The 140,032-nt window shown below is 50.3% G+C and overlaps 7 protein-coding genes across 14 annotated transcripts in view; 2 read left to right on the top strand and 5 right to left on the bottom strand.

Moving 5' to 3' along the window:
- The window catches only part of LOC139674368 (meiosis-specific coiled-coil domain-containing protein MEIOC-like), a 10,542-nt gene extending 7,255 nt beyond the window's left edge, over nucleotides 1-3,287 (bottom strand). Inside the window, exons 1-2 of the mRNA XM_071560602.1 lie at nucleotides 3,136-3,287; nucleotides 1,148-1,249 (exon numbers count right to left, since the gene is read on the bottom strand). Coding sequence (XP_071416703.1) covers nucleotides 1,148-1,249; nucleotides 3,136-3,266 — 233 coding nt within the window. The 5' untranslated portion in view covers nucleotides 3,267-3,287. The remainder of the gene's footprint in view (nucleotides 1-1,147; nucleotides 1,250-3,135) is intronic.
- Nucleotides 3,288-19,998: 16,711 nt separating this feature from the next.
- On the bottom strand, nucleotides 19,999-24,403 carry IBA57 (iron-sulfur cluster assembly factor IBA57). Its single transcript, XM_071560025.1, has 3 exons — nucleotides 24,092-24,403; nucleotides 22,771-23,117; nucleotides 19,999-21,486 (listed from the first exon to the last, which is right to left on the bottom strand). Exons 1-3 carry the CDS (start codon nucleotides 24,337-24,339, stop codon nucleotides 21,095-21,097), a joined length of 987 nt encoding a protein of 328 aa, XP_071416126.1. The 5' UTR covers nucleotides 24,340-24,403; the 3' UTR covers nucleotides 19,999-21,094.
- Nucleotides 24,404-28,215: 3,812 nt separating this feature from the next.
- Nucleotides 28,216-62,339, bottom strand: GJC2 (gap junction protein gamma 2). Of its 3 annotated transcripts, none has more exons than XM_071560548.1 (2): nucleotides 62,291-62,339; nucleotides 28,216-34,364 (listed from the first exon to the last, which is right to left on the bottom strand). In XM_071560548.1, the coding sequence occupies exon 2, from the start codon at nucleotides 34,342-34,344 to the stop codon at nucleotides 33,097-33,099; it is 1,248 nt and encodes a 415-aa protein (XP_071416649.1). In that variant the 5' UTR covers nucleotides 34,345-34,364; nucleotides 62,291-62,339; the 3' UTR covers nucleotides 28,216-33,096. The 3 variants fall into 3 exon arrangements, with proteins under 3 accessions (XP_071416649.1, XP_071416647.1, XP_071416648.1); XM_071560546.1 differs by lacking the exon at nucleotides 62,291-62,339 and adding an exon at nucleotides 58,979-59,081; XM_071560547.1 differs by lacking the exon at nucleotides 62,291-62,339 and adding an exon at nucleotides 38,066-38,140.
- Nucleotides 62,340-70,541: 8,202 nt separating this feature from the next.
- On the bottom strand, nucleotides 70,542-83,545 carry GUK1 (guanylate kinase 1). Of its 3 annotated transcripts, none has more exons than XM_071559967.1 (8): nucleotides 83,446-83,545; nucleotides 77,024-77,137; nucleotides 75,728-75,769; nucleotides 74,746-74,842; nucleotides 72,425-72,563; nucleotides 71,496-71,580; nucleotides 71,101-71,186; nucleotides 70,542-70,713 (listed from the first exon to the last, which is right to left on the bottom strand). In XM_071559967.1, the coding sequence occupies exons 1-8, from the start codon at nucleotides 83,483-83,485 to the stop codon at nucleotides 70,678-70,680; spliced, it is 639 nt and encodes a 212-aa protein (XP_071416068.1). In that variant the 5' UTR covers nucleotides 83,486-83,545; the 3' UTR covers nucleotides 70,542-70,677. The 3 variants fall into 3 exon arrangements, with proteins under 3 accessions (XP_071416068.1, XP_071416067.1, XP_071416069.1); XM_071559966.1 differs by lacking the exon at nucleotides 83,446-83,545 and adding an exon at nucleotides 80,273-80,384; XM_071559968.1 differs by lacking the exon at nucleotides 83,446-83,545 and adding an exon at nucleotides 79,565-80,225.
- Nucleotides 83,519-87,106, top strand: MRPL55 (mitochondrial ribosomal protein L55). Of its 4 annotated transcripts, none has more exons than XM_071559972.1 (4): nucleotides 83,519-83,599; nucleotides 84,456-84,531; nucleotides 84,626-84,794; nucleotides 86,911-87,106. In XM_071559972.1, the coding sequence occupies exons 2-4, from the start codon at nucleotides 84,509-84,511 to the stop codon at nucleotides 87,052-87,054; spliced, it is 336 nt and encodes a 111-aa protein (XP_071416073.1). In that variant the 5' UTR covers nucleotides 83,519-83,599; nucleotides 84,456-84,508; the 3' UTR covers nucleotides 87,055-87,106. The 4 variants fall into 4 exon arrangements, with proteins under 4 accessions (XP_071416073.1, XP_071416070.1, XP_071416074.1 ...); XM_071559969.1 differs by having other exon boundaries at nucleotides 84,623-84,794; XM_071559973.1 differs by having other exon boundaries at nucleotides 83,538-83,599; nucleotides 84,353-84,531.
- A 15-nt stretch (nucleotides 87,107-87,121) lies between these two features.
- On the top strand, nucleotides 87,122-91,389 carry C7H1orf35 (chromosome 7 C1orf35 homolog). The gene is made up of 9 exons (XM_071559964.1): nucleotides 87,122-87,229; nucleotides 88,836-88,970; nucleotides 89,094-89,247; nucleotides 89,331-89,376; nucleotides 89,487-89,569; nucleotides 89,663-89,735; nucleotides 90,058-90,131; nucleotides 90,430-90,576; nucleotides 90,754-91,389. The coding sequence occupies exons 2-9, from the start codon at nucleotides 88,877-88,879 to the stop codon at nucleotides 91,016-91,018; spliced, it is 936 nt and encodes a 311-aa protein (XP_071416065.1). The 5' UTR covers nucleotides 87,122-87,229; nucleotides 88,836-88,876; the 3' UTR covers nucleotides 91,019-91,389.
- A 2,391-nt stretch (nucleotides 91,390-93,780) lies between these two features.
- ARF1 (ARF GTPase 1) lies at nucleotides 93,781-110,665 on the bottom strand. The gene is made up of 5 exons (XM_071560084.1): nucleotides 110,528-110,665; nucleotides 99,479-99,658; nucleotides 97,190-97,300; nucleotides 96,408-96,532; nucleotides 93,781-95,397 (listed from the first exon to the last, which is right to left on the bottom strand). Exons 2-5 carry the CDS (start codon nucleotides 99,624-99,626, stop codon nucleotides 95,236-95,238), a joined length of 546 nt encoding a protein of 181 aa, XP_071416185.1. The 5' UTR covers nucleotides 99,627-99,658; nucleotides 110,528-110,665; the 3' UTR covers nucleotides 93,781-95,235.
- Between the last annotated feature and the right edge of the window lie 29,367 nt (nucleotides 110,666-140,032).

The raw sequence follows: 140,032 nt of genomic DNA, 5'->3' as shown, positions 1-140,032 counted from the left end.
CAGGAGGGCTCTGCAGAGGGATCTGGATGGACTGGAGAGATGGGCTGATTGCAATGGGATGGAGTTGAACAAGGCCAAGTGCAGGTCCTGCCCTTTGGCCACAACAACCCCCTGCAGTGCTCCAGGCTGGGCACAGAGTGGCTGGAGAGCAGCCAGGCAGAGGGACCTGGGGGGACTGAGGGACAGGAAGCTCAACAGGAGCCACCAGTGTGCCCAGGTGGCCAAGAAGGCCAAGGGGATCCTGGCCTGGATCCAAAGTAGCATGGCCAGCAGGCCCAGGGCAGTGACCCTTCCCCTGGACTCTGCCTTGGGGAGGCCACACCTTGAGTGTTGTGTTCAGTTCTGGGCCCCTCAGTTGAGGAAAGATCTTGAGGGGCTGGAGCGGGGCCAGAGAAGAGCAACGAGGCTGGAGAAGGGACTGGAGCACAAGTGCTGTGGGGAGAGGCTGAGGGAGCTGGGGGTGTTCAGCCTGGAGAAGAGGAGGCTCAGAGGTGACCTCAGCACTGTCTGGAACTGCCTGAAGGGAAGTTCTGGCCAGGTGGGGGTTGGTCTCTTCTCCCAGGCACTCAGCAATAGGACAAGGGGGCACGATGGGCTCAAGCTCTGCCAGGGGAAATTGAAGTTGGAGAGCAGAAGAAAATTCTTTGCAGAGAGAGTGCTCAGGGATTGGAATGGGCTGCCCAGAGAGGGGGTGGATTCCCCATCCCTGGAGGTTTTTCAGCTGAGCTTGGCCGTGGCACTGAGTGCCATGATCTGGTAAAGGGACTGGAGTTGGACCAAGGGTTGGACTTGATGATCTCAGAGGTCTCTTTCAACCCAACTGATTCTATGATTGTAACTGCAGAGTTTATTTGCAACTATCAAATATTTTAGATTCTACTGTATTCAGTCAGCTCCCTACTGGATAAAATTAATCATGTTTTTTTTTCCTCCACAAATGCTGTAAAGGTAATGGAATATTTGGGGAAATTTGCATTTCTAACAGTTTATTGCCTTTTTTTTTATGGCAGGTGAAGTAAAAACACTCCCACATTTTATGGGAATTTAGAAGACCTTCGTTACTCAGCTCTGAAATAATTCATCCTATCTGTGTGACAATGGGCATGAAAAACAACACAGAAATTGTAAGTTTTCAGAACAAACTTACCAATCTGGAAGTGGCTCTGGCTTGTTTGGCTCCTCTAAAATACTTGACACCAACCCAAACACGTCAGGGCCGTCGCCAGAATAAGAGAGATTTATTGGTGCCCTGAAAAGAAAAAAAAAAGCAAACAAATAAAAGCTGGAATAAGTAAGTCTTTTCCTCCTAAACAAATCAGGCAAAAGGAAAAGTAAAGGATGAAAATTTAATTTTTGTTAGTGTTTGCTGGTTTAAAATTTCCATCTTCAGCATCAACACACAGAAATCTCTTCCTGTATTTGTCAATTCTTTGTGAAGCACAACAATTTTCCTTATTTCTTGCTCCACCAGACACTTTCCAAGCTGTTGAGTGAAGAGACTGGAGCAAAAAAAAAACCATTTTCCTCTCTAAGAAATTATTATTTCATAGACATTCCTTTAAACCTTCACTGCCTCCTTTAGAAGACAAATATTATCAATATTCTCAAAGTCTTGGGGATTGTAATTCTGTAATTCAACAACTGTTATTTTAATGTCAAAAAAAAGTGAAGTTATACTTCAGTTGAACCACTTTTTAATCCCGTTTTAAAAAGAATTTTATCACAACTTCAGTAAATATTCCTGATAAACAGTAATTTTACACAAGCCCAACTTTTCCTTCAGGTGCCAAAGGAATTCTTTCCAGAGCTGCCTGTGCTGACACCTGACCCTGACTGAGAAATTAATGAAAATCTAACACTGTTAAGATTTTATTTAGGACACACAGAAGTCCAAAGGGCTCTTGAAAAATGTTTTCTGAAAGCAGAACTGGCATTGGATAATCAAATCTCTCCTGTGTTTTTTGTCAGATGGCAAATTTTTTCTTTTTCTTAAGGCAGACCTCAAGAAATACTGAATTATCTTCATCTCACAATGGGTGTAGAGATGGATTATCACCAACACACAAGTATCAGTTAATTTAATTCTATTTTTAAAAAAAAAAAACTACCTTCCAATAATTTAAAAGCTGCTTTTGAGAAAATATTTATTGTTTGAATTAGAGGATTGCCACTCTGTGCTTAAACTCAGCACTTACAGCTAATTCTGTGACATCTTCCAGGGAAAATTAGCCAAAAAAAATTAGTTTTTCTGCAATCTGTGTATTTACTTTAGTTGTTACCTTGGACTCCTCTTTTTTTAATGTGACAAATTCAAACCCACAAGCCAAGAAATGACAAAAATTAAACAGAAAATTAATTATTTCAGGGGGTACTCCCTAAATTCTGTCACCTTTCCCTGTTCCTTGCACTCCTCATGTTTATTATTTTACAGAAATCATTTCTCTGCAGAGGTGACTTATCAAAACCAAAGGGGAGTTTTATTTCCTCTCCACTGACAGAGAAACTTCCAAACCCTTCACCATCAATAATTTCACTTGCATGACCAGAAGTGACTCCAACACCACCAGTCAGGACTTGGGCAGAGCAGGTTTATCCATAAAAACATTTCATAATTCAAAATCCAAAGACTTTTTGCAGTCACTCAGCATCCAGAAGTGCAAAATTATTTCTTTAATATAATATCAACCTCCAGTGTGTTGTATCAAGGGCACAATAAGCCCACAAGGGCTGAGATATTTTCAGGAGTAGCTGAATTACATTTATATTTCCAGCAGCACAGGCACCACTCACACCTGACCTGTGTCCCACACTCTTCCCATTCCAGAAAATCCTCTGATTTATCAAGCCTGGAATCCTGATTTGTGGTGCTGAGGGGGTTGGGAGGTGTGGAAGGAGAGCAGAATTTTCCTTAAGGAGGTCTCAATTCTCATTTCATTCCCTAAATGTGGTTTTATTCCCAAGTTTCCAAATCCTTTTCCAGGCAAACACCCACCTGTGCACATACAAACCCCCCACCCTTTTCTCCTCCATAATATCCATAATACTTCCAGTTATCCCATTAACTTTCCCTGCAAAGATCCAGAATCCTGTTTGTTCTGCTCTGTAATAATTCCAGTGTTACAGGAATGTTCCTACCTTTTCTTTGGGAATTCCTGAAAAGCTGTTTGGAAGCCAAAATCCTGCCCACCCCCTGCCCAGGAAGATGCCCGGGATGGAGGAGCATCAGGAGCTGTTCCCAAAAATGGGGAGAACAGCTGAGTGTCCATTGTTTGCTTCTTGCTATTCACCTGTGTTGAAAAAGAAATATTTTTAGTATTAAAATTTATGTAAATGGGCAGCAAAGGCAACAAAGCAAAATCTTTTATTTCTAGAACTAACTAATTTTTTAGGAAAATGAAACATTGCTATGATAAAAGCATAAAGTCTAAACCACATTCACTGGTTAAGTCTAAACCACCTTCCTGGCCTTAAAATAACTGAAATCTGACATAAATAATGTCTGATTTCTAAAAATCAAATGCAAATAAATAATAATTACTTGCTCCACGAGGCCAGGAATTCCCCAGACATTTCACATGGTCACATTCACAAGCTCAGAGTGTTCTGTGTGACTGGAGATGCACAAGGCACAGGCACACACATCCCTCTGGAAAACAAAGGGAAGAGCAGTTATCCCTGAAAACACCAACCAGGAAAGCAGGGAGGGACATCTGGAAACTCCACAGAGCAGGATGTGGGTGAGAAAAGCGACCTGGCTTTAAGTGCTGCTCTAGAAAAGGCTGTTACAGATAAATTATTTATTCATCAAAGGTTATTTATGCCAAGAGAAGTCGGTGCAGATGATACTTGAGGTCATTTCCAATTTGGAATTCTATGAATTTAATTTTTATCTTGCTGGCTTGGTCAAATCTTAGTTTAGAGAAAGCTGTCATGGACTTGAAGGATCTCCCTTCCCCCTGGGTAGAATCATAGAATGGATTAGGTTGGAAAAGACCTCCAAGAGCATCAAGTCCAACCCTTGATCCAACCCCACTGTGATCACCAGCCCAGGGCACAAAGTGCCCTGGGCTGGTGATCACAGTGGGGTTGGATCAAGATATGGTGGATTCTCACTCAGTGCCACATCCATAGAATCAATTGGGTTGGAAAAGCCCTCTGAGATCATCAAGTCCAACCCTTGGTCCAACTCCAGTCCCTTTACCAGATCATGGCACTCAGTGCCACGGCCAAGCTCAGCTGAAAAACCTCCAGGGATGGGGAATCCACCCCCTCTCTGGGCAGCCCATTCCAATGCCTGAGCACTCTCTCTGCAAAGAAATTCTTTCTGATCTCCAACTTCAATTTCCCCTGGCAGAGCTTGAGCCCATCATGCCCCCTTGTCCTATTGCTGAGTGCCTGGGAGAAGAGACCAACCCCCACCTGGCCAGAACTTCCCTTCAGGTATTGTTTGAAAAGGCAGTAAATAAATTGTCCTTGGTCAGGTGTGTTCCTACCAGAAGCAGGACAAAATAATCCTTTAGAGAATTTTCTGAACAAAGAAAACCACTTGCACTGAGGGTTTATCACTTGCCCTAAACTGGCCTTACACAACCAAACAAATCAATATTAAGGAACAGAATTAGAAGTACCAGAACCCTGCAGAGGCAACATAAATATCCTGCAAAATTCCATACAAACACACTGTCAATATTTATATTCACAGAATCATAGAATGGATTGGGTTGGAAAAGACCTACAAGATCATCAAGTTCAACCCTTGATCCAACCCCACTGTCATCACCCCAACTTGATCCAACCAAGACTTGATCCAACCCCACTGTGATCACCAGCCCAGGGCACGGGTTGGATCAAGATATGGTGGATTCTCACTCAGTGCCACATCCATAGAATGGATTGGGTTGGCAAAGACCTCCGAGATCATCAAGTCCAACCCTTGGTCCAACTCCAGTCCCTTTACCAGATCATGGCACTCAGTGCCACGGCCAAGCTCAGCTGAAAAACCTCCAGGGATGGGGAATCCACCCCCTCTCTGGGCAGCCCATTCCAATCCCTGAGCACTCTCTCTGCAAAGAATTTCTTTCTCATCTCCAATTTCCCCTTTATCTTCAAATGCAACTTGTGGGAGCAGCTCATCACAAAAGAGGAGTGAGCAAACCAAAATATTTACCAAAAGCCTCAGAAACTTCTGTGTGTTCAGAAGCTCAAAGGGAAACAGATGAGAACGTTGTCAGTTTAATGTCAATATTTCAAGTATAAACTTATATGAAAGTAAAAGGTATCAAAGCTATTAGACATGGATAGTGTTGTGGTATCTGTGACATCAAAAAGCAGAGGTTTGGATTAGATTTTAGGAAGAAATTCCTCCCTGTGAGGGTGGGCAGGTCCTGGCACAGGTTGCAGGTTCTGCTTCACCACCACGGGCTGAATTTTTGCCTCATTATACAATTAGAAGAAATTATTTTCACTGACAAACTCCCATGTGAAAAAATCCTTGATATTTTCCAAAAATCTAAACCTAAAGATGTGGATGTTGTGAAAATCCCCTGTGCAAAGATTTCCCAGCCCTGTGGATCCAGCAGGAGACTCACAGCTTGTTTTCAGGACTGGAAATGTTTTGTTTCCAGTCCTGATAACAGAAAACAAAACCAGTGCATTGTTGTTACATTTACACTGAGTGTCTTCCACTCTCATTTCTTGGCAGGATAAATATTTCCTGTTTATTTCTGCTTTATCTTACCAAGACAAAGAAAATTGGATTGGTTGGTTGGTTGTTTTTCTTTTAAGATTTCTAACAATTTCTACCTACAGTTTTATTAATCCATGGACATTGAGACTGGTTAACTCAGGATGCACTGCTAGAAATTCTTTGAAACTAATGGATTAAAAAAAGAGGAAAAAAACCCCAGAATTCTATAAATTGCTTTTGTGGATTACCCAGGAAATGAACTAAAAAGGCAGCAGGGATATGTAAAAAAAAAACCCCAAAATTAGGAAAAAATAGATCAGTTCTTCAGATATCTCTTAATGACAGCAATAAAACCATAAAAATTACTGAAGACTTCCACCCAAATCCCAATTTCACATCATCAAAAAGGCTTTTTGCAGCAGCCAAGGGAAATGTTCCTTTTTACAAGTCAATTAAGATGCTTTTTTTTCTGAGAAAGGAGCCAAAACTGAAACATCTCAGACAGTTGGGTCAAAAGCACATCAAAAAGCACCATTTAAGGGGGTGGGGGAACAGGCACATTTATGAGATGTTTGTTCAATAAATGGGTTCTGTTTCCCAATTATCATTAAGAACACTCATGGACTAATGACAAAGAAGGGGGTGTGAGGATCTGCTGAATTCCAGGAGCAGAGGAAGGATCACTCTCCTGTCCCAACACAAACAGGGAAAGCTGCTCCATCCGGGATGGAACAATCTCTTCAGGTGTCCAGGGTTTTTGTTATGTGGTTATTCTCTATAAACCAAACACATCACATGAGGTTTTATTTCTGTTTATTAAGCAAATTCACTTTTGGGACTCACCTGTGGCTTGCAATGACCAGGGGTGACCCTTTGACCATGTCCTTGTTACCAGCACACAAGTTTCTCTCCTCTGAAATGTGCAGCATTGCTGGGCAAGTTGGAATTCAGATTCTTAAGGATTGACTTAACCTGTTTAAGAGCAATTAAAGAAAAAAAAACACAACAGCAATTACCAGATCTGTCAAAGTTGTATTTATGCATGAAATTCATTTCCACATTCCCCTCATTGCTCCTCCCACCATCTCTGCAGGTCACACCCCCCACAGCCCATCCAGTGCCACCCAGTCCAACACACTGGTGGGACAATGATGGTTTACTGCTGTGAGGCCCCACAGGGGAAGAGCTCAGAAGGTGCAAGAGCTGCTGGTCACAGGTGACACAGTCCTGGAACAGGCAGGAAAACAGCACTGAGGATCATACAGGCAGAGAGGGCTGTGGCCTGACACATGTCCTCTCTCCAATCAAGGTCCATCACACAGCTCCACAGGGAATGGGCTGCCCATGAGTGCCATGATCTGGTAAAGGGACTGGGGTTGGACCAAGAGTTGGACTTGATGATCTCAGAGGTCTTTTCCAACCCAATCCATGCTATGATTCCATGATGATTCTATGACACCTGAAAGCCCAAGTAACAATCCATTGATCTCTCTAAACAGGAACCACCTGAAACCATGGGAAACCACCCCAGTGTTGCAGGTGCTGCATTCAGCTTCCCATTCTACACAAGGGTGCAAACAAAGCCTAAAATTTACCCAAGTGTTCAAAACAGGTCAAAAGGCCACCCCTGTGCTCCAGCAGCACACCCTCCTTCAGAAAAGTGGATTTCTGGATAGACTTGAGAGATGAGCTGATTCCAATGGGATGGAGTTCAACAAGGCCAAGTGCAGGTCCTGCCCTTTGGCCACCCCAACCCCCTGCAGCACTCCAGGCTGGGCACAGAGTGGCTGGAGAGCAGCCAGGCAGAGGGACCTGGGGGGACTGAGGGACAGGAAGCTCAACAGGAGCCACCAGTGTGCCCAGGTGGCCAAGAAGGCCAAGGGGATCCTGGCCTGGATCCAAAGTAGCGTGGCCAGCAGGCCCAGGGCAGTGACCCTTCCCCTGGACTCTGCCTTGGGGAGGCCACACCTTGAGTGTTGTGTTCAGTTCTGGGCCCCTCAGTTGAGGAAAGATCTTGAGGGGCTGGAGCAGGGCCAGAGAAGAGCAACGAGGCTGGAGAAGGGACTGGAGCACAAGTGCTGTGGGGAGAGGCTGAGGGAGCTGGGGGTGTTTAGCCTGGAGAAGAGGAGGCTCAGGGGAGACCTCAGCACTGTCTGGAACTGCCTGAAGGGAAGTTCTGGCCAGGTGGGGGTTGGTCTCTTCTCCCAGGCACTCAGCAATAGGACAAGGGGGCACGATGGGCTCAAGCTCTGCCAGGGGAAATTGAAGTTGGAGATGAGAAAGAAATTCTTTGCAGAGAGAGTGCTCAGGGATTGGAATGGGCTGCCCAGAGAGGGGGTGGATTCCCCATCCCTGGAGGTTTTTCAGCTGAGCTTGGCCGTGGCACTGAGTGCCATGATCTGGTAAAGGGACTGGAGTTGGACCAAGGGTTGGACTTGATGATCTCTGAGGTCTTTTCCAACCCAATCCATTCTAGGATTCTAGGATTTCTAATGGCATCTGTTTGTGGCTGCCACTTTGGTACAAACACAAGCTTCTTGCACTACTGGTAAATAATTAATCCCTGAAAAGGCCTGTTGGGGTACCCTCAGGATATGAGGATGCTGCCTTAGAGCTCTGGTAGAAGCCACTGCTTTAGTTAAAGCAGCACTGCCAGCTTGCTTTGTTACACTGACCAACTAGAAATAAAAAATAAAATTAAAATTTAAAAAAAATTAAGAGGCTCTCATTGAGTGTTTTAATATCATGTCCTGAATTTGAAAATAATTTTATTTTCTTCTGACATGGTTCAAAAAACTTTAAGCAAGAGGAATGCTTACAGAACACCACCAGAAGGAAACCAGATGTTATATCCAAAATGCATGACCAGCTCCTAAGATGCTCCTTCCCCATCCCAATTTCACTGTAACAGCAGCAGTTTCCTCACCACAACCTCTCAGTGTCACTGGATATCCCCAGTCCTCCCCTATCCAGCTCACCCTGTAAAGTGACAGGATAAGCAGCCCACAAGGAACACTTCCAATCTCCCTGTGAGGACACTCCTCTGGATCCCTCCTTTGGGATCTGTCAGCTTCCAAGGCACTGACAGGAATTCCTTATCACCAGGACATCCATCCACCTCTCCCCCTTCCTCCAAGTGTGATGGATGTTTCAAAGCTCACTGGGGGAATGACACATTCCTTGACAACACATCCCAAAAGAAATGGAATCCTCCTCATCTTCCTTAGGAGTGCAGTGTCCACTCACCTCAGGAAGTTTAAATGAACCTTATGAACAGCACTTGTGTGGTCACCCCACTGATTTTGGTGCCTCCTGCTCCACAAATCCTGAACTTTGGGTACAAAGGGTAACATTTTCCCTGTGTACACCTGTACAGGCACAGGGACACACATCCACACTTCCCACAATCCAAATATCCAAGCCCAAGCTTTGCAATTCCACGTGCTGTGGTACATCCAATTCTCCAGATTGGAAAAAAGAAAAAAGGTGATTTGAAACAACATCTCAGTATTTTAGGGAGATCACAAGGAATGCCTTAAAACTTCCATTTACAATCCAGAGGGTTTGCAAGTTCCAGAATCAGGTTACTTGGGAAAAAAATTCCTGCCAAGGCTGAAGACCCACATTTCCCTCCAACACACCTTTTTTTGTTTTATATTTAGGTCTATCTTTACAAAACCACATGACGGGAAGTTTGTTGTGGAGGAGATTCCAATCTGCTCCTCAATTCCATCCTTGGAATAGGACCCTGGTACCTCTGTGAGGTTATTTCTTACTCAGCCAGAAAAAAAAAAAACCCAAACAAACAGAACATTTCGGCAGCATTTATATTAAAATGACAATGACAAGAAAAATTAAAAACAGTGACAAGAAAAATCAAACACAATAAGCACTCAGGAAAACACAGGATACAAATTTATCTCCTGGGAACTGTGGCTACATGTGTGCAATTATCACTTCTGCCTCCCCAAAGTCAAGAATTTCAGACATTCAAATCTGTAACATCCCCAATTCTTGCTTTGTTGGAGGAAAAAAACCCCAAACCAATAAGGAATAATTTGCCAGTGGGTAGTTTAGAAACAAAATCCTGCTCTGCAATTCATTTAAACTATTTTAAAAGCTACTGATGTTGTTTATAATGACTGATTTTTAATGCTCTGCACACTCCAGCTGTGGAGCAAAGCCACAAGTACTCCAAACACTCAAGTCCCACTATTTCCAAATTCTTTTACATTAAAAAAAAAATACTGAAGCCCTTACTCTGGAGCTTCAGAGGATTTTAAATTTTCCTCCAGACTCCAAAGAAAAATAAGGGAACTTCATTCCAGCTCCCTCTATGTATTTTCACCTTCTCTTACAGTTCTTCCCACGTGTCCCTCTCCGTTATCTCCTGGCAGTCCAGGGCAATGCCAGGGGAGACTAAACAAACAAGCACAGAGTTTTTACTGAACTTCCACTCACTTTAAAGTCAACTAAACCAAAGGCACCTTAAGGGCACAGTTTGTAGATTATGTCCTGTGCTCTAAGACAGAATTATTGGTAATAACAGAAACCTTTTTGTTTAGGAATGCACAATTCCAACTGAAGTCACAAAATACTTTTCCAGATTCACCTGGACAGATGGTCCATCCAGTACAGCTTAAACTCTACCAAATCAAACTGTCTCTACCAACGTATTTTTAAATAAATAGAAGTGCTGAAATTATCCATTAATGAATGTGTAAAAACCACACTCTTTGAAGTTACAAGCTGGCATGTGGCCAAAGAGATAGAACTGTCTTTAATAAGGTGCATGAGGATCAGGACACACAATATACAGAGATTTTTATTTTAGTTTCATTAGACTCCTGGTATTAGATATAATTCCCACTTAACCTGCTGCTCACTTAGTGAAATTCAAGTACTAAGCAGGTGTCTTTGGGACTTTGCAGACTTGAACAGACACTGTCCCACTGTCACTCCACAGCTCTAAACTGCTTCTAAATTAAAATTAAAGGGGATCTATCACCTGTTTGAAAAGTTACTATATTTCTTAGAAAAAAAGATTCACAGCAAGTATTCCCAAGTTTCCCATCCACTTACTTCCTTAGTCTCTCCTTTCTATTAGGAAACTCTGGAAGTCAACACCAAGAGACATTTGTATTTAGAAAATTAAGTTTTTGCCAGGCCATGGAATCACTCAAAGGTTGAGCCCTCTCAAGCGACTAAACCACGACACTTTGTTTAAACTCCAGCACCCCAAGCCAACATCCCACCACAGAAATCGCTTTGCTGGACTGTCTGACATCCCAGAATTGCTCCAGGCACCCCCAGCATCTCTCCGGGAGGGCAAATCCCTCATCCCGCGGCAGTAGCCAACTTCTTTCACCGGGACAAACCTGCGCAGCTCATCCCACCAGCCATTCATTCCCTTTCCCCTTCCCTCCCGGAGCCACAGTGCACACTGGAGAGAGGTAGAGATGCCACCGGGACAAATCTGCGCATCTCATCCCACCAGCCATTCATTCCCTGTCCCCTTCCCTCCCGGAGCCACAGTGCACACTGGAGAGAGGCAGAGATGCCACCGGCACAGACCTGCGCAGCTCATCCCACCAGCCATTCATTCCCTGCCTGCTTTCCTCCTGGAACCACAGGACACAGTGGAGAGAGGCAGAGGTGACACCAGGACAAACCTGCGCAGCTCATCCCACCATTCATTCCCTCCCGGAGCCACAGGACACCCTGGAGGGAGGCAGAGGTGGCACCGGGACAAACCTACGCAGCTCATCCCACCAGCCATTCATTCCCTTTCCCCTTCCCTTCCGGAACCACAGTGCACACTGGAGAAAGGCAGAGATGCCACCGGGACAAACCTGCGCATCTCATCCCACCAGCCATTCATTCCCTGCCCCCTTCCCTCCCGGAGCCACAGTGCACACTGGAGAAAGGCAGAGATGCCACCGGCACAGACCTGCGCAGCTCATCCCACCAGCCATTCATTCCCTGCCTGCTTTCCTCCTGAAACCACAGGACACAGTGGAGAGAGGCAGAGGTGACACCGGAACAAACCTGCGCAGCTCATCCCACCATTCATTCCCTCCCGGAGCCACAGGACACCCTGGAGGGAGGCAGAGGTGGCACCGGGACAAACCTACGCAGCTCATCCCACCAGCCATTCATTCCCTGTCCTCTTCCCTCCTGGAACCACAGGACACCCTGGAGAGAGGCAGAGGTGGCACCGGGACAAACCTGCGCAGCTCATCCCACCGTTCATTCCCGGTCCGCTTCCCTCCCGGAGCCCCAGGATACACTGGAGGGAGGCAGAGGTGGCAGCAGGACGTGCCACCGGGACAAACCTGCGCAGCTCATCCCACTATTCATTCCCTGTCCGCTTCCCTCCTGGAACCACAGGACACCCTAGAGAGAGGCAGAGGTGGCAGCGGGACAAACCTGCGCAGCTCATCCCACCGTTCATTCCCTCCCGGAGCCACAGGACACCCTGGAGAGAGGCAGAGGTGGCAGCGGAACAAACCTGCGCAGCTCATCCCACCGTTCATTCCCTCCCGGAGCCACAGGACACGCCGGAGAGGCGCAAAGGTGGCAGCGGGACAAACCTGCGCAGCAAATCCCACCATTCATTCCCTCCCGGAGCCACAGGACACGCCGGAGAGGCGCAAAGGTGGCAGCGGGACAAACCTGCGCAGCAAATCCCACCATTCATTCCCTCCCGGAGCCACAGGACACGCTGGAGGGAGGCAGAGGTGGCACCGGGACGTGCCACCACGGGGACGTGCCACTTCTTCGAGCGCTGTTTCGCTCCAGCCTCAGTTACTACACGCGCGCTGTTGCCAGGCTGTGGGAAGCGTCTCCTCCACCCCCTGGAGCCGCAGGACAAAATAAACCCTCCAAAACCAAACAAACCAGCGGCAAACCAGCGGCTTTGGGGCTGCGGGCGGGGAAAGCTCCCCTGGAGGCACCGCAGAGGCTGCTCCGCGCAAGAGTCTGCGAGAAATAGCGCAAAGTCCTCGCCCCCAAAGCTCCTGGTGCTTTTCCATCCACACCAAACACCCTTCCCGAATCCTCCACGAGAAGCCGAAATCCTCCCCCGGTGCAAAATCCCACAGCGCCCAAGGCCCTGTGACAGAAGGAAAGGAACTCCAGGCTTACATTTCGGGGCTCCTCGTTTTCCAAGCAGCCCCAGCCATGGAGCGGTGATGTCAGCGCAGGGCCAGGATGTGCGAGCACGACGGGAATTGGAGTTTTCCCAACTCTGGGCGAGGGTTCCAAGGGGCAGATCCAGGGTGCAGCCTCGGGAATCTCATTCCTCCCGCGGCTTTATGGGCACTGCCCCAGAAGGGCACCTGAGATGCCTCGTTTAGTTGGGAAACTCTTCTCAGGTGGGAAGAGCACCTGAGTTGTCTCATTTAATCGGGAAACTCTTCCCAGGTGGGAAAGGAACGCGTGGGAGTTCTGGAAATGCACCTTCTCTTTCCCCAGTTAGTAGAAGTAATTCCTAAGCAATTACTCTCAGGTGATCACGATACTATATTTAACGTTCTTATTTATGTATAATAGTATGTATAATATATACATAATATGTATAATTGTCTAATATGTATAATATGTAAATAATATGTATAATATATAAATAATATGTATAATTGTCTAATAATATGTATAATATATAAATAATATGTATATGTCAATAATATGTATAATATAGAAATAATATGTATAATATATAAATAATATATATAATTGTCTAATAATATGTATAATATGTAAATATGTATAATATAGAAATAATATGTATATGTCAATAATATGTATAATATATAAATCATATGTATAATATATAAATAATATGTATATGTCAATAATATGTATAATATGTAAATCATATGTATAATATATAAATAATATGTATAATTGTCTAATAATATGTATAATATGTAAATATGTATAATATATATATAATATGTTTAATATATAAATCATATGTATAATATATAAATAATATGTATAATATGTCTAGTAATAGGTATAATATATAAAATTATATGTATAATATATACAATATATATTTTATATATTATATCAAATTGTATATATAACATAGAATTATATTGTGTTTACTTATGTTTTTATATATATGACTGTATAAATATATAAATATGGATATATGAATATGTTTATGGATATATTTTATATGTTCATATATAAATATATTTTATAGTTACAGAATAGCTAAAATTCCTGTCATATATCATTACTTTAATAGATAATATATTTTAATTTATAAATTCATTGACTAGTTATTATATTAATTTGTATTATTGGAATATAATTATTATATTTAATATACTATATATTATATAGTGCATATAACCTATATAATAACATATATACACATGTGTATGTAAAATACACACATATATATATATATATACACTAATATATATATATACACACACTATATATATACTTATGTATATATTTATATATATATACTAATGCACTGTATATTTTGATATTTCCAAAACCATCTAAGTTGTCATCACAAAGCATAACACAGTGAGGAAATTTTAATTGATATACTATACATATAATATATAACATATGTATAACCACACTGGATTTAACAGCACAAAGGCTCTCATGACAAGCTGATCACCTCTTGCATCCCTGAGGTTTTGGAATCTCCAGTAATTCCCTGGAATGAATATTTTTTGGAGGTGGAGAGGACACTCCTGTCCCTTCTGTTCTGCCTCCCCACTGGAGGGATCACTTGGCTCATCCCAGCAAAGAGAAATCAAACCCACATCAAGAATTAAAAGTAAAGATTATTTTATTAAAGGCTTTCTTACCAAAACTGACTTGCCTTCTTTCTGCTTTCAATTTTTACCTTAATAAAATCACCCTTTTCCCCCAATTCTTTGCCTTAACTCAGATTGTAAATCTTGATCATCCCCTTGCACGACTCCATTTTTAGTGCTACAAAAAGAATGAACATTATTAAAGTAGATAAATAAATCCAGAGACAATGGAAATGGCAAACAGAGTCGTGATCATCTTTCTCAAGAAAATGATATAAATTATTTATAATATAATACAGTTCAATTGCTGGGAAGTGTAGCCCATCATCAGTCAAGTATTTTTGCAGTTCTGAGGCTACAAAAAAAGAGCAGAGTGCTTAATTCCAACTAAATTTAATCCCCCCAAACTACTAAAGCTGCCCTTCAAAATATATTTAAGTCATCCAACTAAAAAAAATATTCACCCTGAGTAATAAAACTGCCCCTCAAAGCCCTGCTAAAATCCATTGTCAGTGTCACACAACACAGAACCTCCCCCAAATACTGAGTTTATTCCACTCTGACACAGCAGTAATTAGGGAATTAGGTCACTTCTCCCTAAAATCTTCAGGTTTTATTTGCTTTATTGTTATTCTCCACACAAAGCTGTAATGACATTCTCAGGCTGTGGCTGTCCTGCTTCACCACAATTTGAGAATAAAAACATATATAAACATGAGACAGGAGGTTTTTATACCTATTCCTACATTTTTTCCCTCCTCAAAACCCTGAAAAGTCAAAAATCTCAAGCAGGGATTAAAGGAAACAGAGAAAAACCCAAACATTTCAAGTGTTCTGGCAGCACAGCATTGAAGTACAAACTCTGATTTTTAGTGATTGGAGCAGACAGCAAAATTCCAGGTCAGGGGGAAAGAGAGGAAATCCAGAGACAAATCCACAAAAACAAGTCAAGCATGAATAATTTCCACTAGTTTGAGAACAGTGTGTTACAGAAAAAAAAAAACAAGACAACTTATTCTAAAGGGTTCACAGGTTCATCACCATCATCATGGCTTGGCTTCGTGAACGAAGATTTGGGAAGGGCACTACCCACACTTGCTCCAAGCTGCTGGTGGCTAAAAAGGCTGATAAGGGACAGGCAGGTCCGGTCACAAAAGGCACAGGGGAACGTCTCCCTTGGTGACATTGGCAAGGAACGGTTCTGTCTGCCTTGTCTTTTCTCCTCAAGACTGACCCTCCGTGCATTCTCAAAGGAAGCAGCAGCGTCGTGAATGGTGTGTCTCCATGAATCCCGATTGGAGGCCAGAGTGGACCATTGGTGGCAGTCAGTATGGCCAAGGCTGAGGTGTTGTTTCAGGGAGTCCTTGTATCTCTTCTTCGGGGCTCCTCTCTTGCGGCAGCCGGTGGCGAGTTCACCACAGAGCACAATCTTTGGGAGGCAGTGGGTGATCCTCCGTCCTGGAGACGTGCCCTGGGCAGTGGGTGATCCTCCATCCTGGAGACGTGCCCTGGGCAGTGGGTGATCCTCCATCCTGGAGACGTGCCCTGGGCAGTGAGTGATCCTCCATCCTGGAGACGTGCCCTGGGCAGTGGGTGATCCTCCATCCTGGAGACGTGCCCTGGGCAGTGGGTGATTCTCCATCCTGGAGACGTGCCCTGGGCAGTGGGTGATCCTCCATCCTGGAGACGTGCCCTGGGCAGTGGGTGATTCTCCATCCTGGAGACGTGCCCTGGGCAGTGGGTGATCCTCCATCCTGGAGACGTGCCCTGCCCAGCACAGCTGTGTTCTCATCAGCATGGCCTCCATACTGCTGACCCTGCCTGTTCAGAACAGACACATTGGTCACGCAATCAGACCAGGGGATGTTTAGGATTGAACGGAGGCAGCGCTGATGGAAGCGTTCGAGAAGCCACAGGTGGTGGCGGTAGATGACCCAGGATTCAGACCCATATAAGAGAGTAGACAGTACAATGGCTCTGTAGACACTGATCTTTGTACTTTTCTTCAGGTGTTTATTGGACCAGACTCTTTTATGGAGTTTTCCAAAGGCTCTGTATGCCTTTGCCAGCCTGTTGTCTGTCTCTGTCAGTCTTACCGTCTGAGGAAATGATACTTCCCAGACAGGTGAACTGCTGGACTGACTTAAGCTCTGAATTGCCTATGGTGATGTGGGGATGATGGAAGACTTCCTGAGGTGCAGGTTGGTAGAGAACTTCCATCTTCTTCAGGCTGACTTCCAGCCCAAAAAGCTCAGAAGCCTTCACAGGCTACCTAAAAGCAAAATACCATACAGGGAAAGGGTGGAAAAAATAAAGTCCAAATGTTGCATTTCTCTTTGTGAAAGAACATGTAAAATGTCCCCAGTGCTTGTGCAGAGTGTGGTTTCAGGAGGAATTGCTGGCAAAAGGGGGTGAAAGCTGCCAAATTTTCCAGCTCTGAAAACGCTGGAGAATTTGAGTCTCCTGGAAAAGCAGGATCATCACAGGCTGTGAGGAATAAATCACAGTTGTGACTCTCATCTGCACGGGGTTTGGACTCTCCCTGAAGACCTCAAGGGTTTCAATAATGCAGGAAAACACCCCCAAAATAATTATATTAAGCAAAAATTAATAGTTGTGAAGGCTTTTTTAAGTTGCTGACTTCAAGAAATGCAGCATGAAGATGCTCACACTCACCCTCCTGGCCACAGCAGTGTGAACTCTTACGAGTAATTATATTTTTAATAGTGGATTGCAGTGACTTTAATAACTCAGTTGCACATATATTGTATGTTTTATATACATTATGTGTTTTATATATATATATATATATATATATATATATTTATGTATTAGGTATGTATGAGGGTCAGGACCAGACAGTGCTGGTGAATGGAGCTGCATCCAGCTGGCAGCCAGTCACCAGTGGTGTCCCCAGGGGTCTGTGTTGGGTCCAGTCCTGTTTAACATCTTGATTGATGATTTAGATGAGGGGATTGAGTCCATCATCAGCAAATTTGCTGATGACACCAAGCTGGGAGGGAGTGTCGACCTGCTGGAAGGCAGGAGAGCTCTGCAGAGGGATCTGGATGGACTGGAGAGATGGGCTGATTGCAATGGGATGGAGTTCAACAAGGCCAAGTGCAGGTCCTGCCCTTTGGCCACCCCAACCCCCTGCAGCGCTCCAGGCTGGGCACAGAGTGGCTGGAGAGCAGCCAGGCAGAGGGACCTGGGGGGACTGAGGGACAGGAAGCTCAACAGGAGCCACCAGTGTGCCCAGGTGGCCAAGAAGGCCAAGGGGATCCTGGCCTGGATCCAAACTAGCGTGGCCAGCAGGCCCAGGGCAGTGACCCTTCCCCTGGACTCTGCCTTGGGGAGGCCACACCTTGAGTGTTGTGTTCAGTTCTGGGCCCCTGAGTTGAGGAAAGATCTTGAGGGGCTGGAGCGGGGCCAGAGAAGAGCAACGAGGCTGGAGAAGGGACTGGAGCACAAGTGCTGTGGGGAGAGGCTGAGGGAGCTGGGGGTGTTCAGCCTGGAGAAGAGGAGGCTCAGAGGTGACCTCAGCACTGTCTGGAACTGCCTGAAGGGAAGTTCTGGCCAGGTGGGGGTTGGTCTCTTCTCCCAGGCACTCAGCAATAGGACAAGGGGGCACGATGGGCTCAAGCTCTGCCAGAGGAAATTGAAGTTGGAGAGCAGAAAAAAATTCTTTGCAGAGAGAGTGCTCAGGCATTGGAATGGGCTGCCCAGAGAGGGGGTGGATTCCCCATCCCTGGAGGTTTTTCAGCTGAGCTTGGCCGTGGCACTGAGTGCCATGATCTGGTAAAGGGACTGGAGTTGGCCCAAGGGTTGGACTTGATGATCTGGGAGGTCTTTTCCAATCCAATCCATTCTATGATTCTATGATTCTATGTATTGTATGTTTATTATATGATATATATTCTATTATATATTCTATTCTAGTCTATATAGATGAATAGACAGATGTTAGAGTAGATTGAAGTATTAGCAGTCATGTTATATATTCTATTATATATTCTACGCTATATAAATGGAGGGATGGAGGGATGGAGGGATGGATAGATAGATAGATAGATAGATAGATAGATAGATAGATAGATAGATAGAGATATTACAGATTAGACTAAAGTATTAGCAATCATTCTTTTGGACTCTTCCCCCACACTGAAACAATTTTTCAGGGAACTTTTACTAACTCAGGAAATGTAAAAAATGTAACAATGGTGCAAGAACTGCTCCTAGAAAAAAAAAAAAGGCAAGGAAAAAAGAGAAAGGTGGAACTCTTTTTCATGAAACCAGACCTTTCAACGTGTTCCCCACCCGCAATCTCTGCCAATGACTCCTGTCTCATCCCATTGGGATTTCAGTGCTTGCTACGCTCTTTCCCGCAGAAAACATCGCGCTTTTTTGCCGCCCGCAGCTCCTTAACCTGGGAGCGCCCGCGGGTCTCTGCAGGAGGGCGAATGCAAGATCCGCACAGCGTTGCCCCTTGGCAAACACGCCCTTTATTTACACGGTCCTGCTGCTCCGGCGGCCACGGCCGGTTTTGTCCCCCGCGTTTTCCCGCCTCCCGCGCGCGCCACTCCTTTCCCGCGCCACTTTTCCCGCGCTCCGGCCGAGGCGGGAACGGAACGGCCGCCGGCGGGAGAAACCACGGCGGGAAGGGAAACGGGGCAATGGAGCGGGAAAGGCAGAGAAAAAGGGGGTCGGGAAGGGGCTGGACGCTCAGAAAGCAGGGAGAATGTTTCCTAGCGGTGTTTAGGTTACCGGGCAGCGACCCCCTCAGTTCGCTCCTCCCTGAGGGAAAATTCCCCCGCTGGAAGGAAGGGCAATGCCTGAACAGGACGCCCAGGGATGTGGTGGAGTCACCAAGCCTGGAAGTGTCCAAAACACCCGTGGATGTGGTGGAGTCACCGAGCCTGGAAGGGTCCAAAACACCCGTAGATGTTGTGCTTGAGGACATGGTGTAGCCCTGAACTGAGGCTGGGTTGGACTCCATGGTCTTGTATCAACTTTAGCGATTCCAGGGCTGTCCAGGAAGCAAAAAACCCCTGGCAAAAATAAACCCTGAGCTCACCCAGGTAAAACCATTAAGGATGGAGAGGGCTGTAAGGGAGAATAAAAAAAAATTAAAGATTATGTGGGTTGGGGCTGCCCCCTCCCATTTCTGCCACATCCTTTCTCCAGGATCCATCTAATAACTCCTCATTTCCAGCACCACCTTATTTGTGTCTCACCTCCCACACGTGTAACCCGCAGCTGCTGGCAGCAAGAAAAACTCTAAAATTCATTAAGGAGAGAAAAGGAACGTGTGTCTAAGGCAGGAAAAAATCAGGGCTTCCTCAAATAAAGGAGTTTATTCGGGCTGTGCTCACACCAGGACAATAAAACTGTTCTGAGGAGACTTTGCACAATGGATGGCAGAGAGGAAAAGCTGCCTCTGGCAAAGCAGCACAGCCTTGCCTTTGTGACACTTGGAGGATCCAGTTTCATTTATTTTTCCAGCAGAAAGATTCTGTTCACAATCCCAAACCTGACCAACAGTCTAAGGCATTTTTCCTGTCAGCAAGGAACCCAAAAAAGTGTTTATTCTGTTGTGTGTCTTCACAGCAGGCAAATAAAAGGAATTCTCTCTTCTCCTTCAGACAAACCACATTTAAATTAGATACAATAATTAATGAGATATTCCACAGGTTCATTTTTACAACAATAGTTTTAATCAATATGAGCATTTTTCACAGACAAACTCCTTTCACAGTAACACCAAAACTTTGAGAATGTGCTTTGGACGGGTTTTGTTACAAATATTCATGCAAGAGCTTTTTTTTTTTGGTCAGAACATGGGGGATCTGGGCACTTCTTTCATCACACCCTTGTATAATGGATTTATTGTAATATAAAAATAGAAAGGGCTCCAATAAATCACTACAGGTTGACAGGGTTAGGAGGCACAGAGCTGGTTGGCTTTGGAAGCAAAGAGGAATATGCTGGCTGCAGGAGCAAGAAAATTGGGAAGGCAGAGGAGTGCTGGGAGCCAGAAATCAATGAAGCAAAGACACACCAAGTGAAAATTAAGGACTGAAATGTGAAGTACAAGGTATTCCTCTTCCTGAACACAAATCCAGTGGTGGGGAGAAACACCCACACAATCAGCAAGTTTAAGAAGCTCAATGCAAGCAGTAATTTGCAGTAAATAAACACTTTAGCCTGAGAATATATAAGAGCAGCATGATCTCCACTCAAAAAACCACTATCATACCACAAAATGGTTATTCTGAACTGGAACATTCAGTGCATAGAACAGGGAATGTCCTGCTCCCATGGCTCACTTCAGTGGGAACACACCCCAAATCCTACACGGAGCACAGTCCAGTGGGAGTGTCAGACTCAAAATTCATCCAGAGTCCAACCCAACAATGTGTGGCAACCTCTAAATAGAGGGATAACCCTCAGGAAATGGTGCAGTTCCCTGTGTATCTCTCCCCACAGCACTCAGTGGATAATCCAACCTCCCAGCTTTGGGTTCCTGCTGTTTAGTCCTGGAACACCCTCCATTCAACCCCACAAACAAAAGGCCTTCCCAAACTTCTCCACAAGGCAAACGGTGCTTCCTCCCCTACTTAGCAGCAGTTTTGGGCCACCACTGGGGTGTGTTCGCGCTGAGCTTCACTTGCTCCCCTCCCACGCTGAGGCAGAGCGGCTCGTTCATGTGAGCCAATCTCAGCAGGGCGATCCCGAGCTCTCCCCCTCCCGCGCGGAACTTCCCGGCCGGCTTTCCCGACTCCGTCAGGATCTCGGCGCCCTCGGGAATGCCGGCGGGGGGAAGAGGAGCTGCGAGGCAGACGGGGAGCAGGCGCTTGCGGATGACACCGACGTGGTGTGTCCTGGCCGTCAGTTCCTGCCCGATGTAACAGCCCTTGGTGAAGCTGATGCCGTTCATGTAGGCCAGGTTGGATTCCAGAGGGAGGGCCACTCCGGGAGGGAGATCCTTCACACCTTCAGGAATTCCTAGGAAAAGAGTAAAGCCAAGAGGTGAACGTTCCTCATAAGACTTGTGCTCTAAATGGTTTAACTTATCAGCTTTATTTCCCAAACCAGATGGACTCTGATTTAAGCACAGAACCATCACCTTTCACTCTGCCAATTTAATTTAATCCACTATCAGCCCACCCACAATAAAATCAAAGGCACAGGGGCTCCCAGCAGTGAGTTCCTTCTTCAATCCAACACCCTCCCCTTGGCCTCTGAGTTCACAGAACCATAGAATGGACTGGGTTGGAAAAGACCTCCGAGATCATCAAGTCCAACCCTTGGTCCAACTCCACTCCCTTTACCAGATCATGGCACTCAGTGCCACGGCCAAACTCAGCTGAAAAACCTCCAGGGATGGGGAATCCACCCCCTCTCTGGGCAGCCCATTCCAATCCCTGAGCACTCTCTCTGCAAAGAATTTCTTTCTCATCTCCAACTTCAATTTCCCCTGGCAGAGCTTGAGCCCATCGTGCCCCCTTGTCCTATTGCTGAGTGCCTGGGAGAAGAGACCAACCCCCACCTGGCCAGAACTTCCCTTCAGGCAGTTCCAGACAGTGCTGAGGTCACCTCTGAGCCTCCTCTTCTCCAGGCTGAACACCCCCAGCTCCCTCAGCCTCTCCCCACAGCACTTGTGCTCCAGTCCCTTCTCCAGCCTCGTTGCTCTTCTCTGGCCCCGCTCCAGCCCCTCAAGATCTTTCCTCAACTGAGGGGCCCAGAACTGAACACAACACTCAAGGTGTGGCCTCCCCAAGGCAGAGTCCAGGGGAAGGGTCACTGCCCTGGGCCTGCTGGCCACGCTAGTTTGGATCCAGACCAGGATCCCCTTGGCCTTCTTGGCCACCTGGGCACATTGTTGGCTCCTGTTGAGCTTCCTGTTAACTCAACGAATCCAGCCACAAATTTTCAGGACAGTAAGTCTGAGTGTCTCCTTGTCCTTCCTTAGCAACAAGCAAAACACACGGGCTGTGTGTAATCCCAAATAATCCAAGCTACTCAAACCACAGAAGCTCCTCCCTAAGAAAATGAATAATCCTGGTTTTCTTTTAGCATTCCTGACCAATCCTCATAATCTGAGTAGCAGAAAACCCAAATGTTGCTTCTGCCATCAGACAGAATTATAACTACCAGACAACTTTTGTACTCAGAGTAGGAATTAATACCTGTATTTATTAACAAATTAAACACATTACTTATTGCTGTCTGAGCATATAAACTCCCAAAGTCCAGTGACAAAGACTCCAAAACAGGACTCAGCTTTACCTTGTTTATACCTGTGCCTGTGGTAATCCTGAATGTTTCCAACTTCACTCCCAGGGAGAATCTCTGACGGATTTTCTCCTTTCTTTGTGATCAGCCTCCAGCCCATGACTTCTGTCCTGGGGTCAGGAGTTAAGAGCACAGCCTGCCCTGCACACTTGGGGAGGGAGCTGGAGGCGTCTCCAGCCTGTTCCCCAGGGATGACAGCCCACAGGGAGAGCTCAGGGCAGGGGGAGATGTCCACTTTCCTCCGGATCTTGTACAGTTTCAGATGCTTCTGGAGGGACTCCAGGACGCTGCTGTCGCACTCCAGCAGGATCTGTGGCTCCTCTCCTGTGCTCTCGTGGAGCCTAAAAACAGCAGCACCTGCCAGGTCAGGAAAACAAACCCCCAGAGCAGCAGGAGCCAAAAGGCTTTGTCTGGATCCTGGTGCCAATCCAGAAGTCTGGGAAGCTGCAAGGAAGGCTGCTGGTGCACAGGGAGCAGGAAGCACCTGATGTTTCCCAGCCATCTGTTCTGCTCTTTCCCAGCAAACACTCCCTTCCCCTCTCCTGAAGGCAGGAGCAGGTGGAATTCCCTGCCCCTCACCTAATTCCAGCAGGGAGAGAAGCTTCATTGAGTTTTGCCTTCCATTGTCACAGAATCCCAGACTGATTTGGGTTGGAAGGGACCTTAAAGATCATCCAGTGCCACTCCCTGCCATGGGCAGGGACACCTTCCACTATCCCTGGACCTCCATCCCAAGCTCCACCCAACCTGGCCTTGGACACTTCCAGGGATGGGGCAGCCACAGCTCCTCTGGGAACCTGTGCCAGGGCCTGCCCACCCTCACAGCCAAGAATTTCTTCCTAATACCTAATCTAACCCTGCCCTCTGGCAGTGGGAAGCCATTCCCTGTGTCCTGTCCCTCCCTCCCTTGTCCCCAGTCCCTCTCCAGCTCTCCTGGAGCCCCTTTAGGGCCTGGCAGGGGCTCTCAGGTGTCCCTGGAGCCTTCACTTCCCCAGGTGACATCCCCCCAGCTCTCCCAGCCTGACCCAGCCCTGGGAGCATCTCCATGGCCTTCTCTGGACCTGCTCCAGCCTCCCCAGGACCGCCAGGCCTGGATGCAGCTCCCCAAAATAAATCCAGCTGGGGAGCCAAAATCCCCAGGCAGGGACATTGTCCTGCTGAGGTGACCCACAGAGGTTGCAGCAAGCGACGAAAGGGGTTTTTCTCACGTTAATTTATAATATAAACCATAAATGCCGCGTAGGCGACAGAGCACCCCCCGCCGCCCCGCAATGGTCTCTCCCAGCTCCCCCCTCCCCGCGCCGCTTGGTCTCACCTGTACAGGATGACGTCATACAGGCAGCGGCCCTGCACGTTGAGCGCGTGCGCGTACAGCGCGGGGGGGGCCCCGCCCGCCGCCAGCTGCGTGACGTCATTGGTGAGCAGCCCCTGCAGCAGCGCGGCGGCCTCAGCCCCGCGGACACCCAACAGCGCCCGGTGCAGCGGGAAACACACCGGGGCCGACCCTCGCCGCGCCCGGCACAGCCGGCGGAGCCCCGGCGCCGTGACCGCCCTCACCAACATGGCGGCGCCGTCACACGGGCCCGCCGCCGCCGCGCGCCGCCATCTTGGGGGTGTCCGCGGGCACAGCGACACCTGCCGGGGGGACGGGGCGGTGCGAAAGCCACGCCCCCTTTGGTCTGGACACGCCCCCTCGGTCTGGACACGCCCCCTCGGTCTGGACACGCTCCCACTGAGGTCTCGGTCACTTCGACCACGCACCCTAATTAGCCAGGCCCCCAAATTAATCACGCCCCTAATAATCACGCCCCTAATTAGTCGCGCCCACAGTTTATTCCTCAAGGGCGCCCTCACCTCGGCCACACCCACCACCCCACTGGCCACGCCCCCTTGGAACGCGCGCCATTGCCTGGACACGCCCCCTCTCTGGCCGCGCCCCAATGACATCACCCTTTATGACCACGCCCCTACATCTGACCACGCCCTCTATCCCTGGCCACGCCCCTCCCGCCGTCCCGTTGCTCCCCGCGATGCTGAGCAGGGATTTGGGGATCCCCTGGTTGGTACCTGGCTCTCCCCGAGATGCTGAGCAGGGATTTGGGGATTTTGGGATCCCTCCCGACCGTCCCGCTGCTCCCCGCCATGCTGAGCAGGGATTTGGGGATCCCTTCTGACCGTCCCGCTGCTCCCCGCGATGCTGAGCAGAGATTTGGGGATTTTGGGATCCCTCCTGGCCGTCTCACTGCTCCCCGCGATGCTGAGCAGGGATTTGGGAATTTTGGGATCTCTCCCGGCCGTCCCGCTGCTCCCCGCGATGCTGAGCAGGGATTTGGGAATTTTGGGATCCCTCCCGGCGGTCCCGCTGCTCCTCGCGATGCCGAGCAGGGATTTGGGAATTTTGGGATCCCTCCCAGCTGTCCCGCTGCTCCTTGCGATGCTGGGCAGGGATTTTGGGATCCCTCCCGGCCGTCCCGCTGCTCCTCGCCATGCTGAGCAGGGATTTGGGAATTTTGGGATCCCTTCTGGCCGTCCCGCTGCTCCCCGCGATGCTGAGCAGGGATTGGGGGATGTTGGGATCCCTCCCGACCGTCCCGCTGCTCCCCGCGATGCCGAGCAGGGATTTGGGGATTTTGGGATTCCTCCCGGCCGTCCCGCTCCTCCCCGCGATTCTGAGCAGGGATTTGGGGATTTTGGGATCCCTCCCGACCGTCCCGCTCCTCCCCGCGATGCCGAGCAGGGATTTGGGGAGCCCTAAGGCGCTCGCAGCTCTCGCGGTTTGCTTGGGAAGCACCCGGGGACTGCCCAGCCCGGCTTCGGCTGCTCCCACCCAGGCATCACGGAATCCCGGGAATGGTGGAGGTTGGAAAAGACCCCTGAGATCGTCGAGTCCAAGCAATGACCCAACACCACCTTGTCGGCCAGACCGTGGCACTGAGTGCCACATCCAGCGATTCCTTAAAGCCTAAAATCCCCTGGAAGCCACAGGGAGGGTACGGACCAGTCCTGCTCCAGGGGCATTTTGGATAACCTGCTGGAAAACTCCAAAGGTTCCTGTTTCCCACTGTTTCAGTGCTCCGTTGCCTCTATTCCTGCTGCCCCCATCCGCCCTTAACACTTAAAAACTGTCAGTAGCTCTTAAAGTGAATTATAACGTTCGACAATGGGAAATTCTATTAAGCATGGCACAGAAATAAAACCGTGGAATTACGAAATAGTTGGGCTGGAAGGGACCTTTAAATGTCATTTAGTCCAAGCCCCCTGCAATGTGCAGGGTCACCTTCAATCTATGAAGTTGCTGAGAGCCCCAGTCCAACCTGCCCTTGAATATTCCCAGGAATAGGAAATCCCTGTGTTAAAATCCTCCTGTTGAAATCGTGGAGCTGAAGGTGCTGTTCCCTTCCCTCTTGGACATTCCCTGGTGCTCTGGGAAGCGGAGTCTGAAGGGCCCGGATAGCCCCGGGTTTATCCGCGGCTCCTTCTGCTGGAATTCATCCCACAGTCCAAGGAATGAGTCACCGCTGTCATTTGCGATTCCTGCTCTCCAGCGGCTGCAATTCGGTTTAAGGCCATGCAGCCCTTCCTGCTGCCCACACGGGCAGCTCTGCAGGGAGGGGCATCGCCCTGAATGACCCTCCTAAAATCGCCAGGACGGCCAGCATCGCTGCCAAGCCTCTAAAACACCCTGATCCTAAACCCCTGAGCCACGGGACCCACTTTGCAGTGGCTGGGAATGCACAGTGTTGTTCCTCCAGCGCGCCCTGGGGCAGGACCGGGCTCTCCCCGGGTGTCCCGACAGCGATAACCTTATCACCCATCCCCGTGTGCGGGACAGATCAGCTCCTGCTGGTGCCAGGAGGTGCAGAGTGTTCGCCCCCGGCTGGAGGTGACACTTGTCAGGCACAGGCAGAGCGGGTGGGCAAATAAAGACAAGCACAGGTGCGATTTGAGGTGACCTTGGCACGGGACAAGCGCTGCTCGCCACGGGCACGTGTTGAGTGTCACTAATTGGGCTGAGGAAACCCCAGCCTGGCTTTAAACCATCTGAACATGCAGAGAGATGATGCCCGAAGTGGTTTTCTCCTCTCCCTGGGAGTGGGAATGTGGCAAGAGCAGGAGCTGTGTTTGCTGTTGAAGGAATACTGTCAGCAGTTGGAGCAGCTCATGGAGAAGATCTCTGGTGATCCCAGAGAGAACTGGAGAGTCACTGGTATTGTTTGTCTGACTTCCCAAAGAAATGAGGGGGCTTGTAATTGCTCTGCTTGTTCCCAAAATACAGGTGGATGGAGGCTGATTGTGCCATTCCTCCTTCTATTGAGCATCACACTTGGGGTCCCCATCACCCTCTGCCCTTCCTCTGTCCCCACCCTCTCCAGGAGCAGCAGGTTGGAGGGGACGTGGGGACAAGAGATGAGGCTGCTCCTCAGTTTCCCACTGAATCCCCTGGGACATCAGGGCAGGACGTGCCTGCCTGAGGGTTGGGACACTGAGACCTCGAGTTTGGCAGTGAGGGATGAAGGCTGTGAGGGAGGAAGACTCACTAAAGGGTTAATTTCTGCATCACTCTGGGTAACACCCACATCAAGGTAAGCTCAGCCACCCACGGGTGCATCCACATCCAAGGAAGTCTGGTCTTAACAACAAGGATAAGTTCACCTGATTCCTCAGACCTGCTGGTTTGAAGGACACTTTGTTGTTTAGCAAAGGTTTCCTTTATTTATAGTATTTTAGCCTAAAATGCTTCTGAGTGTTGACCTGCCCTGTGGGCTTGTTAGAGGATCCTTCTCTTGGAATCACAGACTGCCTTGAGTTGGAAGGGACCTTAAGGATCATCCAGTTCCAAACCCCTGCCATGGGCACAGAGACTTTCCACTAGCCCAGATTGCACCAAGCCTGGCCTTGGCTCTTCTCTGTCTCTTGGAGGGACCATGTCCTGCTCATACCAAAGAATTTATCAACGTAGCTCAACTTCCAGAGAAACAGGGGGAAAAAATTCATGTTTGTGTCCAGAATTTTTTTCCTGAAGACTTTCTGGACAGGGGTTGTGAGTGAACATGCCTGTGATTTAACGGGAAGAGCAAAGAGGATGGTGGTGTGGAAAGTCAGGCTCTCTCACAAGTGATGTCCCATTGTTTCCTCAGCCTGAATCATCAGTTTCTCCCAAATTCTCCAAAGTTTTCTTGCTTCTGAAAGCACAGGCTTTGCTCAGCAGTTGGAGCTCTGTGCCTGAAGGGATTGTAGGCAGTGATTCATCAGGAAGACAACACATCCCAAACAACTAGAAGGTCAACTACTTCTTAAGGCAAAACTATTTTGCAATGATTTATAGCCATATCTGGGAAAATAGAGCTCCTCCATGGCTAAAACGGGCAAATCATGGCTGGAGAACAACTTCTTGTCAACACTCAGAGCCCCTCACAAGGAAACATCACACACTTTCCATAATGTAACAAAATGTAAGTTTTATTCCATATTATTAGTAATGGATGTGGAATAACCAGTTGAAGAGTTGGACTGATGTCTCTTTCTCTTTTGACCAGTGTTTAATGTTCTAACTACAGTCCAGATGTAACATTTACACTGAAAAATAGTTACAGATTCAACCTCATACTCCATAAAATTTCTAGTACGGTTAGTACATTTAAAAAAAAATTAACAACAACAAAAAAACCCAACAATCCCAGATGCTTTGTAACAGCACAGACTGGTTATGGCCTTGAGTTAAGTTCAAGTATTTCCCAGTGGAATGCAATGCAAGCAAGAAGGTAATCTTGGCTTTTGCGTGGGACATTCCTGGCCCTGAATGGTAAGAAGAGAAACAGAACTGTGGGCACTTTATCAGACCAAGTTTAGCGAGAGAGTCACCACTGACAATGAGTTCAGCTGTGAAGCCAAACGTGTGTGACCACAACTGCAAACTGGAAAACAGAAAAGCAAAGCATTAATTTGACTCTTGGCGTTTCTTCCGTGGCTGATGCTCCGTCGCTCTGTTGGAACTCCTTGAGCTGCTGCTTGAGTTGGGAATGATTCTGAGGGGGATTTTGCTCCTGGTTATTATGCATGTTTTGCCTCTCTATCCTTTTCCTTCCCAAAGGATAAAAAAAGGGACTGTTGCCCCTGCTCTGAAAGGAGTCATTCCTGCAGAGTCATTAATGCCTTTGTGGCAGTGACTCAGTGGGAAAGATGAAATCTCCTAAAGGATTTAGAGGTCACAGAGCGGAGGAGGAAGGGGGGGGAGGGAGCAACTCAGTACACAGAGTAATAATAATATTAATAATCTTTTCTGTTTCTAGGGCTGTGTGACTCGTGCTGGCTCAGATGGGATCTGGGAGAGCAGATCCATCCTCCCCAGGCTCCGAGGAGTCAGCACTGCCCTCCAGGCTGGCTGGGACCTTGCAGGAAACTTTGCATCTGTCCCAGCCAGCTCATGACACCAGAGCATTCCTGCTGGGAATGTGCCCTTGTGATTCAGTCCCTGTCAAAATCCTTGGAAGACTTGGGAAACAATGTTGGAAAGGATGTTATGCTGGGAAGTCCTTCAAGGCTGGCTGGAGGGCCAGCTGAGGGAGCAGTTCCCTCATGATCCTGCCTGACCAGGGGCTTGTATTGATCCCCCCAGAGTCTGCCCTGGCTCTGGCACTCATCAATATTGCAGTTATTGACTCTGCCCATGGAAAACAGCGTGTGTGTGTTCAATGTGCTGGTGACACCAGCAGGGAGGGGGCTGCGAACCCACTGCAGGACCTGCAGGTCACCCAGAGCCCCAGGACTGTGGTGGGACAGGAAAAAAAGCATTTTGAAGGAGGGCAAGAAGGTCCTGACTGTACAACCACACATCTGAGGAGGGCAGCAAGCCCCAAGCCTGCAGAGGGTGGTTTTGGGGAGGCCCAGGGTGGCAGGGGGATGCACAGAGGGGAGCAGAGAGTGAGGGTGGCCCCAGGACCGGCACGGCCACACCCGTGGGAAGAGGTGGAGTGGCTGGTGTTGGTTCAAAGACAGCAGGGAAATCCAGGCTAGAAAAGCAGCTCTTGGAGAAATGTTGATGAGGCTGGAGTTGTTTGGCTTAAAGCAGCTTTGGGGATGAAAACCTTCAAACACCCAAAATATGCAGATGTTAAAGGCGTGAGACGTTCTCCATTGCTGAGGGGAGGAGACACCAGGGGTTGCAACCAGAAAGGTTCATGTTATGCATTAAGGAGTCATTTAATGGTGGCAAGTTGATGAGAAAATCCGTGGTCCTTTCCAACCCTGCTGCTCCAAGTGCCTCTGAACCTACAGCCACAAAGCCCTGGAATCTCCTCCCATCAGGCACTGGCCCCCTGTGTCACTGGGGCAGAGAGACAGCTCTGCTCTACAGAGTGGGTTTAGTGAGTTGATCAGGTCTCTGTGACCAGGTTTGGGGGGTTTTAGTTTAAATCTGCCCCCTGCTTTCCCCACAGTGGGACATTGGCCAGGATTGTTCCCTGAAGAAAGAGCAAGGGAGGCACATTCCCATTCCCTGCGTTTGATGACTCCCTGGTGAACCTGCAGGTCAGCAGGAGCTGCTGAGGGGCAGATCTGAGTCACTGGGAAATGCTCAGGTCATGGCTGGGGCTGGGGGAGGTGCCACGGGGATGGGCAGGAGAAATCCAAAATCCAGACCCCCCTGCACAGGACAGTCCCCAGCCTTGTGTGGGAAGGATGAGTTTATCCAGGACCATGAGATTGCTACTCATCAAAAAAGAATCAGAAGAACCCAGGCAGCATCCATCCATGGATCTCTTCAGAGCTCCATCATTCCCTTGGGATCATGGCTTTAAATACACACTGTTTCCCATGGGACACAGGGCTGGGAATAAAAGAGAAGTCACACTGATGTGGAGGACAAGCTTGTGCCCTCTAATGACTAGGGAGGAAATCTCCACCCAAGAACACTCCTGTCTCCTTCCCAGCAGCCTGGGCTGAGGACCTGCAGGCATTCAGGACAGGTGACAGCAGCCCTGGCAGCATCCAGCCTTTCCCTCTCTGAGAGAGAGGGAAACACAGGGACAAACAGCCCAGTTGGATATGTTTGCCTCCCCACCACCCTGGTGTGAACTTTGTGAGCCTTTCCTGCATCACTCCCAGCAGAAAGGGATGGATGTGTGCAGCTCCTGACTGCTGCTGCTGGAGGGATGTGCTCATCCTCCTCGTGGATGCATTTTGGACAGGAAGATCTCTAGCACTGAGAGCAAACAGCATTCCAGGCATTTCACCAATGCCTTCAGCAGCACCAGGAGCCAGCCTGGAAATGTTCCTCAGACTGGTGCACAAAGCCACACGGAATATTTGCAGCTGGATTCCTCACGGGGTGTTTCTTTGCTTTCTTTTTAATTCCACTTTTTTGCTTCCAGGACTGTTCTCTAAAGGCATGGAACAGCTCAGCTGAGGTTCCCAGGAGCTGAAGGGCATATCCAGATTCTCTGCCTGTTCCCCAGAGTGGCTAAAGGGCCTGGACACAACAGGCATCCTCAAGGCTTTTAGGGAGGATTTGGTGTGTTAGGGAGGATTTACTGCTTTTGTGTCAGGTTTATCTTGAAGGCTCTGCCTATTTGGGCTCTCAGTGGTGAGGAATCAACCACTGGATTATTGGGAAGTTGTGAGAGCATCTGCCAAGCCAGAGGTATCTTGGGAACATCTCAGGGGTCAGACCATGGCAATCTTGGGCAGCTCCTGGTTTCAGCCTCTACCACATGGCAGGAGCTGCTCCCTGTGCTCCCAGGGATGAGTTTTCTTTCTGTTTTTTGCTGCTGGAGTGGAACAAAGCCGCAGCCCCAGAGGTGTGCAAGAGACACAGGATGCAACCACCCTGACAAAGCACATCTCAGCACTAGCACGAGCCTTGGAGCTCAGCAGCTTTCAACACATCCCAGACTACTTAAGTGCACGAAAACCATCCTGAAACCCAGTCAAGCTGAAAATAATTCCCCATAAACTAGGGGAAAACTTTCTGATCTTTCTGCTGCCATCCTGCTCCTGTCCCCACTGAAGCCAGATCTCCTGCCAAGCCCCCCAAGCAAGTGTGGGAAACCTCCCCAGGTGAGGCTGGAGGCTGAAAGCCCAACAACTGCTCCAGGATGAGATCAGCCACAGTCCTGGACCAGCTGGGGTTTGCCAGGGGAGGTGAAAGGCTGTAAAATGACCAGAGGATTGATATTACATTTATATATATCTCTCTATGTCTATATTCACACACACATGTTCATATGAGTCTGTATATATATGGACATGGACACACACACACACCATAGACACACTATGCATAGATCTGCCACCTGCCACTATTTATAAGGGTTTGATTCATCAGAAAAACAAATCTGCCCACGAAGCATCTTCCTTGATTAATCAAAAAACCCAAACTTGCCAACAGAGATCTTCCTTGATCAATCAGAAAAACAAACTTGCCGACCTTCCAACCCCTACTAAAACTCGGCAAATAAAGAAGCCTAAACCCTTTTAGCTTTGTTTTCCTGGTTGCATGAAGGCACTTTCTGATGGTGTGAAGCAGCAGTTTGTTATAAACTCTGTGACTGCAACGATTCCCATCACATCTTGTAGCAAGTGCTACACAGGCACCAGTAGGATGCAGTGTCACTGCTCGCTCCTGCTCCGGAGGGTTGGAGCAGATTGGCTTTTTGCTTCGGCGCAGAGGAATAAAAGATGAAACCTCCAGTGCTGTGCTGGTTTGGGGGCCTCTCTGTGTGAGGCAGTTGCTGTGTTCCTGCCCCATGAGCTGATGTGGGTGCCAGCTCCTGGCTCACAGCATCGAACAACGATGCCAGTCCAGGCAGGACAGGAAGGTCCGTCCAATGTGTCAGTTGTTTTCTTATTGAGGGATCAGAAATTAATTTGATTAAGGGTATTTAGTAACTAAACGCTGCCTGACCTGCAGCACTCAGCCTGACCTCCCTCCTGAGCCACCAGCAGCTCCACTTCCCACCACAGTGCGTTGACCAGTCTCTGCTGAGGGTTCTGGTGGTGACCCAAGGGGTGGGAGATGCAGAGTGGTTGCTGTTACTCACTGTAAGTTCCTGTTACTCACTGTAAGTTCCTGTTATTCACTGGAGGCTCCTGTTACTCACTGGAGGTTCCCAGCAGGAGAACACATCGGAAACAGGGAAGAAATGTCCTTTGTTAGCACACTGGAAGACAGCAATAAATTGGTCTGAGACTCCTTTTCTCTCTTGGTTTCCACACAAAAATTGCACCTGTGTCCAGTAAAACGAACACAAGGTAATGCCAAAACCAGAAGCAAACCAAAATAACCCCCCCCACTCATGCTGCCCCCTCACCAATTCCACAGAGTTATATCCACACAGATGTCTTTCCATCCTTACTGCTGGAGCTCCCTTTCTCCAGGCAGGCCTTGGGTTTAGCACCTTGTTTCTCCTGGGCGGTGTTGGCCCTGTTCTGCTCCACCACCGTGCCCCCCGAGGCAGGACTGCTGGTCCTGGAGGGCTGTGTGTTGGCCTGGGTGCTGCTGTAGCTCTGGAAGGCGATGTCCAGCTGCTCCTGTGCCACCCGCAGGTGTTTGTGCAGGGTGGACAAATCCGCCGGGAGGTTCTCGTCGGGGCTGGTGCACTGCTGCTCCTGAGCCACATTAGCCAAGTTCTGCTCGTGGGCCATCAGGCTGTTGGGGATCTTGGTGGACTTCTCCGACTTCACCACCAGGTTGTACTCGGGAGGGCAGGAGATGTTCTTGGGGTAGGCGTAGTTGTAGGGGGGCTGCCTGAAGCTGTTGATTTTCCGGTTGCGGATGGCGTCGCGGATGGTGCCGAAGCCCAGGTGGAACATCTCGCACATGTTGAGCAGCAGGCACAGGCAGCTCACCACGTACATCACCAGCAGGAAGATGGTCTTCTCCGTGGGCCGCGACACGAAGCAGTCCACGGTGTGCGGGCACGGCAACCTGTCGCAGACATAATACGCCTCCACCTCGAAGCCGTAGAGCAAGTACTGCCCTATCAAAAAGCAAACCTCGAAGGAAGCTCTGGTGAGGAGCTGGAAGACGTAGATTTTCATCAGTCCCTCTTGCTGGATGCGCCTCCTCCCATCGTGCTTCTGTTGCTCCTTGCACTTGGGCTTGGCTTTGGCCTTGTCGTGCTCCGCCGCGTCGTCGGAGATCATGGGCTCCTCCTCGTCGGCCTCCATCGCGTCCTCCATGTTGCGCACGGCCTGCCAGTTCAGGGCAAACTGCTTCTTCTTCTTGAAGCCCTTGAACTTCTTCTCCTCCTCGGCCGAGCGGGCGATCCTGTGGATGGCGTAGCCCAGGTACATGACGGAGGGCGTGGAGATCACGATGATCTGGAAGACCCAGAACCTGACGTGCGACAGCGGCGCGAAGGCGTCGTAGCAGACGTTGTCGCAGCCCGGCTGCTTCGTGTTGCAGGTGAACTTGCTCTGCTCATCGGAGTAGATGGACTCGCCCCCCACCGCCGTCAGGACGATGCGGAAGACGATGAGCACGGTGAGCCAGACCTTCCCCACGAAAGTGGAGTGGTTGTGAATCTCTTCTAGCAGGCGGGTTAGGAAGCTCCAGCTCATGTTGGTCATAAGGGCTACTCAGTTATAACCTGCAGGGAAAGGGGGAAAGAAAAAAACAGAGTTATGAGGGCACATCTTTTATCACCAATAGTGTGGCCAGAAGGACCAGAGGAGTGATTGTCCCCTTATGCTGGGTAATGGTGAGGCCACAACTCAAATCTTGGGCTCAGTTTTGGGCATCTCATGACAAGAAAGATATTGAGGGGCTGGAGTGTGTCCAGGGAAGGGAACAGAACTGGGGAAGGGGCTGGAGCAGCAGGAGTTGCTGAGGGAGCTGGGGGTCTCAGCCTGGAGAAAAAGATGCTCAGGAAGGATGTTCTGTCTCTCTTGACTCCCTGACAAAAGAGGGAAGCTCTAGGGGGTCAGGCTCTGCTCCCAGGGAACAGGAGATAGAACAAGAAGGAATGGCCTTTAGTTGTGCCACAGGAGGTTCAGATTGGATGTCAGGGAAAATTTCTTGCCTGAAAGGACAGTCAGGCATTGGAACAGGCTGCCCAGGGAAGTGGTGGAGTCACCATCCCTGGAAGGATTTTAAAGGTGTGAGGATGTGGCAACTGGGGACATGGTGGTTTAGTGGTGAACATGGCAGTGCTGGGTTAAGAGTTGGACTTGATCTTACAGGTCTCTTCCAACCTGAATGATTCTATGGGATAAACTCTTTCTTGCACACCATGGGTTCAATGGCCTGGGCTGACAGCAGGAGCAGAGGATGCTGCCCAAGTCACAGAGACGTGCACTGCTGGAATATCTTTCATTAGCAAACCCACAAGAATGGGAAGAATCACCAAAAGAATGGGAATGTTTATGTTTACAGGCTGACAGCCCTTTTAAGTCCCTTTCAGAAAAACAAAACAAAACTTTAATCAAATGCAGACTGTTTCAAAAATAAACCTTGAAGAAGCTTTCAAGAGAAAACCACGCATTAATTAGAAGACCTGGACAGCTGGGGAGGAAGAGCTTGTAATAACCATTCTGTGTTTAGCTCATCTTGCAGTGGGGCCTCAGCAGTGGTGACCCCAGGCAGCACCAAAAGCCCTGACAGATACCTGGAGGTGACTGACAGGAAAAGCATCTGGACCCAGAGAGCACTGGAGCAAGAGAAGAGAGAAGAGAAAGGGACTGTTGTCCATACATAGAAAGAGCGTGGATGGACATCAACCTTAACCATTCATGAGCATGGCTGAAGGAGGGGAAGATCCAGGAAGGGGAAATGATCAAAGAATCATAGAAACTCATAATTTTGGGGGTTGGAAGGGATCATGTAGTTCTAACCCCTTGCCATGGGCAGGAACACCTTCCACTAGCCCAGGGTGCTCCAAGCCCCATCCAGCCTGGCCTGATGATGCCACAAGCCTGGTCCCAACTTGGCCTTGCACCACTGGAGACCCAAAACTGCCAGAGGGTTTCCATGACCCAAAGCCAGGCTTTGATCCCACCTCCTGTGCCAGGAACAGGGTGGGAGCAGCCACGAGCTCAGCCCCACATGGGAGCAGGAAGGGAGATGTGCCTTGCTCCATTCTCGACCCCAAGCCTTGCTGGAATGTGGCTTTGCTGCTCCTCAGGACGGGAGCCAAGCAGGGCTGGTTTGCCCCAGGAGGCAGCCCCATCCCAGCCTCGAGATGCAGCGAAATTCCTGTGCTGTCCAGGGCTCTCCAGAGCAGGCAGATGGAATTTTCTAACCCTGCTATTTCAAGATCAAACAAATCCTCTGCGAACCCAAACCCCTGAGTCTTCACACGCCAGGCTGGGCCTGTGGGAGTGCTCTGCAGCTGGTGGTGTTCCTGTCCTGCAGTTGGAGAAACTGAGGCAGGGAGAACTTCTGGAAAATAAGCCGGAAGAAGAGGTGGGGAAGTTCTCTCTGCCCTCAGCTTAGCTGGTGAAAAACAACAGCCCTCAAAGCTGCTGGGAGAAGAAATTCCATCTCCTGCCCCAGAAGTGATGCCTTGGACCCAATTTACAGAAATGCTGGTCAGGTGGGACAATTCAGAGTGTGGAAAATTACCCCAACAGAGCTATTGCTTATTTATTGAGGAAAGACATCCCCTTTGAGTGCCTTTTGTTTTGCTTCCTACAGTGGATACACCCTAAAGTGTCTTTAACCCTTTCCCTGTTGGATTCTCATTCAGAAATGGGTGAAATGAGGTGTTAAATGATTTGTAGGATAAATTTGGGCACTCAGCCGAGCTCCAGCTGAGGAGGGGCTGGGAAGGGAAGACCCTGCTGGGTGTGGGACATGGTGCATCTATCTGTGGAGCATCCGGGTCAGCCCAAGGCTTGGGGACACATCAGGGTCACCTGCTGAGCCCCCACCAGCTCCCACCTGCACCCCCAGCAAACTGCAAGCCCCAAATTGTCCTGAAAGATGCACTTCAAACATCCTGGAGAGCAGTTCACACAAAATGCAGTGCTCACCTAAAGGCCTCCTGAAGTCCACACTGAGGATAATTTCCCATTTTTAAGTGTTACTCAAAGACACAGTTCCCAAAGATCCAGCTGTTCCCCCGATCCAGACCCAGGGAGGGTCTGCCCAAGGTAAGTGGCGGCTTTTGGAGTAAATATTCAAGTTTTGAACTGATATTTGTCAGGGTTGTTGGCAAAGCACCCACTGTCTCCTCTGGGAGACACATTTTAGAAAGGAGCACCCGACTGTGTTGGTTCTAAACACTCCCAGACCTCCTGAGTCAAGGAAAAGGAAATATAAAGAGCAGAAATGATGAGCTGTTGCTTTGAGAAGACCATCTCTGGCCACCAGCCTGAGGTGCTGGCCCTGCCACTGCAGCTCAGCCCTCTGTGCACATCTGGATCTGGAGGAACATCAGCAGGAAACAGCCACCAGCTGTTTCTGCACCCCTGGGACCCCTCTGTGTGTGGTCACACCTGGATTTTACACTCCTGTGTGCCCACCCACCCTCCTGGCATCGTGTTTGAGAGCAGGAGCTGGAGGAAATGAGTTAAAACTCTCCTACAATCACTTCAGTCAAACCTCCAGTGCTTTTTGTGGCTCGCTGGCTGCAAAGACCATACTATGAGATTTCAGTGCCTTTAATTGCTTGGGTGGGGGTTAGTTTGGGATTATCCACGATAATTTGGGATCAATTACAAGGCAAACAAGCTTCCAAGGAAAGGTTTGTTCACAGTGCTGATGAATAGGATGGTACTAGGACAGAACTAGAAAAGCCAACTAGAAAAGCACAAAAACTGGATTTTTGCACTTTTCCATGTGCTTCCATGAGATCCAAGCAGTGGGAAAGTTACACAGAATGGGAAGAAAACCACCCCTGTGTGGATCTGCAGCAGGTAGATGGATTAGATTAGGTGGTTCATCTACCAAAGAAAGGACCCACCATCCCTCTGGCTTTGAAATCCATTCATTCAGTCATCCATCCTCACACCACAGTAGCTGACACACAGTGTATGAAATGCACCCAGGGCACAAGTTTCACTCCCAAACAGCTGCCCAGGGGGAACTGGGCTGCTCAAACCACCAGGAACACTCACAGTGGTCAAAATTGGTACAGGAATGAACTGTCGGCTCCACGTTCCCACCACAGTGACTTCCCCAAACCCACTGACCCCTCTACACAGTCACAAAAACTTCAAAACCTGAGTTTAAAGTCAAAGGGGGGGAAAAACCCCTAAATCTGTGCTAGCTGGATGTCCTCCCTTTCCGCACGGTTTCCACGACGTTGCTTAAACTTCAGGGGAAAACAACGGGGGAAAATCGACTTACAGAGACATGGTGCTTCTGGCCGTGGCTTTCCCTCCTCCACCGACATTCCTGTGCCGTGCCGTGCCCTGGATGAGCTCCCGCCGCTCGGTCCAGCCGTGCCCCGGCGGCTGCACCGGGAGCTCCGGGCGGGTATTTAAGGCGCTGTCAGACCCCGCCTCTGTGGCATCCCCGACCCCCGAGCGCGATCCCCCCGCGGCTCCCGACCCTCCTTCCCTCGAGGAGGAGGGAAGGTGTTGGATAAATCAGGGGGGCACTGGTTGGTTTGCAATCCAAACAAGCCGCCGGGGCTGGTTTTAGGAACGCTGCCTGGAATTTGGCCGCGGAGTCGGTTGGAAGGGAATTAATAGCGTCGGCTTGTGGGGCTGGTAACAGATTTGTGAGGCAGAGAGAGCATGACTAACGGGGAACATGTGGAAAACACATTTTGGCCAAGGTTCCTTGGCTGTTGGCGTGGGGGAAAAATAATAATAAAATAATAAATAATAATAAAAGAGGAGGGAAGGCTCACTAGTGGGAAAATCTGCCCTGGAGCTCCTGCTTTGCTGCTCCCCCAGGCAAGGCTGTCCCTGAAGGAGGTGGTGCTCCTCTTCTCCAGCCTGGTGGACCCTGAGCTTGGCCGTGGCACTGAGTGCCATGATTTGGTAAAGGGACTGGAGTTGGACCAAGGGTTGGAATTGATGATCTCAGAGGTCTTTTCCAACCCAATCCATTCTATGACTCTGTGATCATTCATCAGAGTATTTTAAATTTAAAACTAATTTCTGCTGAGGGCAGAGGAACCCCGAGATCAGCTCAGTTGGTTAAAACTTGGTTGTAATAATGCCCAAGGTCATGGGTTCAATCCTCTCTGTGGGCCCTTGACTTAAGAGTTGGACTCGATGATCCTTGTGGGTCCCTTCCAACTCAGAACGGTCTGTGGATGGAGCAGAGAGCAGGTGAAGGGTGACGGGTGGGGAAAGGGGTTTGAGCACAGAGAGTTTTTGACTTCTTTGCAGAAGAAATGATTAAAAAGAAGTATGATGGGAATGTCTGTGAAGCCTAAGAAGGGTGGTTTTCAAGAAGAAAACCTTCATCCTGATGGTCCAAGAATCACCTCTTGTCCCTACTCCATCCATGGGGAGCTTTGGCATTGCCATCCCAGCAGGATCAGGGTCTGAGTATCTGCTGAGATGGAAATGGAGAGACAAGGCAGAAAGTCAATCCAGGGGATGGAGAAAGAAGCAAGAGCAGCAGCCAAGACATGAAAAGGATCAGATCAAGTCTCTGAGGGCATAAAGCATTGGAAGATGTGCATTTCATTTAAGGGGAAGCTTGGAAACCACATGGTTTATCAGGAGCTTCCATCCCTGGTCCTGGACAAACATTCATCCCTGGAAAAAGCAGGATACTCATCCTGCTGTCAGACCTCTGGTTTCCCAAAGAGCCTGAATGGCCATGGAAGGGCAATTCCTGCTCACTGGAGCATCTGGCACCAACTTCCCTCAAGGCTTTAAGTTATAAACTAATTAGGCATAGACAGAGATAAGTTAATTCACTTCTGTTTGGAATTGGTCACCTAAGACAGGCAAGTGGAAAAGCTCTATCAGCAAAGTCAGGTGTAGGGATGAACACACCCTCATGGGAATAAGTGACACCAGGTTTGGGGAGGGTTTGGGGGACTTGAGCACCTCCAGGAGTTAAATGATCACAAATTATCCCAGCTCTGGCTTCGTGCATCAACTTCAGCACGTGGCACAGCAACAACCTGAACTCTCAAAGGACAGAGGGAGTTGGGTTTGGAGGAGAGCTGGAGATCTCCAAAAACACCTCAGCCTGCCTGGAGATCTCCCAGTGGGATCCCTCTGAGAGGGTGAAAACATGCACAGGCTGAGGTCACGTTATCCCTGTGTGTTCCTGGGGTTGGGTTTGGCCTCCAGCATGCTGGGGCAGGGATCTCCTTCCCCTGGAGACACTGGTGGGTCACCTCATGGTCACCTCCACTGGATGGTCAGTGGGTGCATCCCCCACAAGCAGGGACCCCACATCTTCTAGCCCATCACACCATCTCCCAGAAAACAAGCCCTGTGAGACCCGTCAGACCTGAGGGGTGGCCACCAAGATCTCATTCCCATCAAAGAACTCTGGTGAAACTCCCCCCCACTCCAGCTGGTGCAGGATGGAGCTGTGGAGAAATACTATTAGTTATTTAAAAATAACCAGCTGAGAACAAGTCCCAGGCTCTGCAGGACTGCAGGGAGCAGCTCAGAGATAAAAGGCAGCTCAGAGTGGTCCTGGTCCCGTGGGTCACTCAGATTTTCCAGGCCCTTTGCTTTCTGGCCATGGGGGTTTATTTATATACACAGCAGTCGTGTCTGGTGGAAGGTTTTTGGGGCATCTGTGCTCCAGGCAAGCCAGGCAACATCTGCTCCTGCTCCAGCTGAAGCCCAGAAGCTTCAGCCATCCCACTGGCAGGGAGTGAGTGGTTCCCATCACCGATCCATCACCCAGGGAAGGAGGCAGAAGGCTGGAGGCAGAGGCATAAATGAATGCACAGGGAAAACCCACCCCTGCAGCATCCCATGTCCTCAGCTGATTGCTTGGCCTTGGGAAAAGGGGGATGAAAGAGAGGAGACAGAGGGGAAAGGATGTGATGAAGCCTTGTATAATTCTTGCTGCTGGGAGTCACCTCTCCAAGTCACCTCTGCCCCAGGCACAGTTTGTGTTTCAGAGCAGAGATCTCTACATATTTATTTAAATGTCCTATTGAAATAAATAAGTGCTGTCACTAAGGATAATGAGACCTGGTAAAACATCTCCCTGCTACGTCAGTGCTGAGTAGGGACCATAATTATGCACCCTGAGCATGAACCTCCAAAGCTCTGTCCTGGATTGTGCTGACAGCTCAATTTTTTTTCTCTAACTTTGCCCTTTTGGATATTCATTTGTTCAGTTTTTAAACTAAACTAAATGAAGATATGAATCTTTGTGCAAGTGAGAAGCCTGGTCTTTAATCATGACCCAGAAGCAACATCACTGACTTGAGACAAATGTCGTAGAACTGAAATAAATACGGAATGTCAAGTTTTATCTTATTGGAACTTGTTGGATTTGGGCTTTTGAGATGACAGAATTTAATGTGCAAGAAGCAAAAGTGTTTGAACACCACAAGTGAGGGCAAAGACTGGAGGAGCAGTTTTAAATCTTGTCTTTTGCTCTTGGATTAACTTCCCTGACCTTTTCTCCCTGACTTTCAGATGTGGGATACAGGATGAATCCTCACCCTTGATGGCTGGGGGTGACATCTACTTTGAAAGAGTTTTGTGATGGAAACCACAGAAAAGATCCTGCTGAAAAGGAATATTGGACTTGGAAAATATCTTTTGTATAGTCCTAAGGTCCACTGGATTGTGTTATTATTTGACATTTGTAGTGGCTCATTCCCAGTTGGTAGGACCAGGTAAAGAAGCAAAGAAGCCCAGAATGGTTTGAGTTGGAAGGGACATCAAAGCAGTTCCAGGTCCCTGCCATGGGCAGGGACACCTTCCACAAGACCAGGCTGCTCGGACCAGAGGTCCAAGTGTGTATCCCACTGGGGCATCTTCAACTCTGCCTTCCATTTCCTGGTGGGAATGAGGCCACCAGCACCCTTTGGAGCCTGGAATCTCCAGAGCCCTTGGCAACCCAAGGACCCAAGTTGTGTCACTGTGCTGGTGATGTGGGGGCTGCACTGGGGCCTCAGGGTCTCTTGTGTTGAGGTGCTGTGGGACTCCCTGAAGGGAAGTTCTGGCCAGGTGGGGGTTGGTCTCTTCTCCCAGGCACTCAGCAATAGGACAAGGGGGCACGATGGGCTCAAGCTCTGCCAGGGGAAATTGAAGTTGGAGATCAGAAAGAAATTCTTTGCAGAGAGAGTGCTCAGGGATTGGAATGGGCTGCCCAGAGAGGGGGTGCATTCCCCATCCCTGGAGGTTTTTCAGCTGAGCTTGGCCGTGGCACTGAGTGCCATGATCTGGTAAAGGGACTGGAGTTGGCCCAAGGGTTGGACTTGATGATCTCAGAGGTCTTTTCCAACCCAATCCATTCTATGATTCCAGCAAGGACAGAATCAACACAGTGGGATAAAACTTGGGTTTATGTGCAATGCCTTGGGCCAGCTCCTGTTCCCAGCCACAGAAACAACCCCTTTCCTCAGAAACCATCACAATTTTGTGGGTGTTTGTGTCAAGGACAATTGTGGATGTCCCAGGGACCTGTCCAGGAGCTGCAAAGCAGAGACAGGAGGGAGCAGGTGGGAATGGCCCCAGTGCTGCTCCACTCAACCATGCCAGCCAAGGACTACCAGGCTCCTTTGCCATCCCACCACACTCCCAACTGAACACAGGAAAACATCTCAGTAGTGCAAAATTCCCTCCATCACAGAGAGCTTTGGGTGTTCTCCAAGATTTGGAACTAATCAGGGCTCACATCAGAACTCAGCCAAAACCTTAACTCTCCTAAAGAAACCACTTTACAGGCAGCAGGACAAGCTGTGCCAGGGCCTGTTCCTGGAATCTGCTTTGTCACAAACCTCTGTGTGGACTTTTCAGGACAATGGTGACAACAATCCCATTTGATTGTCAGAGGGGTCAGGTTTCTTCCTATTCATCATCGGGTTGATTTTCATCCTGCTGGATGAAGCCAGAAAGGTTTTGATCTGGATCAGGATGATGTGCTTGGTCTCTGGCTCTTTGCAAGGACCAAACAGAGCAAATCTGGTCTCACACATTTTTCCAGAGCCTTTGGGGATTTTGGCTGCTTGATAAAGGCTGTTTGGACATGAGGTGAAGGCTGTTTTCTTTTGTGCACTCTGCAAATGTAAACTCTGAAATTCCATGAAATTTGGACCATGGATGTGCCATAATGAGTCCAGAAGATAGGTCAGAACATGGAATTTCTGTGAAGTTTGCATTGGTTTGTGCCTGGAGCAAAAAAGCTGACACTGTCAGCAGAATGAGTAACTTTTCTGCTGGAAAACAGGGAAAGTTTCCCTTTGGATATCACTGACTGATGACTGTGGAAAGGTAAAAGCCTTTCACTTTGAAAATGACCAAAAAAAAATAATCTGACATGATTAAAACCAATAAGATTTAAATTCCAAAGCACAAAATCCCAGAGGGAGCATTTAAACCCAGACTGGAGAGCAGGAGGGATTTATTCCAGCCCTTCCCAGCTGAAACTTTCACTGTGGTGGACACATTCTTGAGATAAATCTCAGTGTTGAGAATAAACACCTGTTTTTCTCAGAAAGGGAACATTTCTGCTGAAGTTTTGAAGGTGGGGAGATAACACAGGGCAGGTGCTGAAAGGTGGCAAGAAGGGACTCACAGGGAGCACCAGGACGTGGCTCAGCAAAGCCCTTTATAGCATTTTTTTCCCTGTGTCTATTCCTGCTCCAAAGAAAACAACTGCCTCGATAGCCAGAGGTCAAATGGAGCAATTATTTCTCTTCTCTATTTGCTTCCCTTTCCTGAAGTGGTTGGAAGAGCAATGGGAATGAAAGGCCACTCCAGCCACTCCTGGCGGGGTCATCCCTGGCGTTGGAGCTGCCCAAGTTCCTCCTGCAAACCCACCATGGCTCCCTGAGCTCTCATAACAGGAAACAATAAACTTTCCATCCTGTGAAGCCAAGCCAGGCTTGACTTGCTCCAGACCTTCCTGAATTTGTACAAAAGAGTGAAAAAAATAATTAAAAAAATTCAATTAAAACCAGAGGAAATCCATCCTATGGTGAAACCACCCATGTAAAGTTCATGGCACGTCATCTCCTCTCACCCTGCTCCATGTGGACATTCCTCCATCCACAGTTCACCCAGCAGAGGTGCCTCAGTGCAGAGGAAAAAGGGTCAGGGTGCATGGGAAACGTTGGGGAATGCTGGAAAAAAAGGCAAATGGACACATTTTTGGCTCCTTCAGAAAGGTGTGAGGAGTTTTTTTTTCCCTTTTATCCTGACACCTGTGGATGGGCAGGGATGGTGTGTTGGGAGGGAGCTTGGAAGAGCCCCAGGAAAAGGGGGCAAGAGAGGTTGGAAGCACAGCCACAGCTTCTGGGCTCCATTCAAGAGCTGCTGGGTGAGGCCCCTGACTGTTGCCAAGTGGATAAAAGGAACATTTTCCCCTATTTTTCAGCTGCATGAAAACCATATTCCCAGTGCCAGTGCAGGGAGAGGGAATGGGGTGGGAGCAGCCAGAGACACCTCAGCCAAAGCTTGAGGGTAAAGGCAGCAACCCCCCAAAGTGAAGGGGGAGCAGTTGTGTCCTCTGAGGATCCACACAAAGCCCAAAAAGCACAGAAGGATGTGGGTCTGCTCGAGCAGGTCCAGGGGAGGCCACGGAGATGCTCCAAGGGCTGGAGCTGCTCTGGAGCCAGGCTGGGAGAGCTGGGGGGGTTCACCTGGAGGAGAGGAGGCTCCAGGAACACCTGAGAGCCCCTTCCAGAGCCTAAAGGGGGCTTATAAAAAGGAGAGAGAGAGACATTTTATATGGGCAGCGAGTGACAGGACAAGGGGAATGGTTTTCATTAATCAGCAAGAGCTTCCACCGGCCCAGTTTTCTCCAAGCCCCATCCAACCTGGCCTTGGACACTCCCAGGGATGGGGCAGCCACAGCTTCTCTGGGCACCCTCTGCCAGGGCCTGCCCACCCTCCCACCCAGGAATTCCTTCCCAATATCCCAACCAAACCTGCCCTCTGGCAGTTTGAAGCCATTCCCTCTTGTCCTCCCCTTCCATGTCCTTATCCAAAGCCTCTCTCCAGCTCTCCTGGAGCCCCTTTAGGCCCTGGCAGGGGCTCTCAGGTCTCCCTGGAGCCTCCTCTTTTCCAGGCTGAACAATCCCAATTCTCTCAGCCCTTCCTCATAGGAGAGGGGCTCCATCCCTGTGGTCATCTTTGTGACCCTCCTCTGGTCTCCCAAAGCCACCACCCAGCACTTTGGGAAATGTTCTGTCTGCAGGAGCTGAGGTGAAGCTCAGGCAGCAGCACTTGTAAGATAAGACAAAATCTTATTTAACCATGATATCCAAGACATCAAAACTCTCTGAGAATCCCATCACTTATTCCTTGGACATCTCTTTCCCAATATTTTGGCTTTGGAGGAGCCTCTGACTTGCCAGGTCAGACAGAGCTGTAACAGTGAGGCTGCTCCATGATCCAAGTGTTGTGAAAATGGGGACAAGGGTTGGGGGCAGCTGCCAAGCCCTTCCTCCACCACAGAAACCCATCCCTGCCCCAGATGAACTCTGCTGCAGACCTGCCAATCACCCCAAATCACCCCTGAGCTCAGCCCTGGATACCTGGACACCAGAGTCCTCCTCACTGTAAACACTCCAACATCAACTTCTAAAGAATAGTGAGGACAACAAGAAGTTGCCCGGAGAGGTTGTGCACTCCCCATCCCTGGAGATGTTCCAGATCAGGCTGGATGGGGCTCTGAACACCCTGAGATAGTGGAAGGTGTCCCTGCCCATGGCAAGGAGTTGGAATGAGATGGTCTTCAAGGTCCCTCCCAACCCCTACGATTCTATGAAGACAAGATAGCAAATGCCAAAGCAAAAGTTCCAGAGATTTTGATGTGACTCTCTGGCCCTTTTCCACATTATTTAATGAAACCTAAACGTAGTTAAAAGGAAAACAGAGAGACTCAAACGGGATAAATGAGGAAGCAAAAGGGCTGGATGTGCTCCTGCCAACTGTTCTTAGATAACAGAGAAAACAGAAAATAGAGGAAAAAAGGAAACATTATTACCACAAGTGCTTTCCTACCCTTCTGGCCGGGATCCCAGCACGGCTGGGGATATTCCTGCTCTGCTCACCCAGACACCCCCTTACACCACTAATTATTCATTCTCAAAACCAGTAATAAATGGCCCCTTAGGTAATCATGCACAGATTTAATTATAGCCATGTTTTCATGCAGGAAAGAGGAGGATGAGGGGGGAATGGGCAGTGGTGGGTGAGGGACACGGTACCTTCCCCGGAGCCCTTGGATGGAGCATCGGTGAAGCTCAGCCGGTCTGATCCGAAGGGGAGCTCGGGCTGGGAAAGGGATGGAGCCTTCCTGGATGTGCTGACGTAGGTGGGCCCCCACCCACTGAGGTTGGGGACGTCACAGCTCCTGCCTCACGTCTGGAGCCACCAGGCCCTCCGTGCCAAGGAGGGAGACCACGTGTCCTGTCACCCCCAAAGCTCGCAGGGTTGGAGTGGTGTGGGATTGATGCCCCTCTGCAGAAATGAAGTGGGCTGGAGGAGGTGCCCCCAGGCTGCATCCAGGTGGGATTGGGCCAGTCCCACCTGGCTCTGGGCAATGAAGCTCAAAGCAAAGGTTGACTCTGAGCCCTGCAGGTCCAAGCCCTTGGGCTTCCAGTGGGGCGCTGGCAGCATCTTCTCCACCTGCTCCACCACACTGGGCAAAAGCACAGACCATGCTGGGCAACCAACCAGCTGTCCAAACCTATCCCACACCACCAAACCCACAGCAGCATCAACAAAACCTACCCAGGACTACCACACCCTAGACAGGTACCACCAAATCTACACCAGCACCACCAAACCTGCACCAGCACCACCAAACCTACACCAGCACCACCAAACCTACACCTGCACCACCAAACCTACACCAGCACCACCAAACCTACACCAGCACCACCAAATCTACACCTGCACCACCAAACCTGCACCAGCACCACCAAACCATACACCACACCACCAAACCTACACCAGCACCACCAAAATCTATACCTGCACCACCAAACCATACACCACACCACCAAACCTACACCTGCACCACCAAAATCTATACCTGCACCACCAAACCTACACCAGCACCACCAAACCTACACCAGCAATACCAAAACCTACACCAGCAATACCAAACCCCACATCAACACCAGCAAAACCTACATCAGCACCAAAATAAACCTAAACCATGCCCTCAAACCCTACACCAGCACCACTAAGTCCTACAACAGCACCACCAATATATACACTGCACAACCAAACCTATACCACTGCTACCAAACCTACACCTGCACCACCAAAATCTACACCTGCACCACCAAACCCTAGAGCAGAATCACCAAACCAGTGGCAGCACCACCAAGACCTACACCACAACCCCAACCCTACAACAGGACCACCAAATGCTACACCACAACCCCAAATCCTACACCAGCACCTGCAAATCCTACAATGGCACCACTAAACCTACACCTGCACCACCAAACCCTAGAGCAGAATCACCAAACCAATGGCAGCACCAGCAAGACCTACACCACAACCCCAAACCCTACACCAGCACCACCAAATGCTACAGTGGGACCAAACCTACACCAGCACCACCAAATGCTACACCACAACCCCAAACCCTACACCAGCACCACCAAATGCTACAGTGGCACCAAACTACACCAGCACCACAAAGACCCCCACCACAACCCCAAACCCTACACCAGCACCACCAAATGCTACAGTGGGACCAAACCTACACCAGCACCACCAAATGCTACACCACAACCCCAAACCCTACACCAGCACCACCAAATGCTACAGTGGCACCAAACCTACACCTGCACCACCAAACCCTACAGCAGAACCACCAAACCAATGGCAGCACCACAAAGACCCCCACCACAACCCCAAACCCTACACCAGCACCACCAAATGCTACAGTGGCACCAAACCTACACCAGCACCACCAAACCTACACCACACTGGTCCTTGCTACCCAGTTGCCTTCATCCCATGCTGTGCCAGGGCAAAAGAGCCAGGAGGTCTGGGCTGCAACCAGGTGCCCTCAGAGGACCATTATGGGATGGAATCTTGCTCCATGTAGCATTGCCCCCTCCCCAAAGAGGATCCACTGAGTGGCCCCACTGCAGGAATGCACAATCTCTTACAGTCTGAACCTTCATGAACACACCAGGTCACAGGTCACAGAGTCACAGAATCCTCAGGGCTGGAAAGGACCTCTGGAGATCACCCAGTCCAACCCCCTGCCAAGGCAGGATCACCAGGAGCAGATGGAACATGCCCAGGTGGGTTTGGGATATCTCCAGAGTGGGAGACTCTATGCCCTCCCTGGGCAGCTGTTCCAACACTCTGCCACCCTCAATGTAATGAAGTTCTTCCTCATGTTGAGGTGGAACTTCTTGTGGTTTAGTTTATGGCCATTTCTCCTCATCCTGTCCCTGGGCACCCCCAAAAAGGCCATCAGTGCTGAGGGGACGAGCAGCAGGTTGTGCTCCCCACAAGCACACTCTGCTTCCCAACAGGTTGCTCCAGGGAATGAGCAGCAATAAAAAGCTGGAGAGAAGAAAGGATAACATGGAATCCAGCTGTGAAAACAAAGATGAAATCCCTCTGGGCCTGCAAACCTCCACTGGCCAACGCGCGGGAAAAACGGCGCCAATGCCAATTCACCTCCCCACGTCCATCCCACTGATAGTTTGTCATGAATGAGCTCGTTGGGGTGGAAGGGGAAGGAAGGAGAGTGGAGGAGGAGGAGGAGGAGAAGGACAGCCCTCCCATGCCTGTTCCACAGTTCATGGCTGTGGGACCAAGCCAAGGATGCTTCAGTGCTTGGGGACCATCCACAACGTGAGATGAGAGCACAGCAAGATGATGTTTCTCTTTGTCTCTATAAGAGTGGTCCTGGTGGCAGAGACCTTCCCAAGGGGGCACCAGGGGCAGGTTTTCCTAGAGAAATGAGTCCTACCCTGCTCACACCACCCCTGGGATGTGGGGGGCTCCTGCTGCCAGGGCAGACACCCCTGGCATCACCAGGGCTTGAGTGTTTGGCTGGTTCCCAAGCAGGGCTGCCTGAAGCTCCACTGGGAGGCCGGGGATGGGACACAGAGGATGTTACAGCCATGGTTTAATTCACAATAATACTGAAATCCCCCATGATGTGCAGCAAGGCCCTTCCCAGGCTCCCACTCTTGTGCTTGTCTTTCTTCCACACTTTTTGCCAGCCCAGACCTGGTTCAGCCTCTTCTGATAAGTTTGTAAATGCTGTAGAAAGGGTATTTAAGGAAAAAAACCTCTGTGATTCTCCTTTTCTTTGTGGTAAGTCACCCTTAGAAAGGCCAAGTCAGGGGCTCTGACCTCCAGGCAGCTTTTGGGACACGTCTAAGTTTGCTGCTGCTCAGCTGAGGTCTGTCCTCTTTGCTGTGGTGGTCACTGGCTGGGCAATCAGCCCACCACAGTTTGGTGTTCCTGGAAACCCCTTGAGAACTTTCTGGGGTGAAAAGCTGCAATCAGTGCCCCTGATTGAGCTCAGCCATGACCAGAAGCTGAAGAAAGAGGATGAAGTGGTGGGAGGCTCTTCTTGAAAGCTCACTCTTTCCATCTCTGGTCCTTTCCCTCCCTTCCTCTCTAAGTCATCCTCTCCTAAGCCTCCAGACACAAATAATTAAGAAACCACACCACCATCTGTGTTTCTGAGAAATATTAAGAAGGAACAAGTCAAGGAACTTAACCCCCAAATTACGTTCTGCAGCATTGCAGCTCCTCTGGAGCCCAAGTTGGTGATCTTGGCCAACTCTCTGCTGTCTCTGGAGTGACTCCAGGCAGGAATGAGCAGCAGACCCCTATTTCCACCTCTCCCAAAGGCAACAGCACAAGGGGGATGTGTTGGTACCTTCTCTGGAGCAGTAGAAGTCCTGCAAACCCAGAGCCCCAAACACCAGCACCAGACACAGCCCTGTGATGGAGGGTGGACAAGACATGGCGAGGGAAGGGACTTGCCTGGTGGGAGATAATGTCCAAACCAGGCCCAGGACATCCCTGAGAGTCTCTCCCATGGCACTGCCACCCTGTCCCATGTGGGACTTGATCCCAACCAGCTGCATCGTTGCCTCTTTAGATGTGCCTCTTCTGCCCTGACAAGCTGCCATTGAATCTCCTGCCACCATCCCCTTTGTGTCCATCCCTATGGTTTTACCTGTGCTGGTGGCCCCAGAGAGGGGCAGACCTTCTCCTGGCACCCCTAATGCCAATCCCAGCACCCTCAGGACTGCAGATCCAGACCCTTGCCCTGCTGTCCATCCAAAAGTCCTCACTCCACCTGTCCCAAAAATCCAGCTGACCAAGCTCCGGGATTTCTCCTTTGGCTGATGTCCTTCTTTTCTGCCCTTTATTCAGCTGCCAAGAATTTCCAAAACCTGGTGGAAAATCAGAGAGCAGAGCCACCCATGCCTTGGAGCACCGTGCTCTTGTTTCCTGCCAGCCATCCTCTGTCAGGCACTGAGAGCAAAATACCTCAGGCCTTTCCAAGCACTAAATCACCCTGTTGGACTCATAACAGGGCAGCAGAGCTACACCTAGTTCCACCTATTGAAATGAGGGCAGGAGCCTCCAGCCCACAGGAACTGACCCCTCTGCTGCCACTGGAAGTGCTGGTGACAGGAATTTCCAGAGGTGGTTGCTGAGGTTGGAGCCAGCACAGAGCCAGGGGTGGAGGTTTGTGAGCTCAAGGGGCTGCAGGTGGGATGTGGGGATACTCAGCCCTTCAAGGGATGCATGGAGGGGGAATGGTGGCTTTGCTGAAGAAGGAGCTCTCCCAGACTAATCACAGAATTGTGGGATCAACTAAAATTGGAAAAGACCTCTGAGCTCACTGAGTCCAATTATTAACCCAGCATTGCTGAGTTCACCACTAAACCACGTCCCCAAGTGCCACATCCATGCAGCTTTTGGACACTTCCAGGGGTGGTGAGTCCACCACAGCTCTGGGCAGCCTGTTCCAATGCCTGACCACTCTTGCAGGGAAGAAATTTTCCCTAAAATCCAATCTGAAACTCCTCTGGTGCAAATTGAGGCAACGTCCTCTATCACTCCTTACCTGGGACCAGAGCCCAACCTCCACCTGGCTCTCACCTCCTTTCAAGGAGCTTCAGAGTGAGAAGGTCCCCCCTGAGCCTCCTTTTCTCCAGGCTGAGCCCCCCCAGCTCCCTCAGCCCCTCCTGCTGCTCCAGCCCCTTCCCAGTTCCATTCCTTTCCCTGCACATGCTCCAGTCCCTCAATGTCCTTCTTTTCATGAGTGGCCCAGAACTGGACACAGAATTCGAGGTGCAGCCTCAGCAGTGCCTGGCACAGGGGGACAACCCCTGCCCTGGATCTAGCAAAGTGTTGGCTGCTTGGCCAAGATGGGCTGCACATCAACACAGCTATTCCAGTCACAGAAACATGGAATATCTCCAGTTGGAAGGGATCCACAAGGACCATCAAGTCCAACTCACTTCAGTCATCACTGAAGCCCTGAATTCCAAAACACTTGATGTGGGCACTGGGCTTCATAGGATCAAGAAATGGGGTCACCATGGAGGCCTGAGGGCTCCTCCTGCAGCTCAGAAGTCCAAACACCCTCAGCCCATCACCTGTCCCAAGAAGTCCTCACTCCCCCACAAGCTCCAGTGCCTGCCCAGACTTCTGTCCAGCTCCCACTTGTGGAATTTCATGTGATTTCCCCAACGATTTTTCACGCCTGTCCATTCAACACCTCCATTAACCCAGGGGAGAGAAGGGGATTTGGGGACCTCCAGCCTCTCTGCCGTGCAGTGGAAGGGGCTGGAGGAAATCTGCTTCCCTGGGCAGGTCTGTTTTTGAAAAGCAATCCCTGGCAGGGAACACCAAATCCTGCATTCCTCAGCAAAGGAATCCGGATGATGTCACCTCCCGCCCGGTGGCAGGAGCGTCCCTGCCCACCACAGCTCCCTCCAGGCAGCCCCTGCCTTTGCTCCAAATATTTGTTTTGGCTGGTTTTGGGGGAAGCTTCCCATTACAAGGAATAACAGCAGGATGGGCTCTCCTACTGTAAGGCTTGTCCCTGTTACCAGCACGTTAACACAGGCCATGGGTCAAAGAGGTTCCCACGGGTCAGCCAAAATTTTGCTGCCAGTAGCACAAGTGGGGGTTTTTTTTGTTAGTTTTGTGTCTTTTTTTTTTTTAATTTCTTTTTCAAATCTGTGTGGTGCAGTACAAGCTCAGAGATACCAGAAATCTCCTGAAATAGAAGGCTCCCTGCCCCACTAAACCGCTTGGAACCAAATTCCCTCGATTTTTTAGCATGTGTATCACAAGTGGAGGCCCTTGGTGTCTCTAATCCCGTGGCTTTCTCTCCCTTCCTTTCCATCAGGATACACCCAGTAGGATACATCTCATAGGATACATCTACCAGGATGCCCGAAGCAAGTCAGGATCTTTCCTAACCAACTGGTCTGGAATAAAATGCCCTTTTGCCTGGAAGGGGAGTGCCAGGAGATGTTTCCAGGGAAAGGGTTGCAGGGGTTTGGAGCAACTGTGGACCATGGGCTCCTCAAAAAGAAAAGATCTCCCATGGCATCCTCCAAGACTGGTTTTAAGGCACTTGGGTGGGATTTAGATACCTAAATTTAGGTGTTCCACCCTTCTTTTGAACTGAGTTCAACATCTTCCCTGGGAGGGTGGGCAGGCCCTGGCACAGGTTGGGCAGAGAAGCTGTGGCTGCCCCATCCCTGGGAGTGTCCAAGGCCAGGTTGAATGGGCCCTGGAGCAACCTGGGCTGGTGGGAGGTGTCCCTGCCCATGGCAGGGGGTTGGAACAAAGTAATTTTCAAGGTCCATTCCAACGAAAACAATTCTGTGATTTTAGAATTCCATGATCTTCCTGAACTCAGAAGGCTTGTCAGGGACTCACCTCAGTTTCCAGCTCTTCTCTCCTCTCTAAACTTCACCACGGGAGAAGAACCACTCCCTGTCCAAGATGTGTTATCCCCCTGCAACTCTTTCCTGCTAGTTTACATTTTTAACTCCCCTTAAAAATGCCCATCCCACACCAAGGTGCTGCTTGTACCCCACAAATCACCCACTTCTCTCCTGTGATGCAGGAGAAGGAAGGTGGAACAACCAGAGGGATGATTGCAAAGTAGGTGTCTTATGGCAGATGGATAAAGTCCTTCCTTGTGCTCCAAGATGACACATGAAGAAGTTTCAGACCCTCAGACCTCGACTGCAGGACTAATGGGAGGGGGCCAATCCTGCCCTTCAGTGCAAAATGAAGAGCAGGAGGGTGTTTTCTGGGAGATGCTCAGTCACTCCAAACCCCACAGATGATGATGGGATCTCATCAAGTCACTGATTTACTAAAACCTGAGTTGTGCCAGTGAGATCTGACAAAGACACAGGGAGAGGAGGGATGGGGTGGAAGTGAGCTGTGTTTTTATACCAGTATTGCCCCATGTCTGAGTGTGTGGATGAGCTGGTTTGGGTTATTAAAAAGCACATTTAAGCAACTGCTTGCTTGCCCAAGCTGATGCCTCTTGCATCTGCTGATCCTCTTGTCCTCCAGGCTGTGAGCATGGACAGGAGCCTCAGGCACCACGATCTGTCCCTCTGTCCCTTTCCTGGCACAATGGCTAAACCTGGATGGATCCCACCACACTGATGGATGAAATCATCTCCTCTTCCCCATGGGGGCTGCAGCAACCTCTGGGAGCCAGGCAGGAGCCAGACATTTCGCAGGAGCCCCTGCCCTAAATCAACCCTTCTCCAATTAGCACAGGACTTTCATCAGCGCTCTGTTGTTTTTAAGCTCCGGCGATAAAAGCTTTCAGTGAATATTTCAAGCCATGCATAAACTGCCAACATAAACACCATAAAAACACTCCCTATAAATCAGGGCTCACCCTTACCAGAACTATTAAAATCCTCTGGAATGATTAAAAAAGTGCCAGGAGGCTCTGCAGCCACGAGATCAGGGACAGGCTTGCAAGAAAGCAGCTGCCTGGGCAGAGCTTCCTCCTCATCCTCCCACCTCGGGATGTCCAGGAGAGCTCCACTCATGGAGGAACAAATAAATGAGCTCCACACCCACACGTGTCCTGGCCAGCACATGAAACTTGTCAGACACAGAATTTCTTGCAGAAAGCTGCTCTGGCTGAGTCCCTCTCCTCCTGTTTTCCAGGGCAGCCCTCTCTGCTGGAACAGCCAGGAGTCAGGTTAGCTCATAAATCAGCTCCAGAAGTGCCTCGTGGACCCCACAGCTCAGGGGTGACAGGAGATCAAACCCTGTGTTTGCCACTGGAGTTCTCCCTGATTTCCAGACAGAAACAGTCCTGGCCAAACCTTACAGCAACCCTGAGATCTGAGGAGAGTCTGGAGCAGCCCCTAGGCAGGACCAGCCCCAGCTCTGGGCATTTATCCATGGGTACCACCCCTCAGAAGTCCAGCACGATCCATGTCCCAGACTGGGGCCAAAGGAGAAGGCACAGCAGTGTCCCTGCTCTCCCAAAATCACACATTCCATCTCCCCACCCCGGGGATGTCCGGGAGAGCTTTGCCCTCCAGCGGGAGCTCCTCACCTCTCCACTCACACTGGGATGCCAGGCAGGTGTCCGTGCCCCAGACAGAGCTGTGAGATGTCTCGCTCTCCACCAAACCAGCGTTTCTCACCACGTCCCACATCCATCCTCCGCAAACCTCCCGCTCCATCCAAGCAGGCGCTGAAGCCACGGCTGAGCTCACCCATCTCCCTCCGGCCCCGCAGCATGGAAAATGCTTTGTCCGGGGTTTCTGCACCTCCCACCAAGCCAAGCCAAGCCAAGCCAAGCCAAGCATGCAACAAAGCCCCACTGAAGGGCAGCCTTTGCCCAGCACCCTCGGAGAAGCGGCTGCGGGAGCGGCTCCTCCCGAGCGCGGCGCAGCTGCTCCGGCAGCTGGAGCATCTCACGATCCAGCGGCTGTCCCTGGAGCCCCGGCACAACTAAGGGCTTGTGGCATCTGGGATGACCCTAAACACCTACCAAACCCAGCACGGGGTGTCCCTTACACAGCCCGTGGGGCTGAGGTCAGCACAAGGTTCTGGCCCTGGCGGTCTCCCCTTTCCCGGGGGATCCAACCACAACCCCCAGGAAAAGCCACGCTCTGCACTGAGGTTGTTTCTACATGAGGGATTGCTTTGCAGTGCCCATGGCATCATCTTTCCCCCTCTCTCCTCCCCTTCTCTTCCCCCAGCATCGCATCCTTTTTATCAGCTTGATCTGTTCTGACTCGAAACTCTCCAGAGCCGGGTCTGGCTCAACATCTGCCCCCGGAGCCACGAGGTGCTCCCATCCCACGGATCACAAGAGGAGAGCAAAGCGCTGCTCTCGTGCTGCAGAAAGGCCCCCGGGGGGACCTGGCAGTGCTTGCAAAGGCCACGGGGTCACCGAAACACAGCCAGAGCCAGGGAGACATCGTCTGCTCTTGCATCATGTCACTGGAGAGCGGCTCCTCCCCGGGGCTGGGGAGAGGCAACGGGAACTGCCTGCCCTGGAAAGGAAACCAGGACATTCATTCCTTAGTGAACCTGGTTAACTATTTCTGTCTGGGAACGCAGAGGAAAGGGCTGGGCAGAGCACTGAGCAAACCCATTGTCCTCGGCAGGAAAAAAAAAAAAAAGAAAAAAAAAAGAAAGGGATGATAAAAACGTGCCTGGAGGAATTTGGTTCGGTTGGTGTTTGAATTGGCTTCAGGTTTCCGGAGCAGAGGCTTCCGATGCACGGCAGGGTGTTCTCGGGGCTGGAAACCATTACCTGGGGTCATGGGTTGGATTAACTCTGCCTCAATCCAGAGGGGGACACAGAGAAGGGATTTAAGCACCCAGAGTTTCTCAGGGCTGGGCTGGAACTGGAAGGGGTGCCTGATCCCAGATGGTTTGGCCACAGCAGGGGATAAACCACATTTCTGGGCTGTGTATCCAGTGATGGGCTCACATGGGCTCGGTGCCTCACTGGCCTCCACCCTGTGCTTGAAAGGCCCTTCACACAAGGCAGGCTCTGGTACAGCTCCAGGACAGAAATAACATCTTGGGGAGGTGCTGAGATCCCCCAGTCCTTGCTCTGACAAAACAGACCTTATCTCTGAGAAATGAGGATGAAGGGTGTAAATCCACCAGGAAAACAAGGTCTTGTGACCTCCCCACCATCCTGGCTCCTGCAGAGGTGCCACCCCTGGTGCTCCCAAGCTGGTGGTGGCATCTCTCAGGGATGAGAATGATGAATGTCTTTAATGATGGGGTTGAGGGGGTTGAGTTTGGGGACAGTCCCTCTTGGGGGGTGTTGAGGGTCCTCAGCAAATGGCTCAAAAATACACCAGGAAAGGACAAGACGCAGCCAGAAAAAAAAAAAACAACTGGATATGAAATAAAAGCCTCCATAAGAAACAGTGGAACAGGGAGCTGGTGGGACCTTCACCTTGAAGATAACGTGACTGGACAGGGATCTGAGCAGCTTCATCCAACATCAAAGCTGGACCTGCTCTGTGACCTCCTCAGGTACCTTCAGCCTCTGCCCTCCTGGGACTGCACAACTCACCCCTGAGATCCCCACCAGTCCCACCTTCCTCAGCATCTCTCACATCTCCCTACCCACCTGGAAAAGTTGGCCTCCTACCAGGAGGATGGAAAAGAAGTGAAAAGTCAGAGCACAGAAGAGGATGTGCAGCTCTTGGAGGAGCTCTGCTGACCTGCTCAAGGGCTTGGCTTGTCCTGATAAAGTCACCTCATTCCTCAGGGACACCTCAAGGCACCTGAGGCTGGGCCATGGGATCCTCACCTTCTGAGGATGCAGCCAGAGCCACAAGGGGACAACCCACAACACCAAAGAAAGGGCAAGGCAGGGAGATCAATTGCTCCAACAAAGTCAGAGGTGGAATAACAATTTATCCCCATGTGCCTTAATCAATTCATGGGATGGGGCTCCTCCTTTTCTGTCCATTTTCCCTGTTTGTTTTGGGGGTTTTTTTGCTGCTACAGCCCCAGGTTTCAGCAATGACGTGCAGAAACCCCACACAAGCTCCTTTATTTTCCCTTTTCCTGGCACTGAGGAGCAGAAACCACATGGCTGGTCAGCACAATCTCCAAGGAACAAACCAGGTCAAAGGGAGTTGTGTGGCCTTAAAAATGACCCTTGGGCTGGTTGGATGAACATTGGGTGGAAGGATTCCAAACGAAGCCTCAGCTCCAGGAGAGGAGAGTCCTTGGCAGCACCAGGACCTGCAGGAATTACGGCACACGACGTGCTCCAACCCCGCCGTGGATTGCTGGACAAGGAGGAGTTTCCTCATTACACACACTGAAAAAAAAATCTCCTGGTATTTTGGTCTTGGATAAATCCCAAGGATTGTCTCAGAAATAGCTCTCACAGCTTGAAGGAAGAGCACAAGGCTCAGATTCCCCATCAGCCTCATCCCCTTTTCTCCTGTTCCCACCCATCAGTGACTCACTTGAGCTGGGTTAGGATGCATTTCCTTCCTCCAGCTTTCTAAGGAGGCTTTGGACACAGGACAGGTTGCCCTCCTGTGGCATTCCAAGGTAATTTGGGTGAAAGAACATGATGGCTGTAGCCTCCTAAGGCTCTGTGTCCCTCCCTGGAGTGCGGGCTTGTTTACTCAACACAACACTGTCCCATTAAGCACAGCTTAAATCAATTCATTAAGCCAAGCTCCTGTGCTTGGGATAGATGGAAAGGGCATTTTGGGATGGGAGGAGATGGAGCCTCCAGCATGGGAGAGACAAAAACCTTCCCAGGCATGAACAAGGAGGGTTCAGGAGCTCCTTCCAGCCCCTCTCTCCAGGAAACCCTTTGGACAAATACTGGTTGAAACAAAGTTTGCAGAGATCTGGAGGTAGAAGGGACGTAGCTCTGGGTCACTCATTAACTACAAGGAAGATCTTAGGGATTTAAAAGGGTGGGACTAATAAAGGTGACAAAAATCCAGCAGCATCTCCACAAGAAACTCATCTCAGGACCTCGAGGTGCAGATGAGGGATACAGATTGGAGATCCCACTCCAGAGGAACATCCTGGCTGTTGGGTAGCCAAGAGAAGAGTTTTCTCTCAAGGAAGGGCTGGTTGGCCAAGGACATGAGGCCACCAAGGAGCAGGTTGAGCTGCCACTGCTGGTGATGCTGCCCAGGATGGAACACATCCTTTGTGAGGGGTGAAAACTTGGAAAACTTACTTTAAAAACAATCCAAAAGCACCTTACAGAGAAGATCAATGGATGTTTTGTCCATAGGTTAGAAACACCAGCTGCAAATCCACACCTTCTGCTGGGATGAGCTCCTGTGGACGCTGCTCTCTGCCCATGCCTGGTCCTTAAAGACCAGCTTGTGATGCAGGAGCCTGAGGATCTAAGCTGATGATCTCAAAGAAAGCAGGATGCAGACCCCAAACCTCAGAAATAGAACCCAGGAGCAGCAGGAAAAGCAGAACATGAAGTATCTTCCTCTGGTGCTCTGCAATGGGAGGAGGTTTGGGACAGGGATTGGCCAGAAGGTCCCAAAGAACAGAGAAGTTTCCGAGAATCCCAAAATGGATTAGGTTGGAAGAGACCTTAAGGATCATCTCATTCCACCCCCTGCCATGGGCAGGGACACCTTCCACTCTCCCAGGTTGCTCCAAGCCCTGTCCAACCTGGCCTTGGACATTTCCAGGGATGGGGCAGCCACAGCTTCTCTGGGCAACCTGTGCCAGGGCCTGCCCACCCTCCCAGGGAAGGAATTCTTCCTTTTTCCATGAGGAAAAAGCCCAACCAGTGCCAGTTCAACCCCAGACTCCCTGGAGGTGGGTTTGCTCTGCCCTGGTTGCTGGGGGACGATTTACACCAACAAAGTGCACGAAGCTGATGCCAAATAGGGATGTGGTGCCTCTCCCACCGGCAGGAAAGGCAGTTCGTGGGCATTTAGTCACAACAAACACATTTCCCACCCAAACGGTGGGCAAAGGGCAGAAAATGAAGGGCAGGGTGGGCGCAGAGAGGGGTTGAAGCAAAGGGAGGGGATCTGTGAAGTGCTGGGATTCAGCCAAGCTAAAAACTCATCAGCAAAACAACACAAAGTGAGGTGGGAAGAAGGGGAAACAAAACGAAACAAAGCAAAAAGTAACATACAGAGAAGCGCCGGGCTCAGTCCTTCCCAAAAAAAGTCCCATCCTGGCTGGCTGCGGGTCGCTGTCCCCGCCCGGAGCCGCAGGCAGAGCTCCCGATCCGCTTCTCCCTCCACCCCTTTGAACTCGGGCTCTTCCCGCTGCTCCAGCCTGGAGATGGTGACGTGGAGGGCTCCACTAGGGAAGCCTTCCCGAGCCAGGAAAGCTCCTCTGGATCTCACTGCAAACCCATCCTTCCCTGGGATGCCAAGGATTCCTTTAGTTTCCTCTTAGTTTTTTGAGTTTCCTTCTAAGCACCCGAAAAAAAATCCCATTTAAAAAAAAAATACAGTGAATTCTTCGAGAGCCAAGAGCAGTGCTTATGGAAAAAAAAAATTCAAATAGCCTAAAGGTTTAGGGCTAAAAATAGCAGGGAGAGCTCCTTGGAGAAGGGAAGCAGAGGTGCTGCAGCAGGATAAGGAATGTTTCCTTCTTGTTTGGAATTTCTTTTCCTTTCTGCTCCAACAGCAGTGAAGCTGAACAGAAAATCGGCTGGAAACTCACCCTGTCCTTCCAGCTACACAGACAAACTCCAGCACCACCAAAAAACTTACTTTTCCCCCCTCAGTTTTTATATCCAAAGCAGTGCCTGGTGCCAAAACTTCAGATTTTTAGTATTTTATGTTGAGCAGAGTCTCCTCTTCATCCCCTCTTTTCCCTTCCCTTGCACAGAAGGGGGAACAGCTGGAAACGTGGCCCTGGCTCTGTGGGCAACAGCTGGAAGGGAAAACAGCTGGAAGGGGACAGAAGGGACATTTTCCTCCTCCCCCAGCCCCTCTTTCTCTCTGCCACAGGGATTTTTCCCCCCTGTGCAGGTCTCTGGGATGTTGCCCCTCACTCGAACCCAGGGATTAAATAATTGCCCCATCCAGAGGGTGCAACCTCTGGCACGTCGTTATCTGTTCCTCCCATTGCCAGCTCGCATGATTTTATGGCTGATCTCACAAAAATTGATGTTTTCCTTAAAGGCCCCGTGCTGGGAGGTGAGATTTGGCTTCCAGGAGCCCAAATCAGTGAGGTTTTACTCACTGCAATTAAAGAAACACCCCAAAATTTAGCAAATCCAGCATGAAGAAGACCCTAAACCTTTAAAATCTGGTGGGTCTCCAACCTCCTAATCCCACATGATCCTCAGCCTGCCTTAAGTAGCTCCCACCATGTGAAACTACTCAAAATAACTTGTTTTTTTCCTGGTTTTAAAGAGATGTCTCCTTTCTCCTGGGATGGGCAAGCCAAGTTTTCATGCTCTTATTTCATTTCTCAAGTGTGTTTCTGCTCTGCAGCTGCTTTAGGGAAGGAACAAGCTGGGAAACAGCCTGGCTGAGAGTGCAGGGGGGGGATGTGCTCCCAGAAGGAGTTTCCAAGAGGAAATCAGCTCATGGGATGCTCCAGGGATAGAGGAGGAGGAGGAGGGAGAAGGGAGACATCACCACAGCTCTTGCTCCTGCAGCTGCTGCTGCCCTTGACACGGTCACAAGCCCAAAGTTCAGCCCAAATCTGAGGATTTCAAGCAGATTTTGGGCAAGGAAACCACCCCATTCCCACCGGAAACTGCACGGGGGAAATGCTTGTGGAGGTGCCCAGCTTGAAAACAACCTTCAATGTGCTCCTAAAAAATCTCAGCCCTGCTTTGTGTCAGACCCACAGCAAAGTGTCGTTCAGCCCCCTTTGAAATAATCCCAAGCAAAATCCTGGGATCTGAATCTTAAGGGATTGTCCAGACTGCAAGAAGAGTCGAGTTTCTGTAGCTTAGGCACATATTTAACACAAAGTATTTCATATAAAAAGAGATGAGATACTTTTCGCTGCTCGTGGTGTTGACTTTTGGTATGATCTCTGAAAAAATAGGATCTCTGAAAAGTAGGATTTCTAAAATAGGATTTCTAAAAGTAGGATCTCTAAAAATGGGATCTCTAAAAAAATAGGATCTGTAAAAAGATAGGATCTCTAAAAAGATAGGATCTCTAAAAAATGGGATCTCTAAAAAATAGGATGTCTAAAAAATAGGATTTCTAAAAAAATAGGATCTCTAAAAATGGGATCTCTATAAAAAGTAGGATTTCTAAAAAATGGGATTTCTAAAAATAGGATCTCTAAAAAATAGGATCTCTAAAAAAATGGGATCTCTAAAAAATGGGATCTCTAAAAATAGGATGTCTAAAAAATAGGATTTCTTAAAAAATAGGATTTCTAAAAAAATAGGATCTCTAAAAAATGGGATCTCTAAAAAAAAGTAGGATTTCTAAAAAATGGGATTTCTAAAAATGGGATCTCTAAAAAAATAGGATCTCTAAAAATGGGATCTCTAAAAAAATGGGATCTCTAAAAAATGGGATCTCTAAAAAATGGGATCTCTAAAAAATGGGATCTCTAAAAAATGGGATCTCTAAAAAATGGGATCTCTAAAAAATGGGATCTCTAAAAAATAGGATCTCTAAAAATGGGAGCTCTCAAAAAATGGGATCTAAAAAATGGGATGTCTAAAAAATGGACTCTCTAAAAAATGGGATCTCTAAAAAAATGGGATCTCTAAAAAATGGGATCTCTAAAAAATAGGATCTCTAAAAAATGGGATGTCTAAAAAATGGGATGTCTAAAAAATGGGATGTCTAAAAAATGGGATATCTAAAAAATGGGATCTCTAAAAATAGGATCTCTAAAAAATAGGATCTCTAAAAATGGGATCTCTAAAAAATGGGATCTCTAAAAAATGGGATCTCTAAAAAAATGGGATTTCTAAAAACATGGGATCTCTAAATAATGGGATCTCTAAAAAATAGGATCTCTAAAAATGGGATGTCTAAAAAATAGGATTTCTAAAAAAATGGGATCTCTAAAAAATAGGATTTCTCTAAAAAATAGGATTTCTAAAAGTAGGATCTCTAAAAAAATGGGATCTCTAAAAATGGGATCTCTAAAAAATGGGATCTCTAAAAAAATAGGATGTCTAAAAAATAGGATTTCTTAAAAAATAGGATCTCTAAAAAATAGGATTTCTAAAAAAAAAGGATTTCTAAAAAAATGGGATCTCTAAAAAAAAGGATCTCTAAAAGTAGGATCTCTAAAAAAATGGGATCTCTAAAAAATGGGATGTCTAAAACAATGGGATTTATAAAAATTACACTACATATACAATATATTACAAGGATCAATGGAGTGACACAGCCCCTCAGGATGAGGAGCAGAGCATCCTTTTGCTCCCAAATCCACCACTTCTCCCACCCAGCCCCAGCCCCAGGGGCCCATTCCAGCCGGCAGGGGGTTATTCCAGCCATACCTTTCCCAGGCAGGAATAAAGGTGCCTCTGAGCTGCGGGTCTTCACCGCATAACCGGAGAGCTCCGTGGGGAAAAGCCCTGAGGCAGGACCGGCCCAGCCCTGCAACAAAGCCAGGGAGGAGGCGATTATTCCCGGGAATCTCTCTGCCAGGCACAATACGGCAGCGTTTCAGTGTCCACGCTCAATGGCACCATTGTGTCCCCCACCCAGAGCTGTAGATTCTCTGTGTGGTGGCACGGGGTGAAGCTTCTGCTCCTCTGGGAGCTCCCAAAAGGTTTTATCCCGCCCCAGGAGTGGAGCTGGAGGTTTTGTTTTCCTCCCAGGGCAGGAGAGATCCCAAGTTTTGCCTTGGCAGGGCTGCTGTGCTGGTGCCTGGCATGAGGTTCCTCCAAGAGAAGGAGGAAAGGGGATCTTGGGTAAAATACATCAGGGTGGTGGGAGGGTTGGGTTGAGAACAGGTGTTAATAGCTCAGTGATAAAACAGATGGATGCTCCCCATGGTGCTGTGTTGGGATCTACATCGGGACTCTACATCTGGAAGTGGCATCCATGGAAGGAGCACACTGAGGAGCTGGAGGTGTCCACTGAGATCACAGAATCATGGAATGGTTTGGGTTGGAAGGGACCTTAAAGCCCATCTGTAGCGGGTAAACAAGTCAAAAATATGTTTCTCCATTGTTTTCTGCCTCTCAGTACATTCTGCTAACATTGCTATGTCAGCTTTAGTGGAAAAGCTTTCTCAAGGAAATACTTCCTGCCAGAAAATCCTGCTTTTGTGATCAGTTTCCCACATCTGGACCTGACCACGTGCCAAAAAACATGTGTAGAGATTAAGAAAGCATTATAAAAACCTGAAGATGAATTCAAAAGTTGGAGGAACAAGAGGCAAGGAGAAACTAGGAAGCCTCGCCTAGTCTTCTTCGGATCTCTCCTCTCAGCTCGTCTTACCTTTCTTCCAACACCACCAGCTGTCATCTGCCTCGAAGGAGAGACTGCTTGTCAGCCTGGGGAGGGCATCGGCCTAGAGCGAGACTGCCTGCCAGCTTGAATAGTCTGTGACTGTCTGTGGAGGTATATCCTTTCTCTGAATTTTTCTCTTACAGGCTAAAATAAAGCACCCTCTTTTGCAGCTACTCCAGAAGCCGGTCCAGTCATGAGGGGAAATAACTGCATTTTGCAGTTCAAAGACTCACAATCCTCTTGCAGCCAAGAGATAACATCGTGGCAGAAACAGAGAGAGCATCTGCATCTCCCCCCCCCTTCCTCTCAGTTACATGGATAAGGCACTCAAGTAGTTTTTCATGGTGGTATCTTTTCTCTGCTTCTATAAATAATCTTAAGCATTTTTCCTAACTTTTCTTATTTTTCCTCTTTTCCTTTCGCATCTCTCTCGCAATCAATTAATAAAAATCAGTTTTTGGTATTTACAGATAACTTGTTTGAGTTTTAATTTTGCTCAAGAGAATGATTCGAACTTGTAGTTCAATCTGCATAAAAAATTAAGCAGATCTGAACGTCACACCATCCTGTGCCATGGGCAGAATCACACACAGATTATTCTGAGTTGGAAAGGGGCCCATAAGGATCATCGAGTCCAACTCTCAAGTCAATGGTCCACAGAGGGGATTGAACCCATGACCTTGGGCATTATTTCAACCAAGTTTTAACCAACTGAGCCAATCTCAGGGACACCTTTCACTAGCCCAGGTTGCTCCAAGCCTTGTCCAGCCTGGCCTTGGACACCTCCAGGGATGGGGCAGCCACAGGTCCTCTGGGCAGTGGGTTGGAGGATGGGATGCACCAGGGGAGGATGAGCTGTCTCTGGTCAGGCTGGTGAAGAACAGGAAGACCTTATTGATAAATACAACTATTAAATGGGAAGGTGGTGACAGAACTGAGCCAAAATGTTCTCAGAGGCTTCCAGGGCACATCTGCAGCAGCCAAGGCCGTGGGAAGGCACCAGGGAAGATCCTGCCCATCCTTGGAAACACAAGGAACTACTGCAAGAAGACTGGTGAATTTTTTCCCCTGTAGGACAAGGGGGATCAGGTTTTCAGCAATAAAACCAGCAATGAGCCCAGAGAAGCCACCAAGGAGCAGGATGGTCCCAAGGAACAGCAGCCTCTGTGCTTGGAAGAGGACAGGGGTGCATAAAACACAGTGTATTAGAAGAAAAGGATGCCTATAAAGGCAGATGGAATGTGGGAATGCTGCTGTGATGGAGCCAGGCTGCTCCTGGGAATGCTGGAGGGGCAGGGAGTGCAGGCAGCACTCGGAGCAGGGAGCAGAGGGGATGTTCCCAGCTCTGGGCTGGGATGACCGAGGGCGTTCCAGCTCGCTGGGTCCTCAGGTCAAGCCACTGCAATAATTAGCAATGGGATACAGAATCGATGGACCATGTGAGGTCACCCCTCCTGGCTCAGGGGAAGTGTCTGACAGGCACTCCCACCCCATGGATGTGCTCCAGGCAGGGAGATTATCCCACTGCTCTGGGCTGTGACACCAGTTCTCCCCCTCCACCCAAACTGGGGGGTGGTTTTCTCTCCCCATTCTGTATCCAGGAGGGACTATAGGACCACCACCATGGTCAAAGCAAGGGATGCAGCTCGAGTATCCTGCACTTCCAACCAGGAAAAATGATAAGCCACCCTTTTTTCCTCATCCTGTACCCAGTATATCCAGGTCAGCACATTGCTGGTGGAACTGGGGGAACTGGAGTGTTGCTCCTGTGGTTTTGAGGAGTTTTCCCCATCATTTCCATGCTGACTTTGCACTGGGGAGCCAGGGACATCCCTGTGGCTGGATTGCCACCGCACAGGCACTTCATTTTCCACCAAGAATTTCCTGATACAAAGAGGAGCAGCAACTCCTGATCCTTCAGGGAATATCTGAGGGCTGAAAACTTGGGCACTGTGGGAGGACAGTGGCCCTGTCCTTCCCTGTGCCCCCTGGACCTGGCTCCAGGAGTCTTATTCCCACCTGCATTCATTAAAATCATCCCCTCTATGTGGAAATTATTACGTATTTCCCAAGCTCCACCTGGATACTGGAATTTTGCCTTTCCTGCCTCCCTTTTTATCCCCTCCTCACATCTCCGGAGACAGGGAAAATAAGATCCGGAAAAACATCCTGTTGCTCCCTCTTTCTGTGCCTGGACAGAGAGAAATCAGGCAGTGAGGGAGGGGGGGATGCATCCCTGATTTCACAAGCATCCGGTTGTTCCAGCCCTTGTGCGGTGGCAACCGGTACCATCGGAATTGCAGATGGCTCGTGGCATTTGCAGGGCTGGAGTCGTGGCCAGGACAAGAGGAATCACAGCTGGTGTTGTTGGGCAAAGCTGAGGCTGTGCTGGACTGGCCAGTTTGGGGGCTGGGTTGGGTGGGCAGGGGGTGGGCACCAGCTCTTGGCCGTGCGTGCCATCCCAGCCGGAGCCGCGGTTATGGATCGGCGTCCCGCGCTCTCCAGGGATGACACAGTTGCACATCCAGTCGATGTGGCTGACCCAAATACAGCACCCAGCAAGGCTGGCACAGCCTGGTCCGGCTGCCAGGGCAGCTCTGATCCTTCTGGAGCACCTACAAGTGCCCTGGAGCATCCAGTGCCATGATCCACCCTGTGCTGGAGGGGGAACTCCATCCTTCCACACAAGATCCTTCCCAGCAGCAGTGCCATCAGGAATACCCCTGGAGGGGTAATGCCCTGCATGAGGGTGCTGGCACGGATGTGTTTGAGTCCCACCTGGATCAGGTGATTGGCTGGTGTGGGCTTGTGGGACCCACCTGCTGTTGGCCTTGCTGGTGCTGGTCAGTGTCTCAGGGTGAGGTGGCAGCAGCTGGAATGTGGATGTCACCTCCCTGTCCTGTGGGAGAACACAAAGGGCATCAGGATACCTGGGCACAGAATATGCTGTGTTGGAAGCCACCCACAAGCATCATAGATTGAGTCCAGCCCCTTACCCTGCACAGGAGCATCCCCAAGAGTCACACCACAGGTCCCAGACTATCATCCAAAGGCTTCTTGAGCTCTGCCAGCCTTGGCATGGATCAAATCAGTCACCACAAGACCCATCCCAGCGGGAGCCCTCCCACAAAAAGCCCACAGCCTGCCATGGCTGGATTCCTCAGCTGGGGAAAGCCATCCCAAGCCCACCTCCCTCTGCTCCCACAGTGCTCCTCATCCACACTGGAGCAGTGTCTGGGAGATGCCAGAGGATTTTGCACTGTGGGAGCATCAGCAGGTCTCACTCTGTGATGCCAGGGAGAGGGATGGCATCCCAAATTTCCTGCACTAAACCTCCCAGCTCCTGGTTGAGGCCACACAGGTGCCAGAGGATTCCCTATAAGAGGTTTTCATCACACTGGAGAGAGCAGAAAAACATGCTTTTTTTCCAAAAGAGATGGAAATTGGTACCCTTGGACCCCCTTGGACGTGGGATCAGACAGCACTAACCCCACTGAGCACTGAACACCCTCTCCAGAAAATCCTGAGAGATTTTTCTCCCAGGAAAACCTGGGCCAGCGCTCAGATCACTGTAGGCACAGCTCTACTCATGACACACCATCCCTGAGCACCAACACCAGCACATCCCACCCCAATTCCACACCTGGGATGCTCAATCCCAGCGCTGCCGCTGGAAACGGGCACAGAGCGAGCCCGACACTGATGGACAAGCAGGAAAATCAGGGTTATTCCTCCTCCTTTTTCCCCCTCACTGCTCATTTTCTACGCCAGCTGCCCAATTATTTCCCAGGCTGGCTCTGCCCCGCGGTGCCTTCCTGCAGTGGCATGGAAGGAAGCCTGGAAATCAGAGCTGCTGCCTCCAACAGCCCTGGGATGCCAAGAAAAACCACGGCAAGGACAAGTCTCTGGACCGTGGGCTCATCAGGATGAGGACAAATGGGCTTTGGGATAATTCTGGCTGCTTGAAGCTGTCCTGGAGTGTGGCTCCTGCTTTTCTTGGCTTCCCCCAGGAGGATTTGGGCTTTAGGGACTGCCTGCCCTCGTGCATCCCTGCACAACATCCTTCCCAGGCAGGGTTTCAGTGCATCTAAACCCCACGTTCTCTCCTTGAAGGGATATTTCTATTGCCCAAGAGCTGGGATGGGCAGGAAAATTGAAAAAAAATCGGAGAAAGATGATCAGTCTTTTCCCCAAAAGTGGTGTGTCTGCCCAGATTCAGCACAAACCCACAAGATAACGACTGCAAAGCAACAGCTTTGAAGTAAAAGTGCTACAGGAAGTTGTTCTTTCTTTGACATCAGCTCCAAATCACCCCCAGCCCAGCCAGGGAGAGCTCTCAGAGCAGGTTCTATCCCAGCTTTGTCCCAGTGTGGCTCCTCCTGCAGGGGTGTAGGATGAGGTGCTGCCACATTTCCCAAAGCATCTCAGAGCTGAAATCTGTCCACTTTTATCCCAGTCTGATGGAACAGTGAAAACACAGTTATATAAAAACCCTTTTTCTGACATTTCTGGAAGCAACCCAGGAGCAGGCCTGTTTCCTTGGCTTGGATGTACTCCAAGATGGGAATAGCACCTTCCTACCTGGAAGATGTCCTGGGTGGGAAAAAGGATCCTTCAGGAGGAGCATCTTTAATCACGGACAGCCCCTGGGGAGGGAGGCTCCTGACCCTCCCTTTGCCTGTCTGATCCCTCAATCCCAGCTCCACACCAAGCACCAGGAACCATCGTTTGCAGTTGTGGAGAACCCAGAATTTGGGAGCTGCCACAACTGCTCAGTGTGGGAATGGAGTTTCCCAACGAGCCAACACCAACACCATGGATCCACAGAGGTATTTATGGTTGCAAATGCAATTAATAAACATCCCATTTTTGAGGGTGAAGGAATTAAACTCATTTCAACAAGTGCCTTCACCCACTCTGTTTTGGGATTCGATGCACAGCCCGGCCCCTCTGAAACACCAGACCTGCACAGGGGCACTGACAGCTCCCAGAATGACTCCTTGGAATGCTCCCCAGCCGTGCCACCCCTTTGGTGCCCAGCCCAGCTCCACCAGCTGCTCCCAGTCCCTCTGCTGCCCATCCCCACCCCGACGGTCATCCCGTCACCTCCCATTAGCCCCGGCCATCCAGGCGTTCTCCGATGGGCTCTGGCAGCCACAGCAGGTCACCCGAAAAGGCCGGGCTGTTCTGGACTTCCCTCTCCCTTCCCGCAGGGAAGGGGAATGCCAGGAACCCAAACGACTCGGGTTTTTTTTTTCCATTTTCCAAGCGCTGCCAAGGACTGGAGCATCATCGCCGCTTCCTGGGTACCACTCACCTTTCCCGCAGGGATGTGCGAAGGCTGAGCTGGAGGCGCTGCCAGGAGGGAGCAGCAGGCAGGGAATGGGCATTGCCACGTGGTGGTGGCACGGTGGGTCCCACGGGGTGGCCGGAGCCCACCGGACCGAGCCCAACGCCGTGTCCTGCCCCGCCGGCTCTGCTGCTCCGCCGCTCCGATCCCGGCGCGTTCCCGCTGTCACATCTGCCATCTAGAGGGGACCTTTGCCCATTGCAAACGTGTCCCTCAGAGTGTAACAAAAAAATCCCACGATTCAGGACAAAAAAAAAATAATCACAGTCCATCACTTGATGGCGCAGGAAGAGCCTGGACATAGAGGTTCAAACTGAATCCACGCAGGATTTTCCAGCTTGTTTTACCAAAGTTAGAACCAAGCAACAGGAAGGAAGGAATATTTCTAGGAAATCTAGGAAAGATGTAATTAAACAGTCCAAGAGAGAGAAATGATCAAAATAATCCTCAAATCATGTTTGTGAAAGCAAGTGAGGGGCTAAAAGGGTTGCCCAGGTTGAGGTTTCCTTGTTGCTGTCCAGAACACGGAGGATGGAGCTTTGGAGTGACCTGGATCAAGAGGCACCACAGAGCAGCTGGAGAAACTGGAAGGATGGGATAGGAAGAGGATGAAACCCAAAAAAATGGAGTGTTAAGGTACAGACCTGCCATGGTAAGATGTGGTTTGGGTGGCAGAACACAACAGCCTGGCATGGCACAGCCCAGCTGCCCGTGGGCTGCACGGTGCCAGCTGGATCCAGGTCTGGTCTGGGGGGAAAACAGCTGGAAGCCACCAGCTGTGGGCTGGAGCTCTGATGGACTGGCCACCTCATAGAATGGAACCATGGAGTGGTCTGGGGTCGAAGGAACCTTAAAACTCACCTCATTCCACCTCCTGCCATGGGCAGAGACACCTCCCACCATCCCAGGGTGCTCCAAGCCCTGTCCAACCTGGCCTCGGACACTTCCAGGAATGGGGCAGCCACAGCTTCCCTGGGAAACCTGTGCCAGGGCCTGCCCACCCTCCCAGCCAAGAATTCCTTCCCAATATCCCATCCAAACCTGCTCTCTGGCAGTGGGAAGCCATTCCCTGTGTCCTGTCCCTCCCTCCCTTGTCCTCAGTCCCTCTCCAGCTCTCCTGGAGCCCCTTCAGGCCCTGCCAGGGCCTCTCAGGTGTCCCTGGAGCCTTCTCTCCTCCAAGTGACCCCCCAGCTCTCCCAGTCTGGCTCCAAAATCTTCACCCTCTGTGACAAACCAATCTCTCCAAGGACCCTCAGGATATGACCTGCTGGAGGGTTTGGAAGTTCAGTAGAATATCCCAAGTTTGGAGGGACCCACAAGGCCCAATCCAAGTCCAACTCCTGACCCTGCACAGGGTGAGCCCAGAAATCCCACGAGTTCCAGGAAAGTATCAATGTTAAGGCTGAAGAAAACTTGGAAAGTGAAATGAAAGCTCTCCAGGTCTCAAGGCAGAGACCAGTAGAGGCAACAGTGGCTGGATACAATGGATTCTTCCAGGAAAAATGGGTTTATTGCTGCCCTGTACCATGTCAGCCCCAAAAGCTGCACAGCTTGGAGGGAAATCTTTTCTCCCCCAGCTTGTAGGTATAAGAGCATCCAAAAACCTACCTGCACCCAGACTCAAGTGGAACAGCACATGAATTCCAAGAATGCTGCCAGGATGGCAAAGGAATTTCCCCCCAGAAAAAAAGGCAGTGGATGGATGATAAAAGAGTGGCATCAGCTGGCACATTTCCCTCCCCAAATACCACAGGGGGATCTCAAGCCACATGCCAGGGATGCAGGTGCCCAAACAGCTCCTCTACAGCCTTCACAGTCTCCCAGAAGGGCTCTGCCCTTTGGCAGCTCTCAAAGATTCCCAAGGAATCCAGAGGAACAAACCTGGGAGAGCACATGCTGAGCGTGCAGTGAAGACAAACACAAGCACGACCAGGTTTCCTTTTCTCTCCTTTTAATACAAACATCCTAGGGTGGGTTGGGAGGAGGAGCAGCCTAAAGGGAATGTCTTTTGGAATAAAATGGTGTGACATGCTTTGGGAATGATGTGCAAAATGGAAACATCCAAGCAGGGAGCGCTCAGGACTTCCTGGATTCTTCGGTCTTCTTGATTTCCTGCAAGGAGATCGGGAAAACAACTGAGGATCTGCCACTTGTGGGGAAAAACTCCTGGTTTCATAGCTCTGGAGGCCAGGAGTGACCACCACCTCAGACCACCAGAGTACTGAGCTCAGAGTTCACCTTTAGGCCCAGGAATCCCCAGGGATGCATGTTTATCCTCTCCCTAACCCAGGATTGTGCTGGATTCATTTCCCCCTCTTAGGCCACTGATTCATCATCACTCATCCAGGATCTGTGCTCAGTCACATCCCCCAGCACTCAAACCAGATCAAGTGTGGGATGAGCTGACATTCCTGGGGCTGCCTGAGGACAGAGCCTCACCTGCTGGACCCAGAGGTGACACCTGCCTGGGAATGAGCTGGAAAAGCTCTGAGGACTCACCTCCAGCAGTGCCTCCTTCAGTTCAGAGTAGGCTTTTTCTAGATCATCATTGATAATGACCAGGTCGAACAGCCCAGGCTCTTTACCTGGGGAAGGAGACAAGGATGGAGTTAGAGGAGAGTTTTTTCCCTGCATCACCTCCCATGTACAACCCAAAGTCCTGTGACATTTTAATGTTATTTGTTAATATTATTACTATTATTTCAGCTACTCTCTGCCAACCACCCACAAGGAACTACACTGGGAAAGGCAACAAGTGCTACCATCCAACTCGGCTCATGCCGAGCCCTGCCAGTACTGCTGGGGAGCACAAATCAGATATTCCTGCATCAACCACCTCCTAAATAATCCCCAAGGCATCCCCTCTCCCTGCACACATCACTCCCAGGACTTACTAAGCTCCAGGTCTACACGAGCTGCTGTCAAACGCTTCAGTAAACTCTCCTCTGTCTCGGTCTTTCGGTCTCGTAGCCTCTTTTCCTGAACACAACGACAAATGTATTGAAGAAATGAGTGTTCTGAATGCTGCAGGCAGAATCCACCACCCACCCCCTCAGGCCAGGGCTGTCTGTGACCACAGGCATGTGAGAACACCCTGCCAAAGGTGAGGGCCTCATTTACAGCCCAGTGCAAACCAGTGGCCAAACTGGGCTCAGCGTCTCCTACCCAGAGCTCAAGGTCCCAGGGGTTCTTTTACCTCCCTCTTATTTATTTATTTTTCCAGGTACTGCTGGAAATGAAATCTCTCTGCTGGGCTCTGGCATCTGGTGCTGTTGGCTTCCTCCTCCACAAACTCAACGAGAACCAGAGGCTGCCTGATGTACTGAGAGCAAGAGGGGAGAGTCAGGAGCTGTGCTCATGTGTCCTCATCCCTCTCTGAACCACGACAGTGATTCACCTTCTGCAGGAGTCCCACTGCAACCACTTCTATGGGGTAACACCAGAGGGGTGTAGAATTTATGGTGCTGCACAGAACCAGCCTCTCTCAGTTTAATTTTAATTGTGGAGGCAAATCTCAGCACAAAATCCTTCTCTCCCCAGCATGAAGCACAATTTAAGGACTGTGATGGAGTCCATAACTCAGTGCAGGCAAACACTCAGGAGGGACTCAAAACACCAGAGCACTGGAAGATTCACCCCTGAGAGCCAGAGCTGGGTGAGATGGACTGGGCAGAGGTGGCTGTTTGCTTGGGAATGTCCTCCCCACCTATTCCAGGGCCCTTAAGAAGACAGAGATGGATGAAGGAGGGGGGAGACCCCCCATCTGCAGAGCAAGACGTGATTACCTCTAACTGCCTAACGGCAAAGCAAGGCGGGCGCTCACCAAGATGTCAATGGACGGCGGCTGCACCGAGATGTAGATGGGGTTCAGGTCGGTCTTCTTGATGTTCTTCACGCCCTGGATGTCGATGTCAAGGACACAGATCTGGTTCTGGGCCTGGACAGCCTGCACAGCACCTTTACTGGGGACACAGCACACAGGGAAGGGGTCAGAGTGTCTGTGGACGGGGTTGGTGTGTCCCCTCCAGCAGCAGGTGAACCTCACAGGGCTCCAATTGTGGTGGGGAGGAGACAGAGCCTGCTCTGCTCTTGCTAGAGAGTTTCTCCAAGTATCCCCTGGATCTCTGGGGTGGCACAGGGACCTGCTGTCTCCTCCTAGAGGCTGGTAAAGCCATGCTGGAAGGTGTGGAAATGGCTCATGTGTGACTATCCCATGGGTGGCACGACTCTGGTAAGATCTGTACAAGTCCCACCTTCCAGTGGAAAACTCCCCACCCATGGCAGGGGGTTGGAACCAAATGGTCCTTTCCAACCCAAACGACTCTGGGATTCTGTGGCAAACATAAAAAGAACCTTCACCAAAGAGCAAAGCCACTGAGAACTTCCCTTCTCCAGAGACCCACTGACTCCTGCACACACACATTCTCCTGAAGGATGGAGAGGGATCCTCCATTTGGGTCAGGAGATGCATTTAATTATTCACTGCATTTTTAAGTGGTGGTTCTCAGATGTTCTTAAAGACCTCTCCTCCCCAGTATGAGGAAATTGCCTCAGGCTTCTTCCTGAACAACTCTCCCTTGAAATACAGCAATGCCAACCTTCTCCTGGTGCATCCAAAGTACCTGGACTACAAATCCAGAGGTTTGCTGCCTTGCCCAGATCCAAGCACCAACCCATGTCCACAAAAACCCTCCCCAGGATGGCTTGCTTAGTCTTGTGAGAGCTGTAAGCTCCATGTGGTATCACCAAGCACTGACTCCCACCACAAAGAGCCACAGCCCAGAGACTGCACTCTAATTTCAGCCCTGAATTTAAGGCAGTTCCCAGCAAATCCTGGTTTCTGTGGGCAGGATTCAGAGCTATCCCACACACAGGGCCCTAAAATTAAGCAACTGATTTTTAGGTGTTTTTTATTATTCACTGATGGGATTTAAGGAGCAGAAAGGATTGGTGAGAACTTCAACTATTTTGATAGGCTTGAGGGACTCTGTTTTATCCCACATTGGATTAGAAACATCCTCAGGCACATGGAAACAAAGGCATGGAGAGATTCTGTAGGTATTTGGTTTGCAAACTGGTCTTTATTGCTGAGATGGTTCATTTCAGCCTCTCCCCTGCATGGCCACCAGCACAGTGTGAACATGCCAAGGGGACCCAAACAAACCCAGGGATATCATTCCATTTGGTCCAAGTATCAAATCCCTACAGAATTCAGGGAAATGGGCTGAGGACAGATGTCTTCTTGGCTCCTACCCCGAGGGAAAGGCACCAGAATCAACTCCCCTCCCATCCCAGGGAGCAGCTGTCTGCTGGATTGAGCAGGACACACGTGGAGATGGAAGCCTGGCCTGGGCAGGATGAAGCCAGGGATTAAGGAGCTGGATCTCAAGGCTCTGCTTGGAGCTGGGTATGTGGGAGATGAGCTGGCAGGTTTCACTTCTCTTGTCAAACCACCTACACTTGGGGCCTGCAGCATGTTCAGTGCCAGCAACTCTCATAAGGAAACTATAAATCATGGAATGGTTTATGTTGGAAAGGACTCTAAAGATCATCCAGTCCTACCCTGGACACCTTCCACTATCCCAGGTTGTTCCAAGCCCTGTCCAACCTGGCCTTGGACACTTCCAGGGATGGGACAGCCACAGATTCTCTGGGCAACCTGTACCTCACCCTCACAGGGAAGAATTTCTTACCCTCAGAAGGAAAGTTTGTCATCTCCAAAAAATCCTCCAACACACATTCAGCTCTTTAAGAAACATTAAGTCTTGTTGAAAAGCATTTCAGGCAAATATCTTTAATGCAACTAATTAAATATCCCAAGAAATATTTAACTTCCCTCCTCAGCAGGTCCTTTCCTAACAGAACCACAATTTTCTCACAATAATTATATAAGATACCTGACTCCTAATTAACATTCCAGCCTCATGTTTTATTGATCACCAGCTCCAATGCTGAGGGCAAAGCTATTTTAGAACCCACCCACCTCTTCAACCTCAGTCCAGGGGTGCCATGAAATGATCAGACCAGCATGAACAGCCAGCAGAGTTATGGCTTCTGCTCCAAATTCATGGAATCCCAGGATGGTTTGGGTTGGAAGGGGCCTTAAAGACCCTCCAGTTGCCATGACAAGGACCCCTGACCTACCTTGTCCCATACATGTTCCCAGAGAACTCTGCGTGCTCAATGAACTCCCCAGCATCAATCTCCTTCTGCATTTCCTCTCTGGTCACAAAGTGATAATCTGGAGAAGGAAAAACAGGGAAAAAAAAGCCAGGAATGAAGAGTTTTGAAGGTAAATTCATGGTGAAAATGACACCCATGGGAGCCTGGGGGAGAAGACACTTGCAGTCTGCTTTGGACAATGCTGGGAGAGGGCAGAGATCTGATTCCCAGTTGTGCACGGCATTCCCTCCCCACACCAGCTGTCCAGACACCTCTTCAAGGCCCTGAGACTGGCTCAGTTGGTTAAAACTTGGTTGTAATAATGCCAAGGTCATGGGTTCAATGCCCTGTATGGGCCACTGACTTGAGTTGGACTTGATGATCCTTGTGGGTCCCTTCCAGCTCAGAATAGTCTGGGATTCTGTCTGGCCAAATATGCTGCTGTTCCCCCTTTTCCATCCCCTTTCCCCTTCCTGGTGCAGTGGGAACTTCTCCCCCCTCACCCACAGGTGTGGAATAGCAGGGCTGGCAAAGTCCTTAATTTGAAAACATTTCTAATTATAGACTAGAATGGGATGAGAGAGAGGGAGATGAAAGGGAAGATCAAACCCAAACAAGGTAAAAAGGAATATTTATCTTTTGTTAAAATTCCTCCCTTTCATTTCAGAGTGAAAACTGCCTTTGGAAATTAAGTACAAACCTCACTGGAGTCTTTGTTAAATATGCAAATAAATGAGAAAACAGCTGAGGACAAGCTGTTAATGCAGATAAAACATCTCATTAAGCACTTCCCAGAGCATTGGGCAGCTGAGGTACCTCCCCAGAGCTACCTGCAACTTTGGAAAACTGAGTCACCCAATGCCCAAGTTCAGACCAGGGTGTTTAAACTGAGAGTCCTGCTTTGAAAATCTTGGGGAATTCTTTGGGGAGCCCAAGGAGGCAGATCCAGCTGCAAGACACTCACCTTTGCCATTCACTTCCCCAGGTCTTGGCTGCCTTGTGGTATCTGCAGGCAAAAAAAAAAAAACAGGTTGTGAATTCTGTGCATCACCCAAGGGTGTCAGAGCATCACAGAAACTCCAAGGTCTAAGTGGTTTATGGACCTTTAGAGGAAAAGTCTCTACCAGGAGGCAACTTGGGAGAAAACAATAAAATTTAGAATCACAGAATCATAGAATGGATTGGGTTGGAAAAGACCTCCGAGATCATCAAGTCCAACCCTTGGTCCAACTCCAGTCCCTTTACCAGATCATGGCACTCAGTGCCACGGCCAAGCTCAGCTGAAAAACCTCCAGGGATGGGGAATCCACCCCCTCTCTGGGCAGCCCATTCCAATGCCTGAGCACTCTCTCTGCAAAGAATTTCTTTCTCATCTCCAACTACAATTTCCCCTGGCAGAGCTTGAGCCCATCGTGCCCCCTTGTCCTATTGCTGAGTGCCTGGGAGAAGAGACCAACCCCCACCTGGCCAGAACTTCCCTTCAGGCAGTTCCAGACAGTGCTGAGGTCACCTCTGAGCCTCCTCTTCTCCAGGCTAAACACCCCCAGCTCCCTCAGCCTCTCCCCACAGCACTTGTGCTCCAGTCCCTTCTCCAGCCTCGTTGCTCTTCTCTTCTCAGTTGGGTTGGAAGAGACCTCTGAGATCATCAACCCTTGATCCAATCCCACTGTGATCACCAGCCCTGGGCTGGTGATCACAGTGGGGTTGGATCAAGACATGGTGAATTCTCTGTCCCTGGAGGTGGATTCTCTGTCTCTGGCCCCGCTCCAGCCCCTCAAGATCTTTCCTCAACTGAGGGGCCCAGAACTGAACACAACACTCAAGGTGTGGCCTCCCCAAGGCAGGTCACTGCCCTGGGCCTGCTGGCCACGCTACTTTGGATCCAGGCCAGGATCCCCTTGGCCTTCTTGGCCACCTGGGCACACTGGTGGCTCCTGTTGAGCTTCCTGTCCCTCAGTCCCCCCAGGTCCCTCTGCCTGGCTGCTCTCCAGCCACTCTGTGCCCAGCCTGGAGCGCTGCAGGGGGTTGGGGTGGCCAAAGGGCAGGACCTGCACTTGGCCTTGTTCAACTCCATCCCATTGCAATCAGCCCCATCTCTCCAGTCTATCCAGATCCCTCTGCAGAGCCCTCCTGCCTTCCAGCAGCTCGACACTCCCTCCCAGCTTGGTGTCAGCAGCAAATGAAAACCATTATTTGGGGTGCCAATAGAGTCAGAGAAGCAGGTCTGGGCTCCCAGCCCTGGAGACACTCAGATACTCACGGGAGACGCTGAAGCCGAAGATGTTCTCGTAATCCTTGAGCAATTTCTTTAACAAAGTGCTTTTCCCTGCACCTGATGGGCCACTCAGAACCACTGGCCTTGGTCCCTGCATGACTGGAGAGAGAGAGAGAAAAATATGGGTGTGGTTGGAAGCACAGCTGTGGATTCCCAGGAGTTCTCAGCTCCTCACAACAATCCTTTACCCTCGGAGAGAAATTTCTGCAGAAAATCTGAAATGATGAGGAATCACAAGCCTGGAGCTGATAGAAACCACTGGGAGTGCAGGATCTTCTCAAGGGATTGAGGTTAAACTCACAGGAGATAACCCAAAGGAGGAGCAAACTGGGCTCCAGCTGCCACTCCACTGGGATAACTCAATCCAGCTGCTCCCCATCACCACAGCTGCGTCCCATTGGGATGCAGATCCTGGGGAAAACCTTCTCTAGCAGGAAAGAAAATTGTTGTGACTGGTGGAAATGGGACAGAGGGACAGCCCCAGACCCTTCTCCTTCAAGAGAAGAAGCCTCAAGGTGAGTTTGCAGGATAAGTTTCCAGCGTGTGCTCCATCACTAAATCCCAGGATCTTGCACCAGAAGCTGAACTCGGGTGCAATCACTGACACACACAAGCTCTGGGGTTTATTTCCATATTTCCTGGAACACCAATTCCTGCTGGAGGTGTCTCATGGCAAGAGGGAAAGGTGGAGTTCCTGGTGCAGGTTAAAAAAGGGCAGCCTGAGGCCACACAGAAATTGCTGCAGTTGTTTCTTCAGCCAGAAAGAAAAAAAAAGGAAGAAAAAAAAAGGGTGTTTTCATGTTCCTGCCTCTCTGGGGAGGAAGAAAGGTTAACTGTCAAAATATAATAATATTTGAATAAAGAATAAGTAAGAATAAAGAGGAAAATGCTGTAGGGGAGTGCAGGGGGTACCACTGGGGACCCTCATCCATCAGCATCTTCCAAGCCTGAGGTGACAAATCAAACAAGCCTGTTCTGTCCTTCCTGTTTAAAACAATCACTTCTTCAAGCAGTAAAATCCCTGGAAAAGCATTTTTTTTTACCCTCATGGCCTGGGTGTGGCCTGAGGAACAACAAGCCAAGGGGCAGATAAAGCCTTTCCATTTTAAATTAGCTGATAGCAATGTCAGGCCGACCTTGCAGATCACTTTTGAAAGAGCCTTAAGCCAAGTGCTGTCTCCCCAGAGCAGCTGTGGGGGCTAATCCAGCCAGGCTGCCTCTCCCTGACCCTGCCTGGACACCTCCTTATCCCTCAGTGCCCCCACAGGCAGCACGACAGATACACCATTACACAACTCTGCCCTCTGCTCCATGAGGACAATTGTCTGACCCGAGTTCCTCCAGGCCTGGGATGTTCATACACAAGGTCTGAGCAGGTGCCAACAGCAGTGGAGAAACACCCACAGCCAATAATCATCCACGAGGAAATTCCTCTTTCTTTTTTTTTCCTAAGTGTCTTCCAGGTGCTGCAGCCCCAGAGATCCAACACATCAAAAGTTCTCCAGGGATATCAGAGGATCAGTCCCACCAGGAAGTTGCCTGATTAAGGTCCAACATCCAAAAACCACAAGGCTGGACAAGCTCCAGGAAGCCTTTTTGGGAACCTTCTTACCATTCCTTTAGTCCTTGATCTTTGATAATTTCCAAATATCACAAGTTTTGCCTCAATATTCACTACCAGAAGAGGAAAAAGGACCAGCAAAATGCTACTCAGTGTTTGCAGCAAGGAAGTGGAAGATCCCTGAGGAGTCACCCAAAGCATTTCCCTCTCTCCTGACTCAGTTTCTCACTCCCACCTATTTCAAAGAATCATAGAATGGATTGGGTTGGAAAAAACCTCCAAGACCATCAAGTCCAACCCTTGGTCCAACTCCAGTCCCTTTACCAGATCATGGCACTCAGTGCCACGGCCAAGCTCAGCTGGAAAACCTCCAGGGATGGGGAATCCACCCCCTCTCTGGGCAGCCCATTCCAATCCCTGAGCACTCTCTCTGTAAAGAATTTCTTTCTGATCTCCAACTTCAATTTCCCCTGGCAGAGCTTGAGCCCATCGTGCCCCCTTGTCCTATTGCTGAGTGCCTGGGAGAAGAGACCAACCCCCACCTGGCCAGAACTTCCCTTCAGGTAGGAAAGGTATTGATAAGGGGAACCCCCAAACATTCCTTGGAAAACACTCCAGAAGAGACAGTAACCACCCAAATTCACCACCCTTCACACCTCTGCTCCCAAACAATGTTCCTTCACCACAGCCCACCTTCCTCAGCTTCCAGCAATGCCAGCACAGACTCTGCCCAGCTGTTCCACAGCTTCTCCTTCCCTGTGATCCAGCTGGGAACTGTCCTAGATCCCAGATGGAGGGAAAGGGCTTTCCTCTCTTCCCCTCCATCACAACTTCCCCTGCCCTTCAGCAGAAATTCAAAGCTGCCCAAACGACTTCCAGTCACTTCACTCACCCCCAGACAAACTGGGAAGGGTTCAAAGGGATGGGCTGGGCTGGGCTGGGAGCAGCTTCCAGTGCATCCTTACCTTTTCCTTTTGCTCCCTTCCAGCCAAGGAATGCAGTCCAGCCCCTGGCAGCAGCACCAGCAGGCTCAGGGCAGGAGCTGAGCTATTTGTGAGCTCCTAAAGCCTTAATTAACGAGCTGCAATTTTCAGATGGCCAATGAGAGGCACCAGCTGGGCTTTAATCCTCCCTCGTGGATCCTCCTCCGCTCCTCTGCTGGGCAAAGCTGCACCAAACACCCCAAAAGGCTGAGGGGTGTTGGCCTGGGATTATTGATGCCTAAAATCCTGGTTTTGGGGTCTCTCAAGGCATCATTATGGAAAACAGCCAAACTGTCCCTGTCCCTGCAGGTGACCTCACAGTCACCAACGTGAAGGGACAAGGATCCACCTGCACATGGTTTAGGTTGGAAGGGACCTTCAAAACCATCCAGTTCCAACTCCCATGGGCAGGGACACCTTCCACTAGCCCAGGTTGCTCCAAATCCTGTGCAGCCTGGCCTGGGACACTTCCAGGCACTTCCTCCTGCAGGCAACACTCCTCTTCCTTTGGACCAAATCCACACAGGGCTGCTGCCTCCAGCCACTGCTCCACAAAGGCAAACTCCTCCCCTTGCCCACAAACCCAAACCACCAAACCATGTCCCAGCACTTCCACAGTAGGATCCTTTCCTTCACCTCTCTCCCTGTTTTTTTTTTCCCCTAAAAATACCCTTAACTGAGAAGACACACCTGGGCTGTGATCACGTCTCACTTCCTCAGCAAACAGGCTAAAAATAAAGCAAGACACTTGCAGGTGTTTCCTCTTGCCTCCCTCATGTATCCCTTCTCTTTTGTTGGAGATCTGCAGAGGAAAATGGGACTTTATTGAGAGGGAACAAAAGCCATTTCCACTCCCAGGTGATGGGGCTGGATCCTCGTGGGCAGCAAACTGGGAATTTCACAGAATCCCAGAACAGTCTGGGTTGGAAGGGACTTTAAAGATCATTTCATTCCACCCCCTGCCATGGGCAGGGGCTCCTTCCACTGTCCCAGGTTGCTCCAAGCCTGGCCTGGAACACTTCCAAGGATGCAGAAGCCACAACTTCTCCAGGCAAACCCACTCCTGAGGAAGAGCTGGATGGCAAAGGGGATGTCCCTGCTCATTCCCTGCTCTGCCAAACTGCTCCTCCCACCAACCCACAGCCCTCAAAAACCACAAGTAAAGCACCAAAAAAGCCCCAAGCTGGGATGGATATGGGGCTTTTTCTACCTCCTCTTTGGTTTGCAGCCCAGCAATGCAACTGTGCATCCCCTTTCTGAGCTCCCTGCAGCAGGAACATCACAAGGATGTATTAATTTTAAGCAGAATGACTATTTTTTTCCCTTTGCTCAGATTTTGGCATTTTCAGAGCAGTCAATCTCTAAATATCCAGCACAGAGGGGCTCCTAAAATAGGTTTGGATCCAGCCTAACATCTCAAAACCACCATGGAGTTGATCAGCAAGAGCAGCACAACTAATTAATTGTTTCATTAATATTTGGGGACATCCCACACCCAGGACTGAGGACAAATGGACCTGAAATCCAGGTGGTCCCTGAAGGAGAATGCAAGAGGTTGTCCCTAAATCAAGGAATGTTTCCTGGGCTGCTCCTGATTGCCAAACTCACCCTGGATTTTACCTGGGAGGCACCAACACAGCCAGGAAAGCAAAGGACAGACATCACAAGAGTTAAATAAATTAATGCTGATTAGCAGAGAGGTTTTACAGGGAAGGCAAAGCCCCTTTACAAAGAAGGAAAGAAGATTAAAGCAGTTCCCCTGGAGCCTTGAGAAAGGTCTCCTGGATTAGGATTATAAACCTGTCCCCTATTTTTAGCAGGTTTGTTATAAAGCTGCCACTCCCACCTTTCTAAGATTTGGGATTCTTTCCAAAAGGAGACAGGGAATTACCAGCAGCTCTGAAACAGGAGCAGGGAGGTTGGTCCCTTCCACCCTCACCCCTGCTGTGATTCCATGAGGAGCATCCTCCAGCAGCAGGAGCTGACAGGAGCACTCAGGCACCTGTTTCTTGGAAATAATTAACCAATGAGCATTAATTAGCCTCTCCCCTGGCTGCATTGCTGGCACTCCTGGCTCACAGGCAGTGATTCTGCAGCACCAACATGAACCACCTGCTCAAGGTCACTGCAGAAATCTCTGAGGTTGAGGCCAAATATTCCAAGACTGTGTCCAGCAAACTGGACCAGTTCAATCCACCAGTTGGAACCAGTTTAGCCACCTGGGTAAAGCTCACACAGGTTTCACCACCCACTTCCCCACAGTTGTTTTTGGACACCTGCAGGATGCTCATCCCAAACCCCTTCTCTTCCCTCACTGCATCCCACAAACCCAACTGATCCCACATGCATTTCCCTGTCTGCCTTATCCACCTGGGAACAGGGATGGCATCTCAGCTCAGGGATAGGGACACACCAGCCCAGGGACAGCCCTGTCCCATCCCACACGGATAACGGGGCACGTGCAGGACTCAAAGGGCCTTGGGGAGCTCAGCATTCCCAGGGCTGGGCACAGATCCTTATCCAGGGGGTCCTGGAGGGGATCAGCAACCCCAGGGCAGCACCTCAGCACCCCAAAGCCCCTCAGCCAAGGGACCCCCTCAGTCCAGGCACCCTGTGAGGGGCTGAGGAACCCCGGGAGGGGCTGGGGGACACCCGGGAGAGGCTGGGGGGACACCCGGGAGGGGCTGGGGGGACACCCGGGAGGGGCTGGGGGGACCCCCGGGAGGGGCTGGGGGGATCCCCGGGAGGGGCTGGGGGGACCCCCGGGAGGGGCTGGGGGACCCCCGGGAGGGGCTGGGGGGACACCCGGGAGGGGCTGGGGGACCCCCGGGAGGGGCTGAGCATCCTGGCACTCAGCTCAAGGCCCCTGTGAGGGGCTGAGAACCCCCGGGATAGGCTGAGGAACCCCCGGAAGGGGCTGAGGACCCCCAGGAGGGGCTGAGCATCCTGGCACTCAGCTCAAGGCCCCTGTGAGGAGCTGAGGACCCCCGGGAGGGGCTCAACACCCTGGGCTGGCTCAGTCCCCTCAGCTGAGGGTCCCTGTGAGGGGCTGAGCACCCCAAGACCCCCATGAGGGGCTGAGGGAGAAATCCAGCACCCCAGAGCTGGCTGGGACCCCTCATTCCAGGGTTCCTCAAGGGGGTGAATCCCCCAAGGACCCTCAGCCCAGGGACCACATGAGGGGCTGAGAGCTCCAGAACCAGCTGGGATCCCAAGGCTCTTGCAGGGGGCTGAGCACCCCAGGACCTCTCAGCAAAGAACTATGGGGGACTGAGCACCCCACGACCTCTCAGCCCAGAACTGTGGGGGGCTGAGCATCCCAGGACCCCTCAGCCCAGAACTGTGGGGGGCTGAGCACCTCAGGACCTCTCAGCAAAGAACTGTGGGGGGCTGAGCATCCCAGAACCAGCTGGGACCCCAAGGCTCTTGTAGGGGGCTGAGCATCCCAGGACCCCTCAGCCCAGGGACCACATGAGGGGCTGAGCACCTCAGGACCAGTTGGGACCCCAAGGCCCTTGTGACGTGCTGAGCACCCCAGGACCCCTCAGCCCAGAGCCTCGTACGCGCCTGAGCCCCGGGGCCGGCCGCGGTCCCTCAGACACGGATCCCCGTGAGGGGCCGAGCTCCCCGCACACCCTCACTCAGTCCGGGACACCCGTGAGTGTCTGCTCGGCCCAGGAGTCCCGGGTGTCCGGGCAGTGTCCCGGTTATCCCGGTCCTGGTGCCCCGGGGTGGGCGGTATCCCTGTCCGGGCAGTGTCCCGGCTATCCCGGTGTCCCGGGTGTCCGGGCAGTGTCCCGGCTATCCCGGGTGTCCGGGCAGTGTCCCGGGTGTCCCGGTACCCCCCCGGTCCCGCAGCTCACCCGCCCGGGCCAGGCCGGCCCCGCGCCCCACGCGGATCATGGGGGGGGTCCCGGCGGCCTCTGCGCGTGCGCGCACAGTGACGTCACCGCAGGGGCGGGGCCCAGCGGGAGCGCGCGGCAGGACGGACCAAGGGCGCGAGCGCGCGGGGGGGTGGTGAGCGGGGCTGGGGCCGAACCATGGGGGGAATGAGACGGGGGGAACTGGGGGGCAACATGGGGTGAACCATTGCGGGGCGGCGGGGGGGGGCGAGCTGGGTTGGGTGAAGGGGAGTAATGATGGGGCTGAACCATTGTGGGGATGGGGGGGGGGGGGGGGGGAGACATGATGGGCTGAACCATTATGGGGATGGGGAGGGTGGGCTGAACCATTATGGGGATGGGGAGACATGATGGGCTGAACCATTATGGGGACGGGAGAGACATGATGGGCTGAACCATTATGGGGATGGGGGAGATATGATGGACTAAGCCATTATGGGGATGGGGGAGACATGGTGGGGCTGAACCATTATGGGGTGGGGGGAGCTATCGTAGGGCTGGACCATTATGGGGATGAGGGGAGACATGATGGGGTTGGACCATTATAGAGATGGGGAAGACATGGTGGGGCTGGACCATTGTGGGGAGGGGGAGACGTAATGGGCTGAGCCATTATGGGATGGGGGAGTAATGGTGGGGCTGAACCATGATGGAGATGGGGGGAGCCATGATGGGGCTGAACCATGATGGAGATGGGGGAGTAATGGTGGGGCTGAACCATGATGGAGATGGGGGAGCCATGATGGGGCTGAACCACGGCAGGGGGAGCCAGGGCTGAACCATTGCAGGACAGGGGGAGATGTGGCAGACTGAACCATGCCGGAGCAGAGGTGGGGGGGGGGGCCATCATAGAGCCAAACCACTCCAGGAGCTGCCAGGGGGCGGATCCACGACAGAGAAGGGATGGTGGAGCACTCCCTGTGATGTCAACTATGCCCCCCAGCCACCCCAGGAGCTCTCCTTGTCCCCAGGGTGTCCCTGTCACCTGCTCCGTGCAAGGCCTGAGTGTCCCACCCGTGCCAGGATGGCCACGAGTCGCGCCCTGAGGTGAGCACGGGGGGTGTGTTTGTGTGTGTGCCCCCAGTGGGACCAGGCTCTGCCATGTGTCCCCCCACGGTGATCATGTCCCTGTGCCCAGCAGGGCCGTGTCCAGGCTCCCTCTGGCCGTGCCCGCCCGTGCCAACTCCAACCGCGCCTCCATCGGGCACCTGCAGCGCCAGCACTACGGGCGGCTCTACCCCGTGCTGCTCGTGGGCACCGACGGCTCCACCACCCACCTGCGCTACCGGGAGCCCAAGAGGATCCTCATGGTACGAGGGGGACCAGGGTGGGCATGGGAGTGTCGTGCCATGTCCCCAGGGAGGGACTCACACCATGTCCTGGGGTCTCACGCCATATCCCTTGTGCTCACACTGTGCCCCAGGGTCTCGTGCTGTGTCCCAGGAGCTCATGCCATGTCCCTGGGGGGCTCACACCATGTCCTGGGGTCTCATGCTGTGTCCCAGGAGCTCATGCCATGTCCCTGGGGGGCTCACACCATGTCCTGGGGTCTCATGCTGTGTCCCAGGAGCTCATGCCATGTCCTGAGGTCTCATGCTGTGTCCCAGGAACTCATGCCATGTCCTGGGGTCTCATGCTGTGTCCCAGGAGCTCATGCCATGTCCTGAGGTCTCATGCCATGTCCCTGGGGGGCTCACACCATGTCCTGAGGTCTCGTGCTGTGTCCCAGGAGCTCATGCCATGTCCCTGGGGGGCTCACACCATGTCCTGAGGTCTCATGCCATGTCCCTGGGAGGCTCACACCATGTCCTGAGGTCTCATGCTGTGTCCCAGGAGCTCACGCCATGTCCCTGGGGGGCTCACACCATGTCCTGGGGTCTCATGCTGTGTCCCAGGAGCTCATGCCATGCCCCTTGGGCTCACACCATGTCTTAGGGTCTCATGCCATGTCTTGGGGGCTCACACCATGTCCCAGGGGCTCATGCCATGTCCCTGGGAAGCTCACACTGTGTTCTGGGGGGCTCATGTTGCATCCTCAGTGTCTCATGCCATGTGCCCTGGGCTCACACCATGTCTCAGGGGGCTCATGCCATGTCCTGGGGTCTCATGCCCTGTCCCTGTGGGACACTCTGTTCCACGGGGCTCACGTTGTGTCCTGGAGGTCTCATGTCACATGCTCAGGGGTCTCACCCCATGTCCCTGGGGGATCACACTGTCCCAGGGAACTCACACCATGTCCTGCAGCTCTCACACCACATCCCAGGGGCTCATGCTGTGTCCCTGGGGGATCACACCCTGTCCTGAGGATCTCACACCTTGTCCCCAGGATCTCACCCCATGTCCCAGAGGGGTCAGGCTGTGTCCCTGGGATCTCATGCCTTGTCCCCAGCTGTCACCCTGTGTCCTGGAGGGCTCATGCCTTGTTCTGGGGGGTTATTCCTTATCCGCAGGATCTTATGCTGTATCCTGGGGGGGGTCTCCTGTTGTGTCCCAGGGTCTCATTCCCTGTCCCAGGGTCTCATTCTCTGTCCCTGAGGGTCTCATTCCCTGTCCCTGGGGGGCTCATGCTGTGTCTTCAGGGTCTCACTGTGTTTGGGGGGCTCAGGTCATGTACCCAAGGGGCTCATGCCATGCCCCTGGGATCTCACCCCGTGTCCCAGGGGTCTCATGTCCCACCCTGGGAGGCTCTCACACATGTCCCCGTGTCCCAGGGGGCTCATGTCCTGCCCTGGGAGGCTCTCACACATGTCCCCGTGTCCCAGGGGTCTCATGTCCCGCCCTGGGAGGCTCTCACACATGTCCCCGTGTCCCAGGGGTCTCATGTCCCGCCCTGGGAGGCTCTCACACATGTCCTCCTGTCCCAGGGGGCTCATGTCCCACCCTGGGAGGCTCTCACACATGTCCTCCTGTCCCAGGGGGCTCATGTCCCGCCCTGGGAGGCTCTCACACATGTCCCCCTGTCCCAGGGGGCTCATGTCCCGCCCTGGGAGGCTCTCACACATGTCCCCGTGTCCCAGGGGTCTCATGTCCCGCCCTGGGAGGCTCTCACACATGTCCCCCTGTCCCAGGGGTCTCATATCCCACCTTGGGAGGCTCTCACACATGTCCCCGTGTCCCAGGGGTCTCATATCCCGCCCTGGGAGGCTCTCACACATGTCCCCGTGTCCCAGGGGTCTCATGTCCCGCCCTGGGAGGCTCTCACACATGTCCCCCTGTCCCAGGGGTCTCATGTCCCACCCTGGGAGGCTCTCACACATGTCCCCGTGTCCCAGGGGGCTCATGTCCCGCCCTGGGAGGCTCTCACACATGTCCCCGTGTCCCAGGGGGCTCATGTCCCGGCCTGGGAGGCTCTCACACATGTCCCCCTGTCCCAGGGGTCTCATGTCCCGCCCTGGGAGGCTCTCACACATGTCCCCCTGTCCCCAGCTGCCCCTGGACAGCACCACGCTGCCCGAAGCCGAGCGCAAGGCTCGTCTGCGCCGCCACTTCCCTGGCAAACCCAAGCCCAGGACCGAGGAGACTTTCGAGGGCATCGACCTGGAGACCTACAAGCGGTTCTGGAAGAAGTGAAGCCCTGAACCCCCAAGTTTATAAATAAATAAACAAACAGACAAACAAACAAGCCCAGCCCGGCAGTGTTGGCTCAGCCCCCCCCCCCGCGCTGGGCGGTGCAGTGGTACGGCCCAGCCCGGCCCCCCCCGCCCTGCGCGCGGTGGTAGCGGCGGGGCGCGCGCGGCGGCCGGAGGTGCGTGACGGGAGCGGGGCCGGGAATTGGGGGGATTTGGGGACCGGGGGGGGTCCCTGTGTGACCCCGCGGGTCCGACGCGCTTGTGTCTCGCACCCCCCGTGCCAGAGGTGCAGGGACACCCCCTGGGGTGCTTTCATGGGTCTCCGGGACGGGAATTCCACCCCCCGCACCATCCCAGGCCGTGAACCCCCTTCCAGGCCATGAACCCCATCCCAGGCCCTGAATCCCCTTCCAGGCCATGAACCCCCATCCCAGGCCATGAATCCCATCCCAGGCCATGAACCCCCATCCCAGGCCATGAACCCCCATCCCAGGCCATGAACCCCCATCCCAGGCCATGAACCCCCATCCCAGGCCATGAATCCCCATCCCAGGCCATGAACCCCCATCCCAGGCCATGAACCCCCATCCCAGGCCATGAACCCCCTTCCAGGCCCTGAACCTCCTTCCAGGCCATGAATCCCCTTCCAGGCCATGAATCCCCTTCCAGGCCATGAACCCCCATCCCAGGCTCTGAACCCCTTTCCAGGCCGTGAACAAATCCCTCTGGCTCTACAATCCCCTCCCAGACCCTGAACCCTCTCTCCCAGGCCACGAACTGCCCCCCATTCCAACCCTGCAACCCTCTCCCAGATCCTGACAGCCATCCATGCCATGAACCAACCCCCTTTGGCCCTCCCAGATCCTGGAACAATCCCCCCAGGAATGAGCTGGGCCCCCTTCCCAGTCTGTGCAGCCTCTCCTCGGGCTGTACAATGTCCCTTCCAGGCCCTGTAATTCCCTCTGCAGCCCCCCAAATGAGGTAATTCCCCCCCACGCTGTAACACCCTCACCCTTCCAGCCCTGAGCCCCCATCCAGGCTGTGAACCCCCTTTCTCCCTGGGCCCTGCAGCACCTGCCAGATCATGAATCCTCCCTCATGATCCCCCCTTTCCAGCCCCGAGCCCCCCTCCAGGTTGTGATCACCCACCTCTCAGTGCTGCAACCCCTTCCCAGACTCAGAGCCCCTCCTTATGCCATAAGCTCTCTAATTCCAGCCCTGAAACCTTCCCCTAACCTTTAATTGCCCCCCACCTCCTGACCCTGAGCCCCCCAAGCCCATGAACCTCTCCCCCTTCCAGCCCTGAAGCCCCATCCAGGCTCTGAACCCTCCATGCTCACACTGCAACCCCCTCCCAGCCCCTGAGTCCCCTTCCAGTCCCTGCAACCCCCTCCCAGACCCTGCAACCCCCTCCCAGACCCTGCAACCCCCCTCCCAGTCCCTGCAACCCCCTCCCAGACCCTGCAACCCCCTCTCAGCCCATGAACCCCCCTCCCAGTCCCTGCAACCCCCTCCCAGACCCTGCAACCCCCTCCCAGCCCCTGCAACCCCCTCCCAGATGCTGAACCCCCTCCCAGACCCTGAACCCCCTTCCAGGCCATGAGCCCCTAACAAGCCTCACTCCCCCTCCTCCCCCGCCTCAGGGTTATACAACCCCCTTTCCAGGCTGTCCAGGTTTGAGTTTCCCCACAAACCTCTTGGGGGGCCATATTTGCATCCTCCCTCCTTCAGGAGCACCCCCAGGGTGGCACGGAGGATCCAGGAGGGTCAATCCCTTTGCAGGTCACCAGCCCCTCCCCAGACCCTCTGTGGGGTCTGGCACCATGTTCGGCTCGTCCCGGGGTGGGGTCCGGGGGGGCCAGGACCAGTTCAGCTGGGAGGATGTCAAGACAGACAAACAGCGTGAGAACTACCTGGGTAAGGGCTGGTGCTGCCCCAAGCCCCCCATCCCACCCTCCCTGCGCACCCCACTGTGGTTTGGGGGCAGATGGAGGGTTTGGGGTGCGAGGATTTTGGGGGGGGGGTTGTTGTTTCCCACAGGGAACTCGCTGATGGCGCCGGTGGGGCGGTGGCAGAAGGGCAAGGACCTGACCTGGTATGCCAAGGGCAAGAAGGACACGGCCCCGCCGTTATCCCGGGAGGAAGAGCTGGCTGCCGTCCGCCTGGCCGAGCAGGAGGCCATGATGGCAGCACTGTGAGTCCACACCCCACACAGCCCTCCCAAAAAATGGTGCAAAACCTCCCCCACACACACATCACCCCCTTCTGTTTATATAGGGGCTACAAGAACGTGAAGAGGCAGCCCACGGGCCTCAGCAAGGAGGTAATGAGGGCACCACGTGTCCCCCCAGCATCCCTGGGGCTGTCCCCTCTCCTTGGCTCTAACTTTGGGAGGGGACACACCCAGGACACTCTGCCCCTCCCTCCCCACAGGACCTGGCTGAGGTTTGCAAACGGGACGGCGCCGAGCGGGACGAGAAGGACGTGGATCGGGTGGTGGGTTTGGGCAGCTCCAGGTATGGAAAGGGAGGGATCCCATAGTGATTTCAGGACTATTAGATTGTTTGAGTTTACCTTTTTTAAGCCTTTTTTGCGTGGTCTCCCCACAGTGGCAGCGCAGGCCGGGTGATGCTCTCCAAGGAGGACAAGGAGGCGGCCAAGATGGGGCTCTCTGTCTTCACGGTACAGTCACGTTATCCTTGGGAGAGTAAAAACAGAGGTGGAAAAAGGCAAAAAAAGCCATGCCCCACACTTGGAATATTTCATTTAACACCCTAGGTGTTGTAGCACAGAGACCTGCAGGAGCTCCCTGTGTCCTGAGTTAATCTGTGGAGTTTGAATTTGAAAGCAGCCCTTGTGGACGTTTTAATTTTTTCCCCCAGATTTAATTTTTTTTTTTTTTAAGATTACATTTAATTTTTAAAGGGAGAAACTCCCTTTTTTTTGTGGTTCAAAGCTGTGGGCTCATGGGCTTATTCCATATTTTTCCCCTCTCCAACCTTAGCACCAAAAAGTCTCCAGCAGCCCTGAGACATCTGGCTCCAAGAAGAAGCAGGAGGAGAAGGTGGAGGAGAAACGGTGAGGAGTTTTCCCACTTTGGTAGGAAATGACCTGAAATAGCCTGTTTTTTGTTGGGAATATTTTGCAAAATGCTTCCATGGCTCCATTTGGCATCGGGTTTGTTCTGCATCTGCCTCAATCACCCCCAAAAACTCTTCTCCCCAAAGCCTCTTTGTTTTTTTCTTTTCCTGAGGGTCTGTCCTCGGCCACGGGATGTGGTGGGATGTGCCTGGAGGGAGGGATGAGGATGAGTTTTGGGAGAAGCCAGAGGGGTGCACAGGGCAGGGATCCTCACTGCTTGATCTCTTCCCTGCAGAACAGAGAGCAGCAAAAAATCCAAAAAGGAGAAAAAGAAGAAGAAAAAGAAGAAACATAAGAAGGAGAAGAAGAAGGACAAGGACAAGCATCCCAAGAAGGACACTGCCCCATCATCCTCTGATTCTTCTCCAGAGCGGGATAAGAGGTAGCTGGATTGGGATGGGGCCTGAGCCCTGGTCTTGGGGCATCATGACTGGAAAATGGGATGAGGGATTTGGGAGAGCCACGTGGCCTGGCATTCCAAAATCCTGTTTTCATCCCCAGAATCACCTTGTTGGTGTCCCCAGTGTCCCTGCTGTCACTTACACTTCCATCCCCGTAGGCACCACCGAAGGAAAACGCAGCAGCGCTCCGAGACGTCTCGGCACGGCAGCCGGCGCCGGCACGACAGGGATTCCTCTGGGAGCAGCCGGGATTCCAGGGGGAGCCCCTCGCGGCGCCGCCGCCGGAGCAGGGACAGGGACAGGGACAGCCGCGGCCACCACCAGTCCCCGCGGCGCAGGGGCAGGAAGAGGAGCAGGAGCAGGAGCAGGACCCCCCCGTCCCGCGGGGTCAGGCAGCGCCACGACACCGACTCGGAGGACTGAGAGGGAGCCTGGGATTGTCCCAGGGAGATCCCACATAGATTTATATTTTTGAAAGTGATTAAATTAAAGCCACATCTCCGCGGGGACCGGGGCTGAGTCTGCCAAAGGGCATTAGGTTTGTGATGCCAACACAGCCCCTGCCCTGCCCACCCCCGGGGCAGCACCAGCAGGTCCCCCCATTCCTGGGGTCGCAGGTGCTCAGGCAGCCGCCTCCTCCCTCCTGGGATCCATCCATCCATCCAGGTGGGAGTCCGCATGGATACTGCAGGGTCTGGGCTGGTGCTGGGATGGTTCTGGCTGCGGTGCTGGAAATGCTGTGGATACCTCGTGCTTATGTATAGAGACTTTGGAAGAGATTATTATTATTATTATTATGTTTTTTATCTTCTTTCCCTGCCCTCAAGTGCCTGCCAGCGCAGCAGCTGGAGGAGTTCCTTTTCTTACACATTCCCTTAATTTATCAGCTGCATGGAAGGGACCTTCCAAACCATCCAGTCCCACCCCCTGCCATGGGCAGGGACACCTTCCACTGTCCCAGGTTGCTCCAAGCCCTGTCCACCCTGGCCTTGGACACTTGAAGTAATTCCTTGGCTAACAGGATGGTGGATGGGACCACAGTGTCTTCCACAGGCTTTTGCCCTGGCACACCCTGCCACATCCACCCACCCCAGGGAGCAGCAAACTCCATTCCCTTACAGGATTTAAACCCTCAGAATATGAGAATTTATGTACTTGGTGCACTGGAAAAGGGGAAATTCACATCAATAAATAGAAACACTGATCTGAGTGGGAAGGGGTTGTCCCGAGCAGCTCCGGAGCATCGCCGGCTGCTGGTGTGGCCGTGCCAAGCACAGGGGCCTCATTTGTGTAATTAATGATGCAATGTCAGACAGGGAGGGTTTGTGTGTCTTGGTGGACAAAAGCCCAGTGGGATTGGGGTGAGGAGGAGCTGACAAAGCCCTTCTGTCCCACATCCCTCCCTGGCCGTAAGCATGTGCTGGGCACGGGCAGCAGGAGAGGCTGCACAGCAGTCACAGCCTTCAGTGACCCCCACACCGAGGTGTGTTTTTGGGGGGTTGACAAACTCCTGACAGGGTCACAGGGCTGTTCCTCATGGTCTGAGCAGCTCCAGATCCATCCTAGGGACCCACAGTGCAGGAGCAGGGAGGCCCCAAGCCCTTGTGCTCCCTGTCTGGGGGCTGTGACTTTGCTGGTGCTCACCAGACTGAGCTCAGGGTCACCCTCCTGGGGGTTTTGGGGGTCCAGGATGCAACTGGAGCCTGCTGGGAGCATCCCAGTGCAGGGCAGTGATGGGGATGCTGGAGCAGGGCTGTGCTCCGTGGGAACTGGGAGCAACAGGCTGCAAAGGGAGCAATGTGAGCATGAAAACACCACAGTGAGCAGATAAAGAAATCCCAGTGTCCTGCTCCTTCCTTGGGCTCCCACTTTCCCTGCCTTCATCTCCCAAGTGGAGGAGGTGGATGCCCTGGGCAGAGCTGGACTCTGCCAGGATGATTTGCACTCACAGCTCCACACACAGGTCCCAGCCAGTGCCAGAGGGTGCTGATCTGCCAAGCATGATGCCAGAGGGGCCATGGCAGAGCTCCTGAGCTTTCTCCTGCCCCTCCTGTGTCACAGCTTGGCCTCTCCTGCTCTCCCCTCTTCCTATTTCACATTCCAAGAGCTGAGCAAAGTAGTTTGAGAAACACGGACAAGCCAAAGCCAAGGGTGAGGTGAAGGAGCCCAGTCCCATTGCAGGGCTGGTCACCCCACAAACCTCTGGGCTCTGCTGCTGTACCAGGTCCTGGGGGAACTGGGCAGGATCCTTTCCCCTGGGTGGACAAAATTCCTGAGGGGCTGACCAAGCCCAGAACAAATCAAAGCCTGTGGCTGCCTGGGGCAGAGGGCAGAGCACAGCTCCCACAGCTCTGATAAAATCAGCACATTCCCTTTGCTTTCCATAGCAAATTCCCTGTGCAGGGGAGCAGGATCCCATCCCAGCCGGCCCTTCACGTTCAATTCCCTCCCAGAACAACAATAAAGAGATCCCCTGCCCTAACAGGGATGTAAAAATCCCAATTCAGAGCTTGAAATTCCAAGGGGAGACTAACCTGACTTGCAGGAGGTTTGGGATTCCAAGTTCACCCAATGCTATTTCCCCTTTACAGCCCTGGTCCCTGTCACTCATCCAGGACTCCAGGCTTCCCTGTTGGGAATTCGCTCTCTAACCTGCATGACAGACTCTTCATCTACAGCTTTCCAGCCTGTGCACTGGGAATCTGCTGCAGCTCCAGCCAGGAAAACAGCCAGCTCCTGGCAGGCAGCCCAAGTGGGATCATCCTGGAGCAGCTGAAGGCAGAATGGTCAGCTGGGAGGAGGAGGAGGAGCTCTGTCCCGGATCCAGGGGGGACTGCAGAATGGAAAAATGCAAAACAAAGCATTAAGGAAGGCAGAATTCCTATTTTTCCCCACAAAACTGCTAATTCACAGATCTAGTTATTAAATGGGATCAGCAGGAGGAACAACCCATTGTGGAAAGTGATGGGGTGACTCAAGAAGCTCATGAGGTGTCCTTGAGGCAATGAAGTGACTCCAGCAGAGCCCAAGAACCATCACCCAACACTCCACCTGCAGGATTCCAGCTAGGAATGATACATTACTTGGAAAATACAGGAGACATCCTCACATTTTAATGCAAGCTGGTTGGATTTGGATCCAGCACACGGCACTGCACAAAGATGATACAAAGAACACAATACCAGTGCAAGTTTCATGAAACTTTTTATTCAACAAGTATATCATTATGATTCTGCCAAGATGATCGAATGAACAGCAAGGCATAAAAAACATGAAATAGTTAAGAGATTTTATTCTAATAGCTTTAATTACAGTGCTTGTTTGTCGAAATGAAAACTGAAAACAAGTATACAAAACAGTTGATTACTAATTGTGTATTGAAAGCAATAAAGGTTTCCACAACACTAAATAAACCAGTTCTGATAGTTCCTCAAGTTAAAGTTTTAACAGCTCCAGCTTCTTCAGTGTTTATCAAAATACAAAAGAAAAGTAAAGAGGTCTTTTTTTTGTTTTTCTGATGGCAAATCTGAACCTTGCAGTATGAGGGATGCCAAGGGTTTTCACACATATACAGATATGGGATTGTTCCAAAATGGGATTGAGTACTTCTAGAGTGGAATGACTCTCCAAACTCTCATGCTTTTTGTTTGTTTGGTTTTTTCCTAGACACTATATATAGATGTTTGGTGTTTCTCATGGCAATTCTTATATGTTAAGTACAGTACTTTCTGCCTACAGAGCTTAGGACTAGGACAGGCTGTGCATCCTGTGGAAAGGTTTTGCCTCCTGGAGTGGTTTACGCACAAGAAAAGTACAAAACACTTTTTGACAAATACGACAGGCTAAAAATGTCGACTTCTGGAAATGATTCAAGTTCAATGGAAAGGAGAAATCTCACCTGAACCAAAAGTCAGATGTTCAGTGTGATTCTGCAAAGCTCATCTAAACCAGGTCCAGCAAATCTTTCAAGGGTTGTGAACAAAGATGAGCACAGACTACGAGCTACAGAAAGAGCCAGAGATCTACTAGTAATGATGTGTTCGTTAAGCAGATGAAGCTAATTGGGTGTCAATCATTGCTTCACCCTTCCAAAAGAATCAAGAGTCACCACGTTAGAGCTGGAGCAGCAGAAGCGATGTCAAACGTTTGTGTGCTGAAGTGTTTTTACTTTTCCTTGTCTATTTAAAAAAATACAGAATTCAGGTTAAAAACCAACCACCAAAATGGATCTCACAGATCTCACAACCCAACCGAGATGGAATTCAGCTCCACTGCACAAGGACCACTGGCAACCCTTATGTTATTAACCCAATTAAATCCCTTCCAGGTACTAAACAGTGACTTGATTCTTTACAATAAAAAAGCTGAGTAATATTGCATAGGAGTACCAGAAACTGCCTCATTGGAAACAAAAACTATTTACATTAAATAAGAAACCTAACTGTTTTCAGGCTTGTATTTGCCACATTTACAGCATGATGCAATATATACTGTGACAAAAAAGAAATGAAAACAGCTTCCGGCACTCAATACCACAAAGTAGCACAGTTTGCCACATTAGAGTAAAGCGAAGGGCGAAGAGGAGGAGGAGGAAATAAGAGGGAGGGGTGGAAAAAGAGGGAAGAGGAAGGTTTATGGTTTCATTTCTGGTTTCGGAGCTGATTGGACAACCAGTCCAGTCCTTCATAGAGACCGTCTCCACTAGTGGCACAGGTTGCCTGGATGTACCAGTTCCTGTGACGAAGGGAATGCAGTCCAAGTTTGTCTGTGATTTCTGCTGCATTCATCGCGTTCGGCAGGTCCTGGGGGAAGGAACAAGAGTCAGTGTCTCCCCACTCTTTTGATCAGCAGCTTTAAAGGCATTAAAACAAAGTTAAGAGCTCTCAGAACTCTTTCAGAAAAACTCCATGCATTGCTTTGATATTCAAGCTATTTCCCCTAGACTGGCAAAAGCCTCTCAGGTTAACACCACGATCAAAAGCAAATATTATGGAATATTCCATAGGGAAGTGAGACAGCTGATGCTTGGATTCAGTCAGCAAGGCCCTCAGTGCTGACCCAAACCTGGTTACAATTCCAGCCCTGTTTCATTCACTTTCCACTCTGGAAATCCTTTCTGTGACTGCACTTATGGTTGAAGACCAACTTTGATCACAGATTACTGCTGAGCACAGCCTTTTATAGCCCACCTTCTTCCCTGCTCCTGGACCCAACTTATGGACTCTTCACCCTTCCCAACTGAGCCCGTGCAATGATCAAGCAAGATGTTATTTCTTCTTTACCTTTACTACTCATCTCTAAGATCCCTGACATTTGGTTTAAGCTGCCAAGACCTTTACAAGCAATAAAAGGCAGAACTCTCAGCTCACAGGTCAACACAAGTAATTTAAAAGTTAACCCAGTGCCTTCACCAACACCAGCAGTGCCCTCAAACACTTTTAGTGAAGAATTCCAGGCTGTTTCAGCACTCCAGACTTCCCCTCTGTTTGGGGGGATCTTGGGAACGTGCTGTGTTTGAGCCACGTCAACATTTGAAAATAAATAAATAAAATTTAAAAAATCCAACTAGTAGATTTTTTCCCTAAAACTGAAAACACAAGAATTTCTATCAGCCAAGGCTGTTTAGAAGGATGCTCCTTTCAGGTGAGAATTCAACCTATGGTTTGTTGCCTTCAACACACCTGGATGCCCATTTACTGGGAGTTTATCTATTATTACCCTGAAAATACAAACATCAAGGTGAAGATCTGGCACTCAGGAGCACTTTGGATGTTTTCAAGAGTTCTTACAGAGACACCATTTTTGGGCATACCTGTTTGTTGGCAAACACTAATAAAACAGCATCTCTAAGCTCATCTTCTGCCAACATTCTCATGAGCTCTTCTCTGGCTTCGTTCACACGTTCTCTGTCATTGCTGTCAACCACAAAAATCAGACCTAGAGAGAAGCAAACCACCAGAATAAGCACTGACTCAAAGTTATTGGCAAATAATGAATAATTTGCAGGTCAGAACTAAGTCTGAAGAGAAAATAAAGCACAACAACCCAGTGTAAATCAGAAAAAATATGGTTTTCTTATTACTCTGATCTGATGTCTGACACAAAGTCTGTTCTTGCTGAAAGCTGATGAAAACTGGTGTTAGTTTGCATTTGTGCTTTGGAACTTGGGGCTTCCTCTACACAACCACTTGGCATTTTCCGGAGAGCAGCAACTCCTGTGACAGGACTCAAAGCCAGGCAGCATCACAAAGGCACAGCAGTGAAAGGAGTGACGAGCTCTCAGCTCATGGGGCTGCAGAGCTGGTAAAGAGTCTGCTTTGAAGTGAGGGCAGAGCTGTGACTCTGACAGGAGAAAAGCAACTTCTGAGCTCACTCTGAGTCACAAGGACAAGGAAGAACTGGTTTCTGGATTTCTTCCCATCCCTCTTTGAACCTGCAGTGGCTAAAGAGAAGAGCCAGAGCAGAGCACACAAACACACCCTTTTATAATGACAGATATTTCCACTCCCCTACAAGAAACTTGTGAAATTACCTCAGTAAGGACATTAAAAAGAACCTTTTAGATATTGTAAACCTGTGATTTTTCAGACTCACCTTGTGTGTTCTGGAAATAATGGCGCCAGAGTGGCCTGATCTTGTCCTGGCCACCCACGTCCCACACTGTGAAACTGATGTTCTTGTATTCTACTGTTTCCACATTGAAACCTGAAACAGGAATGATGGCACAAATCTCAGTAAAAAGAGCTGGCCTGTTGTGTTTACCAAGTCACACTCAGAAGGGGATCATAAAAAATAGCTCAACATTTAAATTACTTTAAATAAAGTAGATTCTACAGTGAAGTTCTCAAAGCAGATAAATGTGGGTTGTCTGGGACTCCCACCATCACCCCACAGAGATCACACTAATGAGCAGCTCTAATTGCTACCTGAGTGGCTACAAAAGGCAGAGAAAACTATTTTGCTTCAAAAAATAAACCCCCCAGGGCTTTAAGAACTGCAAATCAGGTGTCTAATCTCCTGAGAGAGGAGGAAAAAAAGAAGAGAGGAAAAAAAAAAAGAGAGGAGGAAAAAAAAAAAGAGAGGAGGAAAAAAAAAAAGAGAGGAGGAAAAAAAAAAAGAGAGGAGGAAAAAAAAAAAGAGAGGAGGAAAAAAAAAAAGAGAGGAGGAAAAAAAAAAAGAGAGGAGGAAAAAAAAAAAGAGAGGAGGAAAAAAAAAAGAGAGGAGGAAAAAAAAAAGAGAGGAGGAAAAAAAAAAGAGAGGAGGAAAAAAAAAGAGAGGAGGAAAAAAAAAAGAGGAGGAAAAAAAAAAGAGAGGAGGAAAAAAAAAAGAGGAGGAAAAAAAAAAGAGGAGGAAAAAAAAAAGAGGAGGAAAAAAAAAAGAGGAGGAAAAAAAAGAGGAGGAAAAAAAAGAGGAGGAAAAAAAAGAGGAGAAAAAAAAGAGGAGGAAAAAAAAGAGGAGGAAAAAAAAGAGGAGGAAAAAAAAGAGGAGGAAAAAAAAGAGGAGGAAAAAAAAGAGGAGGAAAAAAAAGAGGAGGAAAAAAAAGAGGAGGAAAAAAAAGAGGAGGAAAAAAAAGAGGAGGAAAAAAAAGAGGAGGAAAAAAAAGAGGAGGAAAAAAAGAGGAGGAAAAAAAGAGGAGGAAAAAAAGAGGAGGAAAAAAAGAGGAGGGAAAAAAGAGGAGGAAAAAAAAGAGGAGGAAAAAAAAGAGGAGGAAAAAAAAGAGGAGGAAAAAAAAGAGGAGGAAAAAAAAGAGGAGGAAAAAAAAGAGGAGGAAAAAAAAGAGGAGGAAAAAAAAGAGGAGGAAAAAAAGAGGAGGAAAAAAAAGAGGAGGAAAAAAAAGAGGAGGAAAAAAAAGAGGAGGAAAAAAAAGAGGAGGAAAAAAAAGAGGAGGAAAAAAAAGAGGAGGAAAAAAAAGAGGAGGAAAAAAAAGAGGAGGAAAAAAAAGAGGAGGAAAAAAAAGAGGAGGAAAAAAAAGAGGAGGAAAAAAAAGAGGAGGAAAAAAAAGAGGAGGAAAAAAAAGAGGAGGAAAAAAAAGAGGAGGAAAAAAAAGAGGAGGAAAAAAAAGAGGAGGAAAAAAAAGAGGAGGAAAAAAAAGAGGAGGAAAAAAAAGAGGAGGAAAAAAAAGAGGAGGAAAAAAAAGAGGAGGAAAAAAAAGAGGAGGAAAAAAAAGAGGAGGAAAAAAAAGAGGAGGAAAAAAAAGAGGAGGAAAAAAAAGAGGAGGAAAAAAAAGAGGAGGAAAAAAAAGAGGAGGAAAAAAAAGAGGAGGAAAAAAAAGAGGAGGAAAAAAAAGAGGAGGAAAAAAAAGAGGAGGAAAAAAAGAGGAGGAAAAAAAAGAGGAGGAAAAAAAAGAGGAGGAAAAAAAAGAGGAGGAAAAAAAAGAGGAGGAAAAAAAAGAGGAGGAAAAAAAGAGGAGGAAAAAAAAGAGGAGGAAAAAAAAGAGGAGGAAAAAAAAGAGGAGGAAAAAAAAGAGGAGGAAAAAAAAGAGGAGGAAAAAAAAGAGGAGGAAAAAAAAGAGGAGGAAAAAAAAGAGGAGGAAAAAAAAGAGGAGGAAAAAAAAGAGGAGGAAAAAAAAGAGGAGGAAAAAAAAGAGGAGGAAAAAAAACCCCTTCAAGATGGCACAACACACTTAGGAGACAAACTGCCCTTCTGTGGCCCATAAAGGCTCATTCCACAAGTGACTGACAGAGGGAATGGAGTGAAAGAACAGTCACAATGTCCTGCCACAGTCGAACATTTGGCTGTGCCATTTCATACCGTGGCTTCAGCAAGTGTTTGTTCTGACAGACAAGTCACTTAAATCGAGAGTGGCAGCTGAGACAAGACATTGCTGCAAACAATAACCCCCAAATCTCACAGCAGTCAGTCATGGAAATGTAAAAACCTTACCTATAGTAGGAATAGTAGTTACTATTTCACCAAGTTTAAGTTTGTACAAAATAGTTGTCTTTCCTGCAGCATCCAGGCCAACCATTAGAATGCGCATTTCTTTTTTGCCAAAAAGGCCTTTGAAGAGGTTTGCAAAAATATTTCCCATGGCTGAGATGTGTTCTCACTGGCCAGTGAAGTCTGGAGGGAGAAGATCAGAGTGTCACTCATGAGTTACCAACGGCTGTGCCCTGACCAGGGCACAAGAAACCACAAAAACCCAGGCAAGAGATAATGCCAATCATTTATAGACACCCCAGACACCCCTGCACGTGATTTTCTCCCATAATGAAGCAAGACAAAAATTAACAACCTGGCTTTGAGTGCTTTAAATATTTCAAATATTCTTGCAGAGAGATCTGAGCATTAAATGCTGTTCTCAAACTTCTGCTTCCAAAATTCACGCCACTGACCACGTGTGGTACTTTCTCCCCCATTGTTAGGGGATAATTTATCTGCAGACAAAGTGTCAGCGTTAAATAAACTTTTTCTACTTGACCCGCAGATAAAACCAGTTTTTGCTTAGCACAGCAACAGCTGGTCCTCCTTTTGCAAAGGAAGCTCAGAATACAGTTTGGATTCTCTCCTACTCGGAAGAGTTTCCTTCCTCTCCAGCCTTGAGGAAACGGCCTGAGAGCAGCACAAACACAGAGCAGCGTTAATCCCATTAACACCAGGGGAAAACCTTCTGCAGGAGCAAATCTGCACTTCATCAAACTTAACCATCAAAAATTAACAGCCACATCAGAAGAGCAGGTTCAGAAATCAACGTTTCTTCCTTCACATCCAACAACACTTCGGTCTGGGTGATTACAGGGAGTGATTAACGTCACCAGGAGCTTCCTGTGCAGGAACTGCCCCCACTGCAGCCTCAGACACCTCCCTGTGCCCCTGGAGGGGACTCACCCCATCAAACCTTCCCCTTTCCAAACTCAGCCCCGCACAGTTTAGAGAAGGTTTGAAATCACCCAGAGAACGAATATTCTGCTTATATAAGGTACAAAAAGGCCTGGGAGCTTCACAGAGACGTGACAGGGACCATTCACACCTTCACTGCTGCTCTCAGGTGTCGTTTAAAAAGAAGAGACTGAGCCCAACTGAAAATTCAAGTTTCACACACAAGATGCACAAACTGCCAAGATGTGTAAGAACCAAAAAATGAGTTTCCTGTAAATCAAATCACACGTTTTAAAACACAATAGGAAGGCTGAATAATCTCTGGAAGATATTCTGGATTTCATGATGAAGTTGTGCCTGGAGCAAAACGCTCACTAGAAGTGACCTTTACAGAATATTTAAGACCATTAAATCACGATTTGAAAAACACACAACAACAAAATCCTCATCCTGCTCTGTTTAGCTCTGTCCTAGAGGTGATTAAAGCCTGGCTTCCCCAATCCACACCGGGAAACATCCAAGCAGGTCTGTCCTCAGGCCCAGGAAGCTTCACTGGACACGATTTTTAACCGAAAAGTTAAATGCTGTCCCATTAACCAGGTCACATGTCCAAGCACAGGCAGCTCCACAGTGGAGTTCAGAGTCCACTCCAGAGTTCCTGAGTGACATCAATCACCACGTCAACTTGCTGAAGCAACTCCAGCCAAAGATTCATTTATTTTAAGTTCAACATAAACAAAACTCTAAAAGTAAAAACTCCTGTAAAAACCAGACAGGGCAGTCTGTGATTGAAACCAAACAGGGGTTTTCAAAGTTCTATGATTCCACCATTTCCTTCATGTTTCTGCAGCATGACCATGACTATTCCACTCCCATTGAATATATGGAGGCTGTGTAAACAGGAAAGTTAATTAGGAAGCAGAGAAAACAGTTTTGCTGGAGTTCCCATTTCTCCAGTTCCCTCACCCAGCAGGAAATCTCCCAGCCCACAGCAACAGCTCTCCCAGGGCTGGAGGGGAGGGAGCTGTAAAGCTTTTCTTTGTCTGGCCGCTCATTCCACTCTATCTCCTGCTTCATCTGCAGAGCAGCAGCCAGAGCTGAGCTGTGACCTTTCACCAGAGCTCTCCTCACTCTTCTAAACCAGTGTAGGAACTTTTGCAGCAAGAGAACCCTCACAGAGAATGCCTTTCTTCAGTTTCTGCATGTTTAAAAGAACAACATGTTACCAAATGCTTGGATCGATCACAGTAATTGGGTAACTGAGTAAAATCCTGACATTTACATCCAGGACACCTTTCCACACCCTGGAAAAGGTGCTTATACTGGGCACTAACAGCAGGGAATCTCGTTAGATCCCTGTTTTCTTGGCAGCTATTTCCAGGTCAGGTCTGTCCTTCACCAGTGCAGCTGCTTTTGTACCACCCATCCTCCCCATTTTTACATTTTGTGAAGGATAAGAAGCTAAGATAGAGTCAAGCACTCGGTTTCCATTTGCCTCTTGTTCTCTTCCACATTCCTGCCATCCAAACCACTTCTGTGACTTATTTGGTACTTCAGGGTAGGTGGTATTACAAAAAGTCCCATTTATTTTTATAGGCAGGCAGCACAGTGTGCTTTACAGCCCACCCTGGCAACACATGTGTGTTTAGATGTTGACTAAAAAGCAACTGAGTCACTGCTAAAAGGAAAATACCAGGAGAAATCCATCCACAGAACTCCCACAAACTGCTGTGGTTCCTGCTGGTGACTTCTTGGATGTGGCTGGGACAAAAGGCAGGGCCCATCCTCTGACCAGTTTAGTCACAGTCGTATTCCCACAAAAAGGAAATCACGGTTTGTACTCCACACTCCTGTCCCTCCCCTGTCACGGCACAGACGCTGCCACAGCAGAAACCGTCCCGACGGTCCAGAGCTGCATCCCAGCGCTGCATCCCAGGACTGCCCAGCGCTGCATCCCAGGACTGCCCAGCGCTGCATCCCAGGACTGCCCAGCGCTGCATCCCAGGACTGCCCAGCGCTGCATCCCAGGACTGCCCAGCGCTGCATCCCAGGACTGCCCAGCGCTGCATCCCAGGACTGCCCAGCGCTGCATCCCAGGACTGCCCAGCGCTGCATCCCAGGACTCCCCAGCGCTGCATCCCAGGACTCCCCAGCGCTGCATCCCAGGACTTCGCTGCCGCCTGTTAATGCAGCTCAGCTGAGGGATCACGCGATCCCACTGCACTCCTGGGCTGAACTTTAATTCCCATTTCACCCCACTGCTTGGACACTCTGAAAATACAGGGAAATTTAACTCCTTTAGATTAACAAAAAAACCCTGTCAATTTTCCAGGTATCTTCAACCTTTGCAATGTGTATCACAGCTCACCAAAATGCCATATTAAAGCTGAACCTTCTCTTTCCCTCCACCCAAATGTTGCTGAACCTTCTCTTTCCCTCCACCCAAATGTTGCTGAACCTTCTCTTTCCCTCCACCCAAATGTTGCTGAACCTTCTCTTTCCCTCCACCCAAATGTTGCTGAACCTTCTCTTTCCCTCCACCCAAATGTTGTCTGCAGTTGCTACACCGATCATTTCAGAAGCACGAGTTGAGTAAAATCCCTGAAAACATAAAAGCTACTTGTAGTACTCGAGCACATCTTCAAAGGAGGGATCCATCAGGCTGAGCAGGACGATTTGTGTATGAAAGGGAACGATTTAAATAAACAGCACGGAGTATCTTTGCAGAGCTCTGAGTGCTTTCCCTCAGCCTGGAAACGGCAGCTCAGACCCCTCATCAAACCCGGATCATCCCAAATCTGACCTGCCCGATTAGTTTCTCCCCGAAGCGCTTTGACACACTCCACTCAGAGCAGTAAAACCTGTCAGGCAGGTTCGGGTAAGATACAATGTACCATCGGCAAAGGGCAGGACAGAGGGTCAATGAATAAGTTACAGTTTCATTTCAGGAAACAAAGTATTTTCGGCCGCCTGTTTTGTAGTCAGTGATACATTTAGATAAGCAATTAGGAGAACAGGCAGCCCTTTAGAGAGCGGCTCAGAGTAAGGAGTTAAAAATGAATGAGTGTCTGCAAGAGCAGCGGCCTGGAGGTTGTTAAAGTGATATGGCCCAGGAGGAGCAGCAGAATTTGCTTTTATTAATTGTAGGTGGTTAGAACAAGAGCTCTGAGGAATCTCCCAGGGCCAAAGGCCATTAAACACTCAATCATCGGCAGCATTTTTTATTTAAACGTATGTTAATGTATTTTAATGTCGCTTCTTTCAGGCTGCTTATCATGACCAGTCAAATCTGATGCTCGAAACTTTTGGGGTGAGTTGCTGGTTAACGAGTCCCCCCACAGAGGAGTGACCAGAGGGGTAGGCAGGTCATGGAATCATAGAATGGATTGGGTTGGAAAAGACCTCTGAGATCATCAAGTCCAACCCTTGATCCAACCCCACTGTCACCACCCCGACTTGATCCAACCCTACTGTGATCACCAGCCCAGGGCACTCCGTGCCCTGGGCTGGTGATCACAGTGGGGTTGGATCAAGATATGGTGGATTCTCACTCAGTGCCACATCCATAGAATGGATTGGGTTGGAAAAGACCTCTGAGATCAGCAAGTCCAACCGTTGGTCCAACTCCACTCCCTTTACCAGATCATGGCACTCAGTGCCACGGCCAAGCTCAGTTGAAAAACCTCCAGGGATGGGGAATCCACCCCCTCTCTGGGCAGCCCATTCCAATCCCGGAGCACTCTCTCTGCAAAGAATTTGCTTCTGATCTCCAAAGAGAGTACAGCACACCTTGAAATTTCCATATCAACTTAATTTTACACCTCTAGAAAAGTTCTCTTCACAGAGAGATTCAACTTCATCAAGCCAGGAGTTGGGGCAAATGCCATAATTTCATTTAGGTTTACACCAGTTCTTTAAACAGAATCAGAAAATTGCAGATTAATTTGGGTTGGAAAAGACCTCCAAAATCGTTAAGCCCAAAGAAAAGACCTCCAAAATCGTTAAGCCGAAAGAAAAGACCTCCAAAATCACGAAGCCCAAAGAAAAGACCTCCAAAATCATCAAGCCCAAAGAAAAGACCTCCAAAATCATCAAGCCCAAAGAAAAGACCTCCAAAATCATCAAGCCCAAAGAAAAGACCTCCAAAATCATCAAGCCCAAAGAAAAGACCTCCAAAATCATTAAACCCAAAGAAACGACCTCCAAAATCATTAAGCTCAAACTTTGATGGATCACACACACACTAGAGAAAAAAAACCAAACCCAAAACAAAACAAACAAAACAAAAAACCAAACCAAGACAAACAAAAAACCAAACAAAAAAAAAACCACAAAAAAACAAACAAAAAAAACAAAAACCCCCAAAACAAGCCAGAGGATGAAATGTGTATTAATTACTCAGTGAAATCATCCTGCAGCACAGAAATAATCTATTTCACTGCTATGAACCAGCACTTACCACAAAAGGCTCCCCCAGTGAACAAACAATGGCCAAAACTTTCCAAGTGCTACATCCAAACTCGCTGGGCCCAATCACTCTGAAAATCTGCTCCCCACAGCTGGGAAATACTGGCAGCCATGAGGAAATAAGGAAGGTTTGGAAAAACGTGATCCTTAAGGTCCCTCCCAACCCAAACCATTCCAGGATTTTATGGTTCTGTGATAAGATCAGTCAAGAAAAGCTCGTTGTCTGTCGCTCCCCTGCACAGGACACAGAGGGCATTTCCAAAAACCAAATCCATAATTCCTAACCTGGTATTGACATATTAATTGTATCAGTCACAGGGGAACAAAAATACATCAATTTGTTATTTCACAGAAATATTAATTTGAAATATTAATTTAAAATTAATTTTATCATTAGTTGGCTTGTATCGTGCTTCTAATTTGGAGCATTCTAGAAGGTTTTAAATTAAATTGTCAGAATATTCCTCCAAGAGATCACCAAACCAAGGCATAAATAAGAAGTGAGAAAGCTTTCTTTAAAAAAAACCCCAAACATTTAACTTCAACAGCTGTTGCTGGTGTTACATGCAAGAACAACTGGTGAATAATTCACACTGCAAATCTAACAGGGCAGTTTGTTCTTCACAATATGAAGTGTGAGTTGAAAGAGAATGTGAGAAGTGATCCAACAAGAATAGAACACTGCTAAAATTCGGGAATTATCCAGAGCCCCAGTGTTCACACCCCCACTCAGCAGGAATAGCCTTCAGTACTGGGGTGTTCTTGTGAACTTGAAGTAATTTCTTTACAGATTAAAGTGTTCTGTTACAGCAAATTTGGAAAAAATGCTCTTGATCACAACAGTTTTTTATGAACAGTCAGAGTGGCCCATTACACTATTCCAATACAGATTTATTAAACTATTTTTAGAAGTTGTTTGCTGGCCTTCCATATCTGATATCCCAAGAGATGACTCTTTATCAACCCAAACTTAAACTTCAGGGACTTGAAATTTACCTTAATTTTGATTTACTTTAGACAATATGAACATCACTAGGAACAGATTAGTGTAAAATTCTGGAGTATCTAAAAGCAGGTTGGGCTCTTTGTTCACCATTGAAATAAAGGTCATGGCAAGCACCTCTTCTCAGAGTTCTTCATTAATAGCAGGTCCCAACTCCTTCAAAATTTTAATTATTAGAGCTTGAGGAGTGTTGGAGATCAACCCTGACCACTGAAACAACTTCCCCCATTCACACTGGAAGTGCTTCTGCCAAGTCTGGAATGGAAAAGAGTCTGAAGGACCATCATAACCTTGTTTGAGTTTTAGGGGAGATCAGATCAAAGGTACCAGCTTTGAAACACCATGAAATGAAAGTTAAAGACACATAACTACAATTGCATCAGAAAGGGAACAACTTCCACTGTTCAGGCATTGGAATGGGCTGCCCAGAGAGGGGGTGGATTCCCCATCCCTGGAGGTTTTTCAAGTGAGCTTGGCCGTGGCACTGAGTGCCATGATCTGGTAAAGGGACTGGAGTTGGACCAAGGGTTGGACTTGATGGTCTCAGAGGTCTTTTCCAACCCAATCCATTCTATGATTCTGTCATTCTATGGATGTGGCACTGAGAATCCACCATATCTTGATCCAACCCTACTGTGATCACCAGCCCAGGGCACGGAGTGCCCTGGGCTGGTGATCACAGTGGGGTTGGATCAAGTCGTGGTTGGATCAAGTCAGGGTGATGACAGTGGGGTTGGACTTGATGATCTTGGAGGTCTTTTCCAACCCAATCTATTCTATAAAACTGGATTTGGCCACCCAAGGCTTGCAGGGGTCAATAAAAAGCCTCCCAAAGCACACTGGATGTTCCAAGCACTTGGAGGACGTGTCAGCCCCAAAGGAACAGTCAGGTGAGAGGGAATCTCCTCCTGCAGCACCTTCCTTTAACCCCAGCAGGTGGAAGCCCTTGTTGTTTACCCACATTACCCATCCCATGCATTTTCCACATGCTGGGATATTCTCTGGAGAGTACCAGGATCAGAGAGGCAGGAAAATAGAAAATAGTTCCACTCACAAGATCAAAACAAGGACAAAAGAGTGAAATTTTCCTTTGGGGTCATGCCTGTTTCTCAGAGATCACTCCTAAAATAGTGGTCAGAATAAAAAGGGTATCAAAGAGAACAGGTTACTTGACTTGATACTCAAAACCCAGGAATTATTTCCTTATTTTCACCTTCAAGGAGGGAAAACAAAGCATTGCTGCTCCACAGCAGAACCTCCAACTATTTTAAGGAGTTCCACACTGTCATAACTCAACAGCACACAAACCAACCCACAGGAAAAATAAGTATCTGGTCTGAAATGTGTTTTACTTAAAGGACAGGCTGACAGGTGGAAAGGCAGAGAGGGAGTCACATCCATCACCTCCCTGCCTGGAGCTGCTCAGGAAATAACGTGGTGCCAAAAATGCAGCTGTGACACCCAAGTGTGGCTGTGCCTTTGTGTGCACCAGTTAAAGCACTGGGTACACTGGTGTGAGAACTGGTCAGGACAAAGAATTTCTTTTCAGATAAACATTGTGCAGTTGTTTTTGTGAGGCTGAGCTGTGTCTGAGGTAAAAACCTTCAATTTTAAGCCAAATATCCTGTTATTCATTCCCAGTAACTGGGCACTAAGTCAACATTTACACTCATAGTAGGTAGAAATGGCAAGAACTCACAGGAGAGCCCAGCAATGAAATTGGGTTTTGGTGTGGGGGAAATGCCAGGGCAGAGCCTGCACAGGGAGCTGGGAGGAAACAGGAGCCGTGTGGGACACGGAGATTTATTGGAGCTGAAACATCAGCACAGGCACCACCACAGCCCTCGACAGTTGTGTGTGTTAAAAACAAGGAATAAAATTGGATACTCACAGGCAGAAAGAAAAAAATGCTGAATAACACAGAAAAGCAGCTGCTGTAGTAGGAAGCTGATTATAAACTTCTTTACTCATCAGTTAAAGAAAGGGAATAATGGCTGAGGACGGCGCCAGCTCTAACACAAGCTCTGTGGCATCAAAACTTTCAAGAGATTTCTAAAAAAAGATTCAAACCCTTTCCCTTTCAGATAAAATTAACTCATGTTCACCGAATTTAACCACTGTAAAACAATCTGGATGGCTGTTGAAATCCGTAGCAATTCTTGCTTGAGAAGTCAATCTTTAAAGATAAAAGGTTGTTTTAGGAACAAAAGCTGCTGGGATGTGTAAAGGTGGTTGTTCAAAGTCCCCCATTGCAGATTTAAATGGAATCTTGGGCCATGAGCTTGTTCCTCCTCCTTCCACCAATTCATGTCATCAGTGGCTTAGCTGATAATTAATTACCTGTGTAAGTGCTGGGGCTGGAGCACAACTGGGAGAATTACCAGGACTAAAATCCAGCCCCTACTCCCACACACACACTCGGTTTGCCTTGAAAAGATACGGCTGGTCCTTCCCCCTCTTGGTCAGCGTGACTAACACTCACAGGGAACTCTGTGCACCCTGCCCTGCCTCACATTCCAGCTATTTCACAACTAGGAAATCGTTAAAAAAAACTATCACTGAACTCCTCAGACCATTCACATTCAGATATTTGGCTTTTCACAGGATTTACCTCACAAACACAAAGGCTCAGGCACTCAGCAACAGGACAAGGGGGCACGATGGGCTCAAGCTCTGCCAGGGGAAATTCAAGTTGGAGAGCAGGAAAAAATTCTTTGCAGAGAGAGTGCTCAGGCATTGGAATGGGCTGCCCAGAGAGGGGGTGGATTCCCCATCCCTGGAGGTTTTTCAAGTGAGCTTGGCTGTGGCACTGAGTGCCATGATCTGGTAAAGGGACTGGAGTTGGACCAAGGGTTGGACTTGATGATCTCAGAGGGCTTTTCCAACCCAATCCATTCTATGGATGTGGCACTGAGTGAGAATCCACCATATCTTGATCCAACCCTACTGTGATCACCAGACCAGGGCACGGAGTGCCCTGGGCTGGTGATCACAGTGGGGTTGGATCAAGTCAGGGTGATGACAGTGGGGTTGGATCAAGGGTTGGACTTGATCTCGGAGGTCTCTTCCAACCCAATCCATTCCATGATTCTCCTGAGTGGAGACCAGCTCTGCTTGAGCCATTTTAACTCCTGATGTTCTGCCATAGGAGAAGCACCAACAAACCTGGCAAAGCAGCTGAGTTTGGGTTGAGGAGGTTCAGGTGAGGCGAGTTTTCCTTATCCTTTCACCCAGTGCAATTATTCCAACAAGGAAAGCAGCCCAACAGGGCTCTCCAGCACTGCAGAGGTGTTTGTAACAGAAGAACTCAGTGGCACCAACCCCATAAACCTCCCTTTATCCATAAGACTGTACTTCTACTTTATTCAATCACACAACCCACGAATAAAAGCAAAATAGCAACTCTCCAGTTCAGCCACACTTCCTTTTTTTTTCCTACAGAAGTGCTCCAAATTAGCAGCAAAAATAGCAGTAACGATCTTGCTAAATGACCTTGGAAAATCCACTTTGCCTCGACTTCTCTGCCTGAAAATTAAGGTTAATGAAACACCCTGCAAAGGGGTGCTGTGAGCCTTGCAAGGCAGAGCTCAAAGTATCAAATAAATAGTGGGAATTTTAGTTATTGACAAAGCCACCATTTCAACACCAGAACTCTGGTTACCTCTCTAATCAACCTGTTGGAATTTGCTTTGGCAAAGAGCAGGGCGGCAAAGCCACAAGGTCAATGTCAGACACAACAACATTTGGGCAGTTTTAAGGCCCGGCAGAGTTTCAGTCACACTTTGCCGAGGCAGAGCTGGGCTATCAGTTCATCACACGCAGGTTTATCAGCCCCAAGTATCACGTTCGGCACTCGATGGAGTATTTTCAGACAGAATATAATATCCTCCCACCGGGAGCTGCTCCGCCAGGGAAAGCTGATCTCCCACACCATCCAACCCGAGCCATGGGAGGCAAACAGAGCTGTTTGTTTGCTCCAGGATAAAGCTCAAACTCCTCAGCCCACCAGAAACACCGACTCAGCAGCCAAGGGCTTACGAGGGGAAAAAACCACAATTTCTACTCCGCGAGCTTCACCTAAGCCTCATCCCCCCACCGGAGGAGGGTTTTGGGGGCACAGGGAAAAGGAGGAAATGCCTCTCCCTCCTGCTCGGAGCCGTCCACGGGCGGGGCAGAGGCCGGAATGAGCGTTTTGGGGAAGGGAGGACAAGCCTATCCCGTCTAATCCCATCGCTAGAGGGAGCGGGGCCTTCTGCAGCTGCTGGCGAGCTGCGGCAATTCCCCTTTCCCACCGCTTCCCACCGTATCCCACCCTCCAGCAGGGAAGGGAAAGGCCCGACCCCCCCGCGCCCCCCCAAAGGCGTGAGGGGCGGATGCAGCAGCGGCGCTCCCAGAGGCCTGTGGCGCTGCGGGGGAGAAGGAAAAAGAAATGAGAAGGAAAAAAAAAAGAAGGACTAGGAAGGAAAAAGAAAGAATGAGAAGGAACGATAAGGAGCGAGCTGCCCGGCCCCACTCCCTCAGCGCCCGCCGCCGCCTCCCCTCAGCGCGAAGGCCGCAGGGCGCGGGCGGGGGCGCGGCGCAGGGGGCGGGAGAGGGGAAAGCGGTCGAAGGGAATGTGAAAGGGAAGATTCCGGCGAACCCACCGGCGTCGTGCGGAGGCGCAGGCGGTGCGTTAGGCTGCGCTCGGAGGGTCCCGCTCGGAGCCCGCTCGGCCCGGCCGCGATCCGCCCTGGAGCACAAGATGGCGGCGTGAGGGGCCACGTCAGTGCCCGCCCCGCGCGAGGCACGGCGGGAAGCCGAGGAGGGAGAGGGGGCGGGGCCTGAGGGATGGGCGGGGCCAAGAGGGATGGGCGGGGCCAAGGCAGGACAACTGGGCTGACTAATGCGGCGTGGTTTGGTTGGAGAGTGGGCGTGGCCAAGAAAAGAGGGGCGGGACTACGCGCTATATGGGCGTGGCCTCTGCAAGAAAGTGGGCGTGGCCAGTACAGGACTGACGGGTCTATACGCTATATGGGCGTGGCCTCTGTGGGGAGTGGGCGTGGCCAGTACAGGAGCGACGGGTCTATACGCTATGTGGGCGTGGCCTCTGCGGGGAGTGGGCGTGGCCAAGCACGAGTGACGGGCCTGTGCTCTATATGGGTGTGGCCTCTTCAGGGAGTGGGCGTGGCCAACGCAGGAGTGGCGGGACTTTGCGCGAAAAGGGCGTGGCTTGTGGGGGGGGAGTGGGCGTGGCCACAGCGGGAATGGCGGGGCTGCGCGCGCTGTGGGCATGGCCAAGCATCCCGCGCGTGCACGTGACCGGGTGCGGAGCGCGGGGTGTGCGGGACCGGGACCCCCGGGAATGGGGACAGTGGGGACCGTGGGGACCGTCCCTCCCCCTTCCCTGCACGACCTCCCCCTCCCTTTGCCTGCAACGTCTCTCCCCTCTCTGCGCCGCTCCTTCACCTCCCCGGACTGTTCCCATTTCCCTGCGTTATTCCCCATTCCCTGCACCGTTCCTCCGTTCCCTTTTCCTTGCACCATTCCCTTTTCCCTGCGTCATTCCCTTTTCCCTGCGCCGTTCCCCCTTTCCCCGCATCATTCCTCTTTTTCCCTGCACCATTCCCCTTTTCCCTGCACCGTTCCCCTTTTCCCTGCACCGTTCCCCTTTTCCCTGCACCATTCCCCTTTTCCCTGCACCATTCCCCTTTTCCCTGCACCATTCCCCCTTTCCCTGCACCATTCCCCTTTTCCCTGCACCGTTCCCATTTTCCTGGCACCATTCCTCTTTCCCTGCACCATTCCCCTTTTCCCTGCACCATTCCCCTTTTCCCTGCACCATTCCCCTTTTCCCTGCACCATTCCCCTTCCCCTGCACTCTTCCTCGTTCCCTGCACCACCCACCTTTCCCTGCACTCTTCCTCGTTCCCTGCACCACCCACCTTTCCCTGCACTGTACCATCACCTTCCCTGCACCATTCCCTTTTCCCTAGTGCTTCCCTTTCCCTGCACCCCTTCCTTGCACCATTTCCCCTTCCCTGCACCGTTCCTTCCCCTTCCCTGCTCTCTTCCCCCTTTCCTGTACCATTCCCCCTTCCCGGAGCAGCCAAGGATCCACGCTGGGCTCTTGCACAAGCCGTGCATTCTCTCTCCATGCCCAGCCCTGCTGGGATGTGGGATGGACGTGGGATGGACGTGGGATGCCTCGTGGGCTTGGCACGGGCTTGCTGGAGGGTTCGCACGTGCCAGGCTGGTGGGGATGTGTGTGTGCCTCGTGGGGAATGGGACAGGCACTGGGGGCAGGCACGGGCTGTGCAGGGGTGTTCCGTGTGCCAGGGTGTTTGGGGGTGTGTGTGGCATCCATGCACTGCCATCCATCCAATGCAGCATCCATCCAGTGCAGCATCCATCCACACAGCATCCATCCAGTGCAGCATCCATCCAGTGCAGCATCCATCCACACAGCATCCATCCACACAGCATCCATCCACACAGCATCCATCCACACAGCATCCATCCAGTGCAGCATCCATCCACACAGCATCCATCCACACAGCATCCATGCAGTGCAGCATCCATCCACACAGCATCCATCCACACAGCATCCATCCATCCAGCATCCATCCACACAGCATCCATCCACACAGCATCCATCCACACAGCATCCATCCATCCAGCATCCATCCACACAGCATCCATCCACACAGCATCCATCCAGTACAGCATTCATCCACACAGCATCCATCCAGTGCAGCATCCATCCAGTGCAGCATCCATCCAGTGCAGCATCCATCCATCCAGCATCCATCCACACAGCATTCATCCACACAGCATCCATCCACACAGCATCCATCCACACAGCATCCATCCAGTGCAGCATCCATCCACACAGCATTCATCCACACAGCATCCATCCAGTGCAGCATCCATCCACACAGCATCCATCCAGTGCAGCATCCATCCACACAGCATCCATCCACACAGCATCCACCCAGTGCAGCATCCATCCAGTGCAGCATCCATCCACACAGCATCCATCCACACAGCATCCACCCAGTGCAGCATCCATCCAGTGCAGCATCCATCCACACAGCATCCATCCATCCAGCATCCATCCACACAGCATCCATCCACACAGCATCCATCCACACAGCATCCATCCAGTGCAGCATCCATCCACACAGCATCCATCCACACAGCATCCATCCACACAGCATCCATCCACACAGCATCCATCCAGTGCAGCATCCATCCACACAGCATCCATCCAGTGCAGCATCCATCCACACAGCATCCATCCACACAGCATCCATGCAGTGCAGCATCCATGCAGTGCAGCATCCATCCACACAGCATCCATCCAGTGCAGCATCCATCCACACAGCATCCATCCACACAGCATCCATCCAGTGCAGCATCCATCCACACAGCATCCATCCAGTGCAGCATCCATCCACACAGCATCCATCCACACAGCATCCATCCAGTGCAGCATCCATCCACACAGCATCCATCCACACAGCATCCATCCAGTGCAGCATCCATCCACACAGCATCCATCCACACAGCATCCATCCACACAGCATCCATCCACACAGCATCCATGCAGTGCAGCATCCATCCACACAGCATCCATCCACACAGCATCCATCCATCCAGCATCCATCCACACAGCATCCATCCACACAGCATCCATCCAGTACAGCATTCATCCACACAGCATCCATCCAGTGCAGCATCCATCCAGTGCAGCATCCATCCACACAGCATCCATCCACACAGCATCCATCCACACAGCATCCATCCACACAGCATCCATCCAGTGCAGCATCCATCCACACAGCATTCATCCACACAGCATCCATCCAGTGCAGCATCCATCCAGTGCAGCATCCATCCATCCAGCATCCATCCATCCAGCATCCATCCACACAGCATCCACCCAGTGCAGCATCCATCCAGTGCAGCATCCATCCACACAGCATCCATCCACACAGCATCCACCCAGTGCAGCATCCATCCAGTGCAGCATCCATCCACACAGCATCCATCCATCCAGCATCCATCCACACAGCATCCATCCACACAGCATCCATCCAGTGCAGCATCCATCCACACAGCATCCATCCACACAGCATCCATCCACACAGCATCCATCCAGTGCAGCATCCATCCACACAGCATCCATCCAGTGCAGCATCCATCCACACAGCATCCATCCACACAGCATCCATGCAGTGCAGCATCCATGCAGTGCAGCATCCATCCACACAGCATCCATCCAGTGCAGCATCCATCCACACAGCATCCATCCACACAGCATCCATCCAGTGCAGCATCCATCCACACAGCATCCATCCAGTGCAGCATCCATCCACACAGCATCCATCCACACAGCATCCATGCAGTGCAGCATCCATCCACACAGCATCCATCCACACAGCATCCATCCAGTGCAGCATCCATCCAGTGCAGCATCCATCCACACAGCATCCATCCAGTGCAGCATCCATCCATCCAGCATCCATCCACACAGCATCCATCCAGTGCAGCATCCATCCACACAGCATCCGTCCACACAGCATCCATCCAGTGCAGCATCCATCCAGTGCAGCATCCATCCACACAGCATCCATCCAGTGCAGCATCCATCCACACAGCATTCATCCACACAGCATCCACCCAGTGCAGCATCCATCCAGTGCAGCATCCATCCACACAGCATCCATCCATCCAGCATCCATCCACACAGCATCCATCCACACAGCATCCATCCAGTACAGCATCCATCCACACAGCATTCATCCACACAGCATCCATCCAGTGCAGCATCCATCCAGTGCAGCATCCATCCACACAGCATCCATCCATCCAGCATCCATCCACACAGCATCCATCCACACAGCATCCATCCAGTACAGCATCCATCCAGTGCAGCATCCATCCACACAGCATCCATCCAGTGCAGCATCCATCCAGTGCAGCATCCATCCACACAGCATTCATCCACACAGCATCCATCCAGTGCAGCATCCATCCAGTGCTGCATCCATCCACACAGCATCCATCCATCCAGCATCCATCCACACAGCATCCATCCACACAGCATCCATCCAGTGCAGCATCCATCCAGTGCAGCATCCATCCACACAGCATCCATCCACACAGCATCCATCCAGTGCAGCATCCATCCACACAGCATCCATCCAGTGCAGCATCCATCCACACAGCATCCATCCACACAGCATCCATCCAGTGCAGCATCCATGCAGTGCAGCATCCATCCACACAGCATCCATCCACACAGCATCCATCCACACAGCATCCATCCACACAGCATCCATCCAGTGCAGCATCCATCCACACAGCATCCATCCACACAGCATCCATCCACACAGCATCCATCCACACAGCATCCATCCAGTGCAGCATCCATCCACACAGCATCCGTCCAGTGCAGCATCCATCCAGTGCAGCATCCATCCAGTGCAGCATCCATCCACACAGCATCTGTCCAGTGCAGCATCCATCCACACAGCATCCATCCACACAGCATCCATCCACACAGCATCCATCCAGTGCAGCATCCATCCACACAGCATCCATCCACACAGCATCCATCCACACAGCATCTGTCCAGTGCAGCATCCATCCACACAGCATCCATCCACACAGCATCCATCCACACAGCATCCATCCAGTGCAGCATCCATCCACACAGCATCCATCCACACAGCATCCATCCACACAGCATCCATCCAGTGCAGCATCCATCCAGTGCAGCATCCATCCACACAGCATCCATCCACACAGCATCCATCCAGTGCAGCATCCATCCAGTGCAGCATCCATCCACACAGCATCCATCCAGTGCAGCATCCATCCACACAGCATCCATCCAGTGCAGCATCCATCCAGTGCAGCATCCAGCCACACAGCATCCATCCACTCAGCATCCATCCAGTGCAGCATCCATCCACACAGCATCCATCCACACAGCATCCATCCACACAGCATCCATCCAGTGCAGCATCCATCCACACAGCATCCATCCACACAGCATCCATCCACACAGCATCCATCCAGTGCAGCATCCATCCACACAGCATCCATCCACACAGCATCCATCCACACAGCATCCATCCAGTGCAGCATCCATCCACACAGCATCCATCCACACAGCATCCATCCACACAGCATCCATCCACACAGCATCCATCCAGTGCAGCATCCATCCACACAGCATCCGTCCAGTGCAGCATCCATCCAGTGCAGCATCCATGCAGTGCAGCATCCATCCACACAGCATCCGTCCAGTGCAGCATCCATCCACACAGCATCCATCCACACAGCATCCATCCACACAGCATCCATCCAGTGCAGCATCCATCCACACAGCATCCATCCACACAGCATCCGTCCAGTGCAGCATCCATCCACACAGCATCCATCCACACAGCATCCATCCACACAGCATCCATCCAGTGCAGCATCCATCCACACAGCATCCATCCACACAGCATCCATCCACACAGCATCCATCCAGTACAGCATCCATCCACACAGCATCCATCCACACAGCATCCATCCACACAGCATCCATCCAGTGCAGCATCCATCCAGTGCAGCATCCATCCACACAGCATCCATCCACACAGCATCCATCCAGTGCAGCATCCATCCAGTGCAGCATCCATCCACACAGCATCCATCCAGTGCAGCATCCATCCACACAGCATCCATCCAGTGCAGCATCCATCCAGTGCAGCATCCATCCACACAGCATCCATCCACTCAGCATCCATCCAGTGCAGCATCCATCCACACAGCATCCATCCACACAGCATCCATCCACACAGCATCCATCCAGTGCAGCATCCATCCACACAGCATCCATCCAGTGCAGCATCCATACAGTGCAGCATCCATCCACACAGCATCCATCCAGTGCAGCATCCACACCATGCAGGATTGCCCTGTCTCTCAGGAATGTTCTCCTGCCTTATATATGGTCTATAATCACTGTCTGTAACTGCCTGAAGGGAAGTTCTGGCCAGGTGGGGGTTGGTCTCTTCTCCCAGGCACTCAGCAATAGGACAAGGGGGCACGATGGGCTCAAGCTCTGCCAGGGGAAATTGAAGTTGGAGATCAGAAAGAAATTCTTTGCAGAGAGAGTGCTCAGGCATTGGAATGGGCTGCCCAGAGAGGGGGTGGATTCCCCATCCCTGGAGCTTGGCCGTGGCACTGAGTGCCATGATGTGGTAAAGGGACTGGAGTTGGACCAAGGGTTGGACTTGATGATCTTGGAGGTCTTTTCCAACCCAATCCATTCTATGATTTCCTATCACAGAATATTCTGAGTTCTCCCAGCACAGGATATTCTGAGTTTGAAGGGACCCACAAGGATCATTGAAGCCCAACTCTTAATCCAAGTTTAAAGCTGCCTGTGCACCCTGCTGTGGGATTCCTGCACATCCAATAGCCCCATGTGCTCCCCACCTTTGGCATCAGCTGGTGATCCACACATCCACAGAATATCCTTAAGGCTTTTTTATCCAGAATAAAGCAGGACTGCAGGGATGCCCCCCTTTCCCCAGGCTGCTCTGCTGTCACTTCTGTTCACTTCTGAGACAAAACGGAGACATTTTGGCAAATTTTTTACTCTTTCCAGTGCTGGGAAAGGGAAAAAGGGGAGGATCCATAAGGTGGGGTGTGCTGGGTGCTGTTCCAGACCCTCCATGCCTCAGTTTCCCTATGCAGGAAAAATTCCTTTTACCTCTTTTTATCTTAACATTTTTCATTATTGAAATAAAAATTTTAATTATTTACATTGAAATTAATGTATTTTACCTTTTATGGATGAGAGGGAATAGTTCAACACAGCAACTTTTTAACTCCATATGAAGAAAAAATAATTCACATGGTTCCAGATCTCAGGAGATTGATGTAGGAGAAACTGTGCACCATAAATTTAGGATTATCTCCTTTCTGGTCTGGGGTAACTTTAAGATAAGTTGAGGTCATGTACTGGCCCAGGCTAAACATTAAATACTTAATTTGTTAAAGACAGGAAGAGGAATTTTGAAGCACAGCAGGAAACCACCAAACTACTTATTTCTAGATTTCCCCCTGATGTTCCCAGGAAATGAATCCCTCAAAGTCCTCCATCCCCTGTCAAATGGGGTTGAAATCACCCAGCAGCTGAAAACATTACACTGAGAACAGAGACAGACAGATGGACGTGAGCCCAAAAGCTTCTTTTCCTAAAAAAACTGGGTCATGCACAAGAGAGGTGGAAGGAACAGGGCTGAGAAATGCCAGGAGGGGAAATGGTCCCTGTGGCTTTTCTAGGGAGGTAAATTCCCCATGCAGAGCAGGTATAAATTATTATTATTATTATTATTATTATTATTATTATTATTATTATTATTATTATTATTATTATTATTATAATATTATTTTACTAGTATGATTTTATTTTATTTTAATTATTGTTATTATTTTTATTTTTATTATTTTATTTTATTTTATTTTTATTATTATTATTTTATTTTTATTATTTTTATTTTATTTTATTATTATCATTGTTCTTGTTGTTGTCGTTGTCGTTGTTGTCATTGTTTTGTTTTGTTGTTGTCATTGTTGTTATTGTTATTACTGTTATTATTGTATTATTATTGTTATTGTTATTATTTTACTTAAGAAAGCACCTAAATTGCATTAACTCTCCCCAGACAACCACAAAGCAGCCAGTCTGAGACAGGGGTGGCAAAGGGAACTGGAATTAATCCCGTTTTCCTGCACTGCAGAAAGTGACCTGTCTGGGATGGGGATTTCAGGAAGAGGAGACACTGAGTTGAACCCAAAATAGTGGGATTTAAGGGAAATAAGGAGAATTTGCTCTTGCTTGGGCCCTCTGCCCTCCCTCCCCTGAGCTGGGAGGCCACACTGTGTGTCCATGAACAGGCTGATATGGGGAAGTTGCTCTCAAGGCAACAGAAAAACCCCGTTAATATAAATTGTTTCCCCAATCCCAAATCCCCTCCTGGCCACTGCTGAGCTGAGCAAATGCTTGTTTTGCAGCCCTGTCTCCATGCCCGGGTGGTGAACCAGATCAGGGCGCTGCTCTGAGTTAAAAATAACCCTTCTCTCTCTCTCTCCCTCTTTTTCTTTTTTTTTTTCTCCTTTGGCTTTATTTATAACCCAGAGCAATTCCTCACTTCAGCTCACAGGACTGGAGTGGAGAAGATGCTCATTCCACCATCCCATCACTTCCCCTCCCCAGTGAAAATCCAGCTGGTGGAGGTGTCAGCTGGGGTGCAGAGCAAGTTAAGGGGGATTATTTCATTATTACCAGCTATGATATATTATATATTATTATATATTATTATTATCTTGTGGACAAGTCCACGTGGAGCTGGTAGATTTGGCCCTGTGGAACTGATTCATGAGTGATGCAGGAGGAACACTTTGCCTGGTGACTCATGACATTTATGGGAAGGAAAAAAAGACCTTGGTTTCTTTTTCAGCTGAGAGATCAGACTTGTCCCTTTGCTTTCTCTTTCCTATGAAAAAACAATGTGGGAGAAGGATAAAATAGGAAGGGATCTCTCAGGGCAGCTCAGTTCATCCTCTGGGTGCTCCCAGAGTTGCAGGAAGCCCCCTGGCTTTTCCTTTTTCCTGGATGGCCCCTTTGGAGCTGCAAAGTTTCCCTCCCCACCAAGAGTCTCGGATGACAAATCTCCTGGCTGAGCTACACCCTGTTCTTGCTGCCTTCTGAAAAAAAAAAAAAAAAAGAGAAATGTTTGTGCAAGGCGACTTCTGAGGTTATAAAAATACCACCCGGAGTCACAAAGCGCTTCCCGAGTGATGCTTTTCCTTTTGCATCTGCCCCAGGAAAAATACCCACCATGGGCTGGATTTGTTCTAAATCCAAAGTCCCCAAAAATCATCTTTTCTCCCAAGTGTGGGCAAGTTGTCTGTCGAGAAGATACTTGGTGATAATCTGCTGGTGTCTGGTATAGTTGGGTGGTGGAGATCTCTGAGCTGGTGGCAGCCAAGTCCAGGCACTAAATCCGTGATGGAAAAGTCATTTGGGGCTATTTTGGGGTGACACCAGAGTGGAAGAGGCTGAAGGACACTGAGGTCCATCACTGCTCCTCTTTCTGCTGCCCTAAAGCTCCTGATTGCTGTCAGGTTGAGGATTTCTCACCTCTGAGTCTCTCACCTCGAGGTGAGAATTACAATTACTCACAGGAGCTGAGAAATGACACCACCCCCTATCCCACCCCCGCAGCAATTTGCTACCAAAAATAATGCAGCAATTATTCCTTGGATTTGTGCCCCTGGGGTCACCTATAAGTGGGCCTGGGCTGTTGAAAAGTTGACAGATCTAATCTTGCTGCTCCTGTTTTACCACCCTGGCATCAAAAGGAAGGTGGAAATGGGGAGAACAGCAAGCAAAACTCTGAATAGGTGGATAAATAGGAATATTTGCAGCCAGAGCTTTTATTTTGCCAGGATTTCTCCTCTCAGAGCTGACTTAGGTGGCAGAAGGACCCACACAGCTGGAGCACCTTTGAGAGCATCTCCGGTGTGGGACTGAAGCCTGGAGAGTGAAGGGAGCAGATCAGCTCCATGCTCGTGACTCCAACTCCCCAGGGATCTTGGGCAAATTGCTGCAGCTCTCTCTGCCTCATTTCTTTCCTCCTTAATTTGGAAATAGCTGCACTTCATGACTCAGTGACGTGCAGCGAGACCTGTGAGTGTAGATGTGCAACATCAGCATCGCTAATTGCTGACACCTCTGGATAAAGCTCCTGGCTGTGTTTTCAGTGGGATCATGCCCTGTTTGGTGATGCTTTTGGTACTCAGGGAAGAGGAATTAGTCAGGAAAAGGTGGGTCTTGTGCTGTCGTGGAATGGTTTGGGTTGGAAGGACCTTTAGTATCATCATGTTCCAATCCTCTGTCATGGGCAGGGACATCTTCTACTGTCCCAGGTTGCTCCAAGCCCTGTCCAGCCTGGCCTTGAACACTTCCAGGGATGGGGCAGCCACAGCTTCTCTGGGCAACCTGTGCCAGGGGCTCACCACCCTCACAGTGGAGTCAGTGGAGATGAATAGGAGGCACTCCCCCATCCCACTCCAGACAGCACCTCCAATAGCTCTCCATCACCTCTTGAGGGAAAACTCCAGCAGAGATGACCACACTTAGCCAGTGGGATCCCCCCTGGGACAACAAGAATAGCTTTGCCATGTGCCCCATGCTGTTTAGACTCCAAGCACTTAATTTCCTCAGCATTTAGGTTGGAAAATGCACTCTGGCAGGATGTTTAGCCTGGAAAGCACCCTGTGACCTGCTCAGCCTGTCCCTCAAACATCTGTGGTCAAGGAGCACTCACTGGCTGCATCTTCTCCACAGAGCACTTCAAATGTAAAGGCGTTGCCATCTGCCATAACCACATCTGACAGCATTTTGGACATCTACAGCAGCAGCAGAACCACATCCATGTTCATGCACCTCCTTTTTAAGCAGCCAGACCTCCCCACAAAGGGGGATGATGAGCTGAATTCACCAGTGTGTGGAGGTGCTGTGGCCACCAACTCACAGCTGCTCCTGAACTCTCAGAGCTGTGAGCCTGGAGGATGTTTGTGTTTTAGGGATGAGGAATAGTGTTGGTGTTTAACCACGGAGGGGCTGTTGTTGGGGCAGTTGTGCAGCTCAAGACTCACCATCTGCTGATGGTGATAGTTGGTACCATGAATACCACAAGTGCTGTGGGGAGAGGCTGAGGGAGCTGGGGGTGTTCAGCCTGGAGAAGAGGAGGCTCAGAGGTGACCTCAGCACTGTCTGGAACTGCCTGAAGGGAAGTTCTGGCCAAGTGGGGTTGGTCTCTTCTCCCAGGCACTCAGCAATAGGACAAGGGGGCACGATGGGCTCAAGCTCTGCCAGGGGAAATTGAAGTTGGAGAGCAGAAAGAAATTCTTTGCAGAGAGAGTGCTCAGGGATTGGAATGGGCTGCCCAGAGAGGGGGTGGACTCCCCATCCCTGGAGGTTTTTAAGGTGAGCTTGGCCGTGGCACTGAGTGCCATGGTCTGGTAAAGGGAGTGGAGTTGGACCAAGGGTTGGACTTGTTGATCTCAGAGGTCTTTTCCAACCCAGTCCATTCTATTCTATGAATGGTTGGTCTCTCCCTCCACCTTCTCCAGTTTTGGGTTTACTCCCTGGCAGTACTTTAATGTTGGAGGTCACTTGGCAGTGCTACAATCAGACCTGCACTGATGGAAGTGCAGCTTCATCAGGTGTCCAGTCCATGGGGCTCAGGTCCATGTGGGATGGAGAGATGGACAACCACCACTGTCCCATGTCTTTGGGCACCCCCTGAGGACACCAGCCACTCCTCTCTGATGCTTTCAGATCTTCATGGTGGGACCATGGGATTACCCACAGCTCAAACTGTTTGATGGGATTGATCCCTGAGGGATATCTGATCTTCCTGGGATTCTCAAGGCTCATCACAAGGATATTCACTCCTGTTACCTGGACTACTCTGAGCTGCCCTGGGGATTAGAAATGCCACAAACTGAGGAGTCACCTGAAGGTCCCACAGCCACAGATCTTGAGCTGGATCTGGTGTTTGGGGCCAGTCTGGTCTGTGGGACAGGCAGTCCAGCAATGCCAGAGTATATTCCCTTGCCTGGTCCTACCCCAAACTAATGGGACACTGCTGGAATTGTCTCCTAGAGGGGAGATGTTCTCCAAGTGTAAAGACAAAAGGCAGGAGCATTAAAACACCCAATTTTGAGAGCTTTGTGCAATTTCACAGAGCTCTGTAGGAATTATTGTGTCACATTCTCCTGCTCTTAATGCCCATGCACAGAAAGCCTGGAGTTTTTAATGCTCAGCTGAAATATTTCCCCTCCAGCAACTGAGTGCTCTGAAGTCCTTTGGTTTTCTAGCAAAGCTGCCACCTCAGAAACACTCAGTTTTGTGTCCTGTTTTTTTCCAGCCAGGATTCCCAATCACTGAGCTGGAAAAGTGAAGAGTGCTCCAACTTTCCATGAGAAGTCACTTGGCTACGGAGACCTAGAAGAAAACATCCCACCAGAGGTAGCAAAGTTATTACCACAGTGTTTCGAATGAAATTTCGGCTGGCCTCCATCATCAAAAGCTCATTAAGTTGTGCAGCCACTAATTGATAAGCCCAAACCTGACAAGTTGTGTCAAAGGAGGGGACGGGGGTCGCCCTGGGACCCGCCAATCAATGTCACAGCCGTCCCAGGCCCACGGTGAACTTTGACCGCCCGCAAGAATGACGGCGATTGTTTCTCTTGGGAGGAGAAAGATGGGAACCAGCCTAATTAAAACATCAATGTCAGGTCACAGACCCTCACTGGACACCTGTGTGATGGAGAAAAAAAATCCCAGACAGCAGCTATTGGAGTCCAGCTTCTGTTTCCAGGCTGGAAAAATGTCACCTTGGAGAGTTTTGTTCAACCGGTGTTGTTTTATTCAGGAAAAGAGTTGCAGGAAAACAGTGCCTGGTGTAATGGCAGGAGGGAGAAATGCCAGTGTGGAAGGGTTTGTTTGCACCAAGGTTTGCAATGCAGAAGGATTTGGAGTCAGGAGGCTGCTGGAGGAAGGACCATAGAGAAGGGTTTGGGGTTAGGAGAAAGGTGTGATGCAGAAAGGAGGTAAAAAGGTGGTGAATGTCCAAGTCACTGCAGGATGGGATCATTTAATCTTTTTTTTTCTCTACAAGGTAGCAATTCCCTCCCGAGTTCATTCCCTGCTCCCTTTTATCACAGAGTCATGGAATGGGTTGGGTTGGAAGGGACCTTTAAAGAACATCTAGTCCATTCCCTGTCATGGAATGGGTTGGGTTGGAAGAGACCTTTAAAGAACATCTAGTCCAAACGAAAGCAGGGACACTTTCAGCCTGATCAGGCTGCTCAGAGCCCAACATGGCCTTGAATGTTTGCAGGGATGGGGCATCACAACCTCCTCTAACATGAGACAAAAGCGAATGACAAGAGGGATGAGAGAGGTCCTGGGTTGACATTCTCCACTTGCCATTAAGCAGAGCTCAGGTGAAATCTGAGGACTCTCTGAGCTGTCAACAGGACCCCTCTCTCTCTGTTTTGCACCATCCCACAAACCCAGGCCTGAGAACTTTTCCACTTTTTTTTTGCCCTGAGCATGGGGCAAAGGATCTGCAGGGATGGCAGGAGTGGGATGAGCTCAAGCAAGCCTTGTTTGTGGGCTCCCATGAGATGGATCATGAGATATTTCTCCAAGCCAAGGCAAATCTGAGCTCAAAGGCAAATTCAAGTAGGAATTAGCCAAGGGCTGTGTCTTGTATGGTGCAGCAGTGCCTGAACATCCTCCCATTTCCTGCAGGTGAGTCCTCACTGCAGGGTGCTGTCAGTGCTGAAAGTCCCTAGAGATCCATCAGAGTTCCCAGGAGCAAAAGGCCCCCAAGGATTCTTAGTCCAGTTGTGGCTCTGAGCTGCCCTGGCAGAAGAGGGAGAAGATCTGCCATGGGTTGGCCATAACAGTCACCAGTAACCCTATGTGGCACCTACAAACATCACAAATGAGGATCATGAGAGGTCTGTAGCGAGGGAATCACGAGCAAGGACATCTCCTTGCCCAAATCCACAGGGCAGAGAGGAAGAACTTGATCTTTGAAGTCCCAGGTAAGGGCTGGCCAAGGGTTGAGATCCTGGAGTGTGTTTTTCATCTCACTTCAGGGATACAGAGTAAAAACCTGTGCCCATCCCCTGCTAAAATCAGTCCTCTGGATTTCTGCTGTTCCTTGGACACACCCTCATTTCCTTTACATTTTCTGGGCTTGTGCCACACTCATCTCGAGGGAAACAGCTGGGATTTATCCCAGAGAAATAGATTGCAATTCACATTTAAGCCCAACCCATGATGCAGCTACAAAGGCAACATAATGAATCAGGATATTAACAATAAGCTCACCCTGGTGGGAGTTGGGCACCCAGCAGGTAATGCTGATGCCAGAGCTGCCAAAATATCCCCACCCTTCCCTGATCTGCTGCCCAAGGTGTGAGGGGCACGTGCTGGTCACTAATTAGGGCTGATGTGAAAATGAACTTGTGCCTCTGCAGTCTAAATAGAGACTGGTTCCCTGTTTTATTCTACAGGGATGGATGTGAGGGGGTAAAACCCTGGGGATGTGGGATGGAGAGGCTGGAGGAGGAGACCAACTGCCTCTTCCCATCAGTGTGTGAGAATCAAGTATGGAAAAATGAGAGGAAAATGAGGGTTTGAGCCCTTCAGCTGGAGGGCAGCTCTCCTAATCCACCTACAACCAGCACCCAGGACCTAAAGCCACGGATCTCTGGAGGTGTGAAATCTGTAATTACAGACCAGGTAACGAACTCACAATGTCCAAGTGGATTCTGAGTAGCCATGAGCCCACCATGGGCATGGCATGAGCGTGGTGGGACGTAGCTTTGGGGTGGGTCACTTGGCTGGTGCATGGAGATGAAGGTCAGGTGGGGATAAGCCTTGTTGAAGGGATGATTCTCTCCTGGTCTAGGTGGGAATGTTGGCTGGAAGACGTGAGTTTGGGATGTGCCACTTGGGAATTCCTTTAGCAGCTCTTCTAGGCTCTAGTCTTCTGAAAAGCCTTTTTCCCTGGGTGGAGACTGTGCCTTTTGGTGAGGAAAAGCCCCAGCTGGCCATCCCAGGAGCAGCTGTTGATCCATGAAGTTCTGAGTCACTCTGGAAGCTCCTCCACCCTGCTGGCCCCTGCAGAGCAGCTCGGACTGACTTCAGCTGCTCCATTCAATACCTCCCAGGAGGAGTCTGGGCCCAAATCCTTATTTTCCAAGGAACAAACTGCAGCAGTGAGTTTCCTTGGCTTGAAATCCCTCCACCAGCTGCTCCAACCCATCCCGAATTAAAGGGCTTTCCAGAACACTTGTCCTCACAGCCTCTCCTAAACCAGCAACCATCATCCTGATTTTTCCCCCTGAATCCAGCTTTGAGCTCCCATCAATTCCAATCATTTCTGCAGAGGGCTGGAAGCTGTGCTGGGATGATCCTGCCTGCTCCCCTCATGTCAAGGAATGTTTTTTTAAGTCCTTTATCCTTTGCATTAGAGCAGGGCAAGGGCAGGATTTGCTCTCCCGTGAGAAGTTTTTATGTGGTTTCATTTCTTCCTTTTTTTTTTTTTTTGCTGTTGTTTCTTTTATTTTCTTTTATACTCCTTCCAAACTGAAATGAAAGTAAAAACAAAATTCCTGAGAAAAGTCAAATTTGAAGCCAAATAGCAATGACTGGCAGCTCTTTACAACACCAGGGGGAACATTCTGCCCATGACTGGCTTGAAGCCACGTAGGAACCCTTGGAAAATTGGGAAAGAAGAGAGAAAAAAGTAAAACAAATGGGCAATTAAAAAAAAAACACAAAACCTGAGTTAGAATGTTTTGGCCACTCTTCTCCAGGGAGAAACAGCATCAAGTGTGGCCTTTTCTGCTCATTTTGCTTTCCATGAGTTATGTGCTCCCAGGGAAGGATTTGTCCCGTTTGTCCCATTTGCATTTCCACCTGGAGGGGGGAATGAATGAGCTGCCTGTGGTATTTTAATATTTAAAAAACATTTAGGAAAGAGCAAACAGCTGATAATGGAAGTGCTGCCCAATTCAAGGTGCAGCTGATGCTGAAATGAGAATGTGGATCCATGTTTTTATCAGGATAGACCTCCCACGGGTAAACTGAGGCACAGACACCTGACCAAGCTGTAACAGGTGCAAAACTGGTTCCCAAAAGGTTTTCCAGCCTGATTTTGGTGTCCTTTGGCTCCCAGGGAAGTCTCTTGCAGCAGATGGCAGCAGTGGGTTTGAGAAGCTGTGCCTGGGACCCACTGGGTGCTCAGCAGCACCTGCAGCCAACCCCAGCACCTGGAATTTGGGGAGATGGGCTGGCACACAGAGCCCCATTGATGGTCCAACAATCATTAAATTCCATTAGAATCCAGCAATTCATTAAATCAAAACTGTTGCCCATCTGTGTGGATTCTCCAGTGTGTAATAGGGGGGTTGTGCAGCCTTCCCCTCCCCTGTGCCTTGGTTTGTGCATCTCTCCTGCTCCCAAATAATAAATTTCAGAAGGTCTACAGGGCTTCAATGATCCCAGACACCTCCCTGTGTTTGAAGCTGGGGCTGAGTTTCCTCCTCCAATATTCTGGAAATGTGGAGGAAGGGCACAGACACAGCCTGGCTGCCTTATCCTTGTTTCTCTGCAGTGGAGATTTCCCCTGGAATCTCAGGCTCTCTCTTAATAATCCATGTTTTACCCCCTTTTTCTGCCTTTTTTCCAAGGTTACTCACTGAAATTGGGGTAGGCTCTTGTAGTTGGTGTATGTTCCTTCCACAGGATTATTGTTCTGTAGGCTCATTTCAGCCCAATCCAGGGAAAAACCCTTCCCAAACACCGGATGAAATCCCTATGGGAAGAGCCATCCAGCCCCTGCTTTCCCCCTCTGACCAGACCTGGTGTAAATATGGGAGGGCAGTGGGGACAAGTGATGAGCCCAAGGCCACACAGGCAGCACTTCAGTGGCAGAGGTGCCCTCTGGACCCCAATGTGGGGAAGAGGAAGATTTTCTTTCTGTTAAGAGTTGGGAATTTTGGTGTGTTCCTGTCAAACATCAGTTGGGGTCTGGGTACAATATTGCCACCCCAACAGGGCAGAAAATGTGGCTCAGCCCTCTGCTGGAATTAATTTAGGCTTCTGGACAGTTGCTATTTGTGGGGTCAAGGAGTTGATGTCTGAGCATGACCCACTCTGGAGGAGAAGGGGATGGGAGAAGGGGGGACTCTCCAGTCCCACTCCCTGTGTGTAGAAACCAAATGATGGCTGTGAAAGAAAGGGTTGATTTTCTTTTTTAACATACATTTCTATATACCCATATGCATAGATTTGCATGCATTAGCTGGCAAACACCTCTGCAGCTGAGGCACGAGCACAGCAGTTGGGGAAGAGGTGGATTCCTAAAAAAAAATGAATCCTTCTTCCCTCAGCTTTTGCACTCACACCCAGCGAGGCCGATGTCCCCTTCTGCACGTGCCTCACCCTTGTGTGATGCTCTGGGGCTTCGAGCTGCATCCCTGCCCCAAACAGGGGGGGCAGCACTGCAGGACCATCCATGCCCCCCTCCCCAGGTGGGCTGTGCCCCTCGCAGCGGGCGCTGGGGTGGCTTTGTCCTCCCGGCGCCTGGGTGGTCCCCCCCGGCATGGGCGAGTGAAAAGGGCTCTCTGAATCACTGCTTTGCTTTATGGCAATAACTGCAGGGAGTTATTCTCCCCAGAATTAAGTCCATGAGTGGTGGAAGGGTGTTAAGGTAGCTCTTCTCAGCCCCAATTGTCTTGGCCCCCTTGGAACAAAAAAGCAGATTGTGCTGCTGGACAAAAGGCGTTTTCTGTGTAACTTCTTGTGTCGGAGCATTCACAGTGTGTGATGCTGATATAAATACCCAGGGGCTGGGAGATCTCATGTCCTGGGCAAACCTCCCATTCAAAATAACCATTTGCTGGGAAATTATATTCAGGGGGGGAAGGCAAGAGCTCATTGAACTCCCCCTGATACAGTCCTGGCTGGGTGCTCTGTCTTTAAGGTGTGAGCCGATTAAAATCCTTGGTGGCACCGGGGCCGATGTGACAGGAGGTGTGTGAGGCTGCACAAGGATATGGGATGCACAGGGGGGGTTGTGCACTGCTCATGGACCCTGCCAGCTCCTGCTCCTGCAGCTTTTCCTCCCTTTCTCCCTATTTCTAGGCTGGGAAGTGATGATACATTGTGTGCTGCTAAACATCTGGAACCCAAAATTCCCTTTGCCACTCCTGACCCTGGGTCATGGCTGGTGAAGGTCCACCTGCCACAGGAAAGTGGTGTCTCCATCCACACTCCCTTCACTGCATCAGGAATAAAGTAGAGGGCAGTGGGTGTTCAGGGCATGTTGGTCTGTGTTTCACGGGGAGGAGGGCTCAGCTCCAGAGGTTTAGAGCTCCTGGGATTGGTGTCTCCAGCTTGGGGACAAGGGGGAATGGCTTCAAACTGACACAGAACAGGTTTAGATTAGAGATTTGGAAGAAATTCTTCTTTGTGAGGGTAGACAGGCCCTGGCATAGGTTGGGCAGAGAAGTTGTGGCTGCCCCATCCCTGGGAGTGTCCAAGGCCAGGTTGGAGCAACCTGGGATAGTGGAAGGTGTCCCTGCCCATGGCAGGGGGTGGGACTGAATGAGTTTCAAGTTCCCTTCCAACCCAAGGCATTGCATGATGATGATGATGATGACTCTGAGATGAGGATGAAGGGTGGCCATTTGCTCTGAAGATGCCTCTCAGTTGTTTTTGGGCTGGTGCAGCAAGTGGGGGATGTGAAACCCGGGCTAAATCAGAGAGGGGAAGGGGAAATGCCTTGCTAGGTCACCTCAGCAGATGATGGAGATTGCTGGTGCTGGCAGGAGCGAGACTCAGACTTGGGGATGGCTGTGGTTGGCAATCAAACCAATTAGCACCAGCAGGGCTTAAGCCATGGGCTCTGTTAATGGGGATCAGGGCTGATGTCTGGGAGCAGGTCACCTCCAATATTCTCAGACCATTGTCCCAAGCACCAGAAGTGAAGCACTGCCCAGAGAGCTGTGACATCTCCAGCCTTGGAGGCTGCAAGACACAGAATGATGAAATCCTGCACAGCTTGGTCTGATCTTTCACTGAGTTTGGGGCAAGAGGTTGCACTGGAGACCTCCTGAGGTCCCTTCCCACCTGAGTTATCCTATAACCCTGGGACAGGAGAGACCTCTGGTCCTGTCCTGTCTGTCTGTGGGTTTGAAGGCTCTTCTTGTTTCTGTGATAGCTGGGAGGTTTCATCAAAGCCAAGAGCCATCACTCCTGGCTCTATCCTGGCAGCTGGGATAGCACTCAAGGTTTTTAAGGAAGTCATGGAATCCCAGAATGGTTTGGGTTGGAAGAGACCTTAAAGATCCTCCCATTCCAATGCCCTGCCATGGGCAGGGACATCTTCCACTAGTCCAAGTCACTCCAAGCCCTATCCAACCTGGCCTTGGACACTTCTAGGGATGGGGCAGCCAAAGCTTCTCTGGGCAACCCATGCCAGGGCCTGCCCACCCTCACAGGGAGGAATTTCTTCCAAACATCTGATCTCAATCTCTTTAAAACTGTTCCCACTTGTTCTATCACTACCTGCCTGTGTAAAGGGTCACTCTCCTTCTTTTTATAAACCCCCTTTAAGCACTGCAAGGTCCTGTTAAGGTCCTGAAGGTCCTGTTCTGGCAAAAGAACCCAGATCCCATTGGTGGCACTTCCTAAATAATTAAAATTTCACTCCCACTCCAGCATTTTAAAACATTTCTATGGAATTTTCAATTTTCTGTCATCAAAACAATTTGGAAGCAATTTGTGTCATTTACTAGCTAAAAAAAACGTTATTTTAGTAGCATGGCTGTTTCAGAAAATTATTTTTTAAATTTTTAAAATTTTATTTTAATTCTAATTTTTTAGGAATTCACCAGTAGCATCATATTCCTCCAGGGATTTCAAACCAGAACTGTGCCCAGAGTTGCCCCAACACAGCCCATCTCACCCTGGTGACTGGAGAAAGCACTCCCAGCATCAACTCTGCAGTTTGGGTGCCCCATGGTGTGACCTGCTCCTGTTTCTCCTGGAGCAGCATCAAAATGCACCAGCTCAGGTGCTGGATAAGAGCCCCTTTCTTCTCTCTTTCCCACAGCCTGTGGGTTTTTCCAGGGATGGTAACCCAGAAACTGCTAAACCCGTAGAGTCTGCTGGCTCAAAAATCACCATTTTCAGGTTTTTTAGAAAAAAGAACCAGTTTCCTCTGTTTTACCCCAAACCCTCAGAAAATCTTGGCTGATCTGAGATACCTGCAAGTATTTAGTGGGCACAGAGAAGTTGGAATAATCCTTCCTGCTCAAATACCTTGGAGAGAGGCACAGCCACCTTCCCACAGTGACAAAGTGTTAACTCTGAATCCATGATAATGTTTCTGTCTCCATGAATTCCTCCAGCCTTTGCCAAAGGGTTTTTTTTTTCCTGATTGCTCCTGAACCACAGCAGCTTCATTTGGAGGTGTCACAGATGAGATGTCGTGTGGAAGGGAATAAACTGCCCACGTGTGAGTGCTTGGATGTGATCGGACCCTCCGGCCCCTTCCACGGGCTCTGTGCCGATCACCCCGCGAAGCGTTTGGGATGTATAAGAGATAACACAAAGCTCTTCCTGGCAATAAAAAAAAAAATAAAAAGAAAACGACGCAGAATAAAGTCACCGTGGCTTCGTCCTCCTCCAAAAGGGCTCCACCATCCCGTTTTCCAGGCTGTCCCTGCAGAAGGGACACTTCCAACACTAGATGGAGCAGTGACCCTAGACATGAAGGAGCGAAAATCTCGCGTTCCATTCCCTCCTTCCTTGCCTCCCATCTCTGCCCCGGAGGGAATTTGGGGCAGAACAGCTCTTTTTTCAGCCCACAGGCGGGTCGCCACCCCTTGGTGGCTGCTCAGTGGGGCCCGTCCCTCCGTGACCCGCCCGGCTGCGCTGACCGAGGGATTAGAGGGACTCGCCTCCCGGAGACATCGCCCATCCCGGGAGGGGAAAGCAGGATCAGGGGGATCAGACTCCGGGTCATTTCCTTGTTGCCTTAACACGGGCGTTTTAAACTCGGCCACACAAAGGCAGGAGGTCAGAGGTTGGGGATTAAAAGGTGATGGACGGGCATTTGTGGCCGGAACACGCAGAGGTTGTGCCTGGGTGTCCGGTTTGGTGGATGAGCTGCCTACAAGGACACGTTGGGGGTTCTCCAGGGCTGAGGGGGATCCTTGGATCTCCCCCTGGAGGTCACTGAGGTGGCACAGGGCATGTCCCTCCCTGCCATAGGTGCTCTGAACATGCAGAGTGTGAAGGGGGGAAGCACCTTTGCAAGTTCTTTCTTTCCTAACCTATTTCCCATCTCTCATCCCTGTGGGATAGATGTGTTTGGACCCAACAGGACAGATTTGGGCTTTTTTTCCCCCAGGCTTTTAGGGGGCTCTCATGCCTCATTGTGTCTGTAGAAAACACCTTCAGCTGGTGAACAGGAACCTCCAGGATGGAGCTCCCTCATGTTGGTGCCTCAGTTTACCTCAGCATAGAATGGTTTGGTCTGGGAGAGACCTTAAAGGTCATCCAGTTCCACCCCCTGGGCAGGGATACCTTCCCCTAGCCCAGGCTGCTCCAAGCCCTGCCCAGCCTGGCCTTGGACACTTTCAGGGATGGGGCATTCACAGCTTCTCTGGGCACCATGTACCAGTGTCTCTCGTGGCTGCTGTGCCATCTGTGGGCTGTATCTCACCTGGCTGGTATCTCCCTGGTATGATATGCTCCTCTGAGTTAGGGGAGAGCCTTTACATCAAGCTCAGTTTGGATCCACCCTCCTGGATTTTGGGCCCTTGGCAGTTGTTCTCATGTTTGTGACAGTCCATGGAATTCTGCAGGTCACGTGGGCTGTCTGGTCCCTGGAGGGGCTGGGACTTGAGAAAGTGTCCACCTCCCATGTGAGGCACCTCTGCTGCCCTTTGATGGGTGGATCTGGGCATTGATGTGGCTTTCAGTGGTCTTCAGAGGGAGTAATTTGGGGAGCATGTCAAGGAGCAATCAATCAAGTGCAGTGTCCATGTCCCACACCATCCCTGTACCAGGACAGACCCAAATGGAGCCCCAAGACTTCAGGACTCCCACCTTCAGCCAAGAGGGCATCCAGTGACCCTACAGAACATGGAGCTGCTTGTTCCTCCTCAATCTGGACCTCCCCACAAAGGCAGATGTGTGTCCTGTGCCTCTGTCATGGCTCCACCACCCAAGACCTCCTTCTGGGATCAAGGCACATGTTGGGGTCACCACACCTTGTAGGCTTGTCCATCATTCCTGGCTGCAAAGCCCCCAGGCAGGGAATGCCATTCCATAGCCCTGGGTGGTGGCAACTTGGGTGCTCCACTGAGGACTCCAGAAGTCCTTCCCAGTGCCGGGAAGGTGACTTATCTCAGCAATGACCAAATTCACGAATACCTCAGGCTTGAGTCACCGCTCCAGGAGGAAACATGCATAAACAAGCCAGGAAACTCCTGGACAAAGGCAGCACTCAGGGGGTTGGTATGTCTGACATCGGCACAATCCAAGGCAGCAGGTTTGGGATGACAATTCCAGCACCCCGGGCTGTGCTGGAATCCAAAGGGAGGGCAGATTTAGGCAGCGCTGCTGAGAGACACCCAGGGCTGCCAGAGCTTCACTGCCGGCCCGGAGAGGGGATGGGATCACAGCATTTCCCCGGGATTGCTACTGAGATGGGGAGATAAAAGCAGAGTTCATCCCGCTCTGGAGGTGGAGAAACTGAAGCAGGGAGAGTATGGGAGTTGGTAGCTCGTGTTTGTGATGTCTCTGAGTCCTTGCTGTGACCCCAGTTTCTCTGGGGGTCAGAAAATAAACAGCCCCAAATCCCAGAGGTCAGGGCTGGGTCCCACTGGGGTTTTTCATGGCCCACCCTGCTGAATTCCTCCTCTAGCCCGAGAGGAGAAGGCAAAAAAGTTTCCCTCAGGGAAGGTCAGGCATCACTCCAGGAGCTTCCAACCCATGTCCAGGCTTTGCTGCACATCCTGGGGATGGAAGTCCTTCTGTCTTTTCCATGCCTCAGTTTCCCTGTACTCAAAAGGACTCCTATCAAAGTGTCCTCTTAAGCTGAGCAAGGAGAGATTTAAATTAGATATTAGGAAAAAACTCCTGACTATGAGGGGGATGAGACACTGGCATAAGTTTCCCAAAGAAGTGGCTGCCTCATCCCTGGAAGTGTTCAAGGTTGGCTTGGATGGGGCTTGGAACAACCTGGGATAGTGGAAGGGTGTAGAACAAGATGATCTTTAAGGTCTCTTTCAACTCAAATCATTCTGGGATTCTGTGCTCTGAACACAGTTATGACATTCCAAAATTTTCTCTGCCAAGTATCCAGTAAAGAGAGGGAAAATCGAGTTGGTGTCAGGGGGTGGGTGAAGGAGATCTGGTGCCCCTGGGGGTGGGTGAAGGAGACCTGGTGCCCCTGGGGGTGGGTGAAGGAGACCTGGTGCCCCTTGGGGTGGGTGAAGGAGACCTGGTGCCCTTGGGGGTGGGTGAAGGAGACCTGGTGCCCCTTGGGGTGGGTGAAGGAGACCTGGTGCCCCTGGGGGTGGGTGAAGGAGACCTGGTGCCCTTGGGGGTGGGTGAAGGAGACCTGGTGCCCTTGGGGGTGGGTGAAGGAGACCTGGTGCCCCTGGGGGTGGGTGAAGGAGACCTGGTGCCCCTAGGGGTGATGGAGAACTGATGAAAATCCATCATTCCTGGTGCCTTCTGACTCTGGGGCAAAGAAGGGACAACCTTGTGGTGTGGTGTGAGGTGGATCCATGAGCTGCTTTTCCCCTCGTTGAGTTTGGGGTCTTGATACCTCTGCAAGCCCTGAGCTGCCACAATCACCCCATGCAGGGTGCCCAGGTGGCTGATAACCAGCCGAGGAGTGACGGCCACGTACCGACTTTGCCTTCCTGGCTGGAACGTCCCTTATCGCTCTCCTGGCATTTCCCATTTTCTCTCGTGCAGCACTTCACACACAAGAGAGACATTGTCACTGTTCCTCGAGCTCCCAGGTGAGGGACACCTGGGAGGGGGTGGGAAAACACCCTCCCCAGGTTTGCTCTGCCTGTGCCTCGCTCTCTGTAAACCCAGAGGGTTTGTGCAGCTCCTGGGTCAAGTGTGGGCATTAATGCTGCGATGTGGAGTCACTTCAGCAATGTGTGCCCAGGAATGTGCCTTATCTGATGGCCCTCCTGCATTTGCACTTCCCCAGTCCTGCAATCCAAGGCTGAGGATCCCTCTGGGCTCCCAGAGTGACAATTCTTAGAAGAGCATCCGTTAGATGGGATTCACTGGAGTCTTCCTGGAGAGCGTGGATCCAGGAGCTTTCTCCAACAGTTGCTGTTTCTTGGGCACTAAACAATTTCCCAGACCTGGCAGGGGCCATCCCACCTTGCTCAGGAAGGGATTGACATGATATCAACTCTCCTGAGCAGTTGCTATTTGAGGGTTGAAAATTCAACCTTCTCCTTGTCTTGCAAAATGAGGCAAGGATGGAAAAATTACCTTGGGAGCTCAAATATAACCAGATTTTCCCTCAAACAGATTTCTTTCTGGATTCTTGTGGATGGGGAGCTTTCCATGCTGGATTTCTTTGGGAAAAAAAGACCTTTTCCTTCAGGGGAGCGGGAAGGGACTGGCGGCCGAGGGGAAACACGCCTGGAATGTGACAAGCCTGTTCTCCTGCTTGTTTTGTAAACGAGTTGGGTCTATTCCCTTCCTCTTCAAGTGCACGATTTTAAGCCTCCTTGAAAAGCAAATTTACTTTCAGAGCACATGGATGCCAGTACAGGGGGGAGGTGTGGTGGTTGGGAATGATAATTATTAATAATATTCATCAGTGACCATAATAAAAGCCAGAAGTGATGGGTGGTGAGCAAGGGCTCCATCCAACATTGCCCACCACTGTCATGCCTCTATCTCTTCTCACCTGTCTTTTATGAGACCAGCTGGCCATTCCCAGCTGGAAATTCCTTGAGGAGATGGGTTTCCATCAGGAAAAGCTCAGGTATCCAGAGCTGACCCTTTTTTGCACATCCAGGTTGCAACAAACAGCTCCTCAACTCCTCAGTGCTTGATGCAGCCAAGAACTCCAGAGCAGAGCACAGAGAAACCAATAATTCACCATAAAATGTACCTTGAGGGCTGGTGGGTGGCAACATCCCTGATGGGTGAGGGAACTGCTCAGCTCCAGTAGGACACTCAGTCTGGCCTTGCTGCTGTCCCAGGAAGACCATCTTTCATTCCTACCACTGATGCAAGGCTTTGAGATGTCCCTGTGAGGCAGGTCAGAGGACAAACCCCACTGGGTGTGGCCTGAGAAAGTCCCTGTCACCCCCTCCACCACCATCACCACCTTCAGTTGTACCTTAGAACAGTTACTGGCAGCAACATCATAACAATAATAATCATAATTGTTATTAATATTAATAGAAATTATGATGATTTGTGCAAATGTTCTCCCAGGAGGTGCCAGTGAGTCCCTGGAGAATGACCCCTCTCTAAGTGATGTGCAAAGACCCCAGAATGTTCCCTCTCACTCCACCCTGTGCACCACGAGGGAATGGCAACTTTGGGGGGATTTAGCCACTAAAACACTCCCTGAAGGAGGAGATTGAGTTTTCCAGAGCAATGCTGGGCATGGTCAGGAGCTGTGGACCATCCATGCTCCTCATTCACCTCCCACAGGTGACCAGATGTTTCAGATAAAATCCATGGACATCCTCAGTCCTGCCTTTGCTCCCAGGACAGGCAAACTGCTGTAATTCTCCTCTTTCCCTGTCACTCCTGACTGTCAAACCAGGTTCTTGCTGCTGGGCAGGCTGGCAAACAGCCTTGGCATCTCCTTATCATGCCCTCTCAAGCAGTGTTTTAGCTGAAGCTCTGCAGGTGAGGACAGACATGTGAAAAAACAGCTCCAACAGGTCTCCAAACAGTGCAAGGAGAGGGACACTCAGACCATCTAAGGCGTCTGGGATGTGGCAGTTTGGAGCAGAAGCCTCATCTCTTGTGTTCAGATCCCTTGGACCACCTATGTGTATTTTCCATGGCCAGATTCACTCTGGGCATGGATTCAGCAGAGAAGTCACCTTCTCCTCCTGGTCCTTTGGGTCCTGTCTTTGTGTAGCTGTGCCTGTCCAGCTGTGGCTTCTCCCAGCCCATGATCTCCCAAGGTGTTCAATCTACTCCCCTTACATGGTGAGATGTAGCTGAGAGGATTCCCTGAGCAAGGAGTGATGTGTCCACGTCCCACCCCATCCTTCTCCTCCACCCACCAGCCTTCTCCACTTTTTTCCCTGACATTCTTCTGCCTTGGGGTTGATAAATCATTATTTCCAAACCCAAGGTGCTTCCATACAAGAAGGACTGAATTCTTTAATTTTATTTTTTTACTATTGAACAGTTTTTATCTGAAAATGGATGAATGCAAAACTGGAGGAAATATTCCTTCATGGACACAAGTTCCTGCCTGCTGCCTCTACTCTGCTCCAGGGTGGACCTACTGAGGATGGGATCCATGTCCTGAGATGGAAACAAACCCTCTCCCCAGCCATGGTCAATGAAGACAGGGACCTTCCCAAGGCATCTTGTCCCACCAAATCTCCGAGGCATCTTGTCCCATCAAATCTCCAACTTCCTCCCTGGAGATGTTCCCATTTGAGCAACTGCCACAGCCAACGGAGACATCTCCTCAAGGCAACTCATCCCACCAAATCTCTGTCTTCCCTATTGGAGATGTTCCCACCTTGGGCAACAGCGCTCCAACGTGATCCAGGTGCCCAGGTGGCCAAGAAGGCCAATGGGATCCTGGCCTGGATCCAAACTAGCGTGGCCAGCAGGCCCAGGGCAGTGACCCTTCCCCTGGACTCTGCCTTGGGGAGGCCACACCTTGAGTGTTGTGATCAGTTCTGGGCCCCTCAGTTGAGGAAAGATCTTGAGGGGCTGGAGTGGGGCCAGAGACAGAGAATCCACCTCCAGAGACAGAGAATCCACCATGTCTTGATCCAACCCCACTGTGATCACCAGCCCAGGGCACTTTGTGCCCTGGGCTGGTGATCACAGTGGGGTTGGATCAAGGGTTGATGATCTCAGAGGTCTCTTCCAACCCAACTGAGAAGAGCAACGAGGCTGCAGAAGGGACTGGAGCACAACTGCTGTGGGGAGAGGCTGAGGGAGCTGGGGGTGTTTAGCCTGGAGAAGAGGAGGCTCAGAGGTGACCTCAGCACTGTCTGGAACTGCCTGAAGGGAAGTTCTGGCCAGGTGGGGGTTGGTCTCTTCTCCCAGGCACTCAGCAATAGGACAAGGGGGCACGATGGGCTCAAGCTCTGCCAGGGGAAATTGAAGTTGGAGATCAGAAAGAAATTCTTTGCAAAGAGAGTGCTCAGGGATTGGAATGGGCTGCCCAGAGAGGGGGTGGATTCCCCATCCCTGGAGGTTTTTCAGCTGAGCTTGGCCGTGGCACTGAGTGCCATGATCTGGTAAAGGGACTGGAGTTGGACCAAGGGTTGGACTTGATGATCTCGGAGGTCTTTTCCAACCCAATCCACTCTATGATTCTATGGTCCTCTAAGCCCTTGAACTTTGCAGGACCAGCTCAGTCTGGTCTGGGCCATGGGCTCTTTTCTCAAGCAAACAAAAGTGGGTTTTCTGTTGCATTTCCCCAGGTTTGAGAGGACTCCTGTCCACTCCAGGCCTTTCCAACCCCCAAACAACACTCCATGTGTCAGGCTTCCAGTTCCGTGCCGGGACACGTCTCAGGCATCAGGCTGCAAATGCCACGTGAGGATTGGGAACATTTTCATGGCAAACTGCCACCTTCCCCTGGATCATTTCCCTCCTGAGTGACAAACCCTGCTCTGAAATGCCTCCAATGCTTCCCCCATGGCTCTGAGCACAGCACAGACTTGAGCCAATTATGGCCCTCCCTGGGGCAAAATGGGCCAATTCCTGGCATTTTCAACGTGCTTGTGTTTGGATCACATGGACCCATCCAGGCAGGAAGATAATCCCAGCCACTGGTGGGGCTTGAGTCTCTTTGCAGGCTGCCTCTTCCTCCTCCTCCTTGGAAACTGGAACCCAGACCAGAGGTTTTCAATGTGTCTTTGCTCGTGAGGTTTATGGAAAAAGTCCCTCAGATTGAATTCTCCAAGGTTTGGGTGCCTGGATGAAGCTCAGCATCTTACTGGTTTCACTGGGAGCTCAGCCACCAGGTGCCTAAGAAGACCTTTACTGTGAGCACCTCAATTTTTGGGTGTCCTAATTTGTCTGCTGACTTTCATCCCTAAGGTTAGGTGGGATTAATCCCACCTCAGTCACAACCAGGAGTGATGGGATCACATTCCAGGTCCTCACCAAACCATCCATCCTTGTTTTCTTCTTGCACAAATCAAGCCTGACCACGTGGGCTCTGCATGGAGTGGGAAATATCCCACCAGTTGTGTGGTCTGGGGTTATTTCCATCAGTCCCCAACCCAGTGGGTGAATTTTAAACCCACTCCTGAAAGCGTCGAGCAACACAGTTATTTAGACTTAAAACCAGCAGCTGATTTTTATCCCTTTTTTCCCCTTCCCCACCCCTTTTGGCCAATGCACTTGGATGATTTACTGATGCAGATCTGCTGGATTAAGTAATTGATCTGATGCCTCCTGAGTGCCAAGAAAGAAATACTCTGCATTAAAAAAAAAACCAAACAAAACCACAAGAAATGTGCCAACAAATCCAGCCCTAAGTATTATTTAAAAGCTTCTGGAAAAGCTGCTTTGCCACTGGCAGGGCCACCCAAGCTCCTGTTCCTGTGTCCCCTGCTCCAGTGCCTTGGGAAGATGCTCCACAAGGATGAGAACGGGGTTTTGTGGGGTGCAACAGGTTCCTTCCAGCTTGAACAGGATGGGAATTAATTATAATAGCAGGAATTTTCCTGTTCCTCAGCAAGGTGAGCCCCAGGCCATCAGGAAAAGAGCAAAGGGCAGCTCTCACTGGGGGACCAGCCCTTCCTGAGGTCAGAGATCCAAGTTCAAGCCTCTTTCTGCCCCCTGTCTTGCCCTTATCATAAAGTCCTTAAGGAAGGGAGTGATTTGATGGTGCAATGACTTAATTACTCATTAGAGTGGGTACGAACTGCTCTTGTGATGGATATTTCTCCTCTGCTTTTAATTAGAAATTTGGGGACAAAAAAAATATTTCCTGGCAAGTTTGGTGAGAACTGAGATGTGTCTGGGAAAAATTGGCTATTTTCTGAAATAAAAAACACTCCCCAAATTGTCCCAAACACAACCTCACACCCACCTTCTCTCTGAACATCATCTCTGGTGTCCTAAATTGGGTCATAAACACAAGTGGGATAAACCAGTAAAGGACAGAACAAAAATATTGCAAAAAAAACCTTTGTCCCTTCTGGATTCCTGCAAATAAATGTTTGGTTTAGCCCATGGCAGGAATAGTTCAGTGGGAACCTTTGGTGGGGAC

The sequence above is a fragment of the Pithys albifrons genome, chromosome 7 (assembly GCF_047495875.1).
Source record: "Pithys albifrons albifrons isolate INPA30051 chromosome 7, PitAlb_v1, whole genome shotgun sequence".
In the NCBI taxonomy this organism is placed as follows: Eukaryota; Metazoa; Chordata; class Aves; order Passeriformes; family Thamnophilidae; genus Pithys; species Pithys albifrons.
The sequence above is the reverse complement of the archived record's forward strand: the minus strand, read 5'-3'. Positions and strand labels throughout refer to the sequence as shown.

Excerpts from the sequence above, each read along its gene's own strand:
- GUK1 (XM_071559967.1), bottom strand. The coding sequence starts at position 83,485 with ATGATCCGCGTGGGGCGCGGGGCCGGCCTGGCCCGGGCGG. Across the intron at positions 72,564-74,745 it reads GGGAACATGTATGGGACAAG|TAAAGGTGCTGTGCAGGCTG; the intron begins GTAGGTCAGGGG and ends CTGTGTCCCCAG. Across the intron at positions 70,714-71,100 it reads TGAAGGAGGCACTGCTGGAG|GAAATCAAGAAGACCGAAGA; the intron begins GTGAGTCCTCAG and ends ATCTCCTTGCAG.
- ARF1 (XM_071560084.1), bottom strand. The coding sequence starts at position 99,626 with ATGGGAAATATTTTTGCAAACCTCTTCAAAGGCCTTTTTGGCAAAAAA. Across the intron at positions 97,301-99,478 it reads AACTACTATTCCTACTATAG|GTTTCAATGTGGAAACAGTA; the intron begins GTAAGGTTTTTA and ends TTCCTGTTTCAG. Across the intron at positions 95,398-96,407 it reads TAGTGTTTGCCAACAAACAG|GACCTGCCGAACGCGATGAA; the intron begins GTATGCCCAAAA and ends TCCTTCCCCCAG.
- MRPL55 (XM_071559969.1), top strand. The coding sequence starts at position 84,509 with ATGGCCACGAGTCGCGCCCTGAG. Across the intron at positions 84,532-84,622 it reads GCCACGAGTCGCGCCCTGAG|CAGGGCCGTGTCCAGGCTCC; the intron begins GTGAGCACGGGG and ends CCCTGTGCCCAG. Across the intron at positions 84,795-86,910 it reads AGCCCAAGAGGATCCTCATG|CTGCCCCTGGACAGCACCAC; the intron begins GTACGAGGGGGA and ends CCCTGTCCCCAG.
- C7H1orf35 (XM_071559964.1), top strand. The coding sequence starts at position 88,877 with ATGTTCGGCTCGTCCCGGGGTGGGGTCCGGGGGGGCCAGGACCAGTTC. Across the intron at positions 89,377-89,486 it reads CCACGGGCCTCAGCAAGGAG|GACCTGGCTGAGGTTTGCAA; the intron begins GTAATGAGGGCA and ends CCCTCCCCACAG. Across the intron at positions 89,570-89,662 it reads GTGGGTTTGGGCAGCTCCAG|TGGCAGCGCAGGCCGGGTGA; the intron begins GTATGGAAAGGG and ends GTCTCCCCACAG.
- GJC2 (XM_071560548.1), bottom strand. The coding sequence starts at position 34,344 with ATGACCAACATGAGCTGGAGCTTCCTAACCCGCCTGCTAGAAGAGATT.
- IBA57 (XM_071560025.1), bottom strand. The coding sequence starts at position 24,339 with ATGTTGGTGAGGGCGGTCACGGCGCCGGGGCTCCGCCGGCTGTGCCGG. Across the intron at positions 23,118-24,091 it reads TATGACGTCATCCTGTACAG|GCTCCACGAGAGCACAGGAG; the intron begins GTGAGACCAAGC and ends TGCTGTTTTTAG. Across the intron at positions 21,487-22,770 it reads CAGGCACAGGTATAAACAAG|GAATTCCTGAAGGTGTGAAG; the intron begins GTAAAGCTGAGT and ends CTCTTTTCCTAG.